The following is a 135482-nucleotide window of genomic DNA, read 5'->3' as shown; positions in this document are numbered from 1 at the left end:
CCACAGCCCCAGGCCTGGATTCCCCGGGTTCTGATGGGCCAGAGAGGCACCGTCCATTCTGCATGCGATTAATGACATCCAGTTGATCCATACTGCCACCAGCTGGACACAACCAGCATTTCTAGGACTTTTGGGTCTGGCATTTCCCCTATTTACTCACTAACACCAGAAAGTTCACTTTTAGGAACCATCACTCCAATAACTAAGACTTTCTTATTATTTAAATGCAATCTGTACATCGGTATATGCTGATTCAATTTTGGAAAACTGGAGGTGCCTGGGTGGCTCAGGCGTTAAGTGTCTGCCTTCCCTCAGGTCATGATCCCAGGTTCCTGTGGTTGAGCCTCTTATGGGGCTCCCTGCTCGGTGGGAAGCCTGCTTCTCCCTTTCCCACTCCCCCTGCTTGTGTTCCATCTCTCACTGTCTCTGTCAAATAAATAAATAAAAACTTTAAAAAAGATTTTGGAAAATTGTCTGGGAATATTTACTAAAGATGAACACCTACTCCATGATCCAGAAATTCCATTCTTGGGCAAATACTCAAGAGAAATTAATGCAGGGGGCACCTGGGTGGCTCAGTGGTTAAATCCTCTGCCTTCTGCTCGGGTCATGATCTCAGTGTCCTGGGATCGAGCCCCACATCGGGCTCTCTGCTCAGCGGGGAACCTGCTTCCTCCTCTCTCTGCCTGTATCTCTGCCTACTTGCGATCTCTGCCTGTCAAATAAATAAATAAAATCTTAAAAAAAAAAAAGAAATGAATGCATACATCTAGCAAAAGACATATATATGAATGTTCATCACCACCTTTTCCATTATAGCCCCAAACTAAAAAAAAAAAAAAAAAGACAACTGCGCATCAATAGAAGAATTAGAAGAATGGATTTAAAAAATTATGGAGAGAATGGCTAACATTAACAACACAGGAAACAACAGGTGTTGGCAAGGATGCAGACAAAGGGGAACCCTCCTACACTGTTGGTGGGAAGGCAAGCCGGTACAGCCACTCTGGAAAACATTATGGAGTTTCCTCAAAAAGTTGAAAATAGAGCTACCCTATGACCCAGCAATCACACTACTGGGTATTTACCCTAAAGATGCAAATGTAGTGATCCGAAGGGGCACGTGCACCCGAATGTTTATAGTAGCACTGTCCACAACAGCTGAACTATGGAAGGAACCTAGATGCCCATCAACAGATGAATGGGGAATATGAATGAATACACACACACACACACACACACACACGCACACGCAGGAATACTCTGCAGCCATCAAAACCCTAAAATCTTGCCATTTGCAACAATGTGGATGAACTAGAGGGTATTATGCTAAGCAAAAAAAGTCAATCATCATATGATCTCTTTGGTATGGGGAATTTGAGAGGTAGGGCAGGGAGTCCTGCCGGGAAGGGAGGGAAAAGATGAAACAAGATGGGATCCAGAGAGAGACAAACTATAAGAGACTCTTAATCTCAGGAAACAAACTGAGGGTTACTGGGGGCAGGGGAGGGGGTGGTTGGTGGAATAGGATGGCTGGGTTATGGACAGTGTGCTACCGTGAGTGCTGTAAAAGTGTAAGCCTGATGATCCATCAGTACAGGACCTGTACTCCTGAAGCAAATAATACAGTTAAAAAAAAAAAAAAAGAGTCAAATGCTTAACTAACTGAGCTGCCTAGGCACCCCTCAAAAGCTTTTATTTTAAAATAATCTTTATACCAACACTGGGACTCCCAGAGTCCCTCAAGTCCCAATTACCTCTTATGCACCCGTCTCTGCCAGGAGGAGGGAAAGTAGAGAAATTACTTTCCCCTTTGACCCTCTCTCTGATCCAAGAGTGTGGTGGTAGGGAAGAAACCACCATCAGCTTTTATTTAAAAAATAATTCTTTCCTCTGTCACATCTGTGTCCCAGGTCCCCTGCCCCCCAGTCCCCAGCAGAGAGGTGCCCTCCTTCCTAGCAGCAAACGGAGTCTGGAATTCTCCCCTCCAACCTTCTTGAGGCTCCACTCTTGTACTTTTTCCTCCTCTTTCTCTAGGTTTTAACTCTTTTTTTCCATCGGCTTTTTCTTTCCTTTTTTTTTTTTTTAAAGATTTTATTTATTTATTTGCCAGAGAGAGCGCACAAGCAGGAGGGGTAGCGGGCAGAGGGAGAATCAGGCTCCCTGGTGAGCAGGGACCCCCGTCTTAGGACTGGATCCCAGAACCCCGGGATCATGACCTGAGCCAAAGGCAGACGCTTAACCAACTGAGCCACTCCAGTGTCCCTCTCCAGTGGCTTCTTCCCATATGCATGTAAATACTCTCAGTTCTCTTTTAGTCGGGGGTGGGAGTGGGGGGGGGGGACCCCCCCCCCCCCACCCAAATCCTCTTTAAATCTTCCTTCTGCAACTGCTGTCCTACCTTTTCCTCTCATTTACCCCCTAAGATCTGGAAAAGTGCCGGCATTCTTCGTTGGGGCTTCTCCAGCCCGCCTGCTCTGGTGTCACCTCACTGAAACCTGCTAAGGTTGTCCTCTAGGGTCACCGCTCTGTAGTGAAATCCAGCTTCCGCCGGAAGCTCCTGGGTCTCCGGGTCTGCGGGCGTTTCACGCTGGAAACCTGCCCTTCCCTCCCGGCGGGCTCCTCCCCCCAACGCTAGCTGTGCGGACGTCGCTCCTGCCCCTCCAGCCGCTCCTCCTCAGGCTCTTCCTCACGCTCCCCTGCCGCCCTCCGTGAACCTGTCCTTCCGCAGGACTCCGTGTCCAGGCACCTTCTTGCTTTGCTTGCTCTGCCCGAGCAAGGTCGCCGTTTCTTAAGCCCCACCCTCCCCAGAAAGTTCTGGGCATGTCTGGGGTGATGATGATAGCAGGGACTGCCAAGTTGCCGCCTCGAATCTATTCTCCCCTTTATACAGAGTGGCAGACTCCTTCTATTAATCGGGGTACGTGGCTGTCCGCAGAAAAGGAGGTAGTTCCCCGCTCCGCCGCAGGTGGTTGGCGCCATGGGACTCGGTTCTGGCCAGTAGGTGTGAACACGTCACAGAGAACTTTTGAGAGCAGCACTTAGAAGAAGCTCCCTGAACTCCAGGTTTCATTTCGTTTTCCTTTCCCGCTTGCTCCTGCCCATTGACTGGAAGGAGATGTAATGCCTGACTCCACGGCTGTATTAAGGCAGTATTAAGGATGGCTGTATTAAGGAGGCTGTATTAAGGATGGCTGTCCCATGTGGTGGGGCAAGAGACAGGAACTGTCTGGGTCCTGGAGAACTTGCCAGAGCCTCAACGCCTGCCCTCGGTGCCTGCCTGGACTTCTTCTGGAGGAAGAAAACCATACACAACAGAGCACTCCTTTGTGTCTAAGCCACTGTCGAGTCTGGCAGCTGAAATGAGCCCTGATACATCTCTTGACCTCCCAACGGATGTAGGACATGTCATGGTTTGGAGTCAACGGCCATAAAGAAATTCTTGAGTTGTCTTTGGTGCCAAAAGGTGATTTTATTAAAATACAGGGACAGGACCCAAGGGCAGAAACTGCTACACTGGGGTTGTGCTGAGTGTAGGGTCTGGGGATAGCATAAGTCTTTAAGAAATTTTGGAAGCAAGGTTTCTAGAACCTTGAGGGGGCTAGCCATTGTTAGGAAAAGATCATTTTTTTAAAAAGATTTTGTTTCTTTGACAGAACACAAGCAGGGGGAGCGGCAGGCAGAGAGAGGGAGAAGCAGGATCCCCATTGAGCAGGGACCCGGGGATCATAACCTGAGCTGAAGGCAGATGCTTAACAACTGAGCCATCCAGGTGCCCCTGGAAAATGTCATTTATTACTGTCTAGTAAAACCCTAGTCATGAGACTTCAGATGTATATCAGTGGCCCATATATTGGGGGAGATGATTGCTAATATGTATCTTGGGGAGTAGAGATAAAGGAAGATTCCAAAGGAATTTTTATAATTAAAGTAGATTTACAGGATCCCGGGGGTCAGGCTAAGATTGGCTTTTGCCCTCAGCAAAGTATTAACATCGAAACTGCTGAGTTCCTAGAGGAGTGTCACTCTGCCTTTTCAAGGACCTGTCAATGGGCTGTAAGTAGTAAGGAAATTTAAGTTTTTTTCTTTTGCCTCTGTTTCCCACATGACTGACCATTAAGAAATTGGCGATCTTCTGTCTACCTGCTCCTCCCTTTGTGTGTCCAACCACAGGTAAAGGTGCACTCCTTCCTCTGGCTTTCTCCCAGTCAGAAACCAGGAGTCACCTTTGACTGCCAAGTGTCTCCTTGTGACACTCGGAGATAGATGACACTTGGTGACACTCGGTGATAGAACCCTGTCATCCCTATCTCCTCACCGCATCTCAGGATTCATGCTCTGCCTCTAGGCCCTGGTTAAGGCCAGCATAAACCATCACCCCACAACCACTCATAGACCTAGGAGCCCCAGGGGGCCGGGGAATCCCCAAATGCCCTCAGTAATCCTGGGAGCTAGGTCCTGCTTGCCTGAGACAAAAGGCAAAGGGGGAGGTGAGGGTGCCTGGATGGAGGGAGAAAGAGCCCTGAAGGGACGAGAGCCCCAGGGACAAGCCCTGGATGCCCCACCCTTCCGTCCAGTGCCAGTTGGCTGGGATGGCGTCATCAGCAAGGGAAGAAGATCCAGGCCAAATCTCAACATTTACTTTTTGGGACTGCTATAGCAGTGCCTTCCTGGAGACTTCCCTTTCCCCCCAAAGCCATTTCCAGCCACTTCTTGGGGATGCTTAGTTATCAACTCACAGTCTGTATGTGTGGAGCTTGGGTAAGGACAACCGGGGACCCCAGGCATCCCTCAGCTTAGTCTTCTGTCTACTCAGCCCCTGCTGTGTGCTTGGCACTGTGCTAGGAGCCTCCACCATCCTTTGGGGAGATTTTCTCATGCCTGTTTTCTAGGCTGAAGAGTGGAACTCACAGAGGTAAAATGATTGGCCCAGGGCAGTACAGCTGAAAAGGAATGGGCTTGGAATTTACCCTGGGTCTGTCTGACTCCAAATCCCTGCTCTTCCCCTGCTCACCAGTACCCTTAAGCCTGGATAAATATTTCCATCACCTGCAGAACTATTAAAAAGTCTGTGTTGGGGCACCTGGGTGGCTCACAGTGGGTTAGGCCTCTGCCTTCAGCTCATGATCCCAGGGTCCTGGGATCAAGCCCCACATCAGGCTCTCTGCTCAGTGGGGAGCCTGCTTCCTCCTCTCTCTCTTTAGGCCTGCCTCTCTGCCTACTTGTGATCTCTGTCTGTCAAATAAATTAATAAATAAAATAAAAATAAAAAGTCTGTGTCTTGGGGGTGCCTGGGTGGTTCAGTTTGTTAAGCATCTAAACCTTGATTTCAGCTTGGGTCATGGTCTTAGGGTCATGAGATCAAGCCCCGCATTGGGCTCTGAGCTTGGCAGGGAGTCTGCTTGTTCCTCTCCCTGTGTTCCTCCTCTCTACGACTCATGCTTTCTCTCTAAAATAAATAAATGAATAAAATCTTTGAAAAAAATTCTGATTCTAGGGTCAAACCCCAGATTGTCTCCCAGCTGTTCTGGGCTGGAGCTAGGGAGTTTTTTCATTTTTTTTTTTTTTTCACATGTGCCCCAGATTCCCAGTTAATTCTGATGCTCACCAGGTCTAAGGTTTGAGCTGCACCAAGTCCTGCTACCTCTTGGATCTAGGAACTGTGGCTAACCACCACGCACCGCCCCCCCCCGAAGTAGGGAGGAGGGACTACTGGATGAGGCAGCTGCAGCCCTGCACAGGGGTCCCGTGGAACATGAAAGAATCGCACTCTGCTGAACGCCCAGCAGAGCCTGCTGAAGAGTGCTGGTGCCAGGAGACAGCTGTTCCTGCTTAATAATACCAGTTTCAGGGACCATTGCTTTGAATTCTTTGTGCATTTGACCAATCTAATTGTTCTTGCCATTCACCTTGCACAGAGATGCCACATTTGTGCACAGCATCTGCCTATGTCAGTCTGTATTCGAATATCTTCATGGGCTCCTCCCATTCCACAGGGTCCTTGTGAAGCCCCTTGCCCCGTTGCGGTCTGGCCTGACTTCTTGCTTCTGCTTCCCTCTGGCTGGTGTCCTTCACAAAGCCCCTTTGCTGTGCTTCTCCTTTCTCCCTTTCCCTGATCTAGAACCAGCATCCCCTTCCCCAAACTCTCCCTCACTCTCCAGATCCTACCCTATCCTTTCCTCCAGGGAGCCCTCCTTAATTGGCCTGGGCCACGTCCTTCATGGTCCCGCTAGAACTGCCCTGTTGTTCATGACTTCTGCAGCTTTGTGCTGTGACCTCCACACCTCTGCAGCCTAAGGACACAGCACAGGTTGCTTCTCAATGTCATTGGCTGGGTCTTGAATGTCTTCTTGACTCCACATCCGTTCTCCTGAGCCATGGCCTGCATTGGCCATGGCCAGCCTGCGTTGTCCTAGCAATTCCCTTTGCCCTTTCCTCCCTGCCCTCAGAACTGACCTGCCTTATGACCTTTTACTCTGCTGAGAAACCAATGATCCAGTTTGTAAAATCGAATCATGAGATTTAATTTTTCATTTTGTTAGAAGAGGAGCTACATTTTATGCAGCATTGTCCCTGGCTAGGTGTTTTACCCCGGTTATCTCATTTACTACAAAAACTCTTTGAGGTAGGTGCATTAGCTGTCTTACCAATATGGAAACAAACGTGCAGGGAAGTTAAGCTACATGCTCAAGATCGCGCGGTGGGAGTGAGGCCCAGCCCAGGCGTTTTCAATCATTTCCTCAGCTCCTGGTAGCCCTTTCTTGCTCTGCAGTGTTAACAATAGTCACTAGATGGTGTCGCGAGGCAGCGGCGAGCCGGGCTCCCCGGGAAGGACTCTTAGCGGGAGGCCGAGGCTGTGGTGCCCACCTTTACCACCAGGGGGCAGGAGGGGAAAAGAAATTGCGCCTGGGGCCGCACAAGAGGCGGCGGCGCTCTAAATGACTAGGGAGCCCCGTTACATTGTTACCTTACGGCAGGGGACTGATTATGTTTAGAATGTTTAGTTTAGAATGTTTAGTTCTGCTAAACATTGCAAGTTCCAAAATGCGTTATTGAAATCTTCCTTACAGATATCAAAGCACCCTAGCCTAAGCAGAACTTTGATCTTTTTTGTTCACTAGAAGTCATCAGCGTGATGGATAGAATGAACAGCATCCCCTCCGCAGCCCCTCTGTTGCTCGGGGCTTGAGCAACAGAGAATCACCACCTCGTGGGTGTGGATGCTTTACATGCTTTATTGCATTTGACCTTCATGTGTTCGAGAGGTTCTGAGAAGGGAAGTGACTTGCTCAAGTTTACGAGACTGCAATCCCAATCAAACCAACTTCAAAGTTTCACAGCCTCTCTGAGCCTCAGTAGCCGCATCTGCTAAATGGACATAATGATAACAAGACCTATGCCAGTGTTGAATAGAGTCATGCCCATGGAGCGGCACAGGTGGGAGCACTCAAGTGGGTGAAGTAAAAGATGCCACGGCGGTACCTATGCTCTGTTACAGAGCGAAGTCTAATACGAGCCGCAAGGGCAGTCTCCCCTTGCAACACGAGCTTATACATTCTGGTGGTGGGTATTTTCATATTTGACGTACATGGAAAGATTGAGACTCCCCAAAGGGGAAGAGAGTTAGCTGAACTTTCCCAGCTGGCTGGTGTTCATTGCTTTTCACTGATGTACATACTTGACAAACATTTATCGAATAGTTACTGTGTGTCAGGATTCTGTCAGGCACAGGAAAACTGGGGTGACTCAGATATTTCCCCCATACCTCAGGTGTTCACAGTCCAGGGAAAGGATGATTGCTCCAATCAGGACTGTGTTGTCATTCCCACTGCCTTACGTGATGTCACCTCACCCATATATCACTCATAGATCCACCTACCACCTCCCCATTTATCTGCTCATCCATCCAACCACCCACCTCTCTACCCACATATTCATCCCCTCATTCATCCACCCACCTGTCCACTCATCCATCCATCATCCACCCATCCACCCACTTATCAGCACATCCATTTAACCAGTTGTTTAGACCATCTTTCCTCTGGGTGGAGTCTCTTCACATTCTCTCTATCATAGCGCCTATCGCTCTGGGTGTTAATAGTCTCTTCTCTTACCTGTACGCCCTTCTCAATGGTGAGCTCACTGAGAACAGGGGACTGGAGTGTAGAGACTCAGCAAATGCTCGTTGAATAAAGCAGTGATGCCCAAAGTGGGAGCTGGTCACCTCAGGGTTTGTGCAAGACGATCTCACCAGAATGCAGCCTCCTGCATTAGAACTTCCATTTGTGGGGTGCCTGAGGGACTCAGTCAGTTAAGCATCTAAGACTAAGCCCTTGGCTCAGTCATGATCCAGGGTCCCAGGATCAAGCTCTACATCGGGCTCCTTGCAGAGCGGGGAGTGGGCTTCCCCCACCCCCACTTCCTTCTCCCCCAGCTTGTGGTCTCTCTTTTTGTGTCATATAAATAAATAAAATCTTGAAAAAGGAACTTCTACTTACATTTATTTTTAAATTAAATAAGAATGGAATTAATTACCTCTAGCTGGATCCTGAGGCAGCTGATGTATTAGACAATCGAGCGTTGCTCCCGATTGTGTTGAGTGACAAACATTTTGAGTTAGTTGGTATTTAAATATAGTTAATCTCATCCACTGAATTTAAGCTTAAATTGCAAAGCTGGGTATTATAGTTAGCAAAACAAGGGGGTAAAACAAGAAAGAACACATGGGATCTAGGACCCAGGGGATCTCACAGCACAGCCAGGTGGAGAAGGTCTAGAATGGTTGAGAGGCAGCAGGTCCAGAAAGCAGGCAGGTCCAATGAAACTGAATGACTGAGGGCTGAATGACTCAGAAGAAAATGACTTGTTAGCAGGACCAATGTTTAGCCAAAATGTGCCACTGAAGTACTTCTTAAGTGCTTATTAAATAGCAGCTAACATGAGCCACACTCTTTCCCCTGCCCAGTCAGATCCTCTGGACCTCATCATGGTCCAGACCTTTAGGAGTTGATGCGTGGCACAACAGAGAACTTCCAGTACCTGCCCTGTGCTTTGATGGCTTTGTCCATTTTGATTGCTTTCTGTTATGAATCATCCCCACATACTGAATTAAATTAGATTGGTTTTTGATTAAATATTTTTAGTATAATTATCTGCTTATTAGACTCTCTGATATGATCGAACGTTTGAAAGAGAACTAGGATATGATATAAGCAAATGGGACAAAGAAAAGAAAGGCAAACAGAAACTCCTGAACAAACAAAAGACTTCCAAGAAAGACAGGGTGCTTATAGTATGTTATCATAATTGGCTGAGCCACCATCAATATTTGCCTAGTAATAATCATGTAAACACTGTTGCCTGATTTTCAATTTTTAGATTCAGCCTGTAAACAAAGAACAGGAAATCTTATTTGTAGTTGTGAAACAGAACACCAGTCCTGAAAACATAAAGTAAAGCTGACCAGTGTTAGGAGGAAGGAATAAGGAGAGAAGTTAATATCTTCAGATGACTAACAGAGTCAGAATACACTGTGGAGGGTTGGTGGGCCTACGAATAGACATAAAAAGGTAGTATTTATATTTACAAAGACATCCAAATGAGGAATGCATATGATTATCTAAATTCAGGTTAATTAGGAAGGTAACAGATAATGTCTAAAATGTATAAGTCTAGAAAGTATGTTAAAGTCATACTGAATGAAGAGGCTTGGAAAGATGGCAGAGTAAGCTCATGTCTCCCACGTTTACCACTAGGTATCACTCACATCTGAGTAAATAAACTGGAAAGCAATCTGAAGACTGGCAGACAAACTCCACAATTAAATGTAGAGAAGAGAATCAAACTGTCTGAAGATATGAAAAGAACGCCCAAAAGTACTTGGCAGAGTTCAGAATGGTCCCACTGGGAACAGCTGGGAAGGGTGACTGGACCTTCCCTTCCAAGCTCTTCTGTGCTCCTTGACATTTTATCAACCATGTGCATCTGCTAAAAACTTAAAGCCAGTGAAAGGAGTTTTCTCCTGATTAAAGTGGAGGAGGTGGGAACTTCTTGAAAGCTGTCCCCTAAGTGGCGGTTCTTGAAATTAAAAAAAAGAATGTATTGACAGACACGCTTTGCTTAGAAATCTGTTGTGATGCGGACTCTCTAAAAAAACCTCCCCTCTTGAGAGAAAAATGAAACAAGACAAAACCAGAGAGGGAGACAAACCATAAGAGACTCTTAATCTCAGTAAACAATCTCAGGGTTGCTGGAGGGGCGGCTGGGGGATGGACATCGGGGAGGGTATATGCTATGGTGAGTGCTGTGAGTTGTGTAGAACTGGTGATTCACAGACCTGTACCCCTGAAACAAATAATATATTATATGTTAATTAAAAACAAAAACAAAAACAAAAACCTCCCCTCTCTCCCATGTTGGATCTCATCAGGTGAGGTTTGAGAGAGGCAACCAGGTGGGGCCCCGAAGCTGGAAGTTTGTTGCTGAGCTCAGAAGGGGATTGAGCGTCCTTCTCTGGATGGGCCATGTGTGCTGTCTGTGGGTGGCAGAGCAGGGACCAGACCACAGCCCAGGCAGCAGGAACTCAGCACTCCAGGGGCCCCACAGCTCCTGCACAGCCCTAGTTGGGTTGTAGGGTTGGGGAACCCCAGGGCAGAGTCATACTTGCTCCCTGAGTAGGAACCGGGCTACTTGCATGGTGGACCAGCCACCCCTAGGCCCTGGACCATTCTGCAGGGCTAGCACCCCTCCTTGAGGAGAGATGGAGGGAGCAGTTGGCAGGCAGACACTCACACAGGTGGGACAAAGACCGTCCATCTGTTGTGGGGAGGGCAGGCCCCAGGAAGGGAAGCCGGATCCTTTTCTCCTCCCCTCTGCCTGATCTGTAGAGCTGAAGATACCAGTGTGCAGGGCCCCCTCCTACCCCTCCTCCTACTCCCCTTTCTGCCCACAGCAACCCCGGCGTAGATCCCTAGATTCCTCTCACCTTGGTCAGAGCGCCTAATTCCAAAATAATATACTACTCGTCCTTAGTCAAACCCAGAGTCTCAAGGTCCTGCTCCTCCCTGACCTGCAGCCTTGCTGCTCAAAGGCTGGTTCTTGGGCCAGAAACTCAGGCATTGCCAGGGAGCTTAACGCTGGATTGTGGGTTCCTGCTTCAGAAGCTGCATTTTTAAGGAAACCCCCAAGAGGGGGGTGCCTCGGTGGCTATGTCAGTTGAGGGTCTGACTCTTGGTTTCAACTCAGGTCATAATCTCATCTATGGCTAGATCAAGGCTGGAGTCAGGCTCTGCGCTCAGCGGGGTGTCTGTTGAGGACTCTTTCCCTCTGCAACACCCCATTAGCTGTCGTTCTCTTGGTCTCTCTAAGATAAATACATCTTAAAAAAGAAAAAAGACAACCCCAAGTGACTCATATGCACATTAACACTGAGAAGCAGTTAGAATACACTATCTGATCATACACCTGATCTGATTACTATGAGCTAATATTTTAAAATATCCTTCCTGCAACATAGGCTGCGGGCTAAGACTTTGCATGTCTTGTCTTATCTAACTACCTTTGACAAGGTAGGGACTTTATTGAGCCCATTTTACAGATGAAGAAGCTAAAGTTCAGAGAGATCAATCAACTTGCCTAAGATTACTGGGAGCCACCTGGGATTTGAAGCCAGGCAATCTGACTCCAGGAAATTCTTAGGTTTCAAGACTGAGGTTAACAAAGATGTTATCCATCTGGGGAGGGTTTGTTCTTATTCTAAAAGATCTCAGAAAAACATTCAAGCAGGAGAAGCTGTCTGGGAGCTGGGAAGAGCTGAGGACAGTGTGGGAGGGGATATGGATTCAAGAGCCACTCTTTAAGTGGGTGACTTTGAGCAAGTCACTTAGCCGCATCTGTGGAATAAGAATGATAACAATGATTTCTGCTACGCAGGGTTAGCTGATTATCCTGTGAGAAGGTATGTGCATCCTTTTACTAACAGTGAGCTTTGGATGTTATTTGCTTTCCCTGTTTGAGGCCAGTAACAAACCGGGAGCTGACCCTCTGAGAGTTCAGGGCCCTGGGGGTGGGGGCAACTGACCTATCTTGGGTGATTTACAACAATACAGCATGTCTGTTACTCCAGGGAAGCCCTGGGGGCTATGGGAGCCACAGGAGAGATGTACAATCCCCTCTGTGCAAAAGGAAATGCTTCCCTAGAGGAGGCCACCCCTGAGTTGGGTGCTGAGGAAGTTAGGCCGGTGGATGAGAGTGATCTAGATGAAGGGAATGGCATAACACCAAGGCTGGAATGGCAGTTGATACACAACACCATCCAGCAGCCAGAGAGCAAGAGGCCTGGGGAAGGCAATCACAACACAGAGCAGGGTAGGTGAAGGCCTGGGCATAGGTCAGAGAGCAAAGGCAACGTTTACCTGCCCCTCCCTAGCGGATTGCTCCAGGCCTTCGCCCACCACCTGCTTCCCCTGACTTTCTGTTGTCTCTGTTGGCTTCCAGGCTTTTTCTGACTAAGGCTTTTACTGTCTTCACTGACACACAATTGCTCTCTCCTCTCCCTGCTGCTGGGTTTCCAAACCCAGTTTTTTGGCTAACACCTCAGACCTCCACAATTCTTCCCAGCATCCTCCTCAGATCTAACCCAGGTCTTGGCATCATGGTACCCCTCCTGCACCCACTAGTGAACATATGGGTTTTGTGCCTCTGTCTCTGGGCAGACACAGCCCTGTGCGGTGGAGGTGGGGGCGTCACAGATAAGCAAGCAGAGTGCTGACTGGGCTTCAGCTTCATTCACCCCCTCAGGTGCCTTTGTGCAGTGCTCAACCTGCAAAACCATACTGGATGATCCTGATGCTTAAGAACCTTCCCTGTTCTCTGCTCATCTTGGGTGCAAAGACACTATCATACTCGTCTTTGACACCCAGTGTCCAGGAACAGGGCTTGCCACTCAGGAGGATGAATGGATTGCCTCACACTCAAGTCCTCCAGCTCAACTGTCAGGGTTGGGGAAAAGAGATGCACTGCATAGCCTGGCTGGTGGGGTAAAGCTAAACTTGATTCAGCCTCTAGCTCTCTCCCGTTTGGACTCAGAGCTACTTGACTGTGCCATTTCTGATGTCCAGTGGGACCTAGTCTTGGCGAAGTACCTGAGGCCAGAAGTAGGAGTGGGGCCTTCTAGGCCCTTCCACCCAAAGGAAGATCTGCTCCCTGCAGCTGAGGAGGGATAAGGGGCAGACAGGGCCGTCAGTGAGTGATAGCCAGGGTGGGGGAGATATTAGATCCATCATGAGAACAAATAATGAATAATTCAAGCCTGCAGATCATTTCAGGGCCAGACCCTGTGTTCAGGCTTTGCAGACTCCACCAGTGAGCATGTCCAGTGAACTCTTGCCTGGGGCCCCTGGGAGTCTGGGGTGAGCCTGAGCCGCCTGCTACAAGCTTGAGGGCTCTTTGAAATTACCTGTTCATCTTAAAAATTCATGAGAATTTTGCATGCTACTCCTGGGCTTGTTTTAATGTACCATCGCGTGTGAAATTACTTTCTGTGAGTAAAACAGAAGCTGCAGAGAGATGCCTGAGTTTCCCGGTGACTTCGCATTCTGTTGGTGCCATCTTAGTCTTGGTGAGGAGACAGCTGTTCTGCAGTTTTCCCTGCCCTGCCTCCATCCCTTTCTGCTGCCAGTGGCTCAGTGTCTGTTGGGGGACCCATTCCCCTCATGCTCCCTCTACAGTCAGACTCTGCCCTCTCTCACAGGGGTGGATTCAAAACTTAGGTTACATTCTTCTGACCCGCAGTGATTGCTTTGGGAGTGGACATGTGGCCCATGGTGAACCAATGAGCATCACCCTGGGGGCTTTGGCTGCTGCTGTTGGGACACAGAAGGCCTATTTCGGCTGGGATGGCTAAGTTGCTGGGAGAGAGCCTGGAAGCTTTAAGGCCACTTAGTAGAGGAAGGCTGCCTAGGAATGAACCAACCCAAAGGGAAGCAGAGCTGAAACATGGAAGGAGCTCAAGTCCCAGTGGGCTGTGTAAGTTCCTGGATCTAGCTATACCTGAAGCCGTGTAATTTTTTGGTGAAACTGGTTTGCATCAGGTTTTTTTCACTTGTAACTGAAAGAGTTCTGACTAATTTAACCAGTGGGAACATGCTCCAGTTTAGAGGCCAGGCTTATTGGAAAGAATTTCAGAGCTTTGGCATGGAAGCAAGAAGACTGGATTTGGGTCCTAGCATTCCCACAAACTTGCTATGTGATTTTAAGGGTTGAATGAGGTCATCTCCAGGGGTTCTTCCAACTCTAAGATCTTCTGCCTAAAAAATCTTGTAGAGATTTAATGAAAGGCAAGTTTACCATGGACTTGGGGTGGGATTCATGGGCTGCATATCTGGAGATTCTGACTCTGTGTCTGGGTGGGGCTTACACATCTGTATTTTTAATGCAATGTCCGGGTGGTTTTGTTACACAGCCAGGTTTGGAAACCACTCAGACTTCTGAATTCTTTTTCCTGAGGCAGCCATTTAAAGATTTGCCCAAAAAGGATTCATTGAGCACCTACTATGCACCAGTGGCCCCTTCTTCTGACAATGGCCTTCTTGTTGGGTAGGGAGTTGCTCCTCATGCCGACTTTCTGTAAAATCCCAAAGCTGGCTCTGAGAAGGAACATACATTACTGGCAACACACTTCCTCCAGTCATTCAATTGCTTCATAAATAGCATTTAAAACTTTTATTGATGAATAAGCTATTCACTGTCCAGTTCGTTCATTTATAAACAGCAAGTAGGTGAACGTGTACATTTATGTGGCTGTTGCTGTTGACGTCTCATTTAAAAACTTAACAAGACCAGGCCATGGCAACCGTAACTCCCACATTACTAGAATTCAAATGGCTTATTATCAAGATAAACATTTATTATATTAAGGTATGCAATATTAGTGTCATATTTTATACATGGTTACTTGTAGCATAGTTCAGCTCGGGGCCAACACCATATTGAATTATTTAAAGCCATCTCTCCCTGGGTTATTAAAAAGTTCAGTAAAATATATATTAGTGTATAAAATTTTAATGCATCATTCACATTGCAGTGTTTGCAAGCTCTTGGCCTTTAGAAGAGGAAGCCAGGGAAACCGAGCTCCAAACAGACTGTGCCTTTGAGAAGGTGCCTGCCGTGAAAACAAACACAGCTTGCACTTTGTCTCGGCAGTGACTTCCAACCACGCCAGGCTCTCTTATATGAGCTCTGGCAAGGAGGCCAGAATAAGGTGACCGCTACCAATCAGGGCTCCGAGAGGACTTTATGTCCTTAACTGCAGTGATTTGTGACCCTGTTGGCTTAAATACAGAGAGGGTGGCCCCCTATTCTCTCTGCTCCATGTGACCCCTATTAACACCTGGGTCACTGGGGTAGGCGATGAAGCAGGCGTTCCCCACACTGCCGTCCACCCATTTCCCGAGTGTTGATTCTGTCTCCCTGCGCCTCTCCTTCCCTCCTGGCAGGAAGAGATGGGTCTAGAGTACTTGGTTTTTAAAACACTGAGTCAAGGCCGAGAAGTCCTGTCAAATGTCAAATGTCAATCCTCTTGGCCCAGATCCCCCCATATCAGGGCGGGAGGCTCTGCTGACCAATGTCTCGTCACACCGAGGTCAGACCGTGTGAACTTCAGCTTGAGCAAATCAGTGCAGGCCTCCGAGCCCCAATTCCCCCATAAACACCCGTGTCTGTGAGCATGACACATGACCCAAACCAGGTGCGTTCCCATCCTTGAATGCTGATTTTCTTCTCCTGAGATGTGCGTTGTCAGCACCTTCTAATCTTTCTTCTTTCTCCACCTCAACTCCATGGCTATGGATCAGGCTGGGCACGGTGTTCAGTATGTGATTGTTCTGTGGCAGGAAAATGGATGGCAGCATTCATTTCTCATATTCTCTTTGTTGTACGAGACTCTCCCATGGAAGAAGAGGTCATTTTTCTCTCTTCTTTTGCCTCTCTTCTAACAGGTAAGGGAAGACTGGGTCTGGACTCCTTTGCCTCTGGAGATGTTGAGAGCTTTTGGGTTCTAGAGCCCAGAACAGAAGCTACCAAGAGCCTCAGGCTGGGGTCCCCGGAAGCAGTCCCCAAGATGAGGATTTGCAAGCATTCTGGGAGGTGATCCCAGGAGGCACAGGTAAGGGAGTGGAGGGAAAGGGAATGAAAGCTAATGTGCTGATGAGCACTTGGGCTCCATCCTACTTGGACATCTGGGAGATTGTGGGAAACACATATATGCGCTGTCCCACCCTAGGGTCCAGAACTGGCATATTTATCCCCAGAGTCCTATTCATCCCCAGTTAAATTTGCTCCCAGGGCACTAGCTTTGGGGTACTTCTGGCCTTCACCCTGTGCCAGGCATCCTCCTGCAGCTGGAGAAGCCCTCGAGCAGAATGTCAGGGGCCTGCAGGAAGATGCTGTTGGCTTCCCCAGAAAGGTGAGCTCGGGGTGAGGAGCAGGGCACCTATAGTGACAGCTCCATCTGACACTTGGAAGACAGCTCCTCCACACTGAGGGTTGTGAGCTTGGTTCTCCCTGAGGGGAAGGAATGGAGGTTAGAGCCTGGGGCTTCAGGTGACTTCTGGGGATGGAGGAGAAGAAGGTGAGTCCATGCAAAATAAGAATGACACTTCACTTTCATATCAGGACCTCCGAGAGATGGCACACAGATGGCCAGTCTTGGATCATAAGGGGGTATGGCTCCGGGGAAGGGCAGCAAACAAACACTGTGCCCAAGCTGGAGAGGAGGTAACACAATCCATTTTAAATGGGCAGCTTGGGGGGCACCTGAGTGGCTCAGTTGGTTGAGCATCTAGCTTTTGGTTTTGGCTTAGATCCTGTTCTTGTGGCTCCTGAGATCGAGCCCCGCCTCCGGGTTCATACTCAGCAGGAGTCTGCTTGGAAAATCTCTCCCTCTGTCCCTTCCCCTGCTCACACATACTCTCTCTCTCTTCTCAAATAAATAAATAACTCTTTAAAAACAAACAAACAAATAAAAAAGTGGGCAACATGGGTGATGAGAATCTCGTTGGTGACTGTGATGGTTTGAAGACCAGAGATACTGCCTCAGGTTTTCAGGACTCTGCAAGTTCCACCAGCAACTCGGGTGACCCTGGGAGGAGAGAGGGTCCCCAGTAATGGGTTCTATTGAGCATTTCACTGCCCTGGTAAGTGGGGGCTGAGATTCTGATGGAACTTGAATGAGGAAAAGAGAAGTAATATGAAGCTTCTTGCTCTTGAGTGTTGTAGAGCAAATGCAAACCTATTTCAGGGTTGCAGTGAATAAAGTTTTAAAATCAGATGGGAGAGAAGCCAGAACCGTGTGGCCCGGATCCCAAGGACAAGCAGCTATAGTTAAAGGGTGTGTGTCCTGCCTACGCACATGAACGGAAGCCGTCCCCCCTGCAGCAAGTGGACTGGCATCCTGAGGCTAGAACACAGAGCAAAGTGGTTTTTAAGTGACAGAGACGAAAAAAAAAAAAGTGCCTCTTTCTCCTTAAAGACTCACGAAGTAGGTGAGGTCATGGAGAAGATGAAGAATAAGGCTTGGATCTTGGGACAAAGTATAGACCCTCAGGGGAACTTTAAAACACAGAGCAGGACATCCTATTTCCCTAAGGGCAGCCTGTCACTTTGAGAGATGGTGTAGGGTTAAGAAAGCCGGGAGGAATTCACAAAATTGGTAAAGGCCAGCGTGTTCCTTGAGGAATGCAAAGTTTAGGGCCACCTGGCCTGATGGAAGGACATTCCTGGCCTTCACAAACCCATTGCAGCCAGCAGAGCCACAGGGAAGGGCAGACCAGTGGGCCCCGGGCACCAATCTATAGAGATATCCCTCCATAGCCGTGCTAAGATGTCCGTGGAATGATTGAAAACATGACACCAGTAACTCAGGTGTCCCCGCTTGATAAGATATACTGTTGTCCAGCTTTTGTTGAGGCCCACAATGTCCCGGAGGGGAAATTAAATATACCCAAGGAGTGCACCTGCCTACTACATGTGGAACGATTACTGTGAAAATATCAAAGCAGTCCCTATTTGTCAGCCTGGCGGAGACATGCACGTGTCCCAGGCCACCCCGGAGATAGTAATTCCAGTCCCTGGATGAGGGAGGTGTCTCTCTGGAAGCAGGCTCTGGAAGGCACCCATGTTTCTAGCAGAGGCACAGCAGAGCAGAGCAGACCTCTAGGAGCAGGTGGGACCTGCTGGGGGAAACTGGGGGTGCCCTAGTAGTTCAGTGTGGCTGGAAAGACAAGTTGGAATTTCAGGATGTGAAGTTGGAGACCTAAAACAAAGGTCCGATCATAGTGGGCCCTGCGGTATGAGAACCATATACTTACTATCTTTGGGATGCTTTTCAAAAATTAAATTTTTAATTTTGAGGTAATTATCTATTTTTATGCAGTTGTGACTGATAATACAGGGAGGTGCTGAGTACCTTTATCCATTTTCCCCCAGTGGTAATGTTTATAAAACTATAGTACAACATCACAAACTGGTTAGAGACACTAAGACAGTGAAGCTCAGAGCATCCCCATCACCACGAGGGTCCCCGATACTGCCTTTTTGAGCTAGGTCTTGTTCCCTTCCACGTACTGTCTCTTTCACTTCTGACAACCATTAGTCTGTTCTCCATTTCTATAATTCTGCCATTTTGAGAATGTTCCACAGATTAAGTCAGACAGTGTGCAACTTTGGGATTGGCTCTTTGCGCTCAGCACCATTCTCTTGAGATTCATTCTCGTCACACGTAGCAACCGTTCATCTTGATTTCTTGCTGCATAGTATTCCGTTGTGTGGGGGATCCAGATTGTTCACCCGTTCATCTGTTCAAGGACATCTGGATTATTTCCAAGTTTGGACTGTTATGACCACAGCAATACTCGTGTATGTGAACAGGAGTCTTTATTTCTCTGGAATCTATACCCAGAAGTGCAACTACCAAATCTATGGACGTTGCATGTCCAGTGTTTGGAGAAACTGCCTAAACTGTGTCCCAGAGTTCAAGGAACTCTGTTCTCTTTTACATCCCTAATAGGACGTGAGTGATCTGGCCCTTTGGCATCCTCACAGTATTTGGTATTGTCCTTATTATTATTTTTTTGATTGAGAAAAAATTGACATATAGCATTGTGTAAGTCCAAGGCGTAAAACCCATTGATTTGACACATTTATATTGTACTGTGATTGCCACCGTAGTGTTAGCTAACACCTCTATGAGGTCACATAATTATCATTTCTTTTAGTAGTGATAATTAAGTGAACAATTAAGATGAGATTTAGGTGAATGGATTGGCAGGGTCAAACTCAGAGGAGGGACCCCTTTAAGTGGAGGGTGTGGGGGTTTCTAAAACTCAAAGAACCACAGGATGTCAGGGTAGGAAGAGGCCTCAAAAATCATTGAGTCCAACCTTCTTGATATGTGAGTGAGTATACTGGGGCACAGGGGTATGCTCCATCAACAGATTCTTTAAAAAAAAAAAAAAAGATTATTTACTTACTCATTTGAGAGAGAGAAACAGAGAGGGAGAGAGCACGCATGAGTCCGGAGGATTAGAAGGAGAGGGAGAAGCAGACTGATGCAGAGCTCGATACCAGGACCCCGAGGTCATGACCTGAACGGAAGGTAGATGTTTAATGGACTGAGGCAGCCAGGTGCCTCTCACCAGCAGATTCTTTATCACAAATGATGGAAAATTTCTATGGATAGTTGAGAAATCTGTTAGTGCTTTATAACTTTAATTCAAATTCAGGCCACCGGGGATCTTGTTTAAATACACGCTGTCTCAGTAAGGTGGGGGGTAAGGCCAAGAGTTTGCACTTTTACTAAGTTCCCAAGTGATGCCCGTCTGCTGGTCTATGGGTCACACAGAGAGGAGCAAAACTTAGAAAATGTTTAGTAGCTCACAGAATTTCCAGGGGAACCAGAAAACCAGGCAAGGTGGCATCATGGTCAAGTGGAATCACACTGGGGAGCAGGCACAGGAGCTATGGGGGGAGCCTGCTGGGAACGCTGGCGCAGAGCCCTGCACTCTTCTCCCAGTCTCCTGTTGCTGCTATGAACTTCAGTTTCACAGTCTGACATGGGGTATCTGACCGGCAGAGTGACAGTCAGGCTGTTCCCTTGTTTCAAAGGAGGCTGGGAAGGAGAGCTTCCCTAACTCTTCTAGTCAGGAAGCCCTGACCCACACATGGAGGATCTCCTAAACTCAGCTCAAAGGGACTGGATGGCCAGAAAGAATGACATCTCCCTCTTGGGTGTAAAGTGTATAGTCCCCTAGCAACCAATAAGATTTAAAGCTCTGAAACTTCTAGGAGAAGGAACACATCAACTCAAATGTGTGAGTAGTAATTTTTTATTACTCCATTAAAGGTGCATGTGGATATTTACTGAGTGTTTACTATAAGCAAATCACTAAGGGGGATAGTATCCTATGTTCATCTTACCATCTGGTCAGGAACTTGGCTCCAAATATCGCCCTATAATTTTTTCCAGGCTTATGATTTTTCTCTGACCTGCAAAAATTCATGGGGATGGTCTCCTTCAGGAAAGAGAAGTTTCCCTGGCATCTGTGATCTCTTTGAACTTCTGTTCAAATGTCAATTCATTTGCACCAAATTGTTAAACTCCATTTATTCATTTTATCAGCAGCAGGCTCCTGACACATTCTCTTCCATACAGAGGATAGAATGGGCTATCTTTCCAAAACATTTCAAAGCATACTTGAATAAAATGGTGTTCTTATAGAAATCAGAGAGGGACATGACACACCACAGATGGAAAGAGCTTCAAGATGTTCAAAGCTTGCAAAGCAACAAACAATAGAAAGGATGAAAGATAGAAATGGAATTTGCTAACAGATGGTCAGTATGAAAATATGCAATCCTAATTCAGATACGCAGATCTGTACCTTTATGAAGAAAACTGGAAATGGTAACTAAAAAGGTAAATATATGATTTTTTTTATTATTTACCTCATTGAAAAGATCATTATCTAAACAACAACAACAACAACAACAATAATGACAAAACACAATGGTTTGTGAGGCTTATAATATGTGTATAAATAAAACACATGACAACAAAAGCAGAAAGGCTAGGATGGGTGAAATGAGAGCATATGATTGCAAGGTTCTCATACAATGTAAGCAGTAGTAAAATACCACTTGAAGGTATAGCATAAGTTAAAAATGTATAAACCTTAGAGCAACTACTAACATAACAAAACAAAAAGCTATAGTTTATAAGCCAAAAAAAATGAGATAAAATGAAGCATAAACAATACTCAGCTCATACGAAAGAAGGCAGAAAAAAGAAGAAAAAGGGAATAAAGAACAGATGGAACATGAACTCTCTTTCAAAAAAAAAAAAAGCAACACATATTTCTTGTAGGCAGTATAATGTTAAAGTTGGACTTGCTTTTTTACCCACAAAGAAGAATCCAGGCACAGATGAATTCACTGATAAATTTTATGAAACATTTAAGGAAGAAAGAATATCAATTCTACACAAATTTTTCAAGATAGGTGAAAAGGAGAGAATCATTTCCAACTCATTCTATGAAGTCACCAAAACCAGAGAAAAGACATTACAAGAAAAAAAAAAAAGTTACAGAGTATAACCTCAGAAAATGAATGCAAAAATCTAAAATAAAAATGTTAGTAAATCAAATTCAAAAGTAATTAAGAAAGGATAATATATCACTGGTGAGCTTATCTCAGGAATGCATATGTCATCAAATCAGTGCAATTAATAATATTAATAAACTAAAAAAGAAAAACCACATAATCATCTCACTACATGTGGAAAAACATTTGACAAAATCTAACATCCACTCCACATAAAAACTCACAGCAAATAGCAATTATTTCCAAGGGAACTTTTTCAACATGTTAAAGAACATTTATGAAAAACCTATAGCTGACATCTTGGTTAAAGGTGAAAAACTGAATACTTAAGCCCTTAAGATCAGGAACAAAACAAAAATTTCTGTTCTCACTGCTTCTATTCAACCTTGTACTGGAGGGCCTAGCCAATGCAATAAGTCAAGAAATAAAAATAAAAGGCACCCAGATTAGTAATTCAGAAGTAGGGTTGTTTTACCTGCAGACAGCATGATCCATTAGATAGGAAGTCAAACGAAATTTACAGAAGACACTGGAACCAGTGTGTGAGTATAGCAATGTTTCAGGACACAAGATTTATGTGCAAAAATCAATTGTATTTCTATACACCAGGTACCAATGATCTTCTTAAACATCACAACACATCAACAAATAATTACTGAAGGGGTGAATCTCACAAAAGATGTGCAAGACTTATCCACTAAAAGTATCAAACACTTTTGAGAAAAATTAAAGAGGACCTAAATAAATGGACAGATATGTGTTTTTCATGAGTTGGAAGACTCAATATTGTTAATATGTCATTTATTTCCCAAATGGTCTACAGATTCAATGCAGTCTCTATTAAAATCAGGCACATTTTCTTTTTGGGAGAAATTAACAAGCTGATTTTAAAATTTATGTGGAAATAAGATAGCCAAAATGAACTTCATGAAGAACAAAGTTGGGAGATTAATAATGACTGCAAGACTTATTATAAAGCTATAGTAGTCAATACAGTGTAGTATTGGCATCAAGATAAACAGATCAATGGAACAGAATACAGAGTTCAGAAAAACACCACACATATATGAACAACTACACTTTACAAAGATGCAAAGGAAATTGGGTGGATAAAGGATAATGTTTTCAAGAAATGGTGCTAAAACATTTGGATATCTATATGCAACACCATGACTTTGGTCAATGACTTACCCAACATATAAAAATTAACTCAAAGTGGATCAAAACCTAAATGTAAAATCTAAAACCATAAAACTTCTAGAAGAAAACACGGAAGAAAATCTTCGTGAGTATGGTATAGCCAAGATTTTTAAATAAGACACCAACAGCACAGTGTGTAAAAGAAAAAACTAATGATTTAGACTGCGTTGAAGTTTAAAAATTCTGCTCTTAAAGGACACTGCTAAGGGAATGAAAAGACAAGCTGCACACTGGGGGAAAATAAAGCATATATCTGATAAAGAGTATGCATCCAGAATATGTAAAGAACTCTCAACATTAAATAATAAAAACCAAACAAGTCAACTAAGAATGTGCAAAAGATTGGAACAGATACTTCAGTTAAGAAGATGTATGGATGGTAAATAAGCATATGAAAAGATGCTCAATGTCTTTGGTCATTAGAAATCTGCTAATTAGGGATGCCTGGGTGGCTCAGTTGGTTAAGCAGCTGCCTTCGGCTCAGGTCATGATCCCGGCGTCCTGGGATCGAGTCCCACATCGGGCTCCTTGCTCCATGGGGAGCCTGCTTCTCCCTCTGACTCTGCCTGCCACTCTGTCTGCCTGTGCTCGCTCTCGCTCTCTCTCTCTGACTAAATAAATTAAAAAAAAAAAAAAAAAAGAAATCTGCTAATTAAAACCTTAATGACGGAGCCTGGATGGCTCAGTTGGTTAAGCAATGGCCTTCCGCTCAGGTCATGATCCTGGAGTCCCCGGATTGAGTCCCACATCAGGCTCCCTGCTTGGCAGGGAGTCTGCTTCTCCCTCTGACCCTCTCCCCCTCATGCTTTCTCTCCCCACTAATTCTTTCTCAAATAAATAAATAAAATAGAAAAAAAGCACAAAACCTTAATGAGATAGCACTTCACACCTAAAGGTAAAAAGGCTGATGATATCAAATGTTAGCAATCACATGAAGGAACTGGAACTCACACTGGGAATGTAAAATGATCCAACAAACTTAAAAAATAATTTGGTAATTTCTTAAAAAGTTCAACATACTCCTACCATATAGTCTAGCATTCCTCTCCTATTTACCCAAGAGAAATGAGCATATGCCCACAGATGAATATTCATGGAAGTTTTATTTGTAATTGCCCCAATTCAGAAGCATCGCAAATGTCCACCAATGGTGAATGGATAAACAAATTGTGGTGTATTCATCCAACGGAATGCTACTCAGCAGGAAAAAGGAATGAACTATTGCTGTGCAAAAAACCATGGATGCATCTTTTTAAAAAAATTTTTCTAATTAATTTTTTTATTAACAAATAATGTATTATTAGCCCCAAGGGTACAGGTCTGTGAATTGCCAGGTTTACCATGGATGCATCTTAAAAAGAATTAGGCAAATGAAAGAATCCAGATTAAAAAAGAGCACATAAAAACAAAATATATCTGCACAATCAAAAAGGAAAGAAATAAGTTCTTCAACCCTAAGCTTAGATTCTAGTTAATGAAGGACACATTGATGATAGAAAATTATTAGTGACCTAGAGGGCAAATCAGGAAATTTTATTTTCACTTTCTAAGGTGGATGAGAAATGGCAATCAAATGTTGATTTCAACAGTCAGAACCTCCCTGATTATTAATCTGCGTGATCGGATATAAACGCTCATCCTTTCCAATCAATTCATCTGCAGAGAATCTGTTTTTTTAAAATTATTATTGTGGACAATTTCAAACAATGAGAGTAGAATGGACGGTATAATAAACTCTCATGTCCCCATTACTCAACTCTAATAATTTTCAACTCATTGCTTATTTTGTTTCATCCATATATATGCATCCACTGCCTGTGACTCCAGCCCCAACATCATGCCATTCCATCTGGAACTATTTGTTTGTATTTCCACAAAAAAAGATTATTTTCAGTTTCTGTTTTAAATTTCTAAGAATTCAGAACCAGTCCTGGCAACTTCATCTGAAAATCTTGGAGGAGTTTGGGAGGAATATAGGACTGCCCACACATTGATAAAGGAGAAGCGATTTACTGGCCAAGACAGTTTTCTCAAGAAAATGCTTGTCTTCTCTTCTCTGTTTAAAAAAAAAAAAAAAAAAGTTGGTTTTTCTATAACTGGTGGGCAGTGCTATCCCATTAGGCTCAATGTGACAGTCCCAGGGGCTGCTGTGTAATATGACCATTATCCAGGAAAGAAATGTGCATTTTTAGATGGAAACATGAAACCTCTCCCCTGTGTACAACCGGGCTCGTGAGGGCATCTACGCTTGCTTTATAGGTGGCCACTCAGAATGGGAAATCACCAAACAGATGTTGCACTCCTGGGCGTGCTTCTACGACCTCAGCTCTCTGGTAATGTTTTCATGAGACAATGGGATTCTTTGTTCTTTCAAAACCTTCAAATCTCTCAGTCTTCTTTCCTCCCCCTCCTTCTTCCTCCTCCTTCCTTCTTTCCCTCCTCTTCCTTCCTCCTCCTCCTTCCTTTTCCTCCTCCTTCCTTCTTCTTCACCTCCCCCTTCTTTCTTCTTCCTCCTGCTCCTCCTCTTCCTCCTTCCTTCTTCTTCTCCTTCTCCTTCTTCCTCCTCCTCCTTCTCTGGAACCATCTCCCTTCTCAGATGTCATAACTAATTGTGGTCAAGAGTAATACCTCATTGAATCCAAAGCATGTCCAGTGAGAAGTGACTTTTGAAGGAATATGTTTCCCTCTCTCTTTTTTTAAATTTAATTTTTAAAATATAGGTTTATATACAAAGTACGTGAACCTTAAGTATATAGTTTGGTGAGTTTGTACATATGTATATATTCATGTAACCATCACCTAGGTGAAAATGTGGATTTTTTCCAGGACCCTAGTGATCTCCCTCATGTTTATCCCTGAGATGAGTGGCATGACCCCCTCCCCTCCAAAGTCTTCTGACTTCTATAATCAGAGATACTTCTGCCCGTTCTTGAGCTCACCTCAAGAATTACTCATTCTTTTATGTCTAACTTCTTTCACTAGTCATTGTCATAAGATCCACTCAGGTCATATGTAGCAATAGTCCCTTTCTTTTATTAAAAGTTATTATATAGTACTTCACTCTATGAATATGCCACAATTTATTTTTCTCTTCTGGGGATGGACATTGGAGCTGTTTCCAATTGGGGCCTGTTAGGAATAGCTATGATATGTTCAGTTCTGTGTATTGCAACTAGCTTCTTCCAGCCTGTGCCTTGCCTTTCCACTCTCTTAACCTGTCCTTTGATGAAGAACAGCTAATTTTAATAAAGTGCTATATATTTATCTTTTTATTTTCTTCTTCTTTTCATTTTGTGTCTTAAGAAAGCCTCACTTACTTTCTCTAGAAAACATATGTTGTTGTTGTTTTGCTTTCACATTTAGGCCTCTAATCACTTTCACAGTAATTTTTGTCTGCGGTGTGAGGTAGGGGTGATGATTCAAGCTTTTTCCATATGGATGTCTGTCTAACCCTACACCACTTACTGAAAAGACCATCTTTCCCCCACTGAATTTCAGTGATATAATCATTGACCATGCAAATGTGGGTCTGTTTCTGAACTGTATTCAAGTCACTGATCTCTTTGTTCATCCTTACACCACCAGCAAACCATCTTAATTATTGTATGTTTATAGAAACTCTCAATATCTGGTAATTAAGTCCTCCTACTTCGCTTTTCTTTTTTAAGACCATTACAGCTATTTTAGGTCCTTTGCATTTCCGGATGAATTTAGAACCAACTTATCAATTCCTACAACAAACTTGGAATTTTTATTGTTGTTGGATTGACTCTAGATCATTTTGGGCAGAAGAACATACTAACAATATTGCATTTTCCTTTAAAAAAATATTTTTTGGCGGGGAGGGACAGAGGGAGAGAGAGAATCCCAAGTAGGCTCCACACAGAGCGTGCAGCCTGACGCCAGGCTCGATCTCAATCTCATGGCACTGAGATCATGACTTGAGTCCAGATCAAGAGTCCAATGCTTTACCGACTGAGGCACCCAGGTTCCCAATAATATTTCATCTTCTAAGTGCCATGGTGTATCTCTCTGTTTATTTAGGTCTCCTTCAATGTCTCTTGAAAATAGTTTTCAGTGTGTTTGGAAGCTGCAGCTGGGAGCAGGGTCCTGGGGAGCAGGCCCAGCTGTCCTGGCACAAATCAACCACCACTGTGTTACTTGTCACCTGCTGCCACATCGTGAGGCGATGAAGTCTTTGTTTCTCAGTGAAAGGTGGCCCCCAAAGAGGCCAGCTGCTAGCATGAAAGTCTGAGGAAAAAACAAAGGAAAGAGGGTTGTTTTTGTTTAGAAAGTGGCAATGGTAGATGGGGTAAAGCGTGAACCAGGGAGCTCAGCAGGGCTCGGCTCTCTGGGAGACTGTGCTCCCATGTGCTCTAGTTTTTGGTGATTAGAAAGTGGTTAGTGGGACTGTCTCAGTACAGGCCTCCATCAGAAAGGGGTCATGGAGAGAAAGGCCAAACTTCAGAGAACGTGCAGGGATGAGAGGGGCTGGGGGTTGGGTTATGACAGGCACCGGCTCTGGGAAGGAGTCATGAGGCTCCCAGCTTGCCTGCCAGGAGGGTCCTGTGGCGGGGTGTGTGTTTGTGTATGTTCATGTGTGTGTGTGTGTGTGCGCACGCACATGCAGGAGGCATGGGGACCTGGGGCCCTGGGACACCAGGAGCTCTGGGACACGGGGCATATGCACAAGTGGATTCTACTGGGGAGCTACAGCAGTTCCTCACCTCAGCCCAGCTCGCTAGCACACGGAAGCTTGAGAAGGATGGGACAGCAGAAAGGTCCCCTGCCCAGAGTACCTCCCTTTCCTGTGTATGGCTCCCTCTCACTTGTTCACAACTCTGCATCTCTGTGCTGGTTTTCCTTGATCACCATCGGTCCTGGGCGCCTTCCACTCCCTGCTCTCCAGCCCCACCTGGCTTCTTTTCTCCTCTCTGACATTGTTCTGTGACATTGCTTTGCCTTACCAGTCTCCCCTTAGAACATGAGCTCCAGCAGCACCGGACTGCACTCCTTCCTTCCTGTTCTGGTAGTGTGGGGCACCCCCCCCCACCCCAGTGCCCCACAATATCTATGGAATGACTGTGGGAGTGAAAGGGCCCAAGGTCCCAGAGGCCTCCTGGCCAGAGTCTGGGCTCTAGCAGGAATTCCTCGCCTCCCCTCAGGACTTTCCCCCAGGTTTCACCAACATCCCAACTACCAGGGGGTACCTCCCCACACACCTCCACCTCTGTGGTCTTTGCTGAGGCTTTGCGCCTGGTCCAGGGCTGTGTGGAAACAACAGGCCCAGGCTCTACCATCCCAAGACTCACAGCCCACAGGGGCAGAAGGGGCTCTAGCCCAAGTGTCTGGTTGAGAGGCACAGTCAAGCCTGGGAGGTGAGGAGTGGACTCCCAGAGCAGGCAATGCCAGGGGGGGTGGGATGGGGTTAAGGAAGGGCTTCCCAGAGAAGGGTCAGTCTAAGCTAGTCCCAGAGAAGGTAGTCAGGATGGGAGAGCATTGGTGGGGTGAAGGAAATTACATAAGCAGGGTGTGGACAAGACAGATGCCTTTAAACTGGAGAGCTGGTGCTGAAACTGGGACCCTAGGAGTTGGGGAGAGGGTCCTCAGCCACTGGTGACCTGATCCAGCCCCTGCACTGTGTAGAGAAGGAAGTCATGTACGCTAGGTCACAACATAAAAGTGACAAAACTGGGACTCAAACCTAAGCCTCCTGACTCCAAACCTGAGCTCAGCCTCCAGTCCTGAGATTAGAGGGAGAGAAGAACCCTGCCCCTGGTGGTAGGTTTAGCGCATCTGATGCTTTTGGTCTGTCCTTACCAAGGTTGTCTTGCTTAAAAAGCAGAGAGGAAGAGTGCCTCCTCCTTCAGGAAGTCTTCCCTTCAGGTCTTATCTTCCCACAGCCCCTTCATGATCTCCCTCTCACTTTATTAGTCTGCAACATCTGTAAACCCCATCTCCCTGGAGGGACAGATCTGCCTGAGCCCTGGGTCCTCAGAGGTTGGCACCGTGCATGTTGATGACCTGTCTTGCTGATTCAATGCTGTGCCAGTCCTCACCCAGACCTTAGCCTGACTTGCTTGCAGCCCCAAGCCTGCCTAGGCTGCACACTCCCCCTTTAGCAATTGGCACTACTCCTTGAGGATGACATGCACTTCCAAAGTCACATCTGGACCCACTTTTGGGTCTGGTTTGCAATCACCCTATGCCCCCTGCAGAGCCACCCTTAGGACACTCCCCAGGCATCAGTTCAACCCGGTTTTCCACCACCATGCCTAGTTGGCATGGACACGGAATCCAGGCACGTTCATTCTCCCAGGGCAGGCCTTTGTAAAATGACTTGCGTTTGTGCACAAGTGGGACCAGCAAGACAAAAGAGGCAAGAAGAGCTGGGGAGGGGTTTGCATTGTTGCCTCCTGAGGGTCTGGGGACACACCAGCCAGGTTGACACAAGGCCCCCGCCCACCCCTCCCCACAGAACATGTACTGAGCAGCTCAAGGACTGAAGGACAAACTTTATTAGAAACGCTCCTCATTCATCGGTCGAATTCACATTAAAGTGGGGGGAGGCAGTGCCGTCTGGGGCTCTGGAATCCCCCTGCTGTGACAATTTCCAGTTAAAAATGGGTCTGGGCAGAGGGCTTCAGAAACACATGAGAGATTCCCAATGGTGGAGATGGAGGCGGCGGCGGCAGCATCGTCTCCAGCAGGGGACGGGACTGGCAGCAGGCGGAGAAACTGCTGCCCATGGCCACCCTGCCAGCGACAGGGCTGCCCATGCAGCCCCAAGCTGATAAATAAAGAGCACATCACACACACACTGGAAACAGAAACAAACTCGTACATGTCTCCCAAAGTGAAAAAATAATTCGCACAAATAAAGCTTTGTGGCAGCGAGGCACCTCCGGAATGGGCGGTTGCCTAGAGACCCCCAGCACCCCGGGAAGGCTCCCCAACCTGAGGACATCATCCATTTGTGTGGCACAATGCCCCAAATTTCCCCATTAGCACCTTTGGACTAAGTACTGCCCTCACCACATTCCTCTTTTAAAATGCAGCGTGACTCAAGATAATAATAACAATAATAATAATAATAAGGATACACTCTTGTCCCTGGGGTGAATTAGTCATACTCAGCTTCCCTGAATAGAGGTGCCTGGGGTAGCCAGAGAACTGTGGGTCCGAGCAGGGGTGGGGATGGGTGGGGAACGGAAGGCGGTGATGGGGTTAAGTAAACAATGTTCCAAGAGGTAAGCTGGAAGGTGTGGAAACACAGCTCTGTCCACGTGCCAATTCCGCAGTTGGACAACCCTGGGTAAGAGTCTTGCAAAGGGGCACAAAGTCCTAAAGTGTCAAGGGGTGGGGCCCACAGGGGCACCCGCATCCGGCTGTTTTCGTCATTCATTATTCAGAGGCAATTTGCTCCCGGAGCTGGCCAGTTTCCCCCGGCCCTGTCTGCACCAGGACACGCAACAGAAGTCTCCTGCCCAGATGTTTTATTCATTCTCTTGACTAAGGAGACAGGCTCCCTGGTCAATACCGGTGGCCACTGGGTCTTGGTCGGTGGGCAGGATCTCCGCCACGCGCAGGTTCGGGGCTCTGCACGGCTTCCGAGGAGGTGCCTGACTTAGAAGGGCCGCCTTCAAGGCAGCGAATACTGTTGGCAAGAGACATTTCATTTTCCGAGGTGGGAACGCGTCCCCGTCCTTTCAAGGAACCGAGTGTCCTGGCGCTGGGGCGAGGAGGAGCACCCCTTCCTGAAGGTACCGCGTGACCGGGAGATGCCAGGCCCTGCTGTGTGTGCGTGCCCACTGCTGCTCCGCAGCCTCACTGGTACTGCAGATAGTTTTTGAGGGACTGAGGCAGGGGCAGGGCGCCGATGTCCCGCAGGCGCTGGCGGCCCAGGGCCAGGCGGATGGATCTCCGGCACAGGTCCATCAGCGGCAGGGGCTCGGCTGCAACGAGAGGGGAGTGGGTTAGTCTTCGCTGGTGCCTTGCACACCTGCTTGCCCCCGCCTACCCTCTGCCCACCACTGGCGCAGCTGAAGTTCAGGGCCTAGGGCTCCTCCTCCGAGAAGTCGCCTCTGGTTATGTTAGCTGAGGGCTTAGAGCAGTGTTTTTCAAACTGTGGGAAACAACCGGTTAGACTAAAGAATGGTGAAATCAGTTCACTGGATGGTGACCAGCGAAGGAAGGAAGGAAGGAAGGAAGGAAGGAAGGAAGGAAAGACAAGAAAAAAAAAAAAAAAAAGAGTAAGTGGACAGCAATGACCATAACAAGGGTAAATATCATTCCATGAAAACTTTGTCTCTGATGTGGGTGCTCAGTGTGTCTCAATGGAAAAAATACCTCTCGTTGCAGGTCCGTGGTAAAAATGAAATCTTCTGACCTAGGAGAGGATCTGCAGGGGGCTTCCTCTTAGAAACATGTTAAGCTTAGGGAGCCTGTTTGAAATTCCTCTGAACCCTCACACTTCTCCTGTAACATCTTTTGATGATCAGCAGAGGGATACATTTTCTTTTAATATCCAGTTCTGGAAAATTTCATGAATTAAAGACCATGAGCCATAGAACCTTTGGATGTAGGACCAAGTTTAGTTAGTTTTACTGCAGACATGTTTATTAAGCTCTTAGTCTCTTCCATGCCCTCTGTTTGGACCCAGGGATGCAGTGATAACAAAGCCAAGGCCAGAGGCAGCCCTGGAAGCAGAGGAAGGCTCGTGGTCCCAAATCAAAATGGGTGAATAATCTGAGTAGAGTATAATATATGCAATAATTCTTAAATGCACAGGGGACAGAAACCAGGCAGTTCCTATGCAAGAACTGTTTGAAAGCTTCAAAGGAAAATAACTGAATGAGGTTTTGAAGGGTGAGTAGGAGCTTTATGTAATGTTAGGGAGGAGAGTGCTCTAGGCCAAGAGAATAGGCAAAGGCAGAGAGGCATAAGACAGGACAGGCTGAGAGGGAATGGTGCTGGTCTGCTGGATCAGGAATGAAGATGGAGGTGGTTACAGTTATCTCACCTGGCTTGGTTTCCCCAAGCCTGCAGGAACATGCTAGAGGCTGGAAGCTGCATCTTCCCACATTTTTTGGTAACAGAATAAGTGATAATTTAAAAGCACTCTATAATATACTAAAATGCAATTGAGCTGTAAGTAGCAAATAACTAACACAAGAGCTATGAGAGGAGTAATATCATAAAGGATGGAAAAGCGGTCAAGAGTATGTTTATGGAAATTTTCATTTACTAGAGCTGCAGAGTTCATATAGAGAGCCATTTAGAACTAAGGCAGGACTTGGCTGGTACCCTGGAAGTCTCACCCTGAAGTGTGTCCAGCTCTCCTTCACCGGGGGCGAGGCTGCACGGTCGCATATCTGCACGGGGTATTGGTGGCTTTAAATATTCTCTCCTCAGTGCCCTCTTATCCTCATATAAACCCTCGCTGTTGGCCAGGGAGGACCGGGCATCCCGTTTTTCAGGCCCAGAAAGCAGATGGTCCCATAGTCACCATGCCCAGACCAACGCTTGACACCCCTCTTGACGTGCCCCCCTCAGCCTCCCTCAGCTACTCCCCTGTACCCAGCGCTCTTTCTCCCTGCCCCCAACCTGGTTCTGAGCCAAGCTTTGCACAGCTCTCCAGATCATGCCTCTGTGAACAGCCCCCTCTCAAACCCAAATCCTCCTGTCTGATTGTAAATTTTTGTTTATTTATATATTTTGTATTTAAGCATTGCTGACACACAATTTACATTAGTTTCAGGTTGACTGTAGTTACTCTTCTTTTTTTTCAATATTTTATTTATTTATTTGACACAGAGAGAGAGAGAGAGATCACAAGCGGGCAGAGAGAGAGGTGAGGAAGCAGGCTCCCCACCGAGCAGAGAGCCTGACTTGGGGCTCGATCCCAGGACCCTGGGATCATACCTGAGCTGAAGGCAGAGGCTTAACCAACGGAGCCACCCAGGTGCCCCTGTATTTACTCTTTATTGAAGACTTTTTATGGGGGCACCTGGGTAGCTCAGTTGGTTAAGCCTCTGGCTTTGGCTCAGGTCATGATTCCTAGGGCCCTGGGATGGAGCCCTGGGGTAGGTTCAGTGCCTAGCAGGGAGCCTGCCTGTCCTTTCCCCCTGCTTGTGCTCTTTCTCTGTCTCTCTCTCAAATAAATAAGTAAAATGTTAAAAAAAAAAAAAAAAGACTTATTATGTGGTCAGGTGGTGTTCTAAACCACCGGACCACATAATGAGTCTTTTTTTTTTAATATTTATTTATTTTGTAGCTTTATTTGTAGCTGCTCATACGCTTGTATGTGTCAAACTCATATCACAACAAACCTTTGGGGTAGGATTGTTATTATGACTATTACTCTTACCCCATGTTAAGGAGGAGGAAACTGAAGCACAAAGAGGGTGATTCACTTGCCCAAGGACACACAGCTGGCCTGAGCTAGGAGCTGGTCCCCACATGTGGCATGTCGGCAGGACTCGGGTGGGCGCTGTGCCTAAGGTGTATGGAGCCAAAGTGTGCTCTCCTTCCAGTTGGACAGATGTGGCAAGGATGCTCTGTCCCATTCACTGAACAAGGAATGGGTACAATGTGACTGTAAGCTTCTTAAAGGATGTGACCCTGACTCACCCGTCTTAGGATATACAGCCCTCAGTCTGCTCCCATCACAGGCAAATGGCCCAGACACTGTTAAATGAACAAGTTGATGTTCTGTTCCTGGGCTTGTCTTCTCCAGATGTTTTAAGCAATTGGAATGAATTACTTTTGCCTGGCAGCATTTCCATCTTAGCTCCCCATTTCCCTATAAATCCCCCAAGAACTGAGTAGGTTTTAATTGACAAGAGGCTTGTGGTGAGGAGTCAGTGAGCCAGTGTGACGCCCTTAGCTCAGTGCCCAGCATATAGTAGGTGTTCACCGTAAGCCACTTCTAGCTCCCTCCTTCCCATCCAGGCATTTTTGTGGTTGCCCTTGGGGACGATAAGCTTGGAGAGGGCTGGTAATGAGGTAGGCTCTGGCTGGGAGGCCAGTAGTTCCTTCCCTGAATGAGGGGAGATGGGCTTGCACTTTGCATTGGGAAAATTTTGAGTTGATCATCACTGCCAGACCTTGAGAGCTTTCTTAAATATTTTAAAGCTCTAGGCACACATTAGGTCCTCAGAGTCCAAAATGCTAAGCCTTGTCAGCAAACCCAATTCCCTGTGTGTTCCCTGCCTAGTTAGGGTCTGGGAGAAGGGAAGAACTCTATTTATTGTTATTCCTCTGCAGTCACGGAGATCGATTCCAGAGCCCAACTCTAAAGGAAGTGACAAAGGGTTTGGGGTAGAGCCCAGGGGACATCGTTAGTGCTAAGTGTGATACAAATCATCTCTTCTCATTTCTTGAGGGACCTTTACATGGACAGCCACACAGCAGTGCCCAAGTGTACAGGGCAAGTCCTTGCAGTGACTGTGAAACTCCCAAAGCTCCAGGGATGCCCTGTGGCAGCTGGGCCCACCCCCTGACTCCTCTTTGCTGACTCCCCTTGGCTTCAGAAGCCTTCTTCGAGCCGCCAAATGCCAAGGCTTAGAAATGATCAACCAGGTGGCAAGAGAAACCCAGATCTTTCAGCATAGGAGTCATTTTCAGAAATGTTTTCCAACTAAAACAAAAATTTTTGAAAAAGGAATCCTTGTTCCCCAAAAGTGAATATCCAAATGGCCAATAAGTCCTTGAAAAAAACGCTTGACTTCATGACTCACTGGAGAAGTGCAGATTAGTGCCACGGTGTGAGTCTGCTACACGCCAACCCGAACAGCCCAAATGCAAACAAGACAACAGTAAGTGCAGACAAGGGTGCGGTGAAACGGGGACTCTCGTAACGCCGAGAGCATGCAACCGGGCACAACTACTCCAGGCATCTAAAGCCGTGCCTCTTGCCTGCACTTAAACTTCAGGTACACCGGGGCTCCCAAATGCATGTGCAGGAATGCTCACAGAAGCGTTATTTGTAAGAGCACCGATCTGGAAACTACAGTTCTGGGGTCTGCCAACAGGGTACCGCACACATAAACTGTGTCTGCATAGAGCAGAACACTAAGCAGCCACCAGAAGGAAGGACCCACGAGGACGTGCAAACACGTGGATGTATCACAAACATAATCATGAGCGAAAGAGAGGCACATCATGTGTGACTTCACTTATAAGCTTCCAAAGCCAGGATGATGAAGCGAGGGCTGTGCCAATACTGGGCAGGAGGTGATGAGGGAGGCAGGAGGACACTCCTGGGGAGTAGACACTATCCTGTTGAGTTCTAGTTATACTAGTGTGCTCAGCTGGTAAAAACCATCAAGCTTAGTCCCCTGACTTTCTGTCTATTTATACTTAAAAAACACATGTACGTTAAGAAAAATAAAAAGACACAGGCTGAGTCGGGGGCGGGGGGGGGGGCGGGCTCTACTCCCTGCTGGGTGGGTGTGGATCCAACACCAGCCAGGCACCCCCCACCCTGCCCCAACAGGGTAAAGTGGGGAGAAGAGGCTGGCGTGGAGTCCTTGCTCCTGCTCCCACCGCCGTTGGGCCATGGCTGGCTCACCTTCTTAGACACACATTTTCCTCCTCTGTAAAGAAGGGGAGAGCAACACCTCCATCCGTGTGTTGCAGTGATGGTATGACACCGCACACTCTTTGCCTTAAAGGCACTCTCTCTACAATATGTCTTATTTCAGGCCATCAGACCAAGAGGTACCTTCAAAAATAGTAATAGTTTACTTACTGTAGTTCTAAAAATGCCTCAGTACATTGTCCTAATTGACAGCAACACTTGGTTCTTGATGAAGATTTATTGGAGCTGGGGTTGAATGTCTGGTTCCATGCTAAAAATATCCCAAGGCAATCATCTCCAAGGTTCTACAGTGACCTGAATTTTCCATAATTCTCCGCCACAAACCTCCTGTACGACCAACCCCAAGTAAGCCATGGTACTTCCCAGGGACTCTGTTTTGCTGTCAATAAAATGGGGGAAGTTAGATCATCTGGCTTAGATAGTCCATGTCTGTGATGGAAGTTTAGAGATTTTCCTCAGGGACTGGTGGGTGAAGCAGCTCTCCTGGGTCCCTTGACAGTCTCCTCTCCCTGCAGCAGAAGATGCCAAGTTGTGAGTCACCAGACCCTACTCCCATCCCTATGTTTGTATTTTGAAAAAAGAGCAACATTTTAAGGTCAGGAGGTGAAATTCTTTTGCAACTGTTTTAGACAATGGCCAGCAGATGGAGGAAGATTTGAGTGACAGCTGTGACATCTGAACTCAAGTAGACCTGGGTGCCTTTTGTTTTCAGGAAAAGAAATGAGAAGACACACATGCAGACAAGCGCGCACGCGCGCGTGCGTGCACACACACACACACACACACACTCCATGTGCCATACACTGTGCTAATAGCTTATCCATAGACTAAGGTGTTGGTATTGGAAGACTCAGAGGATTGCCTGCATGCCCCTGGGACTCCCCTCATTCTGCTTCTCCAGCTGGAAGACCCTCTCCTGCACTGCCTGCCAGAAACCTGCCTCCTTGGTAGGACCCCCATCAAAGGTCACCTCCTCCCCAAAGACTTGGCTCCCCCACCCTTGGCATCCACATTTGTCAGGTGTCATTCCACTCAGTTTATTACACCAATAGACGAATACATAATCACTTGCTCACTTCCAAAATATATGGCATCCCTATGCCGACGAGCCCTGTCATGGTTGACAGGGGCCTAATCTCCACCTAGAAAGCATTTAGAATCTGGGCTTTTCTCTTTGCAAGCTTCGCTGTCTCCCCAGCAAAAAAGGCTGTGACTACAGCTGGGACTAAGCAGTGTTTTCTGATGAACTCTGGGCCAGCAAGCATCCCTGGCACAGATGGGCCCCACATTTTACCCTGGGACAGAGAGTGAGTGAGTCCCCTTGTGTGCATAGGAGTGCCGCATAGCAGAGTGGTTCTAAATAATGCATGGCCCTCCCTAGCAACACTGTGGAGGGAGGACGTGGGAAACCTCCAAAGAGGAGAACCCAGGACAAAGAGCGCAAGAAAATGCCACCTGAATTTGATGGGACTGTGTTCCAGGGGGCAACCTGGGCTATGCACTTAAACCCATCCCAGCCCCGTCTCCCTGAAAGGGCAGAAGAAAGGCAGTTAGCAATCGGGATGTTCGGGTAAATTCCAGGAAGACACGGGCAGGTGGGACAGGTTGGTGGGAAATTTAAACAGAGAACTGGTGGCCTTGTATGCCAGGGCTAAACGTGGTTCTCACCTGAGAACCCTGGAGAAGCCCCGAGCTCCAGCAACAGAGGGCAGACAGGACACAGAGCAAACATTGGGGTACTCCCTTGAAGAACTCTGAGCTTGGCATCGGCGGCAGCTGAAGTCCAGGCCTGCGCTAGGGGTCAGGTGGACAGCCCAGGGATAGCTCCTGCTCAGCACTGCGGTTGAATAGAGAGGCCCCGTGGAGCCCAAGCCAGTGGAGGGCGCGGGGGCTAGTGGGAGGAGGCTTCTATCTGGATGGAGTGCCTGTGGGTCTGGCCCGCCCTCCAGCTCCCTGGCCCAGGACCCGGCCCAGCAGAATGCACTCCACAGTGCTCCCAGGTGCAGAGGAACGGCCCCACATAGCACACAGGGATGAACTCCAGCAAAATGAAAAAAGAATCCAACAAACAGGATGGTACGAGATTCCAGGACAAGAGAGGAGAAAAATAGAACATGGATGTGAAGGTAGGCAGAGTGATGGACATGAAGAGCCATTGGATCCCCTATCTATGGCTGTCGCTTCTCTCAAGTACCATCCCCCCCCAACCCCGTCATGCTCTGTGCCCCCTCGCCTCTCACCCCAGCCCTCAGCAAATCTCCCACTGTGCTCTCCAGACTGCAGCTTTACACACAGAAAATTGCACCCTGACTTCTCTGAGACCTCCCCCTACTTCCTGCCTTAAGTGCATGGAGCCTTGTCCCCCAGACTCCCCTGAGGAGGCTGTCTGTGCCTTCAGACCCAGGAGGCGGGGCACGACTTTATGCTGCCTCTTGCCACATCCGAAGCTCTGCACCCTCCATCTGCTTGTGAGAAGTCCCGGCTCCCCCGCGGCTCACAGCACTGGGCTGATCTCTTGTCAGGGCTCTGGCCGGCACATGTACTGGCCACCCCTGACTGACGGACTCCCCCACGGACACAGCCTCTCATTGCTCAGGCTCCTGGTTCTGCACTGCCTCGTGCTCGGGACACTCTCCTCCACCCAGCTGTCCACCCCTGGCCCAGGCCATGGAGCTCAGCCACATTCCTAAAAGCCCATTCTGGCACCCCAGTCTCTGACCCCAGGATCAGCCACCTGCACTGTGACTACTCTTTCCTCTTGGAGAAGCCTCTGGGCCCTAGGACACTCTCCTTTTGTGCTCTATTCATCCACATCCCTTTCCTTCACTTTCCTCCTCCCCCAGCTGAATGACAAAGGGTATGGAGGCAGGCTGAGAGGTGGGTAGCCAGGGAGTGGCTGGGGTCTGAAAACACACTGGTACAGTGTGACTGGTTCATCTCTTCATCTCTGTTCAGTTCCTTTGCAGGCCCTCCTGGCCCTGACCCTGCTGCAGTGCCTGAACAGCTGGCAGCCCAGGGCCCGGGCTGGCCTCGGCCACCAGCTGGTAGAGCGGCTCTGCCTTCGGAGGGGGCCCAGGGTCCCCGCCCCTGTCAGCACGGCAAGGGACTTGGCAAGAAGGCTCAGGGTCCCTTCCACTGCTGACGCTTGGCAGAACAGAAATCACATTGAATCCTGGCAGTGGAAGGACTAACAGAACCCACTGAGATTAGGTTTAAATGTACATGAACAAGTGAATGGTTGGGCTGGTGAAGCCTGTGAGATGAACGTTAGATGAGCCTCGGAGACCTAGGGCTGTGGCTCCTAGGCTGCTAGCACAGGCCGGGTGGGCTTCCTGGAGGAGGTGACACCTGGCTGGCCATAACCTGCCATATTATCAAAGGCAGGGCTGGCTGCTCAGAGGCCACAGTCAGGTTTACCAAGTGAGGCTTGTTTTAGCCAGAGGCTCACATTAGCACTGTCAAAGGAATGAAGAATCTGGTAACCCGAATCCTTCAGCTGAGGGTCTTTCCTCCACAGGTGTCCTCTGCCCTCTTGGCTAAGATCTCAGCAGGGCTGGGGCTGTCTGCTCACTTCACTGGTATGCCCTGGCCCCACCAAAGCCAGTGGATGGGTGTGGATTGTGAGGAAGAATGAATGGCTCTAGGCAGGTGCTGGGGACTCCGGCCACCCCGGGGATCTGTGACCTCAGCTCTTTTGGGGGCTCCCTCAGCTTCTAAGTAGATGCAGCCTGCAGAAACCTCTTTGTGTTTAGGCTGGGAAGGACTGGGGAGATGGGAAGGGGTCCCCTCACCTGCCCAGACTCAGAGCCTGGCAGTGCTGTGGAGAGCTATACCGAGAGAAGTCCTAGCTTGGCTTCTACCCTAGTCCAAGGCCAAGGTCAGGCTCTATTGACAGCAAACTTGAAATTTCCCCAAGCAGTGTAAGACATCTTCACTGGCTCATTCTGCAGATGGGGAAATCAAAGCACGAGAACATCACTGTTTTAATCAAAGTCTTCTTAAGAAGGGTTTGGACGGGGGCGCCTGGGTGGCTAAGTCAATTAAGCGTCTACCCTCAGCTCAGGTCATGATCCCAGGGTTCTAGGATCCTGGGATCAAGTCCCACCTCAGGATCCTTGCTCAGCAGGGAGCCTGCTCTCCCTCTGCCTGCCACTGCACTGCTTCTGCTTGTGTTTTCCTTCTCTCTAATTAAAAAAAAAAAAAAAAGACAGGTTTGGAGGGATACCAGAGTCCCAGTGTCATTTTGTGGACTTTATGGATAAAGTCTTATTCCTCTGGTGTGATGAGGAGTCACACACTCATGCAGTCATCGTACTTCTACTTACACATGTACTTTGCAAGACCTGAGCAGGAAGCTGGGCACCCAGGGGCTCATCTGTACCCAGGGGCTACAGATGGAACAGAGAGACTGGAATAAATGGTGGTAGCCCAGACAGGTTTGTGTTTACTAGCAGGAACTATAAAGGGAGTTGGAAGAGCCAAGAAGAGGAGCACCTAACTCAGCCTGGGGGTACCTGGGATGGCTTCCTGGAGGAAGCAGCAGGTAAAAGAAGTTTTAGAAAATTAATGAGTTAGCTAGCTCTACCGTGGAGTGAGGACGCTTATTGCCTCCAAAGGCTTATCTCTTAGAAATGTTCAAAGAATCTCGTTTGTATAACAATGGGAAAAGTTCATAGTTTTCTCAAATGATGCTTTGAGGAAACAAAATTCAATTGTGGAAGATTTAGTGTTTTAAAATAGAAAGTGTCCTCACCTCACTGTGAGCAGAGGCTGTACCCTAGATACTAGCCAAGTGTCCATCCAGGTGACCATGCATGTCCCAGGGATGAAAGAGCACTGTGAAATGGTGTGTGCCTCACTCTTCTAATGAAAACATTTCCAAAAAGGCACATGTCCCTTCCCAGTTTCATGTCCCGGAATTCTGACTGGAATGATCCATACGGGTATTCTGGTATTCCTGAAGGCTGAGGTACTTTCATTTTGGAAGGGAACTAAAGTGACTACAGACCTCAACTCAGCAGGGATTGGGCACCTGCTATTACCTGAACCGGGGACAGTGTCCCACCACCTTACCCCAGCTCCAGTCTGGGACCCCGGTGAGCATCCACGAACCAGCAGCATCAGCTTCCCCCAGGAGCCTGTTGGGAATGGGGGATCTCAAGCCCACCCAGCACAACTCCATCAGTACCAGCAACTTCACAAGGTCCCCAGTGATTCCAATACAGTGGTCAGACTTGGACCATGGGTTGCTCCACACACATCCCAATGCCCAGCAGAGAAACCAAACACTTATCCCAGCCCCTCCGCCTCACTGCTCTGCTTCTCTGGTGGAATCCCTGCCCTAGAGACCGCGTCTTAGGCTCCCAAGCCCTCCTCCGCCCTCCCAATTGGCCTACCAGCAAGCTATTCCATGCCTATCTTCTAAACATCTGTGACCCATCCTGACTTTCTACCTTAACCACCAGCCTGCTGGTCACTTCCTGACTCCACCAGGAAAAGCAGCCTCGCGAGGGTCTCCCCGTGTCTGCCCTCTTGCCTTCCAGCATGGCTCCCTCCCTCTGCTGGGTGAGACTCCCTCCTGTACCCCAAATCGCCCTCCCCTGCAGAGGCCTTTGAATGGTTCTCATCATTATGGTGACTCACCTGAGGAGTTTGAGACAACCTCTGTCAGAAATATTCTGTCCTGCTGCCAGACATCATTGTCTAATTTTCAGATGGGGAAATGCGGTTTCTCTAACCCCCAACAGTGATAAATCCTGGCCCACCCTGAATTGCTCTAGAATCATTTCCTGTTGCTGGTGCTGCCTTTACCCCTGTAGACTGTGGGATCCCACAGGTAGGGACTGGCTCTTGTCCTTGCCACCCAGCCCTCATGGCCCTGCTCTGGACGTCATGGGTGCTTGGTCCGTGGGAATGAGCAGGCTGGCGTCTGGAGTAGAGGATGCAGCTGCTCTAAGTCTCATCTTTCAAATGAAATTGCAGCCCAGCTCTTCTGGTATGAGGACCGAATTTTAAAAAGCAGCCCCTTTACACTGCCCTAAGCCAGCTAAAGAACCCTCCAGCGAGGTCCCCACAGGCAGACAGAATTAGCAACACACTGCGCCAGTTCCTGGTCTGGTGGAGGGATGTTCCTGACTCAGCTGAAAAATTTCCCAGAAAATCTGCCTGTTTTCAACTTGGAGCTCGCTCTGGGGAGCAGCGTGATGGCTGGACATCCTGGCTTTGGCTGAGGATAGCCCCTGGGCATGCAGGGAGCGCCTCAGGGAGGTGGGGGGAACTCTCTGGCCATTATCCACTCTGCACCATGCCTCATCCCAAGGTCTCCAGTCCTGGGAAAACCTGGTTGCCCCTACAGATATTGGAAAAAACACACCCAACAGCGGACGACCTCAGAAGGGAGCAGAATGGTCCTTCAGAGAGAGCTGGGACATGCCCCAATCAGGGCAGTGTTGGGGCCCTCAGGGATGGTGTATGCCCTTCTAAAGAAGAAGAAGGAGTGTGGGAGCGGCAGGACTTGCTGACCAGGTAAAAAGACCTACTTAAAACTGTAGCAATGAATACAGAGTAGTATTGGAACAAAGTAGAAAGCTCAAGAACAACTAAATGAGTCATTCTTTAGCCATATAAGTGGGAAAATCTATAAGGCACCATAAACACAAAATTCAGAGAAGTGAGGGTTGGCAGCTCTGAACCAGGGATGGACACACAGGTATCCAACTGCCCATGTTCCAGTCCTTGGGTTGGAGGTGGATTCTTGGTAACATTAAATTATAAAGAAGTAAATACCTAAATAAGCGAGTTAGAATGAAAGAGGGCTATGTGTGGGACCAAGGATGGTGTATTACAAGGAAGGATTATTTTGAATCCAATTCTGTGTGTCAGAGGTCCCATCAAAAACAGAGAAGGAGAGTAAAAGTGAGAGAGAGAAGTTATGGACTGGCCCCTCTTTGGCCAGAAGACAGATCACAGCTGAATGCTAGCTGATGAGTAATAAAGGGGTCACTCTTGCCTGCCAGGAACTTAGCACTGCTTGGGGGAAGGCACCGCTAGTAGGAGAGGCAGCCCAGGCTGGGAGCTGACCATTGGCTTTAAATGGCTGGCTGCTTCCCCCGCAGCGTGGGGACAACGCCTGCCTCGGGAGGCATGGAGGCACAAGATGAGGGCCACGGGCTCAGGCCCTGGCATTGCGGGGCCATTACTTGTGACCACTACTGTTGTTTCAGCTGCTCCTTAAGAACAAAGTGGAAACGTGCAGCGGGTGTGGAGAGCAGGATGAACATCCCCTGAAGGAGGTCTCTATGTCAGTAACCAGAGATGATTCCGACCAGAGGTTGGAGGAGGCCAGAGCAGCTTGTGCCCCAGGAAGCTAGGGAGCAAGTCTAGCTCTGTGGAGCCCCACGTGCCAGCCCAGCTCACCTGCCCTTCTGCTCTGGGGCTCTTTCTGCCCATCTTCTCATCAGAAGCAGAAGCGTGAGGAAAGTCCTGAGTGTGGATCTATTTACTTTCAAAGTCTGTCTTTGTGCCCTCCTGGGCTCTTTGGCAGATTTTTGGGAACAATAGCAATAAAAATGTAAACAGAGCAAGGATGCATATAGCACTTCTAAGGCCGGGGGATGGTCTGAGTCTTCCCATACTTACTCCTCACTGTGACTCAGTGAGGTAACTACTATTATGCATGCCCACTCATGGCTGAGGGAACTGAGGCACAGAGAGAAGTCAGGCAGCTTGCCTAGAGCCACAGCAAAGTGGTGAAATGGGGCCACAACTGCAACTGGGATGTGCTTTCTGTTGGCAGACCCTCCCGGAGAGGCGGGGTGACAGGCACTGGGAAAGGAACCCAGCTCTGCTGATTGTCACCCAGCCTCGATGCCCCCTCACCCCACCCCTCACCCTCGCTTGCTCTGTGTGTGGGGTGGGTAGCTCTGTCTCCTTGCGAGGAGACCTCCAGATGGACTGGAGGTGAGCCCCTGGCCCAACACAGCCCCTGGCCAGTAGGCAAGTGGGGAGATCAGGCACAGACGAGGGACCCTGCCCAGGAGGGGGCAGCTACTAACGGGTCATCCAATCCACCTGGTTCCACCTGGGATTTGGCCTCAACAGTTTGGAAAAAAGAAAGCCAAAGCAGCCTGCACGTGGGGGCTTCTCCCCTCCAGGAGGAACGACCAGCACTACCGCCATCCCTTCCCAAAACAGCCCTGGGCCATGCACCCCGCAACCATCGAGGCTAACTGGCACAGTTAACTCCTGTTTCCTAACAAACAGCCAAGGTCAGGCAAACTTCCTTCCACTCGGGAAACGTCATCACTCTAGCCTCTCGCTGAACAGCACAAGCCCCGGGGGTTTAATATGAAGGCCTTCTAATGGATGTATTGTGTTTATTTGACCTTTCCAAGTGTGAGCTCAGAAACAGGCCCTGAGGAGGATGGTGGAAACTTGTTTTTCTTAAGTTAAGCAAAACTGATGAGTAAACTGAATTCTTGGATGGAGTCTGCCCAGTTTTGTCGGCCTGGCTCCCCGCTCCTTTAGCCAGAGGATCCAAGTAGCCCAAGAGGAGCCCCGTATTTAGGGGATGGCTTGGGAAGGGGAAAAGTGTCTAGTAAAAAGTGGGAAGTGATGAGGTCTGTAAATAAATATTTTCTGTGTGTAAAGAGCTGTGATACGGTATAATAGCTAACAAATATGGAAACTACTGTCCTATTTCTGTTTCTCAAGGCCAATGGCTTCTTGCTTTAGGTAACTTTTTAAAAAAAGTTAATGATCAGTGGCTGAATGAAAACCACTTCCAGTATGACAGGTATGTTTGGATTTTAGATCAGAGGCTGCTAACTCCAAGGCCTAGGGGCCAGGTGGGGTAACCTAAGTGACTGGCAGGAACAGGTGTTAGCAGGGGGTATGGGAGAGCTGGTGAGGGTTGGGGAGGAGGCTGTGGACACCAGAGGACAGACACAAGCTATGGCATGGGCTCCAAGCGGGAAGGTGGGCCTGGTGTCACAGATTTCTTGCTCTTTCCAAAAAAACCTGAAATTCATAATTTTATGGGAAATTTTGGGTTATTTTAATTTAGGACAGCGAAACACGACATTTTGAGGCCCAGACACAGACCCCAGCTAGTAGGGTGGCCTCTCCCATGCAGGGATGCTCCTTCACCACCTTGTCAGAATTCACCAGCTGGGGGGCAGCCCAGCCTCACAAGCTGCCGGCAGGTCTGCGCCAGCCCTGGAGGCACAGACTCAGTGGTGTCCAGCGGTTGGCTCCCTGTGCTTCCGCAGTGAGGAGGACTCTAGCTGCAAGAGACCCGAACTGCCTGAACACCCATTCTCTCTCTCCGTGGTCACTCAGCATGGATTCTAGTGAGTATCCAGATTGGGAAAGACTGCGCTCACTTGGACACCAAACGTATTTACTCTTTCTTCACAACCAATTTTCCTTGTATGGACACCAGGTGGGTGAAATGTACAATCTGCTAGGCAGGGTTCTGACACCTGTGAGTCAAGGGGCACTGCAGGGACCAACACAGAATAACAGTAATAACCACTGCCACTACCCCGCCTGTGATAATCACAGCTAACAGGGAGCTCGTCCCAAGCACTAGACACCTGCCCTTTGGTAACTCATTCAGTCCTCACAGCATCCTATGGAAGCAAGCACCATGTTTACCTTCATTTTAGAGAGGAGAAACTCAGGCAGAGTGAGGTCATGTGATTCCCAAGGTCACCAAGAAGTAAAGGGCAGAGCTGTCGGCTCCAGAGTCTGTTCCTCACAAGGCACCGTTCAATGCCCAGGACACTGATATATTTGGTGTAAAATGCCCAAATCTACTTTCCCATAAATTCAGACACCTTCTTATTTCTTATTTTACTCCAGACAAGGGGTAGCAGATGGTGGAGGTTTATGAACAAAAACACATTAGTAGAGAAAAATGGCAGACAAAATTAACTTTTTTTGCTAGTGTGAGCTGGAAAAAGGCAGGAAAATATCTTAGTTCAGGCTGTGGCAAAATCAGCTTCCTGAAGGAGCCTAGATGGACAATCCTCTTGACCAATCTTTCAAGTGGCCAAGAGAATAGATCTTGAATATTCCCACCACCAAAGAGAACAAGTAATTAGGTGATGATGGAGGTGTCAGCTTACCCTGCAGAAGAAATCCTTTTGCCATATGTAAGTGCATCAAATCCACATGCAGTTCACCTTGAACTTACACAATGTTATATGTCAATTATATCTCAATACAGCTGGGCAGGGGGAGGCTTGCTTCCCAATTGAAATAATAATAGTAATAATAATAATAATAATAATAATAATACCATCACCACCTAAAGTGAGCAACCGCCCTCTGCTGGCCCCACCTGCATGAGAGGCATCACCTCACTGGGCCAGCAGAGCAAGTCCAGACACAGCAGTCTTTCCGTGCTGTTTCTCAGGGAGGAAGACAAGCTGTGGGTCTGTCCCTGCAGACCCAACGAGTGGCGGATGGCACTGTTGTGTATTCAACTATGCCCTGAGTTCCATGTCTCTTGAGGATCTGTGGTGTGCAAAGCCAGGTGCTGGGGAATCGGAAATGAGTCAGACACACTCAGTGTGGGGAGCACACAGTTTCCTGGGAGTCAGGGGGAATAAAGGAGCTCTCCAGAGCCAAGCTCAAGGGGAGTGAGTCCCCTTAACGAATACATTCTGCGTCAGCACAGTTGCCCTGTTGACTAAAGTCTGTGGATGGCTGCCTTGCAATAAATTTATTTATTAATTTTTTAAGATTTTGTTTATTTCTTTGACAGAGAGAGATACAGCAAAAAAGGGAACACAAGCAAGGGGAGTGGGAGAGGGAGCCGGGAGCCTGATGCGGGCCTCGGTCCCAGAACCCTGGAATTATGGCCTCAGCTGAAGGCAGATGGCCAACGACTGAACCCCCCAGGTACCCAGATAAATTTATTTTTTAATTGAAGGAAGGTTGAGATAACATAAAATTAACTGTTTTAACTATAATTCAATGGCATTTAATACATTCACAGTGTTGAACGACCACTGTCTCTCTCAAGTTCCGAACCTTTGTGATCACCCCAAAGGAGATCCTATACCCATGAAGCAGTTACTCTCCCTTTCCCTCCTCCTTGCTCCAGGCTCTCGCAGCCACTAACTGCCTTCCTCCTCTATGAATTTATCTGTTTTGGATATCCCATATAAATGGCATCAGACATTATATGGCCTCTCATATCTGGCTCCTTTCACTTAGCTACAATGTCCCCAGAACTCCTCCATGCTGCAGCAGGTGTCAGATCTTCCTTCCTTTTTCGGGCTAAATAATATTCTGTTGTACTCATGCTCCACATTTTGCTTATCCATTTAGTGATGGACATTTCAGGTGATTTCTACTTTTTGGCTGTTGTGAGCAATGTGTCTGTGTATGTTGGGGGACAAGTATTTGTTTGAATACCTACTTTCATTCCTTGGGTATATAGCGAGGAGTGGAATTGCTGGGTCATATGTTGATTCTATGTTTAACATTTTGAGGAGACCCCAAGCTTTTTTCCAAGGTGGCTGCGTCATTTTCCATCACCACTAGCAATTTCCCCATATCCTTGTTGACACTTATTTTCAGAAACGTGCATTTAGTTGGACAAGACCCCTGGAGTGAGAGAAAGAAGACCCCGGTGTCAACTCTGCCACAAACTTTCTATGACATAATATGAATAGCAGCCCACGTCTCTAGTGTGCATGTCTGACACCAGGCACCACCTCAAGGCCTTTCCACAAATTAGCTTGATTAATCCTCACAACCATCAGACGAGGAAAGAAGTCACATGGAGCTCACAACCTGCCCAAGATCTCTCAGCTGGTGAGGGGCTGAGGAGGGATTCCAGAAGGGTCACCCAAGCGTCCAAGCACCGCATACTGTGTCTCTCTAGGTTGGAGGTCTTGGTCTACGTGAAGGGAAAAGTCAGGACTCTGGGCCAAAGCAACAGAATTTTCTGTCAGATGAATTTTCAGGCAAAACTCCAGTCTATTTAGTGGGGAGAAGGGAAGATGTTCAGAGTGAAGACTGAGGTCTCAGTTTCTGCCTGAGGACTTCAGAGGAACAGGGTTTTGGAACTCCCTTCTAAGATCCATGATTCTGAGATGTGAATGATAAGACAAAAACTCAGGCTCTTGCCCAATCGTGCCTTTTTTGATATATCTCACACTTACAAAGTGTGTTGTTTTTTCTCTGAGGACCTTCACAAACATTTGCTATCAGGGTGAATCATTCCAAAATCACACTCAAGGATTTATGAGGCCCTAAAGAATGTCTGTTTCCTAGGATAGAATTTTCAGGAACCAGGGAGATCTGATTTCAGTGAAGGGCAAACCAGAGCATTCCCACTCTTTTCGTGCTTTGGTTTCAGCTCCCGGGGCCATCTCTCCCAAGCAGGCTCCTCTTTCCTGTCCTCTCAGTTCGATCTTGGGACCTAGAATAATCAGTTTGGACCAATGAATAATCAACCAATTATTTGAGCACTTATTACACGCTGGGCCTAGTGCTCAGAATTTGTGACACACAATTTCCTGTAATCCTCACTGCAACCCCTGGAGGGAAGTGCTACAGATCCATGGTCCCTTATCCAAAACCCTGGGGCCAGACTATTCCAGAATTGAGAGAGTTCCAGAGTTTAGTAATGAAGTTGCTTATGCCAAGCACTGCATAATATCCCTGTGGTCTGGGGCTGTGCTTGCAATCAAATACATTAATATTTCTATAGTGAAACCTATGAATATTCACACTGAGCGAAAGAAGGAAGGGCTATAAATGGCTCACACCCGTTCGGATTGAGTCTGGATGCCAAATGAGTTTGCCTCAAATTTAGGAATAAAGTTTTAGTTTTCAGATCACAGTACTGTGCTAGGATCTTTATTTTGCAGAGAAATGAGGCTCCGAGAGGCTACATGACTTGCTACCTGGGGTAACACAGCTAGTGAATACTGGAGATATAATTCGAGCCAGAAGTCTCTCTTTAGCACTCGTGTCTATAATCATTTTGCGACATGGGGAAAGAGCCCAGAATTCTGGGGAAAACAGCGGAATGTTCAAATCTCTGCTCTGCTACTTAGGAGCTGTGGGCTCTGGGGAAATCCCTCACCATTGACCCTTTTTTCAAATATTCCAGCTTTCCCCTTCCCTGCTCATTTGAAGGTAGGTGTGGCCATGCCCGGACGTCGGCTAATGGCCAGTGCTGCATATCACCTCCAAGTGGAAGCTCGAGGACCTGGTATATGCACTGCTGCCTTCTCTTTTCCCTAAGTAACCGCTCGAGGTTGTTCCTTTTGCCCTGAACCTGAAGGACACAGACCTTGCAGAATAAAGCCTCTAGCCAACCAGCGATGGGCATGCAGCAAGGGCAAAAACAAACCTTGGTTGTTCAAAGTCAGTGCAATTCGGATTTTGTCTATTACAGAAGCAAGACTTGGCCTACCATGACTGAAACAGGCTCCTTCTCTCTAGAAAACAAGGTGTGGAGACTGAATGAGGTGGCATGTTGTGACACTCCCAAGACAGAGCCTGGCAAGGAACGTTAGCTAATTCCTCTGCCATCCCTAGCCTGAATTCCCCGGGCTGTGAGGAATGGGGCCCAAGAGTTCTCCTCTTCTGCTGGAAGGAGTAAAATTGCTTGTTAAAACCATGAGGTTTTAATGGAAAGGCTTCTGTGGATGTGTACTTATGTATTCAGTCATACATGTCCCTCACTCCACTCTGGTTTTGAGGGAGAGGCTGGGGAGGGTTGGGGAGGGGAGGCTGGGGGCAGAATCCCAGCCTGAGACAAATGGCCACCCAGGGACTTTAGGTTCCTGATGGAAGTGACAGCTGGGGACCAAATATCCCCAGAGACAGGATTGCAAAGGGCCCACTTGTGTCAGGAGGAGGTCAGGAGGGCCAGGCAGTCTGCTGACAGCTGCCGAGCACAGAGAAGGCATGGTTTCCCCCAGGAGGGGCTGCCAGGCGAGCCCACTCAGGCCAACAGATGGGGGGAGAGAGGCTGTGGGGAGGAGATTCTCCGTGATGAAAATGTGCAGTTGCCATGGGCCTTGCATTAAGACCCCATTTAGCAACACCGATTAAGGAGCTATAAATAGCACCTGGGCGCTCTCACAGGCCATAAAACACACTTCCCTGCCCTGCTCCCAGCCTGCAGCCTGCTCTGCTTAATTGGAGCTCAAAATAAAATACCTGGAAGGCCACTTTTGATGGAAGGCTCTTGTTGTCATAGTGACCGGTTGCTGGGCTAGGGATGGGCCAGAGGCTGGACACAGAGCCACTGAGGTAAGGATGGGGAGGAGAAAGCTAAGCAGGAGTTAGGGGAAGAGAAGGAAAGGAGGAGGGGAGGGAGAGAGGGAGAGGAGGGAAGACTGACAAAGTTTACTATGGAAGTCAGGGAGCACACATCAAGAGGCCGGTGGCTACGTCAGCCCAGTGCCCCAGTGACTATAAAAAATGGCAGGCTCACCCTTCACCTGGCCTGACAATGAGGGCCATCAAGGCTAGGAAGTTGCCCGGCTGGCCTTGGGTACATATGAGGGTACATATGAGAAACAGAAGACTTGAATTTGAGTCCTGGCTCAGTCACAGAACAGCTGGAAGATCTTGGGTGGGCTTCCGGTCTTTGCCACCAGCAACAAGGGATTGGATGGGAAGGTCTCTAAGCTCTTGATGCTGGGGCTCTACAGATGAACCCCCACCACTGTAAAGAAGAACGAAGAAGTCCTCTATATGCTGAGTCACCTCCAAAATATATGAAGTGGAGGGGCACCTGGGTGGTTCAGTCAGGTAAGCGCCTTCAGCTCAGGTCATGATCTTGGGGTCCTGGGAATTAGCCCCACATCAGGCTCCCTGCTTTATGGGGAGCCTGGTTCTCCCTTCCCCTTTGATCCGCACCCCCACCCCGCCGGCAGTGCAGGCTCTCTCTCTCTTGCTTACTCTTTCTCTCAAATAAATAAATAAAATCTTTTAAAAAATATGCATATATATGCATATATACATATATGTGTGTGTGCATATATCTATATCTATATCTATACATATAGTGAAGAAAGCAAGGTGAACATCAGGGCATGAGGGGAATACTATTGTTTGTGTATTTGTGAAAAATATCCTGGAAGAAAATGCAAGAATCCAACAGCTGTGGCTGCCTCTGGGGAGGGTGGCAGGGGAAAATGGTGGGCAGGGGACTTATCACGGTCATATTTTAATTCAACTTTGTAAGTGTATTTAATATAAATAAAATCTCAATAAAAAAAACCAAACAAACAGGACTTCAGAAGGCCCATGTTTTAATGAATGAATAAACGACCAGCCAGACCAGTAAAGTCATCCTATGTGACTCCTGCCTGTTTCATGTGCTCCTTGAACTTTCAGTCTGCTCCTCTTAGCTGTGTGTTTTAATTGGGGGCCTTTGCACGTGCTCTACCCACCCCTGAAATGCCTTTCTCAGCCTTTCCACCTAGTAACATCTTTAAATCTCAACTCTGCTATCCCTCCTCTGTGAGCACTTCCTAGATGCCAGGGCTTCCCCAAACACTTGTTACTCTCTCCACTGCACTTCTTAGAGCACTTGATTAATCTGATCTCACTGAATTACCATGATCTGTGTGGCTGCTCCAATAAACAAGGAGCTTTTTGAGGCTGCCCCCACGTCTGATTTCAGAGAGTATCCCAGCCCCTAGCACAGAACGCTGCTCAGTGCAACACTCTGCATCTCTGAGGGATCGAACAGAGACACAGAGCATCCATTCCAGATGATTGCCCGGGGTTTATCTGCTAAAAAAGTCAAGTCTCTTCTTTCACACCCCCTGCTCTCTTGGCCTCATTTGAATGTGCTAGGTAAGTTCATTTTTAACAGTATTTTTAAACAAAATACAACTGGGAGGTGTTGCTCCACAGCCAGAAACAATCGCAGTAGATGCACCCAGCCACAGCAAGGGCCTGCCCCACGCTTCTGCCTGACCGAAGAGAAATGATTTTGTGGAGTATTCAGGCCTTCGCCTCGGCTGCCTTCCTGCCCGGCTACTCAGAGATCCCACGGTCGTGAGGCAGCCACAGGAAGGGGCTCCCATGCACAGGGTCTTGGCTCTGCAACTTAACTGGCTGAGTGGCCTTGGCAAGCCCCTGAGTCTCGCTGGTCCCCATCCGCAGCATGAGGGCCTGCCCATTCGAAATCTCTATCTGGAATTTTCATCATCGGTCCAGGCAGGACAGCACAGTGAGTGGAACCTACTCCAGACAGACAATAAAATCTGAGTGAACACCAGAGACCAGAGGAGGGGATGCGAGGATGTCCTAGTAGTTACAGGATGGTATCCCATGCAAGACATGCTCCCATGGGTAAACCCAGAAACCTCAAAAAATGCCTCCCTTTTTCCAGGTCTCTGAGTTGAAGTCATCACTGAAATGTGCCTTCACCCGGCTGCCCCCTGCGGATGTCTGTGTGGGGAGGTCGGGATCCCCTGGTATGGAGTGAAACCTCTGAGGCAACCAAGTGAGGTTATCAGAAGGATAGTTTTGATTATCATCCTGATCTATTCGAAAGATCATTTATAAATTTTCATTCCATTAATCCTTGTTAGTTACTAACGAATCTTTGGTAGTTTTGCCTCCAGCATCTTTTCTCGCCTCTTCGAATTCCCTTGAGGATCCTGTGTGTTCCCAAGTCTGCCCCATTCCAGCTCCATGGGTGGAGACTGGGACTGGGGAGGGGGGGGCCCTCAGCCAATCAGCACGTTCCAACCCAGTGACCACAGTGATTGGTTCGGGAGTGGGCACGTGACCCGAGCAGGGCCAATTAGAATGCATTCTAGGACGTGCCGGCAAAGCAGTTACAAATGTTCGGGTTCCTGCAAGATGAGGAGGGAACTGGACCTTGAAATCATTCTGGGACTTGAGAAGGAAAACCCCAATTATGGGGCCTCTAGAATGCGTGTGTAGAAGGGGTGAAGGGTGGTGGTCTGTGGGATGGGAGATCTAGGGATCAGGGAGAATCATTGTCCTTATTTAGATTTTGTCATTTCATGTAGCCTGAGAGTATGAGAACCTAAAGCCCCATGAAATACCCCTGAGGCGCCACTAGGCACAAGGGAAGAAGAACTGAGAAATGGAGAGAGGGAAACTTGATCCTGGCAATGGTGTTTGAACCCTGAATGTAGGTGACGCTGAAGCCTGATTTACCCAAGTACTAGACAGTGATAAAAACATACACATTCCCTTTATTAACACAAGGTACTTTGGGTCAGGTTTGTTGTTCCTTACAAGAGAATACAACTAATAAACCACCCTTCCTGGCTTAGGCCTTCTCTAACCCTGGACTTGAGTTCCTGGACGATGATCAGAGTTAATTCCTGATGGAGACACCACAGTGGATGGGAGAGGATCTCTGGGCCAGTGAAGAAAGGCAGGGAGTGTGAACGGACCTTCAGGACTCAGGGGCACCTGGGTGGCGCAGTGGGTTAAGTCTCTGCCTTCGGCTCAGGTCATGATCTCAGGGTCCTGGAATCGAGCCCCGCATCAGGCTCTCTGCTCAGTGGGGAGCCTGCTTCCCCCTCTATGCCTGCTGCTCTGCCTACTTGTGACCTCTCTCTCTGTGTCAAATAAATAAATAAAATCTTAAAACAAAACAAAACAAAACAAAACAACCCTACAAAAAAACAAACAAACAAAAAAGCCCTGGAGTCAGAGAAGATTCCAGAGGTATGAAACTCATTGTGGGCCAAGTCACACACTTGGAGGAGGGCTCTGGAAAGTCCTGCTTGCCCAACACCAGTTTTTCCACTGGTTCCTGAAAATCCACCTGAGCATTCATTTCTCCCTCGAGTTCAATGCAACCTAAGAAACAAGGAGTCCAGGAATGTACGAGTTAGAAGGGATCTCCAAGGATCCCAGTCCACCAGGTACTGCACAATCAAGGATCTGCTGCCCAGAGAGCTGAAGTGGCTGCCTCAGTGTCCACGTGGTCAGTCTAGGCCAGATTACAGGCCAGACCCTGAGACATGGTATCACTGACCTATAGCCGATGCCTAGTTCAGTCTTCGCTTTTCTCAAACTCTCTCCCCTGCTATGTGACAGTTCTGCCACCAGGTGGCGATGCGGAGTTACCGCATGCCTTGAGGCCTTGAGGTCGGTGGCCATCATGGATTTGCTTTTAAGAAAATGAATCTTTATGCATCTCAAAAGATAATTAACATACAAAACTATGATTAATTTGAGCATAACTTCAAAGGCAAACCAAAGAATTATAACTAAGGCTACATACATTGTTTCTTCTTTGCTAATTATTTGCCTTTTCTAACCTGGCCAGTGAGGGAGTAGAGAGAAGTCAGGCCCTGACTTCAGACTGGCCTGGCTTTCAAATGCAGCTCTGCCATAGAGTAGCTGCCTGTCTCTGGCAAGTCATTTTTCTATGAGCTCAACTTATTCATCTGTAACAATGGGTTCACCGCTACTATAAGTAGTGCTCTTGTAAAGGAGACTTTCATCACCACCTTCTCAGGGGCCTGTATGTAGTAGGCTTTCTTTTCTTTTCTTTTTAAAAGATTTTATTTATTTATTTGACAGAGAGAGATCACAAGTAGGTGAAGAGGCTGGGAGAGAGTGAGAGTGAAGCAGGCTCCCTGCTGAGCAGAGAGCCCATGTGGGACTCGATCCCAGGACCCTGGAATCATGACCTGGGCTGAAGGCAGAGGCTTTAACTCACTGAGCCACCCAGGCACCCTGTAGTAGGTTTTCAATAAGCCTCAGTTGAAGACAAGGACATGGTGCCTAATGAAGTGCTTGGCATAGAATAGCAAGTACCCAATGACACTTAATACTAGAGGCAAAAGGGATGTATGAGACACCAATGAAATTCTAGGACATGGTGAGTAAGAAAGGGGGCTTTGTAGGGGACATAAGAACTCACTGGGAAAGCTAGAAATCAGAGCATATTGGTGGCTGCCGACTTGCTTACTATGCAAGACTGATACTTTCCAACTTCTCTGTATAACATCCCCTCCCACCAGGGAGAAACCCTTCTAGAAACCTTGTGGCCTTGTGGGCAAGTTCTGCAGGAAAACGCCCATCTACCCTTCTCTGTGACCTCCCTGGCCTCACCTGTGAATAAGGGGCTAAACAGTCCCCAAAAGCCCAGTGCTAAAGAAGAATCGCGGGGAAATGGCTCTCCTCTTCTAACACCATCTCCCTGGCTGACTTTCAGGCTTATGGCCTCATTCTCTGTATCTGCAAAACCTGCAGCTGACTTGGATGGTGCGCTCATCCCCTCCAGAGGTGGGATCCTGGGAACACCCCTCCCCCTCAGGCTGACAGACCTTCCCAGGGGTGCAGAATTCCCCTAACTTCAAACTTCCTCAGCTCTAACGGAGCAAATTATGTGACGCTTTATTTTTCCCAGCTTGAATGGGCAGAGCTAGCACCTCATAAACTGACAGGGAAAATATTTGGCCGGTTTCGTAAACCAGGACCACAAAGGCTCACTTGTGATGGGCGGCTCTGCCCATCTGGGCAGTGAGGTCCGCAGACACCACTGCCCGCCTGACACCGGCCACCTGTGTGTAGACCACGAGGCCTGGCAGCCTCTCAGCCCCACCAGGCCATCTCCTCCCACGCACTTCCCGACCCTAATCTGCCAAAAAACAACCCAGGCCCTCAGCTCTCCGCAGGGCATTCTCAGGGGCATGCCTGGGAGGCCCTCAAAGAAGCTTCTGTAGACTGGTCAGTGGCAGCCTCCGGGAGATGTCTGCAGAGTGTCCGGGTCACAGTCTGGCCCTGGCAGGCTCCCCTCAAGGAACCCACCCACAAACTTCCCTCCTGCAGACTGAGTGCTTTGCAGCCTTCCTGCCTCCGCTCCTGCCATTTAGCCTGCCTGCAGCACCTCTCCCGCATTCTCTCTCCCGCGGGCTCCTACTGTACGTTGGTTGGCCAGGCGCATCATTCCAGGCGCATCACTCCGGAACTCTGCGCCCCCGGGGCGATCCCTTTCCACAGCACTCATTGCTTGTGCCCTCATTAGAGAATTAATCACACCCTTCCTGGAGTGCTTTATTATTTAATGCTGGCGTTATTTCACGGACACCTCATTTATTCAAAACAGGGAAAGAGCTTTTTCAACATCAGTGTATTCTTCTGATAAATTATCCTTTTAAGGACCAACATCCTTTTAGTTTGATCTCTTTGGGTGGGAATTTTTCTAAAACGCGTTACACCTTCATCTTTAAAAACTGTCCAATTTTACTGAGATATAATGAACATAGGACACTGTATAGGTTTAAGGTGAACCACCGTGACCTAATATACGCATATAGCTCATGAGACGATATTCAGCCCACCAATCTAAAGCCAGCCACCCTAAACATAATGGAGTCCACTTTTGAGGATGCCGCTGGAAAAGAAAGCGCCCCTTTCGGTCCTGTGACTGTGCGTCTGTCCTGCTTGGCTGGGCGGATGGGGACTGCGTGCTCCAGTGCTGTGCTCTGAGACCCGTGCTCCGGTGTTCTCTCTTGAGCGCTCGATACCGAGATGGGGGCCCTGCTAAGGGCGGTGGTCCAGGCTGTGCTCCGCGTTCTGGGAGGCGCATCTCCGCCTGCTCCTGCGGGGTGCGGGCGGGGGGAGGGGCTCACAGCGTCCCCTTGGAGGGGAATGGAGCGGGAGCTGACTACCAGGCTGATGTGCACGCTACTGAGGTGTTGGGGAACAGAATATAGGGTCTCAGATCTTTCTCTAAACTCCAAAACAGAAATGGGATTCCTTGGGGTGCCTGGGTGGCTCAGTGGGTTAAAGCCTCTGCCTTTGACTCAGGTCATGGTCTCAGGGTCTGGAATCGAGCCCCGCATTGGGCTCTCTGCTCAGCAGGGAGCCTGCTTCTCCCTCCCTCTCTCTCTGCCTACTTGTGATCTCTGTCAAAAAAAAAAAAAAAAAAAAAAAAAAAAAAAAAAAAAAATAAAATCTTAAAAAAAGAAAGAAAGAAAGAAAGAAAGAAATGGGGTTCCTTTCAAGGCCCTAAGTCTTTCCATTTATACTCCGGCGTGAGGTTGTGTGGAGTCCACGACGCCGAACACATGTGTGGTTCCTATGTGGCTGTGTCCTTTGGCTGAGGTGTGGGCCCCACAGCACCCACTCCGTGCGTGGCCCCAAGTAGCTTGGGTCCAAGACCCAGCTGACTTGCTCCGTTGGAGCTCAGTCCTCGCTTTAGAATTAACTGCACCTTGAAAGGGCAGGGGGGGTTCAGCCTCGTCAGTGCCTCGGAAGGCCCATGGCTGCAGGTGGCCGCGGCTGCTGGCACCAGGGGATACCCATTTGGGATGCGGGGGACATTTCTAAAGGCTCTGGAGCTACTTGTGTCTGGTCTCTGGTTGCTGGAAAACAGAGATGTCAGATAACTTTATGTGGCATGCAGGACAGGCATGGCCACCTAGGGGGCTTTTTGTTTCTTGTAAGTTACCACAGCGGGTGTAGGTTGCAGAAAATCCTTTTTTTTAGGGCACATGAATGGAGGGGCTGGCTGGAGAGCAGGCTGGGCATGGTGGTGGCCACACATGCAGGGCTGGACATGGTGGTGACTACACATGCAGGGTTCAGAGACGGTGGGAAGGAAGGATCTGGGAAGCCTTTGGAGTCCAGGTAGGAGGTGGAGGCAGACGGGTGGCCTCTTACCCACAGGTGGATGCCTGGCTGTCTTGAAACTTGGTGACTTCTGCTAAGGGTGTTCTCCTCCCAGGCGATGCTTTCCTCAGGCAGCCACTTGGACCAAGAGGCATCTCCACCTGGCCTTGGGCACTGTTCATGAGTTTGTAATCTCATCACACCCCAAATTATCCTCACTAAAAAGTCTTTATAGACGAAAAGCTTTAGTTCCTGCTTGCTCCCTTTAATATTCCCGAGACCCTGCCTGCCCCTCCAGCCTTATTTCCTGCCATACTCCATGCCTGCCTCTTGTCGTTTGGGTTCCAAATTATACCAAGTTCCTTCTCTCCTCAGGGCCTTTGCATATGTTGCTTCTTTTGCCTGGAATACCTTTTCCCTCACTTGCACCCTGCAATAGACACCTTGTTAGTTAATTCCTCCTTTAAACTTAGAGGTCCCTGAGATTGGCCGTTTCTGACTCCTAAGACATACCAGAGCCCCCTCACACCATCTCCCAGCACTCTCTGCTTGCCCTGTGTCCCACCAAACACCACAGTAACCCCAGGATAATTTCTGTCATTGGCTGTGACATGTCTCCCTGCTGATTTCCCAGTTCTGTTCCCTGGCTGCGCTGCCTTAGCACCTAGCACAGGACCTGGCACATAGAACATGGTCAGGAAATATTTAATCAATCACTACCCCCTCCACTCCAACCCTGGCCAAGCCGAGCTGCCCCCAGACCCAGGGCCCTCTCATGACTGCAATTTCTTGCTCTTTCTTCCTGGATACACCTTTCTCGCCTAAGTAATTCCTGCTCTTTGGTGAAGGAAGGAGCAAATCAATGAACGCACGAACAAACGGACAAACTATGAGGATTTCAGTTAATTCATATGGGAATCATGAGTTCCTCCACTGCACTGCAGAGGCTCTGAACGTGTGGCTGGAGAAGCATTCACAGAGGAAAGAGCCTGGAGTCGAAGTATGGCTTGTAACAAAGCAGAATGAGTTTACAAGCATCCCTGAAAATGCTTTCGGGAAATCCTAAAAAGTCTCTGGTGAGCAAGGGCTGGTGAGTGGAAATGAATAGTGCAGAACCTATTATGATTAATTTAAGATGAGCATGCGTCATTGATGCCTCTCCTGTTTGGCAAGCTGTCTGTTGTTCAGCTTAAGGGAAAGGAAATATTCGCAAGGTGGACAGAATTGAGGTGTCCATCAGCCGGGGAGTATTTTGCAGGTAATGATAAGAATTCCCCGGCAGTGATCACTTCCACATGCCAGGGCCGTGCTGGGCGGTGTATATCCATTATATCATTTCACCATCAGGAGAACTTTGACAGGAGGGAATCTATCTCCATTTTATAGATGAGAAGATGGAGGCTCAGAGAGGTTGAATAGGCTCCAGGCCCACCTCAGGGCTGCTGAGTCCTGGCATCCAGCATGCTTGCTTTCTGGGCTGTGCTACCCCCATGCCCCTCCTCACTCTCGGCCTTGCCTGTTGAAGCCATGATCACACATCCTTCTGAGCACACAGAGGCCTTTGCTTCATGTCGGTTGAACAGAGGAGCCTTTACCCTGTGCGTTTGTTTGCTCACTCTGCCAGAATACAGTGCCATGGACCGGGGAGCTGAAGCCACAGAAATTCATTGTCTCACAGTTCTGGAGGCCACGGGTCCAAGATCAGGGCATCAGCAGGGAGGGCTCCCTCAGGGGCTATGAGGAGAATCTGTTCTCGGCCTCTCACCTAGCTTCTGGTGGTTTGCCGGCGATCTTTGGTGGTTCTTGGCTTGTAGACCTGCACCCTGACCCCCACCTTCTTGTTCACATGGACTTCTCCCAGTGTCCGCGTCTCTGTGTCTGAATTTCCCTTTGTAAAAGGACACCAGTCATATTAGACTGGTGACCTTAGCTTAACTTACTATATGAGCTTATTGCCAAATAAGCTCATATTCTGTGATTCTGGGGGTTAGGACTTAAACATGAGAATTTTAGGGGAACACGATTAAGCCCATACCGCTGTGTGTACTTTCTGCAAGGACAGCTGAGGGCTACTTAGGAGGAACAAGACCGGCCCAGGGTCTGGCACCTCTGCAGAGCCAGGAAAGAGGGAGACATATGTACAAAGGCCAGCACAGAGGGGCAGGGCCCCACAGCTGCTGTGTGGCAGACGATGACCTGGGCCACAGATCTGGGGCTTCTGGGGCCTAGGCAAGACCAGTCAGGACAATACTGGACACATGCCCAATGCTAGTGTAGTTTACAACAGTCCCCAGCAGAGGGGATTCTCAGAAGAAGGTAAATCTAGGCTCTGCAGCTCAGGGGACCCCCCAAGAGCCCAGACTTGGCCTCAGCATGAGCCCATTCTGTTGCCACAGTCTCTTGTTCTGAACTAAGCCTGAGTTGACTATGAAATGCCTTACCAACAGGTTGAATAGCCAACCTTACTTAGTATACATCCCCTCTAAGGAAATGGTCCCTTAGTCCTGAGATTCTGCAAGGCACTAGCTAGCGTTCGAAGCTTTCACATAGACATGTTTAATTAATTAGAGAAACCCTTCCTGGAAAACCCATTGGCACTCAGTATCCACAATCTCAGAAACAGTTCATACTCCTTGACCTATTATTTTTACTCCTAATGATCTACCATGCTGATACAAATAAAAAGGACAGCAGGTGTTAAATAAACTCATTCACTGCAATGTTACTTATAAGAGAGAAAAGTTGGAAATAACTAAATGTATACAATCGAGGGCAGTTAATTAAATTATATCATTAAATGGTGATATACAATTTAGTTATTAAAAGTTATGTCATCCTACCAACACCACCACTACTTATCACTGCTCTGGAAGTACCAGCCAAACAATTAGATAAGAGAAAGATGGCCAAGTTGTCATTTTCTGCAGACGGTTTGTTTGTATACCTTTAACACCCAAGAGAACCAAAAGAGAAGCTTTGAGAGAAATAAGAATTCAGTGAGGCAGAAAATTACTGGTCATCAAAAATCAAGAGCTTCCCTGTAGACTTATAACAAGTTGGGAAATATAATGGAAGGTAGGGTTCCTTTCATAATAACAGAAAAAAAAAATACCTAGGGATAAACACAACCAGAAATGTGTGAGGCTTATAAGGGTGAAAATGTGAATCACACTAAAGGACATAACAGAAAACTTGAATAAATGCATGAACCACAGTCTTCAATAACTCAAAGATGTAGATTGTCCCCTAAAATAATCTGTAAATGTAGTATGATCTCAGTTAAAATACTGATGGGATTTGGGGTGGACTTTACCAAAATGATTAACTAAAGTTTATCTGGAAAAGTAAACACAAAAGAAGAATGAGAAAATTACTAAAATAAAGAATAATGAGATGGGATGCCATCCTACAGGCTATTAAAACGGGTATTTAATCATTGCATTATGGTAATGAAAACCAGTTGGCACTGGTGAAGGCCTAGGCAGACTGATGGTGAATACCTGCTACGGGGGGAGAACATGGGCTGGTGGGGAGACAAGGAAAGGGACCTGATACGCTGGCAGGCCTGGGCTGTCCCCCCAGCCTGTGTGGTCTCGGTTGCCTGTGGTACCTGTTGTGAGCCTATGGTTTCACGCGAGTATGGGGAGAATTCAAGGTACTGTGAGCTCAGAGTAGGGGTTCAGACGTCCAGGGGACTCACTGAAGGGCCACTATTATTACCAGTAATTTATTCTTTTTTATTTTAAAATTATTTTAGTGATTGGGGACACCTGGGTAGCTCAGTTAAGCAGCTGGCTCTTGATTTTTGGTTCAGGGTCCTGGGATCGAGCCCCACATCAGGCTCCACACTCAGAGGGGAATCTGAAATTCTCTCTCTCTCTCTGTTCTTCCCCACCACTTGCATGTTCTCTCTCTCTCTCTAAAATGAATAAATACATCCCTAAAAAATATAATTATTGTAATGATTGGATTACTTTAATTATTTTAAGTTACTGAATTTAACTTTGGATGGACCATGCTGCCACCCAGTCAGAGGCTCGCCAGCCGCATCCCAGCACCTCTGGTCCTCCCTTCTGGCTATGGCTACCTGCAAGCCCCCGTGCCTCTCCCTCCTCCTTTAACAGCGACAAGGCCAGTCTCTCTCTCCCGGGGGAGACAAGCAGAAAGTCAAAGTGGAGGCCTTAGGAGATATTCCCAAGAAAATATCAAGACTACAGGAAATGTGAGTCTTTGGAGAGAAATGTGAGCAGCCTCAGAAACAGACTCTATTGTTGGAAAGCTTCTGTTAGGGGCCCAGGATGATATTATTGAAGACCATCCCATTCCCAGGCCAAGAGAGACCAGGGGCAATGTTGGACATGAAGGAAGCAGCATGGGGGTCCAAGGGCTAATAAAAGCCCTGGCCTGACTTCAGGAATGGCCTGTGTTAAGGCAGAGGGGACCTTGGGTCACTCTGGGGCTGGGAGTTGGTGATGGAAAGGCCCCATGCAGGCTGAGTGATCTGGCCTGGTTCTAGCTCCAACCCAGACTGTCAAGAAGGGTAGAACAAAAAGAAATGGTATTTCAGGGTGAGGAGTCTGGAAACCATGTGTAGAAGAACCAGGTTGAGGACAGGGAACTGAGAGATAGGCAGTTCAGCTGGGAGGCTGATGCAACTGACCTGGAAAGAGGGGGCGGAATGACAGGCCTGTTTCAACCACACAGCATTCCAGGCACAGGGCACTCCATTACACATCTCCCCAGTTCCTTAAAATATGTTTGAGATGGGGGGAGATTTATTGGTTCTTTTATTGGTAAACTTATTTATTGAAAGAAGGATGCAAAATTGAAGTTAATACATTTAATTAAATACCTACCCTAGAAAAAAGAGCATTGTGTCAGGAAGTCAAGCACAGTACAACACAACTCAACTCACCATTACACCTTCATTATGTTTAGCGAAGGAGGTTGGATATTTTAATGTGTCTGTTGTAATGTTACCAAATATGTAAGAAGCACAAGCTAGAAATCATAGATGATACCCAGTATGGAATTAGAAATCCAAATGATCTGCACACTCTAGGAAATTTGGCATAGTGCAATAAGATGGAACCCATCAGGGTTTCCTATAAAGTCCTACTTTCAAGCCTTGGAAGTAAATACAGCTGGCAGGAAGGGAGAGCTGGGCTGGCAGTATATTCTGTGAAACAGAGTCATAAGTTCCCTGGGACTGGACAGTGTGAGCTGGGTGCTTAGTTAGCTGAGACTAATAGAGGCTGCATCAAAAGGAGTATGACGTCCAGATGAAAGGAGGTGAGGTCCTACTATAACCTGTGTTGAAGAGGCCCTGACTATCTACCATACCATCTACCTCTTTTGGACACTAAAGTCACTTGCTGTCTTATGAACCCATTCATCTGCTTCTATATATATAGCCCTGGGGGGTCATCACCTCCCAGGTTTGGCTCCTCTTTCAGAGGCAAGCATAGACAGTGCCTCCACTTCTAACACTTAGATGTTATTTCTACTTGTATGCCCTTCTTAAGGTTTTCCAAATCAGGTCTAGACTCCCAGCCCAGACTGAGACAGGGGTCTCGTGGCTGTGCACCAGTTTGGACCCAGGATCTCTGTCATCTTGGGAGAGTCCCTCTGCCCACAGTGCCACCCCCACCCTGGTTAGCCTCCAGCCCAGCCTCCAGAGCGGAAGGCAATGGTGCAGATGACCTGAAACTTTCCAGGGGGAAGGGCACAAAGGCTCTCTTGCCATCCCTGTGTTCCAGGTCCCAGCTGCTTGCCAGGAAGTCTGGGTAGACATGGGCCCTCCCCATCGATTCCCCTCATTTACAGAGGAAAGTGGAAATTCCCTCTTTTCCCCTGATGTCTGGGGCCTTGCCGACAACAGAGCCAGATGACACTGGGATTTATATGAGTTTTGACAACACCAAGTCCCAGAGAAGTCTCGGGGGAGCCAGGCAGGGAGCAGGTGGGGGAGCGAGGAATGAATAAGTCTGTTCTGAGCCCCAGGACGGCCTCTTCCATCATGCATTTGTATTCATCCCGTAGCCATGGTGCTCTAGGCAGCCCGCCCAAACAGTACAGAGCGCACAGCTGTCGAGGAGCTTACAGTCTCAAATTTTCCGCCTCAGAGTAGCCCGGAAATCCTTTCCTGAACATGCCCTCCACAGTCTTGCCCAGAGTGCTCCTCCCCCCCACGCCCAGGACCAGGGCCGCAGCCCCTGCGCCCTCGAAGCAGGCCCGAGAAGGGCCGGACACGCCTTCAAGTGGGGACATCACATACCTGTTACGCCCCGCTGGGGAGCGGGCTACACGGCTGGATACTCGGGACTTTCCTTAACACCTTTTCTCATCAAGGGCTTCCTGGGTGGCCCCCGAGGCGCTTCTAAATCCCCCGTGTTCTCTGAGGCGGACAGTGCAGCCACAGAGAAAACATGCAGCGTAGGGAATCACGGGCAGGTGGGCAGGGAAGGGACACTTGGGTGGGCTGTGTTCTTCAGCCAGCTCGCTGTGAAAGACGGGACGTACCCCAAGGAGCCAGAAGGCATCCTAAGAGTGATCCTACCTGAGGACAGGAAAGCTGGGAGTCTCTACACCAACCTCCAGATGGTGACGGAGGGGTGTTCTCAGGAGCAATCAGGTGTCCAGCCAGCTCCACAGTGCCAGGACACCTTCGGTACTGGTGGGGGCACTGAGGTTAGGCCATGGGGCGCAGAGGGTACAGGGCCAGTCAACTCAGGCTCTGGGAGTGGTGACGGGTCCCGGACTAGAGTCTCAGTCCTAGCCTGTGACAGCTTCCTCCTCAGGGTACAGTAGAATGGTTTCAACTTCAAAACTTTTTGTTACAGGACTTTTGGGGAAAAAAGGCCAGGAGCAAATATAAGATCCGATCAGATCCGTGTTCCCTTCAGGCCAACTAAAAAATTGCAGAGGTGAACGTGGGAGGAATAGCTGCCCAGCTTGGGTTCCCCTCGAGGTGGGTGTGCAGGCGAGGATCTGCCCCTAGGGGGACGCTGGCGGACTGGCTCTGAGGATGCCCTGTGGTAGTCAGCACAGATCTGCGTGGAGCCAGAACATGAACTCAACCACTCCCCAAGTTTCCCAGCACCTACTGTGTGCCATGCCATGGAGGACGGAGGAGGGATGGATGGTGCCTGGTCAGGTGGACACAGCTGAGGCAGGTGAAGAGGGGCTGCTGGGGGGAGCCACAGGAGGAAGAGGAAGATGGACACGAGCTCCCTCTGCAGAGGGAGACTGCTGTACTCCTGCTGGCCCCAGGCAGCAAGACTGCTGCAAACACTGTTCTGGAAACAGAAAGAGCGTGCCCAGCTACTGATCACTAAAGAGAACCAGGCCAGGCCTGGGTGGCATTTGTTAAATGTCGACTGGGCGCTGGGCATGTGGCTGGCTTTTTTATAGACACCACCACACGAAAAACACCCCTGTCATCCCAGAGGGAGATGCTGCTAGCCCCTATTTCCCAGAAGAGGAAACTAAGGCCCAGAAGTTGGCAGTGACTTTGCGAGGTCGTATAGAATGTTTCTGTGGTGTTAGAGGAGGAGGCCGTTTGGCCGGAGTTCAGGGAGTGGGCACACGGCTCTTCGTACCCAGCTGGTAAGGAAGACCCTTGGCTTCCAGTTTGAGTCCCTTGCAGAAGTTTGAGCTGCTCATAAAAATATATGTGAGTGTGATAAATATGCATATGGAGGGAGGGAAGAAGGGAGCCCAGCCGGGCCCTGGCAGCTGGCACACAGCCCTTCTCCATCAGTGCCTAGTGGTAAGGTGGCTCTGGAGATCCGGAAGCTTCCCCAGCTGTGACTAATCCACTGTGGGCCTCACGCCCAGCTTAACCTCTCTGGGCCTCCTCTTTGTCCCTTAAGATCAAACATTCTGACGAATTAAATTATACCTCAGTTGGTATAACAGAAGGAGCATGTTTTTGAAATGAGACAGACTGGGTTTGGATCCTGGCTCTACCACTTATTAGCTGAGCGACCTTGGGCAAATTAAGTGACCTCTCTGAGTCCCAATTACCTCATCTACAAAGGAGAAAAGAAAATAGCGTCTACTCTGCAGATTTGCTGGGAAGATTTACAACGTGAAAAGTGCCTACCACAATATATGGCATTATTATGTATTTTATTATTGTTGTTGTCATTACAGCCAGCTGGCGTTTTTAGGTTCAGGTTCCAAGAAGCCTGGATTTCTCCCTACAGTCTCTATTAGGAGAAAGAACATTTCATTTCCCTGCATGGCCTCTGCTACTGTTCCCACATCACCGGGGCTGCCCTACCTTGTGCCTCCTCCTCTCCATTCCAAGTAGGGATCCTAAAACCTTTCATCTCCAGGCAGGTCAGGCTCAGCCCCACCACTGTGCCCGGCCCTGAGCCCATCACTGAAACCCACCCTGCAGGCTGGCAGCCCCAGTGTGGCCCACAACCCCTTCTGATGGCAAAGGGAGGGAGGCAGAGGAGAAAGAGCAGGAGTGCAAGCATCAGACTGGCCTTGAGACAACTGTGTGGTCACAGGCAAGTTGCTTCACCTCTCTGAGCCTCTTAAAATGGGAAGAGCAGCTGCTCTCTACAGTGGAGCAGGGGTGAAGGCGTCTATAAGTATACACTGGACACAGGAAAGGGTCCCTCCCGGTGGAAGTGGAGGGAGGCATGCCCCCGCCCCCGCCTTGAGACCGTGCCCAGGCCGTGTACCCATCCTTAGCTTCCCTCCCTGCTCTCCCCGTGTCAGGGTGCTGAGGGCTAGAGTCCCACTCTAATGTGGTCAGCAAGGTTGAGAGGCCCTTGGAGCCAGAGGCTGAGCTGCCCTGTGGGTCATTCCCCCAGAGGGCCAGCTCATGGGCAAGACAGCGGCCAAGCCAGCAGCTGGCTTCCTGCTTCCAGCTCCACTCCTGTGGCCCAGCGGCACACAGGTATCGGCCACAGCAGTGACAGAGGCTTTGATTGTAGAGGATTCCAGTCAGTATCTATTGTTTGATCTACTGTCGATAGCGGAGAACGGCAGTTGTGGTTAGTGAAGGTGTCGTTTGTGAAGGAGAAGGGCTCTGGTTCAATGTAGGTAGGCTGATTTCCCCCTGAACGTTTTCATTTTGTTGGCTGATAATGTCAATGCTAATAATAATTATCATATCATCACCTTCTATTTATCAAGTTCTGTTGTGTGCCACTTACTCTACATGTTATTTCTAGTCCCTAAACATGCTGGGAACCAAGGGTGACCCCCCCCCCCCAGCCCCTCACCTTACAGAAGAGAGAGCAGAAGCTCAAAGAGGTCAAATAACTTGCACCAGGTCCCCAGCGGGGAATCAAGGAAGTTGAGATCTGAACCCAGCTCAGCTTGACTCAAGGCCAAACCCAGCCTCCCCACAAACCTCCCAGGCTGTGAAGTCTGGGTTCACAGCCTCTCTGAGTTTGTCGGCTGCTGCGTCGGGCGATGCACTGACTGCTAAGAAAAGCAGCATCAGCCGGCCTGGCTCTGCCTCACGCCGTTTTTGCTGAATAGAGCTAGAATGGGAATGAGCTCTATGGCTTTGGCTACTTCCTGAGGCACCCTGCCCTGTCACTATCTCTGTAGGCTTCAGCCTGTGTGCACGGCCATGGAACATGGACCTGGGCCTCGGGTACTGCCACGGGGAGTCCTGCCGTTGGGGCTGGTACTGAGGAAAGCTGCCATCCACACTCTCACTGGCAAGCAGGACCTGTGCTACTTGATCGAGTCGTTTGTCAGCCTTGGTTTCTAAGCATGGTGGTGACCAAGGGCGTGGTCCTGGGAACCCCTTGCCTTCAGCAGCTGCTCTCATTCCCTGGGGGACTTCACACTGTGTCGTGGCTATAAGAACCACCTGTATGCTGGACCTGTCCCCTGCACCCCAGAGACACCTGCTATGTAGCACCTCCTCTTGAATGCCCTATGGGCATCCTAACACCTACATGTCCAAGGTCAGGCTCCTGACTGCCACCCCAACCTGGGGCATCCTCATCTCAGTTAATGGCACCTCTACCCTTCCAGTTGCTCGGAGCCAAAACCTGGGGTTGTCCCTGACCCCCTTCTCTTTCTCTCACTCACTCCAGCAAATGCTTCTGGGATTTTCCCCAAATATATCCAGCATTTGGCATCGTCTCATCACCTGTTACCTTCCTGATCCAGGCCACCAACCTCTCTCACTTGTACTGCAGTAGCCTCTGAAGTGATCTCCACGTGTGTACCCTGCCCACCCTGCAGTCTATTCTCAAGACCACAGTTAAAGCAATTCCACTAGCACCTAAGGCAAATCACGTCGCCCCTCTTCCCAGGAGTCTGTAGTGACGCCACAGCTCACTCAGAGAAAAGGCCAAATGTCATACCTGATCTGCCTATCCCTGTGCCTATCCCCTCTCTGGCTTTATACCCTGCTCCTGTACCCTTCACAGCACATATGCCTCAGGGCATTTGCACTTGCTGTTACTGCTGCCTGGATGACCCTTCCCAGATACACACACAAGGCTCACTGCTGCTCCTGTTTCAGGTTCTTGGCTCACATGCCTCTTCCTCAGCAAGGCCTCCTCCAACACATTCTTACCCTTTCTCTACCTTATTTTTCTCCATAGCACTTATCACTAGCTAACATTTTACTCATTTATTGCCTAATTGTCTATCTCCACCTACTAAAATATAAGCTTCACGAAAACAGAGTTTTTTGTCTGTTTTGCCTCTGCTATTGTATCCCAAGTACCTACTAGTGACTATCACATAGTAGGTGCTCAATTAACATGTGCAGAATAAATGAATTTTTAAAAAATGACTTGTGCAGGGTCACATGGTGGTAGAGTTGGGGTTTAAATTCTGGGCTGATCCTAATGTTTACTCCCAATCTTGGGGGCAGGGAGAGAGAGAGAGAGAGAGAGAGAAAACTCTTCTGCTTATCCCTTAGTTCATAAGCAGTCTGGAAGGGGGGCAGGAGCTGAAACAAGGGGTGGGTAGCCAGCATCACCTCAGACAAGTATTCATGAATGTCTCCCGCCTCCCACCCCAACACATAAACGGCTACACTCAGATCCGGTCAGCTGTGTTTGAAAAAACAAAAAGGTTCTAAAGTGACTTCCCCAGGGTCACCTAGCTGATTAGCGGCAGAGCTGTCAACACTCACAAATTCTGGAATGATTTCTGTGAAATCCCTGAAAATTGGTTTTTCAAAGATAACTGGCTTTTGACAAATTCCCCAAAGAATGAAGGAAGGGCTTCTGTCCAAACGCGTCCATCATCCCCTCAGTTCCTGACCCTAAGGCTGCTGGCAGACACAGACCTGCTTGTGAAAGCCGTGATAAAAGAATCCGTTGCAGTCAAGGGAAAGGATAGGCTGAGTCATGAGAAACACCACACCTGCTCCCTGTCCTACCTCCCCCACACCTTCTTTCTTGCCTCCACACCTTGGCCTGCCTCGCTCCTTCGGGCTCTACTGCACCTGGTGGATGCCCAGACTTCGGGACTCCGAGGTCCCTTCCTCTGCAGAGCTCTCCTTATCTGCCATTTGTGCCCCTGGGGTGCCTTTCTGCACTGAGGTCTCTGGGAACCTGTGGCTCCCACCACACTGTTCTGCCTCTGCTGGACAAATAGGGAGGACCATGTGGGCCCATCTTTGCAGCTGCAAAGCCCAGCCCAAATCTGGCCTGGGGGAAGTAGAGAAGACGCAATCAGTGTTCGGACAGTGACTACTGACCTGCCGGATGAGGACAAGGCTGTGTCACACCTCCCCCCTCCTTGAGGACCTGTAAACTCTAGCTAGGATTGGTCCCATCCTTGGGGGACATGGGTGCCCATGGAGAGCAGGATCAAGGCCGCCTGGAAGGACTGCTAGGTGCATCAGCCAGCACCTGAAATCCCACTGCGGTGTGGCCCTGAGTCACCAAGGAAGCAAGCTGCAGAGTGGTAGGGACCGTCTGGTCCCAGTTGTGCTTTGTGAGAAAGCAGGGGTACATGTTCGTGTTTAGATATGGATACAGATGGGCTTGTATTGCCCTAGATTGTGATCTATAAGACATTGGTCAGAGTGGGCTTGGCTTAGTTGGGGAGACCCTGAGATGAGGCTTTGGGAGCAGACAGTCATGGGGGGAGATGATCTCTGAAAATGCCAAGGAGAGAGCAGAGCACGCAAGGGATGGGAAGCTGACGAGCCGGGGTATGTTAACGAGCTGACACAGATGGGGCGACAGGGCTTATCCTCTTAGGACCCTCTAAGCAATGGCGTAAAACGTACCTCAGAACTATTCTGGAGGCTGGGGTGCTGGGGGCCTTTATCTACTGCCCCTGTCTGCACAATGGTTGAGAGATACCCCCAGGTTGTAGCTGTATCCTGCAGAGTGGACGCCTACAGCTGGGGATGGAACAGCGTGGGCCAAAATAGTTGGCCTGGGGACTGACTTCCTGCACTAGGAGCTCTGAAACAGGGGCACAGGGGATGAGGCACAGACACCCCAAGAATCTGCTAGGAAGCAGGTATAATGGGGCGCACCTTTTATATCCCTGTGGACATATTGATGTGCAGGGTACATTAAGCACAAAGAAGCAGGAAACTCAGCTCTCCTCTTGCCCACCTAGAAGTAACCTTCGATAACCTGTTTGGAGAAGAATGCTCTAGCATTGTTTTTTATAGTCTGGATTTGCACATATTTATTTAGTACTTGTGCATCTATGTATGTATAATCCTGTGCCCTTTCTGTGTTCTCTGCGTAAAAACACTGGCAACACCTTCCCTTGAAGCCAGTGCTAATGGCCCCTGCAGTCCCGGGGAGTGGGTGGCTGGCCTCCCCATCCCTTTCCAAGTTGGGTTGGCAAGAGGTTTTCTTCCCGATGGATGGAACGCAGAGAGCTGGGAGACCCCAGGAGGCCCAGTCCCCACCTCCCGGCGCAGAGCCGATTTATCGCTCTGACGCTGGGCTCCCAAGCTATTAAACACAGAGCTGCCTAAATGGCCAACAGGGCTTTAAATCTCTGCTCCAGGGTCACTTCCATTTTCCTGCTCACTGAGCACAACCAAACTTTTGCTTCCTAAAGAAAAGTCTATTCCTTAAGGTTGTAAACATAGAAATGTCCCCGCCCCCATCCACCACCACCACCCCCGCCCCCGCCGCCACCCCACCACGGCAGACCAGACAGCAGCTCTTCACTTGCAACAGCCCCTTCCCACTCTGCCTTGCCCCCTCCTCGGGGAAGGCGGCCTGAGAGAGGAGCAGGGAGTGCAGTGCCAGGCCCTTAGTACTCGGCTCTGGGTCCAGCTCAGCTGTGCCCAGGCTGTACAACCTCAGGCCAGCCACTTCACCTCCTGAGCCTCTGCTTCCTCATCTGGTATGTCACACTCATTTCCCAGCACTATTTGAGGATCAAATGAGATCACGCTATAAAGCAGCCGTCACAGGTCCTGACATGGTTGGGAACCCAGAAACTGGGGCTCCACCAGCATACCCTACACTTTTCCCCTCCTGCCGGGTCTGTCCTCCTGGGGGAACCCCCCCGCCCCCGCGTGGCCTGCCCCTCCTCCACCCTCCTCTCCAGTCTTGTCTGCCCGGAGTCCACAGTGCCTGCCTGCTACCCCTCCACATATTGCAAATCCTCCAGAAATGTGGCTTTCTTCATGCTCCTCCAGCTCCTCCTGTTTAGCTAAAGTCTAAATGTAGCTGAGAGGTCCAGGCCTGCCTTAGCCTCGCCCCTTTGCCTTTCATGCCTGTTACCCACCGTAGCCACGCTGCTGTCTACACTGCCCATCACACGAGGCCTGCAAGGGCAGCCCTCCCCTGAGACAGGCCCAGGGAGCTCGTCCTCTGAGTCAGGGTCAAGGCCCTTTGTGCAAATCTGACTACAACGGCTGTCTCAGGTGCCCTGGTCCTCTGCTGTATGTCCCCTCAGGGATAGCTGTCCCTGAAGCTCTGGGCCCTCTTCACCCCCCGCCCTTCCCCACTTAAACCCAGGGCTGCTGCTTTCATATTTCCAAGCAGAACAATATAGGCTCTAGGTCAGTTCACCCAGGGAGTCAAATTTCAACTTCGTTTCTCACCAGTCGTGTGACCTTGGGCAAGTTCCTAGACTCAGTTGCTCCCAGAATAATGTTAAGAGCAGTCTACTTCTCAAGTGTTTTTAGGCAGAGGAGCTAGTAACAGAGCGGGGCACATAGTATCATTATTAAAATCTTCCCGGGAAGTTCTGACTTGTCAGGTGTTCTGTGTGTTGCTTTATAGCTATTCTGTCATAAACACTCATGCTGCAAGACAGGTCGTGTTACCCTTTCTTTACAAATGAGGAAAGAGCAAAGAGAAGTAATTTACCCAGAATCAAAGCCCAGCCCTCCCCACCCCCCATCCCACAGTTGCTGTCCTTCAGAGACAGAACCTCTTATATGCATACACCATGTGCTGCACTCTAAGCCCATTAAGTGTATTATCATATGTGGGAGTCTAACAACAGCTCAGCAAGGTGGGTACTATTATTAGCATCCCCATTTCACAAAAGGAAACCAAGGCACAGAGAAGTTAAGTCACATAGGCAAGGCCACCCAGTAACCACCAGCAGAGCCAGGATTGGAACCCAGGCAGCTGGAGGCCAGAGCTCCTAACTGTTATCCTCTGTGTCTCTTCCCTGCTGTGCCCTCTCTTAATCCATGTGATTCTCCCAACCACCCCTCAAGGTAGGTGGTATTAGCCCCATTCCACAGCTAAAGGGAGTGGGGTTCTGACACTCAGCAGGTGTGAAATTAAACCAGGAGACAAGGCATTTCCAGCTGTGAAAATAAAATGGCTTCAAACTTCCCTCAGATTCCTTCTGTATTTATTACATCCTGCAAGACCTCGCACTGAGGGAGGAGGCTTCAGGGATTCACCGACACTGTATCTCTTTCTTGTCTTCCTAGTCCCGGGCTCTAACTACACAGACCATTCTGTGCAGACTCCAGGCTTGCAGAAGGGCAATGGGTATGTTAAGGGGGCGGGAGGTCAGAAACAAAATCAGACTGCAAAACACCCAGAAAACTTGCCTGGAATTTCTGCCGAGCTTTGGGACTTTGGAGAAGGACTGACCAAATGCCTGGCTCTGTTTGCAGGAATGGCACCAAACATCTTGGGGATCCCTGGGGAGAGGACCTTCTGGTAGGAGACCAGCAAGACAAGATCAGGGCTGTGTGTTGTTGGCTCCATGCCCACAGCAAAGGGCGGCATTGCTAACTGAGCAGAGTTCTTTCCCACAGAGGCAAGGCAGGGCCTCAGGATCCTTTACAGAACAGTGTTACAAGCTGCACCAACTGATAAGAACTACAGTTCTCATCTTCCTTGCAGCTAACAATGGTATATGATCACATTTTGGACATTAAGCTATAACACAGAAGCATGGTGTGGTGTTTCTGAGACATCTTTTTTAAAGGAAACACTGTGCCCTCCTTTTCTTCTGCCTTACTGCCTGAAGTGTGGGTGCAAAAGCTGGAGCTCTGGCAGCCATTCTGTACCATAAGGTATCTTTGGGAATGGAAGTCACAAGCTGGGAAGGTAGAACAGGGAGAAGGAACCTGGAGCATTGATCACCTCATGGAGCCTCACAACATCCTTGGACTGCCTACTTCTTGATGCCTCTTAAATGAAAGAGAAATGAACCTCTCTTCTTGTCGAAGCCTATCTTACTGGGAATTTTTGGTCCCAGACGACCAGACCTAATTTGTACCAATACACATCTCGCCTCCACTAACTCCCCCAGGTGTACTTCCAGCAGGGTCTCCAATTTGTCAGCCCCTGAATCTATCACATGGCTTCACACCCTGTGCCTGCCCCAGCCACGTGCTGATCTTCCTCTCTCTGAAACACACTCCCTTTTGTTTGGCAAACACCAACTCATCCAAAACTCAGCTTGAGTGTTCCTCCCTGGGAAGCTGTCCTAGATTCCAAGGCGTACTATAGTAGAGCCACCTTCAGAGTTCTCCGGGTGCTCTGGATCATGCTCAACTGTAGCCCCTAATACCTGGTCCTGTAATGACCCCCGACTGTTCCTGGGTGCTCTGTCAATGGCAGTGTCCACATTTCCCTGTGGACCCAGGCAGAGGGAACATTCTATACCATCAAAGCTGCAGTAGCTGCTGCAACCAGGGAAGGCTTCCTGGAGGAGGGGTAAACAGTGGCACAGAGTATACCAGCTCTGGCTATTGGGCCAAGCTCCTGGCTGTGGCACAGAAAGTAGGCACCACAAACCCTCTAGAGATCTTTATATGGCTCCATGTAATGTCTTTAAGACAGGTCACGGCCCCCAGCTAGAGCTCGGATCACCGATGGGGAGTGATTGACAGGGCAGCTGCAAGGAGCTCCAGGGCCCTGGGTCAGGCAGGGGAGGGGTCAAGCATTGTTGGAAGCTGAGCTTACTCTGTGCTGTCTTTGTATGGCCATCTGGTTTGGGTCAGAGGTCTCCAGGGACAGGTTTGATTTATAGGCCACTGCAGTGGTCTGGGCGGCATGGATAGGAGGGCACAGAGAGGCCAGGGAAGGGGTGTGGGGGAAGAGGAGGGAAGGGCCAGGCAGGAGCCCCCTCCAAGACTGAGAAAGCACGGGGCTTCTGCTCTGGGCCTTGGAAGGCCTCAGGCTGCTTTTAATGGAGAAACATTACAAAAGAAAGTACTGAAAAAAACCAAGAAGTCTTTATTGTGTGCCCACTATCTGCCTGGGACTATATCACGTGCTGTTACGGTCTGCGAGAAGACACAAATCCACACGAGCTCCATCCAGTGATGCTGGCCTCGGACACTGTGCTAGGCTTTTCACATTGGTGAGCTCCCCGGTCACTTTCTGCCACCCTCCAGCAGGCCATTATTAGCCCATTTTACAGACAACAACCAAGCAAAAGTGCAGAGTCCCACAGCCTGGAATGGCCTAGGTAGGATTCATCCTGGGGCTTTCTGCCCAATTCAGAGCCTTTACCCTCTGCCCTGAGGGGCCTCGGGGGTTCTGGAGTTAGTGGAGGAAGAGGTAACAGGGGCGAGAGTCCCTAAAGAGGAGCCCCAGAAAAAAGCTGTCTGACGATTAGTCACAAAGAAGGTGGCAGTGCAGGTTACACACCCTTGCAGACTCCCTCTGTCCAGCCACATGTGTCCTAAGAGCACACAATGGGGTGGTTACTGTGGACTGAGATCACCAGAGAGGACCTAAAAAACGAAATTGGCATCTCTTGGAGTCTGGAGAAAGGCTAACTTAGGCAGATGGAGAAGTGGGGCTGGCATCCAGGCAGGGGCGTAGCAGAAACAAAGGTGTAGGGCCGAAATGTACCTGGTGAGGTGTGGATGCTGGTCTGAGGACTGGGGGCCCTACTCTGGTGCTGGAGGTTCAAGGGGCCCAGGGCACGTCTCCTTGGGCCGCCCTGGAGAAAGGGGCGCACCTAAGACCCCCTCTCTGTCTGCTTTCTGGGCAGAGCCAGCTGGCGCTCTCTCCTGGCAGGAGGCTCAGAACACAGGGTCCATGCCTGTCCCGTGTCCTCAGCAGGACATGTCCTGAATGAAGAGGGGGCAGAACCCAGGGTTCTATTTGGGGTGTGGGGGATTGGGTAGCAGAGGGACATCAGAGAAGCCACAGAGCACAGTTCCCATGGGCCCTCCAAACCAGCTGGGGGAAGCCACGGACCTGTGCTCTACCCCTCTAGCTCCCTGCACATGCATGGTGTCCTCACTGTCCAGTGAGGAAGGACACGTAAGGCTTGGGGTGGGGGTGGGGTCCCTGTGGCTGGCCAAGGTGACACAGCTCAGCAAAACCTGGCCTTAAACGTGCATCTAGAGACATTCAGATCATTAAGCTGAAGCTAAGCAAGGAAAACAGGGCTGCCATTGGGCATATCAGTTGGTTTAAAGACCCTGCTACAGCTCACTGTGATCAGCAGAAAGGTATCAGGAACAAGAAAGGAGGCCTTTGGGACATCCGGAAAGGGAGGCTTTGAACTTGGAGTCAGATAAGGCTCCAATTCCAGCCCTAGGCCTGTGATCTTTTAGGTCTCCCAGCCTCGGTTTTGTCAGTTTTGTCATCTAGGAAATGGGTATTTAACATCACCCACATGGGGCCAAAAGGATTGAATGTGTATATATACACACACATATATATTTATGTAGAACACTGTTTGGGGCAGGGAGGTGTTTATCAAATGGTTCTCTGATTTATCTTCACTGCCACTCTTGTTGGAAAGCACCCTGGTTCTGTGGCAGGAAAGGTGGCTCTGCCGGGACTCGAGCTTGCCTCTCTGTGTTCTGCATGTCCACAAAGCAAATTTCATGAAAAGCCAGAGCCAGCCCAAGCAATGAAGCTCCCGGGGGCTGGTGTGTAGCAGGCCATCCGTCATCAACAAGCCAGCCAGAAGTGTCACCTCCTGGCTAGGAATGCAGATGAAAAGTTGATTTCTGCGTGGGGAGGGGGGCCCCCAAGATGAAACCAGACACCAGGCTCCTTCCTCCAAGAGGGCTATGTGAGGTGGGGGCAAAGCCCAGCTCTGGTCTTTGACCTCTGCCCTTGGTTTGTTTACACACCGTGGGGCTGGGGTCAGAGCCTGAGATTTGCGGTGGGTTCGGAAAAGGACAACCAGAGCTAGTCAGATGTGCCTACATGTCAGGGATAAGGAAAGTGTTCAACAACTCTCGAAGCATGACTGTGTGCTGGTGAGAGGCCACTGGTTTGGGAGCAAGGAAGCCAAGCCGGCACGGCCCCGGGCGTCGTGGCCACCGGTGTCCTTGTGTTCAATTGTGTGAAGGGAAAGCACCAGCGTGTGTGGGGCGAGGGAACGCGTGGAGAACGTGCTAGTCCCCTTCTCTGAAAAGCCCACTGTACAGTTGGAAAGGCAGGACAGATGCCCCGAACCTTAAAATCGCACCTTAGGCCAGTCTACGATTACAAGTCAGCAGGGAGAGTCCACAGTGCTCTCCCTGGAAAGCAGTCTCCGACATGATTTGGCTTTAGCATTTACAGTGGGCTTTCGAAGAGTCTGGTGTTATTTCATCTCCATAAAACCCTTCTCTTACTTCTCCCCTTTCACCCATGAGGAAGTGGAGGCTCCGTGGGCTCAGGAATTGGCCCAAGGACACAGACCTAGCAAAGGGCGCAGCTGCTACCCGATCCTGAACCCAGGGGCAGGGGGCTGGGCTTTGGCCTTCCGTCTTCTTGCAGCAGCCGCCCCTCCCTAGATGGGGCTCCTGGCTGTTGCTGTCCCCAGGCCCTCCTCTCTGGCATTCCTGGCATACCTCCCGTTACCGCCCCACCTCTTGGCCCTCTCCACCCAGGACCTGTTCCCTTCTCTAAGGCTTCCTGGGTGTGACAACACTCTGGAGGGGCATCTGTGCTGAATCCTCTTCCCACGCTCACCCTGCTCAAGCCAGGCCCAGAGAGCTGAACCCCCCCTCCCGGCAGGACTCCAGAATTTCCCATGATGGACACAGGGGCCTGCAACCTGCCATTATGTTCCCCCGTCCTCCCCAGGGGTCCCACGGCAGCACTGACCACTAGAACTTTGGGTAATGATGGAAATGCTCTGCATTTGCATGTCCAACGTGGTAGCCACCGGCCGCACGGTGGTAGGGACACTTGAATGTGGCTGAATTTTTCATCAAACTTTAATTCACTTAAACTTAAATGTAAGTAGCCGCATGTGGCTAGTGGCTGCTCTCCGGGACAGCACGGCAGTGTGAAATTTTTGTCATTCAAAAACTCTGATGTGCAGAGTCTCTGAGTATTAGCACAGAATAATGGAGACCCTTTGAGGTCATCTTGTCTAATCCTCTCCTTCCTGCAGTGGAGAAATAAAGGCACAGAGACAGGAGATGACTTGCCTAAGGTCACACATGGCTGGTGGCCAAACTGGAATGGGCTGAGCCAGCTTTTCTGGCTCCAAGTCTGGCATTCTTTCCAGGACCTGACCCCTTTCTTCCCTCTTTTCCATCTAACACCAGACTCTGGGTTAATCAAGTCAGTCCAGCTTGAGAATGTTTTTTCAACTCTCACATATATGAACAATCCATTTTGCCACAACACCTTGAAGAGCTGAGAGAAGCTGATGGGACCAGCCAAAAGGGAAACAGAGTCCCCCACCTGCCATGTACCTCCTGGATGGCTCACCCAGCCTGAAGTGACAAACGCCCAAGCCAACAGACACCTGTCAAAACCCTGGGGCTCTATCGTGTCAAGGGACTGAAGATAAGGCAGAGTCCACTGGCCCCAAACCCACCCACATGTCCGCCTTCCCAGGATGCAGCCAAGGACCTGAAGAAGTCATAGCATAGTGGATAGTGGCTGGTCCAGACCTTGGCCATCCATGGTGGTGGGGTGGGCTCCAAGCCCTTGGTCACCCACCCACCTACCACCCAGAGAGGGAAGACTGTGAACCACAAATCCCAAGCCATGGTTCACTCAACAACACGAAGGAACAAAAGAACCATGCGGGACGGACACTTGCCCAGGCCCACATGGGTTTCCCTGCACCATGGAGGTCACTTCTCTTGGCTGACTGGCCAGATGGCTCTTAATAGACCTATGGAGTCCCATTGTGTTCAGACACACACACACACACACACCCTAGAATCTGCTTCTGGAGCAGTGACAATGTGGAAAAATTATAGATGGGGTTCAAATCAGTTCCCTCACTAATAGTGCGACCTCGGCAAGGCTCCCAAACTTTCTGAACCTCAATCAACCATCTGTAAAATGGAAATAGCAATACCCACCTCAATCAAAGGCCACTTTCACCAAAGTTCCAACAACGGGTCATTTGGTAGAACCAGGAGGCCTGTCCCAGTGGAAAAGGAACTTTAAATATTGCTTCTTTAGAATAAGGCTGTTTACAACTTTTTAAAAAACAGTGAATCATCTGAGTCTGTAGGAGAGAAGAAAATGCCACAGCCGGCAGGCCCCCAAGCCCAGCCTCGGCCAACCCTTACATCCCACAGTCTTCAATCCCCCCTGCACCGTGCCCAGCCTTGCCCTACCCACCAATTCAGTGTTCCCCAGACCTTCTTAGGGCTGTCTCCACCTTACCATATAGGTCTCCAGTGCCCTTCCCCGGCAGCAGCCTGGAGACACCCCTCCTTCCCTATCACAGTCTCCTATTTTGCTCATTTTGTCACAAATCTCTATATCTAGATTTATCATAGATTTGTTTTCTTCTGTTTCTGTCTCTCCTCCTAAGTTGTCATCACAGTAACCCCCGTGCCTGGTGCATAGGAGATGTTTAAAAAAATAGTCATAGACTGATTGACTGTTACAAAGCCTCTCTCATTGTGACCATGGCCATTCGGCAGACTGTGGCTCCGTGGAGAGTGGAAAGTGGGCCTGCCTTGCTCTCCACCGCAGCCCAGCTCCTGGCCCAGGTCAGCACAGGTCAGGCTCTTCACAAACACTGAGTGGAAGGATAAATCACCTCCTTACACTGCGGGGCAGACTGGCCCACGAAGGACCGTTTGTGGTTGAGGGAAGAGCAATGGCTTATTTATACCGAGATCAGATTAGCAGCTCTGGGCAGAGTGAGACTAATTCCAGTTTACTATTCCTGGCTAATTGGAACGTTCTTAGGATTCCCTTCCCCGAAAGTTCAACGGGAAGCCTGTGAACTCTTTCTTCTGTGCAGAGGCTATAGGAAGAATGTGCTCTTTCTCTGGGCCTTGTTCTCCCCCTGAAGCTGTGGTGTTTTTCATCCTGCCACGTGGGCCTGAGGTATCCAGTCACTCATTCAGTAGATGGCCACTGAGAACCCACCCTGTGCCAGATGCTGGGACACAAGGGCAGAGGGGACGGGATGATCTGGCCTCCACCAGTGGGGGGAGAGCAGCAGCGACCCGGGAGGTCACAATGCACCTCGACCCTCCCACACCCATGGGAACACTGCCCCTCCTGGGCCCCGGCTGAGAGGCTGACTGGGGCCGTGCCCCCCACGATGCACGGATCAACCCTGATGCCCCTCGGGATACCCCAGGAGGAAACCAGGGGAGTAAAGCAGCCTCTCCAAACTCCAGCCCCCAGTTCTGACACTTTGGCTGCATGGACTAAACATCTGTTTCCTTGGTGCCGGAGCCAATACGAATGATCTTCAGGTGCCCCATATCCGTGCAAGCTAAGACTTGGAGCCCATCACCTGCTTTTGGCTTGGACCATGGTTCCCAATAACCAGTTCCTATAAGTCTGGGGCATCACTGCTTGGCTAATGTACCACACTCTCTCTCTAAGTGACCTGACACCCTCCCACCACTGCACCCCAGTAGTCTCCTGCCAGCCAGGCTTCCCAAGCAGCTGACTTCTAACTAGTGCTAGACTGGTGGCATAATCAAGTGGGAGGTTGGTGTCATGCACACACACACACACACACACACACACACACACACACACACACTCCTGGATCCACTGATGTTACAGAGGAGAGACAGCTGAATTCTGTGTTTTTACATGACCCCTGAGGGATGCTGATGTCCAGGCAAGCGTGCTAGTGACCAGCTCCAGGACTATCTGCAGCTAAGGGAACCAGCAGGTAGGACCCCACCCAGCAACAGCCAATCAGGGGGCTGGGGGGCACCCTCTCCCTATACCTGAAGAGAAGCACCGGACCAATCAGACCCCCTCAGAATTTTAAAAGAAGACCTGGGAAAACATGGTGCCAGCTAGGGTGAGGCACAGGAGTAGGAGTCGGGTCAGGGTCTGAGTCAGCCTACACCAAGAGCTGCCTGAGTTATGAGGGAAACAGAAAAGATGCTGCAGAGGTTGGGAACAGATGGGTGGCAGGGAGCCTAGGGCAGACGTGCAGTTGAGACAGCAGCAGGGTTTCTGACCCTCTCAGTCCTCACACAGCACCACACTCAGCCCGTTCCCCAGACAACCTGGGTCTTCTGAACTCCAGAGGAGCTGGACTAAACATCCCACCCCCACCCGGCACCCAGCCTCCAGGTGAGCCCTGTGAGCGGCCGTCCGCTGTGACGCTGGTCCCTCACCCAGAGGTGGCCATGCTTAGGGAGGTGAACCAGATTCCCCATGCCCCTCTGAGCCAGGCCCCAATACTGGACAGAGAGCTATCCTCCACCTTACTAAACACCAGAAGCAAACCTGCCCTCACTGGGACACTTCGTGAAATGCATTCTGAGGGAGAAACATCAGCAGGGTGAAGCAAGATCCAGAACAAGGCTGGAGCTCCAAACGGATCAACTCAGACACTTCTACTTAAATGTTTCCAAAGCCAAGGCGACAATGTCTTTGGTGGCAGCTCTGGCCCCTTGCAGCTCCCCAGTGGGGTCCCCCCCACCTTGGGGTATCAGGTGTCTCAACGGCTGAGGTCCCAGAGGATCATGACAGGGCAGCCAGTGCCCACTGGGGCCCCCCGGCAGAAGGGTCACGAGGCGGGGCTCACAGCTCTATTTATAGAAGCGGCCACCACTGAGGAGGAAGAACTGGGGAGAACCAGCACGGCAGTATTTTCCAAGCTCACGCTGTCTCGGCTTAATTTCATCCCAAGCAAATAAATCATTAAGGAGGCACCGAGTCTTGGAGGATCTGATGAAGAAAGGCCATTAAACGGCACAGCCTTAACTTGAATTATGGAAGGCTTCAGACAAGCAGCCTTATTAGTGTCTGGCTGGGCTGTAAGTCATGCTAACTGCCCCCTTGCCTTAACCAGGGGACACGACTGGGAGGTGCAGCAAACATGGTGCTGCCAGCTGGCGAGGCTGTTCGCTTTCCCCAGTTGTTTAAACCCCATCCTGCAAGTCTGCTGACCCGGTTTCTTGCCAGCCCTGCAGCCCCCACGCCATGGCTGCGCCATTCTCAGGGGCACCGGTGAGAAGGAGCTCAGCCTGGCTGTCCTGCATCTGGGGTATGGAAATGCTGTGGCAGCCAGACTGCTGATGCCGGCTTCAGTAAACCCTCCTGCTAGGGCCCGAGACCACCGGCAAAGCTGAAGGAAAAGCTGGCGGAAGACTCGTCGTGACCTGATGGGCCTGGAGGTTAGAGGTGGGGATGCTGCTGGCCACCCGAATCGCTGGCCACCTGGATCCCTGTGTGGATGGCTGCCTCCAAGTTTGTGCCAGGAGCCAGCTCTCTGCACTCCTTGGCCTCAGGCTCCTGGTGCAGGGAGTGGGGGACAGTACCTTGTCCTCATCTGTTGGGATTAAATGAGCTGCTGCGCCTTATGAGCATCTGTATGGGACTGTAGGAGTTTAAATGAGACAATAAGACGCACGAGCAGCTCCAAGCGGTGTTTGGCCTTTTGTAGGTGCTCAATCGATGACTGTTAAACAAAGAGCTGTTTCTATTTGCAGTAATCCTTTCCCAAACAAAGTTGGCCACAAGGAAAAGTCATGGATTTTCTTGTGTGTACCTTGCTGGCAACTGGGTGAATTTGGGCTCCAGGACAGGGAAACTGAATCACGTAGTGGCTGGGGAGGAAGGCACAGCTGGACAGTGGGAGGGTGGGGAGCTAGGCATGAAGGTGCAGGAACAGCCCTCAGGTCAGCCAGGCAGGTCGACTGGTGGGCAGAGCCAGGCTTGGTCACAGCAGGCTTTGTTGGGTGGAAACAGGCTGTTTCCAACAAAGACGTTAGCACAGAGCAAGGCATGGAGGAGTAAGCAGACTGGCTTGGCTGCAGGATCAGAGTGGGGGTTAGAGAGGTGGAAGGTGGGAGCAGGGGACTCCCTGCTTTGTGGTCTGAGCAGGGGAGAGACAGGGCCTCCAACATGTGGGAGGCCCAGGGAAGCCAGGGAGGGTCGCAACAACTGCCCAAGCTGCCAAGGCCACTTCTTAGAAAATCATCATTCTCCTCCTAAACTCCCATGTCCTCTGTCATCTATGTCAGGGATTTTCAGCACAAACTTACAGACTGCATTGAATTCTCACTGTCTTGTTTCTGGTGAGGTGCATTTCAAGGAGGATTGGAGGCAAGGTTAGGTCTGGTTCTGCTGCTAATTAGCCGGTGACCTTGGGCAAGTCCTCCCAGCTCTCTGGTCCATTCAGCTCCCACCTGTAAAATGAGGGTCTGGCCCCAGCCACCAGACAGCATCTGTTCCCGCTCCATTGCCTGGGGCCTGCCCTCACCCGCCTGCCAGCTCCTCCTGGCCACCTCTTGCCCCTTCCCTTTCCTCCAAGGGTCCAGCAGGGGCTAGCCACAGCCGGGCCTAGTGGCCATCTGTTCAGAGCCAGATGGTGCCCCTCAGGCCCAGCCTCTCAGCAGCTCGTCCCCACCGACGACACACGTGGGCCACAGCTGGGGAGGAGCCCGTTTATTTGGACATCCTTGCTGAGCACATACTCACCAAGCAAGTCACCACCAGAAACTACAAAATACTTAAACCAGACGCTTAGCTGGAAACCTTTGAAACTGCTCCTGGGGAAGGCTCAACATTCCCAGCTCATTTATAACAAGCTCACAGTGGTCTCTGAACCTCAGGCGGCATTTCCATCAAGTATCTGAAGGAGAAGGGAAACAAAACCTCCCCCAAACCAACATACTCCCTTAGGTGAGATCCCTCAGACCAAAATTAATAACAATAATTATTTCCACCTTTAATAACACTAGCAGTAATTTTACCAATCTACGGGAGTTGTGACAGTCATGATTGGCGATTTTTTAAACCTACTTTTTCCAGTATCTTCTATGGGCCAGGCACACCCACAATCCTGATGCCTGTGGCATAGTATGTTTCTATTACTATTACAGATAAAGAAACTGAGGCTCCGGCGTGAGCCGACTTGCTCAGGGTCACAGCTCATGAGCAGCCCAGTGAGGAGGGAGCCCCAGCTCTTCCCATGAGGCCCCATGGAGGCCCTCTGAGAGGAAGAGGGCAGGTGCAAATTGTTTCCAGTGCCCCTGTGTGTGACTCCGCTGTGGCCCACTGTAGACACTCTCCAGACTGAGCCCAAGTTTCAAAGAACCCTTCCTGTAGGCAGGACTTCCAAGAGTCAACCTCCTGACTGTTCAAATGTGAACTGCTCCCCCCCCCCCGCCCCCCCAACTCAGAGCAAGGCCACAAAAACTGCTTTCAGCTGAAAGTCTGTTCCTTTTTGTGGCAAACAAAGGGTAGGGGCCACTTTCTGAATGTCAAGATTCTGAATTGAATGGCCCAGCCCATCACACAGCCTGGCCCCTGCTCAGAGTGTGAGGACAGATGTGCTGTGCTCGACCCACAATGAGAGGTGGGACTGGGTCACCCTAGGGTCAGGCTTCAAGGGGGTGGCCTCTCCTAGCCAGCCTCCCTCTGTTCCAGCCAACTGTGACTCGGTCCCCCTGAGGAAGGGAACAGAAAAGCTCAGCAGGTCGCAGGAGGCCAGCAGATTCGTAGGCACTTTCTGAGTGCCTACTATGTGCTCAGTTTCAAGGGGCACCACGGAGGGAGTCCCTGACTCAAAGAGCTATCAGCCTTGGCCCTGGCAAGAGCAGCAATAGCAGCCCACCCCCATTATAGAGGTGCCCCGTGCAGGTAAGCAGTAAGGGGACTCTGCGTGCTGACACAAGCCCCACGTAAGGACTCACCAGATTCTACAGTTCAAATGCTCCTAGTCCAGTGCCGTGTTTGAAGCCTCCATCATGGCAAATTAATGTGGTTCTACTGTACTTTAAACTAGAAACCAAACCACTCACAAGATTCATCAAGGGACCCAGATGCGCTCAGCATGGGACATGGCACAGGTGATGCTGAGAAAACACGGTCAGACCCAGAGCACCCTCTGGCACATACCCCTAATCTGAGCCGCAGGCTGGACTGCACTTCATTTCTGCTTCATTTCCAATCCTCACTGCAACTACGCAAGGCACACATAATTATTCCCACTGCACAGAGAGGAAAACAAAGGCTCGGGGATGTTAATTAGCCAGAAGGGGGCAGAAATGAAATGTAAATTGTTTATTTTCAAAGATTATGTCAAAAAAATGGAGGTCTGAATAAAATAAATTGTGATACAACCATACCAAGAAAACCCACGCAGCTATTAATAAAGAATGAGACATCTCTCCAGTAATCATATTAAATAATTGCCAAAATCTATGAGGGGGGAAGTGAGATGCAGAGCAACGTTTACAGCATGATCACATTCATGTAAAATTTCTCTGTCATAAATTTCTGTGAGGACACACGAGAAACTATTAAGGTGGCTGCCAGCAGGGAGAGGAGTTAGGGAGCTAATGGGTGGGAGGGTATTTCATTGTAACATTTAAATTTGTTGCTATGTGCACAGTTTGCCTTTCAAAAGTAAATGTGCACATTTTTAAAAAAGATTTTATCTATTTGAGGGGCACCTGGGTGGCTCAGTCGTTAAGCGTCTGACTTTGGCTCAGGTCATGATCCCACCAAGCTCCCTGTTTGGTGGGAAGCCTGCTTCTCCCTCTGCCTCTCCCCCTGCTTGTGTTCTCTCTCTGTCAAATAAATGCATAACATCTTTTAAAAAAAATTTTTTTTTAAGATTTTATCCATTTGAGAGAGAGAGAGATTGCAAGAGAGAGCATGAGCGGGGGGGCGTGGGGGGAGGGGGCTCAGGGCAGCATGACAGGGCATGAGGGGTGAAGGGGAGACCAGGCCTGGGGCCGGAGGGCCAAGGAGCTGCTTCTAGACATCAGGGAGGTCGGGAGGACCATGGCACCTGGGAGACACAGGGGAGTCGAGCAAAGCTGGTGAGTTCAGTGCTGACTGGAGGATGGCTCTGGCAAGGGGATGGTGTCCTTGTACTCAGCCTGGTCGAAGACTCTCTCTGGCCTTCATCAATACCAGAAGCCTTGGCTGGCTGCCGGCCTCTTCCGCTGAGCCGCTGCGCCAATAAATACTGTTGGCAGGTCAATTAAACCATCTAGGAACGTCTGGAAATACAGCTTCTCCGGCTCGATGCAGGTTGACAAGCCCTCCCTGCCAGTTAGTCCTGAGGTCCCAGGTTTCCCACTCTCCGCGCCCCCCAGAGAAGGAGCCCCTTTGCCGACACCTGCCCTGTGGAATCAGGTCTGACGTGGTGGGCAAAATGGAGTCAGAGCTGGTCTAGGCGGCAGGAGGCCTGGCACGGGGTGCTGATGATGGACTGGGGTGAAGCACAGCCTTCGTAATCGCTACCTGCTTGGCCTTGAACAAGTTCATGAATTCTTTACCTCTCCAAGACTCCATTTTCCCGTCTACAAAATGGAAATAACAGCAACATTGCCTTAAAGCTTATTGTATGGGTTAAGAAAAGAGAGAGAGAGAGAGAGAAAAGAACACTTGGACCAGAGTACAAAACATGGGTGGCATAAAATGAAGTATAATTGTAATGACCCTGAAATCACAGCCATGAGGGCTCCCAACCCGCCTGTCTCTGTCTGGGGCTCCTCTCCACTTGCTGTGCCGCTCAGGCACTGCTCACCACCCAAGATCTCCAAGACAGGAGACAAAGCTGTTCTGTCAACCCTCCTGGCCTCCACCACGGGGCAGGCGGGGCTGGGAAGCAGAGGAGTGACTCCGGGAGCCAGCCTGGAGCCGATTCCAAAGGCCCAGCCCACCTCACAGTGGGGCCAAACCTCACAGCAGTTGAGACATTTTCAGTGACATTTTCCCGTTAGCGACCAAAGCACGCCTGATTCAGGGACACTGCTGGGGCTGTCTTGATGCAGCTAGCTTTTCAGAATACCCTGTGGCGCTCTGTGCTGAGCCAAGAGCTTTGAGGGCTGGAAATGAAGGCGGGAGGAAAGGGAACGGTTGGGACAGCATCTCCGGGTCTTCCCCCGATCTGCCACTGAAGGAAAGGTCCTCTGGCTGTGTGGCCACCCAGCCTAGTGGAGCCGACTTTCCTGTTCCTTCCCTTCCTGCCCCCACTGCAAACATCTCCACAAGGGGCCCGTTGGGCCAGTGTGCCTCAGTTTGAGTCTCCTGGTTCCCCTGCTTACTGTGCGACCTCGAGCAACTGACTCAAGTTGTCTGGGCTGCAATGTGTTCATTGTAAAAGGAGATAATACAGGCATTCGTTGAAAGAGTAGTTGCAAGGATTAAATGAGTGACAATGTGTGAAGTGCCTAGAATAGAGGCCAGCACAGGCAAAGCATCTCGGTGAGAGGTAGTTATGGGTGGTGTGTTATTACCACTGTTATCACTTGGGCTGTGGACCCAGTCATGTGAAGACAGCTTGCTTGCTTGCCTGGTCTCAGTCCCAGGCTTTCAGATGGCAGAGCCCCTGGGCATCCTACAGTTCTTCTCAGTAAACCCTGAGAGGTGAAGCTGCCTCACTCCATGCTATAGCTGAAGAATATATTTGCAACCGGAAAACACGCTTCTAGAAGTTCTACCCCAATGAACACAAACTTCTAGAAGCTCCACCCACAATGAACACCAGCTTCTAGAAGCTCTACCCCTGATGAATACATGCTTCTAGAAGCTCTTTACCCCTGACGAAAACATGCTTCTAGAAGCTCTACCCCCAATGAACACAAGCTTCTAGAAGCTCTACCCCTGATGAATACATGCTTCTAGAAGCTCTCTACCCCTGATGAAAACATGCTTCTAGAAACTCTACCTGCGATGAACACAAGCTTCTAGAAGCTCTACCCCCAATGAACACAAGCTAATAGAAGATCTGCCCCTAATGAACATATGCTTATAGAAGCTCTACCCACCAATGAACACATGCTTCTAGAAGCTCTACCCCTAAAAAACACATGCTTCATCATTAAATGTGGTTAGTCCTTTTTGAGTCTTGCTTTCATAGTCATAAAAACTCAAACACCGAGAGAAGGATATCCATCAACTTACTTCTGTCACACTAGAGAAGAAGATTCTCTATTCAGGCCACTTTTGTTGTAATCCATAGGTGAACCCAGGATCTGGCTTGGCTCGCCTAGTTAATGGAAGCCATAAACACCCATTGCTGTGTGTCCGTTCTGTGCCCGTGAGCTTTATCATGCTCATTTTACAGAGAACAACACCAAGGTTCAGAGAGATGAGGTCATCTTTATGCCCAGCCTTCTGGTGAGCACTGGGGCCAGAGTTGAACAGTTTGTGTGAGGCCTCGGGCACCCTTCTCTCCCCAGCGATCTTCTGGGGAAGCAATCCCAGAGAGCAACCCTGCCTTTCTGTTCCAGAGTCCGTCTCTGATTGTGCTTCCCCATGTCCCTGTTGGGTCTGAGTGTGGAGGCCTGACATCGTGTGCACAATCAACACTGGCTCAGAATTCTCACGTACAGAACCCACTGGTCATTCTCTGCCCAAGGACTCCTTAAGGCCAAACCCTCCCAGGATACCCCTGGGAGACATCAGCCCAGGTCACTGGCTACAGGCATCACATAGTCCCCTCCCAACCAGCTCCATCAGACTCTATGGCAGCACGTCCTGTGGGTCACTCTGTAGTCAGGGCTTGTCCTAGGCTGACCATGACCTTTCAAAGCCCAGAAAAGCTGAGGTCCCCCTCTCTGCCATCATATCCTGCCCATAATAGAGAACATTTACCCCCGTCTGGAGAACAGACCAGTGAGACAGCAGACAAGCCAATACTGACACGGAATGACAGATGCTACAGGCTTGCATCACATGACATCTTGGCCTTCTCTTGCCTCCCGATGAGCATTCCAGCTTCAGCCAACCTCAAAAATCACTGCCAGTGGGGAGGAGAATGGAACAGGCCAAGTTTCATCTGCACCAAGCTTTTCCAGCCACCTGAAGGATCCAAGAGCTCCCACCAACATTGCACCGAGGGTACCAGGGCTTGACTGCTCCCGATCCTAACACACATGGGGGAGCCACCGGCTACAGCCTCGTTAGAACCTTAGCTTTGTACCCAAAAACTGAGCAACAGGTAATAGCTGAGTGTGAACCAATACCCAATACCCAAGGGAAAGCCCACCTTGGAGGCCCAACTGTTGGCTCAAGGAACTCCTGCTGGCTATCAGTGTCAGCCTGTAATCCCAGCCACCATATAATTGGTACTACCATACCAATCTCACGGCAGCTATGAAAGGGACCTGATACTGCCCCATTTTACTTATAAACAAAATGAGTTGTAAAGCATTAGAATGGCTCACCAGAGACACAAAACCATTGAGCACTGGGGAGGCAGTCGGCACTAAGGCACATAAGCCTCCAAAGCCTTGTATGCCAAGTCCACTCTTCTGCTCCCAAGATAAATTCTGGCAAGTAAATTTTCCAGTTCTGCTTGAAAAGAGTGTTTGTTGTTGCTGTTGGTTTTCTTAGTACAGGGGTTTGCCTGGTCCCCATGTCTATGAGGGTTCCAGACATTCTCCACAAGGCACTGGGATGATTAAACTAGCCCTTCTCAGGACACACTCATTTGCTCCTAGATCCAACTGGTTAATCAGAGAAAACAGAACAACACTTCACCATGAATGGCAGTCTTCATCTAACAAGCATGAAGATGAAGTCTGAGCAAGAATGTCCCCTGTTACACCGGAGAGCCGAGCACACCAGCCACTTTCTGCCGGCCTGCCACCCTTGAAAACAGCCAGCCTACCCTACACTTGAGGTAAACATAAACTTTGAGTAAAATGTCACTCTTGACTTCTTTTCCCGGATGTTACTCTCAGTCCCTCAACTGAAGGGAGGGAGCTTGGGGAAAGAATAGGCCTCGGAGGCAGACCAAGGGGGCTGGTTCTCTGTAATTCTGCTCTTCCATTCTCTCCTCTCTGAAATGGGAGCAATTATAGCTCCCATCTGACGCGAATAAACGGGAATGTTGGCTGTAAGCCCCTGCCTCTGTGAGCTTCTTCGGGGGTGTGGCAAGAAGTTCCTGTGTGGACGAAGAGTGTGGACGAGGAGAGGATGAGCTCGCAAGGCTCCACAGAGCGGGCGGCCATGGACGCCTCCCTGCCTTCCTGAGCGACTCCCTCCTGAAACCATAACCAATGTTGTTGCCATGATTTTGAGGCTGCCTCACAGCATCATGTGCATGTTACATGAGAAGAGGCCTGAGAGCTGCCAGGGACACCTCCAGGAGTCTGGGGGCTTGTCTATAGCCTGCAAGGGGGTTTCATTTGCCCACGTGGTGTTCTCAGCAGTGGCCAGCTTCAAAAATGGGGCTCTTTCACACAAATCTAGATTTGTAGGTCCTCTTGAAAAAAATCAAAAGATTCTACGACTTCCGGCTCTCATTCCCAAGAGGCAATAATCAGAGATGAGGGGCAGGTGACCCCTTTTAGCAGACAGTTCACCTGGGAGAGCTGGGAATTGTGTGTTCAGTCCCTGCCTTCAGTAGGCGGTCAGTAAATGATAGTTATTACCAGCACTTGCTATTTATCAGTAGCTCAGAGTACAAGGCATTCAAGTGCGGACACTATGCCTCCTACTGCCACTCCCCTCCTGCTGTGAGCTTAAGGCCCCGCACACAGAGACATCATTTTCCATGACCCTTATGCAGACAGCAACTTTCACCATTAGCATCAAGGCAGGAAGCCCTTATTAGGTGCCAGTCATTGGCCTACGCACGTCACCTACATTATGATCTTAGTTGATCCTCACAACAACCCTGACCAAGATTACCATCCTTGTGCCTCTTTTGCAGATGGGAAAACTGAGGCACAGCACAAGACCACCAAACCAGTAAATGAGAGAGTCCCAGTATCCAGGTCCTCTAGGCGGCAGGGTCATCCCAAGTGACAATGGAGGGCGGGGCCTCCCCTGCTCACTGCCGCCCTCCCCAAGGCCTCCAGTGACAGGCAGCCTCTGGAACCCCCAGTGTCCCCAGCCCAACTCAGCACTTACGGTCCAGGCCATTTATGTAGCGCATGGTAACTTCGCAGTGGCCCCACACGGCACTCACCACCGGGTACAGCTTCTTGCCCTTGAGGCCGCGGAAAGCCACGCCCAGATACTGGCCATCCACGACGAAGCTGAGGGTGCCTTCATCCATGTCCAGCACCACGAGCAGCGAGTCTGGCAGCGCGAAGGCCTCCTCGGGCCCCAGGAAGGCAGGGTAGGCCACTCCAGGCCTGTTCTTCCCATCATGGTAGAGGCGGCTGCGGCCCAGGTCCCAGCCCCATGACTCGTCGTCGCTGCCCACCAGTGCCGTGTAGCCCACCGAGTGCAGGGGAGCCCGAGCAGTGGCCACGCCAACTACGGCATGGGTGCCCCGCTGCCGCGCCGGCCAGTGGATCTGCCAGGCATGCAGGCCGCGGGCATGGCCCACCTTGCCGCGGATGCCGTCCGTACTCTGGGCCACCGGGTGCCGGTGGAAGGTGAGCCGGTCGTCATCCTTGACGAAGACATTGAGCGAGCGGTCCTCGGGGTTCCACGCGTGCCGCAGCTGCACTGCAGGCCCTGCGGCGGGCATGTCCAACAGCTGGTCTAGCCGTGCGGGCCGCCCCGGCTCAGCCCCCTGCAGCTCCCGCTTGGCCGGCCGCAGTGCCGGCTCCCGCACCTCCACCGACTTGAGGCTCCCCGACAGCTTCTGGCCCATGGTTCACTGCCGGAAGGGGGCCGCTGCGGGCCACCGCTACCTTGTGGGAGCTTCCGCTCCCCACAACCAGGGATGGGCTGCCGGGCTGGGTACCAGATTTCTGCACCGTCTACCTCCACAGCCTCTACCGGGCTGGGGCAGAGGCCCAAGCTCCTGGAAGAAAGCAAAGGGCACCAGCTATGACAACAGCATAAACAGCTATTTATGCCCAGAGGCTGGGTTCTTTGCATGCATTAATAATACCAATTAAGTACTATAACAATATCTGGCATTAATCTAGTACTTTCCATATGCCAGACACTGTTTCAAACAGTCTACATTATCATTTAATCCTTAAGTCCTCCCTCTGAGACATGTACATTATTACTCCCATTTTGTAGCTGTGAAAACTAGAGAGGAGAAAGGATAAGGAATTAGCTGAAGTCCCACAGCTAATAATGGGCTGAGCTCAGATTCACACTGAGATCATCTGGCTTCAGAGTCTATGTTCTACTCTTCCAGCAATCACAGACAATTTTATTTTAGAAATAAGGACTGAGCCTAGAGAAGTACAGTGATTTACCCAAGACCACAGAGCCTGGAGAAGAACCCAGGTGTATTTGGTCCCAGGGGACAAGGTCTGTGCCAAGGCCAAGGAGAGACAGGGCCCGGGACACAGGGATGTAGATGTTTAAGGTGTGGTCCTTTGGTTCCCACCTGGACTTCCCTGGGGAGCTTAAATAGTATCTAAAGTGTAGCCAGTCTCAAGAAGGAGGATGCACAGTGAGGATCCAGCAAATTCACCCAGGAGCATGAGCACAGACACAAGACAACAATCTGAGGATCGGGTGGAGTCTCCATGGCAAGATGAGTGGGAGGCAGGGAAATAAGGAGGCTAGTGTCCGGGCTCTCGAGCCAGATAGACCTGTATCCAAATCCCTGTCTCCATCACTAAACTGTTCATCCAAAGAAAGGTCTTTTAGCCTCTCTTAGACTCTAGTTTCCTCACCTGTAAAATGGGGAAAAGTAGTGCCCTCGGGTAGTGTGGTAATCTGTAAGACAGTAATATAAAGGGCCATGCCTGAGACTCTGTGGGCAAGGTTTTCCTCTTTGGCTCTGTCCCCGGAGATCCCACAGGTACCCCTTCCCTTCGGATGGGTATGCTCTTTCTTTGGGGACACAAACACTGGTTAACAGCACTGACCCCGGACAACCTCCTCTGGGGCAGGATACTGGTTTTCAGGGAGGAGGACTTGACCACCATCTCTAGGAGGCCAGCCAGAACCCAGGGTGCCCGTGCTGCTTGGAAAGCCCTGGATGTGGGGAAGGATGGAGAGGTGAGCCCCACAGCCAGTCCAGAGCAGAGGCATGTGCCTTTCCCTCTGGTGGAAGAGCTGCTGGGCTCTGAACAACATTCCCCGAGGCAAACCAAGAGGCGGGCCTGTTCCATGCCCTGGCCCGTCTGGCCACCTCCTCCCATCTAAACAGTGGCACACTCCCAGCCACAGTTCAAGTGGAGAAGGAAAGGATACTGCTGCCGCCCAGCACACCAGGGATACCACGGATTCCTTGTTAACTCTCTTAGTTTATTCTCCACTCCCATTTCCTTTCTATTTGCAGACCCCAGCTCCAGTGCATGCCAACCCTATCCCCAGAGCTCTGGCTAATGTTTAATCTGGTGGAAACCTGAGCACATAAAAATGTGCAACACTAGACAGTTCTAAGATAGCAGAATACAGTTACTCCTTTTCATATCCCAAATCACCTAAAATAAAAGAGAAAGAGCAAGAGAAATGTAAATGTTATCTTCAGCGAAACTAGAACACATTTGTAACCCAAAGCACAACTTCTAGGGAAAGACTGCCAAGAACAGTAAAGGGCTGCCAAAAACAGAGAAGATCCGATGGGGGGCGAGAGAGCACCTGTGGCCACAGATCTGGGATAAAGCTGGCAGAGCTGACCAGGAGCTGGCACTGCCTGATGGAAAAAAACAACAGTTCCCAAACAGAAGCCCGGGAGCTGCCTCGGGCACCCTGAGGAGAAAGGATGACGGGACCAGCAAAGGAAACCACCAGCCGCCATCAGCCATCAGCCATCATCGCAGGAAGCAGTGTGTCCATGAGGCAGAACAGGAGGTGGAGCCTGCACTGGGAGAAGCCCAGGGCTACAGATCTTGGCCACCTGGGTAGAAGCAAGGCCAAAAGAAATCATGGCCCCAGTCCTGGGAATGAAATTATCATGAACCAGGGAGCAATCCTGTTCTCCTAAAATACTTCCTGGCCTTTCCTCTACATCAATTCACTGCAAAATGTCCATCTAGAGAAGATTCTCCTCTTCCAAAAAGGAACAAGCATAGGGTAGAGTCAAAGATCTAACAGGAGAAATAAAGGAGGAAAAGAGAAAAACAAAAAAACAAAAAACAAGGCAACCAAGAAAATTCACCAGAATAAAAGCTGTCACAAAACATAAAAATTGTGATGAAATTTGTAAACTAATTTGGTGATCACTTATTTCAGAAGGGAGACAACTAGAACAGTCTAAAAAAAAAAATTCTAAAATGCATCTTACATAGTTATAAACCTCCAGAAGAACTGCAAAAACACAAACCTCCCAGATTGTCAGAAAGAACACAACACAAAATAAAACAGACCACACAGGGAAAGACTTTGGTGTGAAGAACATGAGAAACAATAATACAAAGACAGAAAATATGATAGTAAAACTAAGCCAGAAAGACTAGCTATGTCAATGAATGGCCATGGTAAACTAAAATAATAATAATAATAATAAAATAAATCTAAGATTGGAAATCAAGACAAAACTCCAACTGTATGCTACATATAAGAGGGATATCCAAATCAGAGAGATTCAACAGTATTAAAGATCTAACACACCAAGTAACAGCATCAAACTTTACTGCAAAAGCTACAGCAAATACAAGGGGAGATACACAGTAAAGGAAGATAATTTTTTCTGGCTTATGACAGGTCAATGAACCAAATTAAGTAAAGACATACAAAAATCAAAATTCCATAACTAATAAGACAGATCATGACCTGAGCCAAAGAGAGATGCTTACTGACTGAGCCACCCAGGCATCCCTTCAATATTTTTTAAAACTCTCTTCTAAACAACTTAAAAAAAAAAAACAACAAAACAAAAAAGTATATAGAATTTGCAGAAAATAGAAAGAGTGAGAATAATAAAACATATTCCATATCTTAGAGTCTGTGGGAGCCTACTAAAGTAGATCATGGCTGGTGTACTTATACTAATAAATATTAAAACATGAAAATACATGAATTAAGCATAATAAAATAGAAAAATAACAGAATAAAAAAGTCTGAGAACTAGTTCTTTGGGGAAAATAATACCACAAAACCAAACCAAACCAATAAAACATAAAAACTCTCCAATGCAATCATTTAATCTACCATATTATCTATTATTATGTTATTAATTATTATATCATTATCATTTTAGTATGTTATGAAATGACATAATATGATGTAATGAAATAGTACTTTATCTCTATGGTCTTCTGCCCCAAAGCCCATAACCCCAATCTAATAACGAAAACATAAGACAGATTCCAATGGGGGGCATCCAGCAAAAGGACCAATACACCTGACCAATACACCTCAACACTGTTAAGGCCATTGAAGACAAGGAACATCTGAGAAAGTGTCACAGCCAAGAGAAGCCTACCGACAACTAAATTTAATATGGTGTCCTGGAAGAGAGAAACAATGCTAGGTGAAAACTAAAGAAATCTGAATAAAGCCTAGCCTTCGGATAACCGGGTATCAATACTGACTGGTTCATTAGCTAAGATAAATGTACCATACTAATGGAAGATGTTAATAATAGGGAAAACTAGGTGTGAGTATATGGGAACTCTACCTCCTTTTTATGTAGCTTTTCTATAAATCTAAAACTACTCTAAAAATTAAAGTCTAGGGGTGCCTGGGTGGCTCAGTGGGTTAAGCTTCTGCTGTCAACTCAGGTCATGATCTCAGGGTCTTGGGATCGAGCCCCGTATCGGGCTTTCTGCTTGGCAGAGAGCCTGCTTCTTCCTTCCCATTGCCTTCCTCTCTATCTACTTGTGATCTCTTTCTGTCAAATAAATAAATAAAAATCTTTTAAAATTAAAGTCTATTAATTAGAAAACACTAAAATAATTTTTAAGTTCTAGAAAATTCAAAAATGTACAAAACTTAAAAATCACTGCCTGTCTCATTAACCAGATGTTAAACACTATTAGCATTTGAATTCTTTCATTTTATCTTTTTTTTTAATCTACAAAAAAATTTTTCTACAAAATTTTCTTTTTATTTATATGTTGGCTAATTGAATTTAAATTAAAAAAAATTTTAAAATGGCATCATGAGCCTTTCTTTATTCAGGTTATTTCACCTAAAATTAAGTAATTAACATTTTCAGATGTTACTAAATATATTTTAAATGTAGGACTTCAATGACTAAAATAAAGAAACCATAAAACATATGAACCACTTAATCTGATCATTTATAAGGGGGAGAGAAGACCCAAACATAAGAAATAAGAAATGAAAATGGGAAGTAACCAAATGGCATAGTAAAAAGCACTCATGAAAGAGATTAGACTAGCTTGTTGTTTTAATATGGAGAAATACTTAAGACACAAATTACAAATATATGACAAACTACTATAAATTGGTAAGAGAAGACCAATCCACATACAGAAAGTGAAAGATACTACAAATAGTTCACACAAAAAGAAAAACAAATGGTTCTTTTGAGATGTTCTACCAAATGCATACTCAAAGAGAAACAAGTTAGAACTACAATGAAATGGTGGTTTTGTCTATCAGATTAGAAAAGCTCAAAAAATTAGATAACACCTTTCTGAAGGAGCAGACAGGCACATACATTGCTAACCTGAAGGTAAAATGGCATAACCTCAGTGGAGGATGAATTAACACCATTTCTCAGAATTGCAAATGCACATTCCCTTTGACCGAGCAGTTCCACTTCCAGTATTTATTCAGTATTAAATGTTCAGAGCTAAATACATACGTATAATACATCACACACATATATTATGTATTATATATAAAACAATACATGTATGTATCAAATATTATATATATAACACATATACATAGGCAGCATTGTTTGTAATAGCAAAATATTGGAAAAAAGGCTAAATAGTAAATCATATGATGGAATACTATGCAGCTGGAGAAAAAAATGTGTTGACATGAGGAGTCAATAGAGAGATGAAAGCGAACAAACAAGGTCCAAAACATTCTGTGTGATGTGCTGCCATTAATGTGGGGAGTGGGGGAGGAGGGAGGAGCAAGAGGGCAGAGGTGGGGGAATGAGGTGTGGGTGGGGTATTTAACCCAAAGGGCCCAGATGGAAAAGAGAACCAGCTGTGTCTACAAGAAAGCTGGACACTGCCGTTCAGTTAACAAGACAACTTGCTTTTTCCTCTGTTCACTTTGGAGCTTCATAGCAACCTTCACCTAGCCCTTGAGCCTCAACCAATTATGAGAGAAAAGCGAGACAATCTGTGAGAGGTGCGGGGTATGTATGGGGATTCAAGTAACAGAGCCAACACTCATCCAGGGTCATCTCGTTAAGTCTGTACAGTCTGCCCTAGTACATCTGACTGCGAGGGGGTTGGAATCTGCTGCTTTTATAATTCAGTTAAAGGCACCTTGTAGTCTCATTCTAATAGATTGGGAAACTGAGGCGGCAAGAGGCAGCAGCCTGAGCAAAGTGACCCGGCTAAAAGCGGATCTGTTCCCGTCCTGAACCCCAAGTCCACACGACATATGCTCCTCTGTCTTTCTCCATCACTAACGGTAGGTATCTGCACTCACTCTGTGCCAGGTGGCATGACAGCTGCTTCACAGGAACTGGAAGGCATGTGCTCTCTATCCAAAAGAAGAAACAGATGCAGAGAGGTTTCTAGCAAGTGGCAGGACTGAGACAGACCCCAGGGCCATGGTAGGCCAAGCCCATGCTCTCCCACCTTCTCTTCACTGCTAAGGATGAGGCCTGTGCACGAAGGCAGGAGTGATCAGTGCTATGTGGCCTGCACGGGACGTGTCTAAGGGCAACTGCTTTACCTTTGTACACAACCAGGCCAGCTTTGGAGTTGTTGCTGTTGAAAACACCTTTAATGTCTTTGAAAGCAACAGCCAAGCCACATCCCCAGAGGAGACCCAATTGAGTCACTGGGGACCTCAGGGCCTCTGCCCCATCAGTAGCAGGTGTAGATCCCAAAGGCTGGCCACATTGGGGGTGAAGCGAGGCAGACCTCTAACAGGCCTCTAACAGTTCTCGCCCCATGGAAGGGTCCGCCCGGAGTACTCACGTCCACTAGTGGAAAACTTGTGACCATGCAGTGGAACAAAGGGCAGGATTTGAATGCCCAGCTGCCCACTGGGCCCTGGGCCAGAATGTGACCTCTCTGAGACTCACCTAAAAAGTGCTGCTAACTCCGTGCTAACCTTGCCTGCCTTTGCAAGGATGTTTGTAAAGTCTGGAATAGTGCAGGGCCCATTCAGCTCCCTGGTTCAGGAGCTACCCAGAAAATGTGAAGTGATCCTTTAAACTGTGTACGTTCTCTGACATGGCCATTTCCTGAATGCATCCTAAAGAAAAGATCCTGGGTGTACACTAGGATTCTGCTACAGAGCAAAGGGTAAAGTGGTTCAGTGGAGCAAAGAATGGAGGTCAGTGCACATCCTCAACAACAGGGGACTAGGTCTTAGCTTCTAGCCTCGCACCTGGTCTGCAGTGTGGGCTCTCTTCTGCCCTTACCTTCCCTGTACCCAAGTGGGACTCCCTGCCCCTGCAGGCCTCACCCTAGGGAAGTCCCAGCTCCTACAGTCCCCTTTAACTGGTCACTGAATAGCAAATGAGTCAAAGAAGGCCTAAATAATTTGGATTTAGTCCCAATGAAACTGTCAAAGGGCATGGTCAGGATCAGAATCGAGGGACAGAATGGCCAGCTGACTCCAGGGCAGAGCTGGGAGGAAGAAAATTAGTAATAGAACCCCAGATCCTAAACCTGGCCTCCAGGCCCATTTGCAAGTCTTTGTCCAGGTGGGTAGAGTCCTTAGCCTTTCCTTCAAGTCCCTAATCCGGTAGGACAGCTCCACTTTTTCCAGGAAGCCTGCCCTGATCTACAGGCCTCAAGGAACCTGCTGGCCTGGGCAATCTGGTCTGGCTGATCTGCATTTCTTTCTGCCTTGAGGGGTGTTCCTCTGAGCACAAAATCTTTCACCTGAGGCTTCCCTGCTCCCCCCAGCACAGACAGCCACCAGGCTTTAAAGACAGGGTAGAGTATGTGTAGGAGTGTGGGGAGGTAGCACTGAGCTACAGAGGTCTCACCTTCTGTTCTTTTTAGAGGATGTAGTCAGGAGATGGGGACACAGGGCCTAGTTCTGTCACTAACACTGTCCTTTCCTCTGAGCAGCTGTCTCTTGTCAATCTCTAGTCTGCCCCTTTGCTAGATACTGGTGAGCACGCTGCCTCAGTCCTTATTTACGCACTCAACAAACAGAGGGTAGCTGCCACGTGCTGGGCCCTGGGCTGCTGGGAGCAGGGGAGACAGCAGGAGCGCCATCAGACTCAGTGCCTTCAGTCCCTGCCTTTTCTCTTCAGCCTTTAGCCAGAAGGAATGGGTCCCTGTCGCATTTCTCTTCTTGTCTCCACCACAGACCCTGGCACTGGGCCAGGCACAGGGGATCTACAGCAAAGTCCAAATCCCTGCTAGGAATCACACCATCTCTCAACCCCCTAAGAAGAGGGCACACTGCACACTGCTTAAAGGGCCTCTGTTGTCCCATTCCCCCCAAACCACACTTCGTCTCTTAGTCTTTGCTTGGACGGGATGCTTAATGACATTATCTGGCAGGGTCTGCCGCAGGGCTTCCGTGACAGCTGAGCAAGAAAACAAAAATCCAAATTGCCAATTGCCCTTCTGGGGACCCTGGAGGGGTGTTGCAACACAACAGAGAAATGAGGAAACGTGAAATGTTGAGGCTGGCCCGGGAAGAAGCCTCAGCGGTCTGCAAAACGTGATGCTCAAGCTTCAGGGGAGTGGTACCAGAAACCCCATTCTCAGAGGCCCAGCTGGCTGGGCAAACCCAGGCATGGGGTTGGCCGTGGGATCAACGCTGCAGGAATTGGTAATGACTGGGTGAGCTGCCTTCCCCTCAGGATGGCCTCTGGGTTCAGACTCAGGGGTGGGTATGGATTTCGTTTCTTCTTTTAGCCAACAGTAACGCTGCCTCTCTGGGGATCTGAGGCTATAGGAAGGTCTAAAACCAGATCGCTTCCCTCTAGGGAGAGCTCACACCAAAGAGGTCATATCCAGTGACAGGTCTGAATAATGGCAAGGGCCGTAAAAAAAAAAACAGCACAGTCTGATACCATTTGAATTCCTTTAATAGACTCCTATTGCTTTCAAATACATACTATAGCAGTTGTAAAATGCATAGTTAATTGAATCAGACCCCAGCTTACAATCCTTCACAGCAAGATAAAGGGCAGACCCCTAACCCTAACCTCCCCAAATGCTCCCTTGACCGACCCTCCTCCACAAACCCCTTCACTGCATTCCCACCAACCTGCCAGAACTTTCCAACAGGCACACGTAAGCCCACACATCCCTGTCCTACCACGCTGCTGCCTTCGTCCCTCCTCTCTCCCTGCACACTCCCGAGTGCACACATCTGGGTAATTCAGCTTGGGGATCAACACCTCTGGGGAGCCCCCTCCCCAGCTCTCAGAGGACTTGTCTCTTGTGATAAGGCTGCTGGACTTGTCTCCACCAGCCTTATTCCAGGAGAGGCTGTGCATCCCCTTAGCTGCATCCCTCCTGCCCACTGGGAGACAACTTGAGAGTGGGGCTGGGTCTCCTCACTGTAGCCCCAGGACTCCCAAACGGTGCCGGAGCAGAGCAAGTGCTAGGCCAACATCTCCACAACACCCAAGCCTGAGCAAATGAGCCAAAGAAGCCTCCACGGAAGCATGAGCTGGAGGTACGGAGAGCCATGAGCCCAGGCAATCCATTTACCATCATCATTCCTTCGTTTTTTGCCTCCAGACAATGACGCCAATGATACCTACTGGACCCTGGTTCGACTGGGATGTTTTTAAGATTTTCTTAGCTCCGGGGTGCCTGGGTGGCTCAGTGAGTTAAAGCCTCTGCCTTTGGCTCAGGTCATGATCCCAGGGTCCTGGGATTGAGCCCCGCATCGGGCTCTCTGCTCAGTGGGGAGCCTGCTTCCCCTCTCTCTCTGCCTACTTGTGATCTCTGTATGTCAAATAAAATCTAAAAAAAAAAAGATTTTCTTAGCACAAATATTAAGTGGGAGGCTGTTTTATTAAAAGAAGCTCATTCAGCATGAAACTACCAACGACGAATGAACTGAAGAGCCTTCAAGGTGTTGCCCCAAACGCCCATTATCTTTTTCCCTCTCCATGCATGCACGGAGCTCATGCTACAATGGGCTGGGCAAGTCCTTTCTTCCCCAGAGCTCACAAAGAGAGCCATCTGTCCAGTTCCAGGTGGAAACGTCTCACGCCTGCCTTCCTAGAGTGCAAATCAATGAGGCTTCCCCGAGCCTCTCCTTCTTGTGGGGTTTCCATGGGAATCCTCCCACGTGTGACTGAGCCAGAAGCCCCCAAGGCAGAAGCTCAGGCTGTCAGCCAGCAAGGAGAGCCAAGGATAGGAATGAAGAAGTTTGCTGGGCGGAGACCAGGCCAGCGTGCTCTATCTACAAGGTCATTTGAAAGAGACACACCTCCAAGGCAGCAAGGCCAGAGGCCTGGTCACGCTGCAGCTGCCCCTGTGCCCAGAGGAGGTTCCCAGGCACATGTGGCTTGTTCTAGGGGGCAGGTGGCCTCTGTGAGGCCCAGCATGGCTCAGGCTAGAGCAGAGCTGGAGCACGGGTGGGGGAGGGCGCTACACACTGGGACCCTCCTGAAGAACATTCTATGAGAGAAACACAATAATCTTCATGTCCCAGTCCCTCATTTATCTCCCATTTATTCAATATAACTGGTTGTGGGAAAATTCAGGATGCACGAAAGAAAAGCAGATTTATTCATGCCTCGGGCTTGATCCAGGAGATCATGATAGGCACCTGCTGGGATTTCTGAGAGTCCCTCTATGAACCCTGAGGTATCTCTGGGAACATTTTTGAGAGACCAGGGAGTGGACAAGAGAGGAGAAGGGGCTGGTGAGGAAGCGGGAGAAACAGGGAGACCTGGGAGAGAGAGAGAGGAGAAGGAGGGCCAGGTGGGAGGGGGTCCCTGGCCCCAGGAGTGTGTGTTATTAACCTAGCTCCTGGTCTGTGGCTGGGAGGAAGCCATCTCTGTGGCCTGGCTAACTAGAACAACCTCGCCTCCCTCCTGGAGAAGCAGGCCTCCGGGTTCACCATCAATGGCATTTTCCAGCACTAAGCCAGATGGGTGACTTGGGAATTGCTCTGGGCCTCTCCCTCTGTGCATGCATGGAGGTCCAGAGCTTGTGGCAGCTTCCTGTCACCTCCTGGCTCCAGGACATACCTTTACTGCCCCATAAATGGGGCCACCCCTAGGTCACTCCTCTCATTTCTGGCCTCTATAGATTCTTCCAAACTGGATCTCTAGCCCTGCCTTCTCTCCACCACACCAGAACCCTCTTTCTGGAAACCTCTAACCACCATCAGATTGGGTGCTCCTTCAAATAATCTTGTAAAGCCAGCTGGCCTCTTTCTACCACAAGCCTCCCCCAGGGAGTTGGGGAGGGGTGTGCTCACCCCAGATGTCAGAAATCTGGGGGCCCACTGGTGCCTCAGAATCTACATGTCCAGAGCTGAACCTCCGCTTCATCCCTCTCCAGTATACCAAGTTCCTCTCCGCGCCCCCAGTTCTGCCATGGATCCCCCCATTCCTCTGTCTCTCTCACTGAATGCCTTCAGCTCTCTCTTAGCTCAGCTGTCACCTGGATTACTGCAATGGTCTCCTAACAGGGCTCCTTGACTCAGTCTGTGTCCTCTAACAACCCTTCCAAGGTGCCAAGGAGTGAATCTGACCAAGCAACCACCCATCTTCCCAGTCACCAATCCAGGTGGCTTCTCAGGGGGAAGCTGCACCCCATAGCTTGGCAAACAGTGCCCGAGACCTGCTCCTGTTTAGTTCTCCCACACTGCCTCCCAGCACTGCCCAGCTCAGAGTGGCCAGGCCAGACTTCCCCAAGCACTACATCTCGTCCATACCTTGCTGTCCTGGAAGCCTTCCCACTTTCCCTTGCCTGGCTGATTTCTCCCTGCAAGCAGGCTGGGCAGCCTCTGTGCCAGCCCTCCATCTCTCTGCATCTCCGTCCTTGTCTTCTGCACGGCATGCTGCATTGCTTGTTGGCAAAGCCAGCACCAAACTCTCCCCTACCTTCTGCCGGCATCCAGCCAGCACCTGCTACCTCTGGCTAGGTGAGAAACCACCCTTTGGGTTGAAGAAGGGATATCTACTCCACATCTCCTGTACAGCTTGCATTTTTAACAATGAGCATTTTTTCCCCTCATAATAAAAGTACACATGTGAAATGGGAATTGAGTTCTAAACTCAATATGTGAAACAAAAACCACATGCAGTCAACACTGCCCAGAAAGGTCCACAAGGCCCAGGACATCTGATTTGGGTTCGCCATCTTCTTCCCTAACGGGTTCAGTACAGACAAGCGTTTTTCCCACAGCCTCCAGATTTCTTTCTTTTATTTATTTATTTTTAAAGATTTTATTTATTTATTTGACACACAGAGAGAGATCACAAGTAGGCAGAGAGGCAGACAGGGGGCGGGGAGAAGCAGGCTCCCCCCTGAGCAGAGAGCCCAATGCGGGACTTGATCCCAGGACCCTGAGATCATGACCTGAGCCGAAGGCAGAGACTCAACCCACTGAGCCACCCAGGCATCCAGCCTCCGGATTTCTTGAGCTGAGTAGCAGCAGATAAAATAGCTGACTTATTTAAGTACCATATTTTATTTTAAAATGTGTTGATATTTTATGTATTTTTTGCTGTGGATCTTCTTTACCAAATATCTATGGTTATGGTCACATAAGTTAAGTGCAGATATTTATGTACTTTTTTTTTTTTTTAAGATTCTACTTATTTGAGAGAGAGATTTAGATAGTGAGCAGGGGGAGGGGCAGAGAGAGAATCTCAAGCAGACTCCATGCTGAGCGCAGAGCCAAATGTGGGGCTCGATCCTACAACCCAGGAGATCATGACTCGAATTAAAACCAAGAGACAGGGGCCCAATCGACTAAGCCACCGAGGTGCCCCTATGTACTTATTTTTTTAAATGACTGTGAAGCAGAAGCTTCTGATCATTTTACTCCAGGTCCCACCACCCCCCAGATTTTCCGCATTGAATGGCCTGTTCCAGCCAGAGAATTGTCTGAGACCCTTCATTCTTATACCTACAGAGAAGAGACCTTTCATGAGCTTGGCTATGTGACAACAGGCCAGGCAACTCAGGGAGAATTAAGGAGTCCCCATATATTAAGTTAACTGGATGTCTTCACAGAGGGATGAGAAACTCTGTACTGGCGCACGTCTTGCCCATTTCCTGGGAAGACGAATGAAGGAGTCAGTCTTAAGAAAAGGGAAGAGGGCACCTGGGTGGCTCAGTCAGCTAAGAAACTAACTCTTGATTTCTGCTCAGGTCGCGAACTCTGGGTTGTGAGATCAAGTCCCCCTCAGCACTTAGTCTGCTTGAGAGTCTCTCTCTCTCTCTTCTATCCCTGCCCTGCAACACACACACTCACACTCTTTCTCTTTAAAAAGATAGAAAGAAAGAAAAGAGAAGACTAAAAGCAGGGGAACAGCAAATAAATTCCTTCGAGTGTTGCAGCAAAACCAGAAAGGCCAGGAATGGAAGACAATGAGATAAGAAAACAATGACAAAAGGAGAAGGGAGCAGTAACCAGACCTGGAAGACCCTGGGGTGTCTAGAGTTTACTGAAGGACAGCCTTGTGGGGGTTCTAAGATAGAGAGGGCTTTGATTGTTTGATTGATTAATTTTTTTCATGTAGGCTGGTGTTGGAGCCCAGCATGGGGCTTGACCTCACAATCCTGAAATCAAGACCTGACCTAATAACAAGACTCAGAGGGGCGCCTGGGTGGCTCAGTGAGTTAAAGCCTCTGCCTTCGGCTCAGGTCATGATCCCAGGGTCCTGGGATCGAGCCCTGCATCGGGCTCTCTGCTCTGCAGAGAGGGTGCTTCCACCTCTCTCTCTGCCTGCCTCTCTGCCTACTTGTGATCTCTGTCTGTCAAATAAATAAACAAAATCTTTATAAAAAAAAATAACAAGACTCAATGCTTAACCAACTAAGCCACTTAGGTGTCCCAATTCACTTATATTTTTATTTTTTAAATTTTTATTTATATATTTGACAGAGAGAGACACAGTGAGAGAGAGAACACAAGCAGGGGGAATGGGAGAGGAAGCAGGCCTCCTGCTGAGCAAGGCGCCCAATGCTGGTCTCCATCCCAGGACCCCAGTATCATGACCTGAGCTGAAGGCAGACACTTAATGACTGAGCCATCACGGCGTCCCTCACTTATATTTTTTAAAGATGTTTCTGATAAATGCTTATTGATCTTATCTGCTAATCTGATAGGTGGAAGAAAAAAAATGTATCTTATTGTAGTTTTATCTTGCATTCTCCTTACTGAGGGAGGTAGGGCATCTTGTCATATGTTTAAGTATCATTTCGATTTCATTTTGTGTATGTGGACTGTTAATGGTTTTTGTCCAGTTTTGGTGTTTTGTTTATTGACTAGAGAAACCTTTTATATATTAAAGAGAGGAGCCCTTTGTGATAGGAGTGACAATTCTCCTCCCAGTTTGTCCTGTGTCTCTTGACTATTTACGGTGATTTCTTTCCCCTGCAGTTTCTTTTTATATAATTGAATTTATCAATCTTTGAAAGAAAACAGAAATACAAACTGGAGAGATATTTGAGTGAGGTGGCCAGCCAGTTGAATTCTGTTGTTTGCCAAAGGTCGCTGAAATTCCTTTTATTACTACTATTTAAATAAGTTTTAAAAATTGAATCAATCAGAGGGTATGTGGTTTCAGAGGAATATGCCCTTGTGTAAAGCAAGCTTAGATCATCCTGTTGACACTCTGTCTTTCCACAAACTCCATTAATCTGCAGAGCTTTAGAAACAAATGAAGGTTCAGGGGGATGAGGAGGCGTCCCCATTAGACTGCATGACAGAAGCTGCAGGATTTGGTTGGAGGATAGAGGTGAGAAGGTGGGGAAGCAGGGAAAGAGAGACTGAGAGAGATTTAGTGCACTGATCTCTTCCCATGGTGCTGTGACCGGTGGGGAAGAGGGTGGGCAAATCTTGGATTCTCCTTTTAATAGCGTTTCCGTGAGGCTCAGGAATAACATTTCACGTCTTCCGGATTTAGGCTCTTTGGATCGTGGGGAGGGGCAGAAGGTGGGTGGAAGATGGGGGCTCAGATTCCTAGAGAGGAGAGAAGTCCTATCTTTACCCCCGCAACCGCCCCCAGCAGAGGATGTGGCCGACGAGGAGACCGAGCTGGGAGAGATCCGAGTACTGGCCCAAGGTCACACCGAGGGCTGATGGTAGAGGCGGAATTCGAACTCTAGCCTCACTCCAGAGCCCAGAGTTCCCCACCTCTTCGCGGCAGCGGTACAGAAACGCCCTCCTCTCCGTTCTAGTCCTCAATCGTCCACGCTCGGCCCTTAGAGAGGATGGAGCGGCCACTTCTCAGTTTCTCCCACCAGGGAGAGGTCCTGGGCTCAGAGTCCCCTCCTGGCTTGGAGCCCGTGGCGCGTCCTGCGGCGCTACCGGGGCGGACACATTTGCCTCTCTCTAGGCTCTGCCCTCCTCCCTCCTTCCCAGGCCCGACCTCCTATCCCTGCCTGTGACTCGCGGAGGGTGCGACGCCCTCGCTTCCTGAGCATCACTAAGTTTGTCTCCAAGCAAGGCCACAAACTGCCCCGAGCAGCGCTCGGGCCGGGAGACCAGCCTCGCTGCCCCAGCGTCTAGAGAAAGCGGTAACACCAGCCACAACTTCATCACTGCCTGCTGCGTGCCAGGCCCTTGATTTCCACCGCTCCGAATCCCCTCCCCCACCCCACCCCGACGATCACACCCCCAGAATTTATTCCCATTGTATAGACGAGGGAGCTGCTACAGCTCCGGAAAGTTGTGAAACGCTTGGGCTCACACACCTAATAATAATGCTAGCTAGCGTTGGACGGAGTACTTCCTATGTGCCAGGCACAGGTCTGCATACGTTACAAGCATCGCCTCATAGATCCTGCCAATACACTTATAAAACGGGTACCATGATCATCCCCATCCTACGGATGAGGAAACTGAGGTTTGGCGCCTTGCCCAAGGTCATTCCGCGAGTGAATGACGGATCTCGCACCCAAACCCAAGCAGGGCGGCTCGGGTGGCAGTCTTTCATGCTGTCTCCATTACACAGAGAAGCAGTAGGCTTCGAACCTTTGGCACCAGGGGCCAGCCCTAAATGCCCCAAGCCTGCACACAGACCAGCCAGTTGGGACTGCCACAGCTTCCAGAGAGGAATTCCCGGGAACTCGGACAGGACCCATGCCTGGAGCTCCCGTTGTGGTGAGTGCCGGCCCGCACGAGGTCCGCGCTGCCAGATCTCCGCGCCCGGCTCCCGGGTGCCCAAGGACGCCCCTCACTAGAAGCCAGACGATACTCACCATAAAAGAGAGGGCGAGCGCCTTCGGGGAGGAATCGCCGGGCTGGCAGGTCCTGCACTCAGCCAAGAGCTGTCGGTTGCCGCCGCCGCCGCCGCCCACTCAGGGGCGCCCGAGCGACCCCGAAGATGCCGGCTGGCTCCCCAGGGCCAGGGGCGCGTCCTCACCTCTGGTGTCCAACAGCAGCGCCCCCTCTGCCCGGCAGGGTGGCCTGGAGTTGGAGCGTTCTTGGGGAAGTTGGCGCTCGGGCACGGCGGGAGGGCGCGAGAGGTCGGGTGGGCGTAGGGCAGCGCCTTCCTGCACGGATCCCGGGGGCGCGCCAAGGCCCGCGATCTAGCCGTGCCGAAGATCTGCGCGGGACCGAGAGGGCGGCGAGTCCCGAGCTCAGGGCTGACGGGCCGCGCCTCGGCCGCTGGCCCCCGGCGCGCCCCGCGTCTTCCCCCGCGCCCTGGGCGCACGCAGTGGTAGCTGGAGCTGCTGTCCGGGCTCTGGCTGCGGTGCGCTCATCGCCCTCCCCAGGGGCTAGGCGCCTTTGTGCGCGGGGCGCGCCGGCCGCCGCGGCCGGCTCTGGATGCTGCAGCCGCCGCCGCCTCCCCCTCCTCCTCCTCCGCCGCCCGCTCCCCGCCTTCCCGGCCGGCCCGGAGGCTGCAGCTGAAAGCCGATCCGGCTGAGCTCATCCCTGAAGGCCACTAATCCAATAGCCGCGGAAGGCGCGGCCGCCGGGAACGCCCCTTCCCCCACCATCCCGCGCCCCGGCCCGTCCCAGCTCGGGCCGCTGCCGGCGCCGCCACCTTCCCTAGGCCACCAGCTGGCGGGAGAGGGAAGTGGAGCCCGCGCCCCAGTGCCGAGTCGGCGCGGTCGCCATTCACCCGCCCGCTTCCCCGCGCACTCCCTCACTCCCGCACTCATTCATGTGCACGGGTCTTCCCCCATTCATTCAAGCGCGCGGGGAGCTCCGGGGTGGGTGCCCCTGAGAGGGAGGAGACACCCACGGTCACTCGGCAGCTTTGGTGTTTCTTCCCAACGCACGTGGGAAGTAGCAGCCAGGGAAAGAGGATGGTTTAATATTCTCTCCCTTAGACACGTGTCTACATTTTATTTTTAAAGAGCAGGCTTCAACTCATCTTTTAAAATTCCAATTTCGTACTGCACCTGCTTCACCGAGCCTTCCCCGCCCACCCGAGGCGCAGGGAGGTGAGCCTCCCTGCTCTGCGGGCTACTATAGAGCTGAGGGTGGGCTGCTTCTCAGCCAGCCCGAGATAAGGAAGAGGGCGTGGCCAGAGCGGAGGCCCAGAGGGTGCATCCTAGCATCGGTGCTTCCTCGGGGAAATTGAAAGTTCCTGGTCTGAGTGTCCCCCTCTGTGCTCCCGGGGCTGACTTCCATATCCTTCCACAGTCATTTGGTCTGACCCCAGCCCTCTCTGTGCCAGGCACGAAAGAGCCTACATGCAGAGGGCCCGTGTCGTCAAGGTCACACAGGTGAAGACAATTCAAACCCTTGAAGGAAATGTTTTGATGGAGGTTCTGGGGCTCCTTTGCCGGACCAGGAAGGGCAGCCTGGGAACGTTTCCTGGTGAAGGTGGTTACACGAATTAGCTCCTGGAGGCAAGGGGTGGAAGGGAGGGGGGAGGCGGGAGAGTCATCTGGCTAGGTGCCTATCCCAGCCCAAAGCCTATAGCATAACTGGAGTGTACCTAAAGGTGGTAAGATGAAGCTGGCGAGACAGACAGTGGTTAGGCTGCTTGGGGACAGTCCACGTACTTCCCCTGTACTGCCAGAGCTGTCTTCATAAAGTCAGTGTGGAGTCATCTCCCTTCCCTCCCCTCTCTTCAGGGTATCCCATGGCCTGCAGGATACCCACTTCTTAGCTGACTCTGACTCCTGCCCTCTAGTCTCCTTGTTCTGTAGGGTTGCTCTGGGCCAGACCCAGCTGAGACTCTGGGAGCAGCTCCAACAAATCAAGCTCTCTCTCCCTGACACAGGCCTTTGCACACTCTGACCTTTGTTCTTGGTACAGCCTGACCCCAGGTAACTCCAATTCACCCTTCAACTCTCTGCCTATAAGCCTGTCATCTACTCCAGGGAGTCTTCTTGGCACCCACATTTATTTCTGTGTTTATTCACAATATAATGAACACCCATGATCACACCATTCAACCCCAGGCACGTACATCTCCCTATGTGCTCCTCTCCCAGAGCATCTTTTGCCTCTGCTTCACATAAAACCACTATTCTGATTGTTAAGATTTATCATTTCCTTGGAAATGATATATACAGGCACTTGAAAAAAGCTATGTGTGTGTGTGTGTGTATATATATATATATATATATATATAATATATATATTATATTCATATATAATATATATGCCTAAACACTATTATTATTTTGTTTAGTTTTATGTACTTGTGTTTAAACCTTTATTAATGCTATACTGTACCTTGTTTTCTAGGACTTGCTATTTTGACTCAACAAGATTTATCTGCACCAATGCATGCAACTGTAGCTCCTTCCTTTTCATGGCTTATAATAATTCACTGGGAGAACAAACACGATGTTAAAAAAAAATATTCTTGACACTTCTTAAAGACCTTAAGACTTTGTTCTAGGGGGGCTACTACAATGGGGTTTTGTTGCGGGGGAGAGAGATTAGGCTCAGCTCTGAATTCAAGGACATATGGGAATTTATAGCCAAGGAGCTGGGGTCAGGGGCAGTGGAGAGAGAATTACTAAGAGCACACAGCAAGAGTGAGGAGGATTCTTGCTGGACAGACTTGATTTGGTTCTTGCTGAAAGTAGACCAGGGGGAGGGACCAGGGATTTGTTCAGATATTGAGGGTGGTCAGATACCCAAGTGGGAGAATTTCACTAACTGACTTCCCAAGATTCTTCCTTTCTTTCTTCCTTCCTTTCCTTTCCTTCCTTTCTTTTCTTTTCTTTCTTTCTTTCTCTCTTTCTTTCTTTCTTTCTTTCTTTCTTTCTTTCTTTCTTTCTTTCTATGCAGGTTCTACCTCAATTGCTAAACTGTGTCAGCCCAACTGTATATTTAATCATAACTCCTCCGAGTCTGTGAAAAGAGTATCTGTTTAGAAGTTTGGCTTTATACTTGAAAACAGATGAGATTTTTTCTAATCAAATGTATTCTCAGAACCAATAATTTCTACTAGTTTCAAAGCATCTTTTAAAAAAACAAAAAGCATTTTTGTAATAACTGATTTAAGGGACTATATTACATCTACCACATTCCATTAAAACATTTAATTTCTTTTCAGACTCAATAACAAGATTCCTACAGAGTACTATCGAATGTATTTAATGATGAGCCTATTCAGGGAGTCAGAAATGACCGAAAGTACTATTTTATATTGATTATCAGTGTATGGTGTACTATATGCACAAAAATATAAGTGACTCTTTGTTTTAATTACCAAATATTGAAGTTCATTTAGACAACATGGAAAGATACATGCTCATACACTGAGAATACAAAAGTAGATTTAAAGTTAAAAGTAGGGCGCCTGGGTGGCTCAGTGGGTTAAGCCGCTGCCTTCGGCTCAGGTCATGATCTCAGCGTCCTGGGATCGAGTCCCGCATCGGGCTCTCTGCTCAGCAGGGAGCCTGCTTGCCCCTCTCTCTCTCTCTCTCTCTGCCTGCCTCTCTGTCTACTTGTAATCTCTCTCTGTCAAATAAATAAATAAAATATTAAAAAAAAAAAAAAAATAAAGTTAAAAGTAGTAAAATAGAACATGGGCACTTTCTTTGTTTATACCTATGGCTGGAAATTTACTTAATTTTTTTCTCTTTTTTACCCTCTTCACCCGTTTCTTCCACCTCCATCCACCACTTCTGACAACCACTAGTCTGTTCTATCTAGAAGCTTGTTTTATTTTTATTTTTATTTTTTTAGGTTCCATGTATTAAAAAAGAACATAGAGTATTTGTCTTTCTTTGGCTCATTTCACGTAACATAAGCCCTCTACGTCCAGCCATGTTGTCCTAAATGACAAGATTTCTTTTTTTCATGGCTGAATACTACCCCATTTTATATATATAATACAATGTCTTTATCCATTCATCAGTGGATGCTTGGGTTGTTTCCAAATCTTGACTATCGCAGATAATGCTGCAGTAAACATGGGGTGCAAATATCTTTTTTGAGTTAGTGGTTTCATTTTTTCCAGATAAATACCCAGAATTGGAATTCCTGGATCATGTGGTAGTCCTATTTTTAGTTTTTGGAGGAACTTCCATCCTGTTTTCTATTGTGGCTGCACCAATTTATATTCCCATGACCAGCGCACAAGGGTTCCCTTTTCTACACATCCTTGCCAACACTTATTTATCTCTTAACTTTTTTATAATAGTCGTTTTCACAGGACTGCAAGGATACCTCATTGTGATTTTGATTTGGATTTGTCTGATTGTTAGTGATGCTGAACATCTTCTCACATGCCTGTTGGACATCTGTTTGTCTTCTTTGGGAAAATATCTATCCAGGTCTTCTGGCTATTTTTTATTTTATTTTTTAAGATTTTATTTATTCATTTATTTAACAGAGAGAGAGAGAGAGAGAGAGATCACAAGCAGGCAGAGAGCCAGGCAGAGAAAGAGGGGGAGAAGCAGGCTCCCCACTGAGCAGAGAACCTGATGCAGGGCTTGATCCCAGGACTCTGAGATCATGACCTGAGCCGAAGGCAGGGGCTTAACCCACTGAGCCACCCAGGATCTTCTGGCTATTTTTAAAATATTTTTTTGAGATTTTTTTTTTTTTAACTTCTGCCTATCTTTAAATCGGATTGTTTTTTTCTATTGAGCTGAATGAGTTCTTTATAGATTTTGGATATTAGCCCTTTAGCAAACACAGGATTTGTCAATACTTTCTCCCATTCTATAGATTGGCTTTTCATTTTGTTGATGCTTTCTGTTGTTGTGCATAAGTTTTTTAGTATGATGTAGTCCCACTTACTTATTTTACTTTTGTTGCTTTTACTTTTGATGTCAGATTCAGAAAATCACCACCAAGACCTAAGTTAAGGGTTTTACTCCTACTGTTTTCTTCTAGGAGTTTTATGTTTTCATGTTTTATATTCAAGTCATTAACCATTTTGAGTGATTTTTTTTGTGTGTGTATACTGTAAGATAGTGGTCAAGTTTCATTCTTTTACATGTGGCTGTCCAGTGTTCCCAGCACCATTTATTAAAGAGACTGTCCTTTCTCCAATGTGTATTTTTGGCTGCTTTGTTATAAGTTAATTGACCATATATACATGGGTTTACTTCTTGGCTCTCTATTCTGTTCCTTTTATCTAGGTGTTTTTGTGACAATACCATACTGTTTCAATTATTGTAGCTTCGTAATATAGTTTGAATTCAGGGAGTATGATACCTCCAGCTTTGCTCTTCTTTCTTAAGATTGTTTTGGCTACTTAGTGTCTTTTGGGGCTCTTTATACATTTTAGGATCATTTGTTTTATTTCTATGAAAAATGCCTTTGGAATTTTGGTAGGGATTACATTAATTCTTCAGACTGCTTTTACTAATACTGATTTCTTCAGTCCATGAGCACAGAAGATCTTTCCATTTATTTGTGTCTCTTCAATTTCTTTTACTAATGTCTTATAATTTCCAATATACAGGTCTTTTGTCTCTTTGGTTAAATTCACTCCTAGGTATTTTGTTCTTTTTTTTTTTTTTTAAGATTTCATTTATTTGTTTGACAGACAGATCACAAGTAGGCAGAGAGAGGCAGAGAGAGAGGAGGAAGCAGAGAGCCTGATGTGGGGCTCAATCCCAGGACCCTGGGATCATGACCTGAGCCAAAGGCAGAGGATAACTCACTGAGCGACCCAGGCCCCCAGGTATTTTGTTCTTTTTGATGCAAAAAGGTTTTTCTTACTTTCTTAGTTACAAAAAGATTTTTCTTACTTTCTCTGATAGTTCCTTGTATGTAGAAATGCAGCAGATGTTTGTATACTGCTTTTGCATCCTGCACCTATACTGGGTTCACTTATTAGTTCTAACAATTTTTTATGGACTCTTTAGGGTTTTCTCTATAAAATATCATGTCATCTGCAAATATTGACAGTTTTACTTCTTCCTTTCCAATCTGGATTTTTTTTTTCTTGCCTATTTGCTGTAGCTAGGACTTCCAATATTATGTTGAATAAAAGTGTCAAAAGTAGGCGTCCTTGTCTTGTTCCTGATCTTAGAGGAGAGGCTTTCACTTTTCACCATTGAATGTGAAGCTGCAGGCTTATCCTATTTGGCCTTTATTATGTTGAGATACATTCCCTCTATACCCATTCTTGGTTGAGAATTTTTATTATAAGTAGATGTTGAGAGGCACCTGGGTGGCTCAGTCAGTTAAGTGTCTGTGTTTGGCTCAGGTCATGATCTCAGGGTCCTGGGATCAGGCTGTGACTCCCTGCTCAGCTAGGAGCCTGCTTCTTCCTCTGCCCCTCACTGCTGCTTGTGCTTTCTCTCTTTCTTAAATAAAGAGATAAAATCTTAAAAAAATAAATGTTGAATTTTGTCAAATGAGTTTTCTGCGTCTACTGAGATGATCATATGATTTTCATCCTTCATTTTGTTAAAATGGTGTATCACAATGACTGATTTGCAGATACTGAACCATCCTCCTATCCCTGAAATAAATCCCACTTGATCGTGATGTATATAGTCCTTTTAATATATTGTTGAATTCGGTTTGCTAATATTTTGTTAAGGATTTTTTTTAAGTTTTAAAGTGGTTTTTTTTTTGTTTGTTTGTTTTTGTTTTTTTGTTTTGTTTTGACAGAGATCACAAGTAGGCACAGAGATATAGGCAGAGAGGGAGGGGGGAGCAGGCTCCCTGCTGAACAGAGAGTGCGATTCGGGGCTTGATCCCAGGACTCTGGGATCATGACCTAAGCCGAAAGCAGAGGCTTTAACCCACTGAGCCACCCAGGTGTCCCATTTTGTTAAGGATTTTTGCATCTATGTTCATCGGAGATATTGGCCTATAATTCTCTTTTCTTGTGGTGTCATATCTAGTTTTGATATCAGGATAATGCTGGCCTCATAAAATAAGTTTAGAAGAATTCCCCCCCACCTTTTTTTTTTTTTAGTGAGAGAGTAGGAGGGGGGAGGGGCAAAGGAAGATGGAGAGAGAAACTTAAGCAGGTTCCACACCAAGTGCAGAGCCCATATGGGGATCGATCTCATGACCAGAGATCATGACCCAGGCCAAAATCAAGAGTCAGTCACTCAGCCAACTGAGTCACGCAGGTACCCCCAACTCTGACATTTTTTGAAAGAGTTTGAGAATGTTCTGGATGTTTGGGAGAATTTCCCAGGAATCCCTCTGTTGCTGGGCTTTTATTTGTTGGGAGGTTTTTTAATAACTGACTCAATTTCCTTATTAGTCATTGGTCTATTCAATTCTTTTACTTTCATCATGAGTCAGTCTCAGTAGGTTGTATGTTTCTAGGAATTTATCCATTTCTTCTAGACTATCCAGTTTGTTGGTGTGTAATTGTTCATAGTCGACTCTTATGATCCTTTAGTATTTCTGTGATACCGGTTGTAACATCTTCTTTTTCAAATCTGATTTTGTTTGAGTCGTCCCTCTTTTTTTCTTGGTGAGTCTAGCTATAGGCTTATCAATTTTGTTTATCTTTTCAAACAACCAATTTAGTTTCACTGATCTTTTCTATTGTCTTCTTAGTCTCTATTTTATTTATTTCTGCTCTAGTGTTGTTATTTCCTTTCTACTAACTTTGTGCTTCGTTTGTTCTTTTGTTTCTAGTTCCTTGAGGTACAAAGAGGTTATTTAAGACTTTTCTTTATTTTAGGTGGCTCAGTAGGTTGAATGTGCAGCTCTTGGTTTCAGCTTATGACATGAACTCAGGGCCCTGGCATTGTAGCCTCACTCCTGCTCCCCATTCAGTGGGGGAGTCTGTTTCTCCCTTTCACTCTGCCCATCCCCCACTTGCATGTGTACACAGGCACACTCTCTCAAATAAATAATAATAATAAAATATTTTTTAAATGACTTTTTTCTTGAGGTAGGCATTTATTATTATGAACTTCCCTCTTAGAATTGCTTTTCCTGCATCCACAGATTTTGATATATTTCTATTTTTGTTTGTCTTAAGATTACTATTTCTCCTTTGCTTTCTTCTCTGACACCATTGGTTTTCAGTAACTTGTGTTTAAGCTCAACATATTCATGAATTTTCTAGTTTTCTGCATGTAATTATATTCTTGTTTTATACATTGTGGTAAAAAAAATTCCTCCTATGATTTCAGTCCTCTTAAATGTATTAAGACTTGTTTTGTGGCCTAACATATGATCTACCTGGGAAAATGTTTCATGAGCACTTAAGAAAATGTGTATTCTGTTGTGTTTGGATGCAGTGTTCTGTATATTATCTGTCAGTACATCTGGTCTTACATGTCATTTAAGGCTAACGTTTCCTAATGATTTTTTTTTTAACAATACAGTATCCTTTATTATCCCTATTTTAAGAATTCTTTTTACACTAATTGATTTTCTGAGTGATCTATCCACTGATGTGAGTATTAAAACCCCCTACTATTATTTTATTGCTGTCTATTTCTCCTTTCACGTCTGATCATGGTCACTTCATATATTTAGGTGGTCCTATGTTGGGTGCACTAATATTTGCAAATGTTGGTTATAAATATTGCTGGTTTGACCCCTTTATCATTATATAACACCCATCTTTGTCTCTTATTACACTTTTGTTTTAAAGGTTATTTTGCCTGATTTAAGTGTAGCTACTCCAACTCCTTTTGGTTTCCATGTGCATGAAATACCTTTTTCCATCCCTTTGCTTTCAGCCCATGTGTATCCTTACATCTAAAGTGTATGTCTTATGGGTAGCATATAGATGAGGCTTGTTTTTTTTATCCATTCAGCCACTTTGTGTCTTTTGGTTGGAAAATTTAGTCCATTTACATTTAAAATAATTACTAACAGGTATGTACTCATTGCCATATTGTTAATTGCTTTTTAGCTCTTTTTGTAGTTCCTCTCAGCTCCTTTCTTCTCTTGCTCTCTTCCTTTGTGGTTTGATGACTTTCTTTAGTGGTATACTTAGAATTCTTTCTCTTCACCTTTTGTGTATTTACTATAGGTTTTGCTTTGTGGTTACCATGAGGTTTATATATAACAGCTTATATCTTTAACAGTCTATTTAAGTTGATAATGACTTAAGTCTGATCCCATTCTAAAGCTCAGCATTTTTACTATCCCCCCTCATTTTATGTTTTTGATGTCACATTTTACATCTTTTTATCTTGTGTATCCCTTAATTAATTATTATAATTACAGTTATTTTTACTACTTGTATTAGTAGTATAAGTGATTAATCCATTACCTCTACTATATATTTACCTTTCCAGTGAGATTTATGCTTTCATATGTTTACTTGTGATTGATTAGTGCCTTTTCTTTTCAGTTTAAAAGAAATCCCTTTAACATTTTTTATAAGGCCAGCCTAGTGATGATGAACTCCTTATGTTTTGCTTGTCTGAAAAAACTGTTTCCTTCCTCCAAATCTTTTTTTTTTTTTTAAGATTTTATTTTTTTATTTGACAGACAGAGATCACAAGTAGGCAGAGAGGCAGGCGGGGGGTGGTAGGGGGAAGCAGGCTCACTGCCAAGCAGAGAGCCCTATGCAGGCTCGATCCCAGGACTCTTAGATCATGACCTGAGCAGAAGGCAGAGGCTCAACCCACTAAGCCACCTAGGCACCCCCCTTCCTTCAATTCTTTTTTTTTTTTAATATTTTATTTATTTTATAAGTAGGCAGAGAGGCAGGCAGAGAGAGAGAGAGAAAGAGAGAGAGAGAGGAGGAGGAAGCAGGCTCCCTGCTGAGCAGAGAGCCTAATGCGGTAGGTACTTGATCCCAGGACCCTGAGATCATGACCTGAGCTGAAGGCAGAGACTTTAACCCACTGAGCCACCTAGGCGCCCCCTTCCTTCAATTCTTAATGATAACTTTGCCAGATAGAGTATTCTTGGTTGGAAGTTTTTCTTTCAGTGCTTTGAATATATTGCAGGCCACTCCTTTCTGGCCTGCAGTTTCTGGTGAATAATCTGCTGATAGTTTTATGGAGGTTCCCTTGTACATAAAAGTTGTTTTTCTCTTGCTGTTTTCAATATTCTCTCCTTGCTTTTAACTTTCAACATTTAAATTATAATGTGTTTTCATGTGGACCTCTTTAAGTTCAGCTTATTTGGAACATTACCAAGAATGATCCTAGGGAAAGCTGTGGACTTTAGGTGACACTGATGTGTCAACATAGGTTTATCAGTTGTAATAAATATACCCCTCGGTGGGGGATGTCAACAATGGGGAAGGCTATGCATGTTCTGCAACAGTGGGTTCCTACAAACTTTGCTCAATTTTGCTGTGCACCTACAACTGCTCTAAAAAATAAAGTCTATTAAAACAAAACAAACCAAAACTGTTTCAATCTAGCCACAGAGGGTCACATGAACCGAAAATATTTTGCATCATTTACAGGAGAGAAAGATTAACTCAGGGATCCCAAACACCATTTCCTTGAAATAATTTGCATACAAATAAATGATTTACATACTGACAGAGCTATAGATCCCAGGACATCCCATGCTCCATCCCATTACCCTTTATTTCTTAGATAATTAGAACTAGTGGGGCCCTAGAGACTCTAGAATACACCTGAGTTAGCGTAAGAAGAGGTGAGATGTAGTGACAGAGACATCCAAATTAATCCAACAAACATTGACCTTGGTGCAGGACAAGATAGTAAGGGCACACAAACACATGCAAGTACATACCTACAACCAGAGGCCTGGAGAGTTCTGTTGTCATATAACACCTTGGTACACTGGGATAGGGTGGTGGGATAGAAGGCAGATCACAGCAAGGTCACACTGCAGGACTTTTAGTTTCTTAATTGATTTCCATAATCCTCATTTTTATTCTTATATAAAATGGGATGATCATATGGGGCACCTGGGTGGCTCAGTGGGTTAAGCCGCTGCCTTCAGCTCAGGTCATGATCCCAGGGTCCTGGGATCGAGCCCCACATCGGGCTTTCTGCTCTGCAGGGAGCCTGCTTCCTCCTCTCTCTCTGCCTGCCTCTCTGCCTACTTGTCATCTCTGTCAGATAAATAAAGAAAAAACCTTTAAAAAAAAAATGGGATGATCATAACTATCATGGAGAGTTGTGAAGACTAAGGGAGATGACATCTATAAGGGTTTGGCCAATTTCTGTACATCAAACTGTGATCTTGTACAAGTTACCAAATGTCTGGGAAGCTCAGTTTCCCATCTGTAAAATGGAAGTAATAGAAATGCCTTTCTCTAGTGCTTTTCCATTGGTCACTTTTGGAAGTCGAGCAGCAGAACTACCTTCCTAAACTTGAGGAACTTCCCTATACGTGAAGGAGGGGAGTTCCTTCTTTATGGATAGGAAGCAGAGTCACTTTTCACCAGGGGACAAAAAAACAGCACTCGGTCGTGGCTCTCAGGTCCCCTGTGAACCCTCCTCACATTTTATTTTTGGTAAAACCAAACAAAACCCCTTCGTTTCCTAGCCTCCCTCACCACTGAATATGGATATAATCTTAATTCTGTCAACAGGCACACCAGTCTGATTCAGAAGTGAGTTACTTGAGGAAACTGTCTGGGCCTAAGACAATCATTCTGGCTGGTACTTCTGGGGAAGTAGAGGCTGCTCTTTCCTGGGTCCAGGGGCAAGCATGGCAGCTTCCTAATCTCAACTGTGGCAGGATCTCCCTTACCGGGCCTTGTGTCGTTGCAGGTGTTTTCCCAAAAGCTCGGTCCATAGCCTCGTTTTCAACAATCCCAGTGATTCTGTGAGCTATTTAATCTGCCTTACTAAGTCCCCAGCTGCATCAGTTTGTGGCATGGATTCCATTGTTGGCAACTAAGAACCTCTTCTGTTACCTTGTCTTTTCCAGTCTTCTTGACAGCTTGGCCAATCAGAACCTCACTCCTGGGTCTTGAAAGCTGGAACCAACCATTCAAAGAAGCAGAGAATGCATTCTGATGGAAGCTTAGCATCAGCAACATCCAGCCCCCAGCGATGGCATTAGCCATGGTGCCCACCCCTGTGTCCAGTGACCTGGCAAGGGCAGAAGTATCCACAACTGGTTGTATTTGGGGCACGATTCCAGCTGTTGTTCTGCTCCCCTTAGTTGTTGTTGTTCCTGCCTGTGTTTTTCTGAATCTCCTCCAGACTTCCCAGTCATTCTGTGACTTACCGATTTCCTTTCTTTTTGAGTCTGGGCATACAGTGAATTACATCAACTGAATTGTGAATGTGTACTAGCTTTGCATTCTGGGGATAAATCCCACTTGGCCATAATGTATGACCCTTTTAAGACATTGCAGCGTATCATTACATCTATGTTTATGAGGGATACTGGTCTGAGCTTTTTTCCCCCTTGTTATTGCTTCCTGGCTTTGGCATCAAATTCATGCTGGCCTTCAAAAGTGAGTTAAGGTTTTCCCTTTTCTTCTATTTCTCCTATTTTCTGGAAGAGTATATGTAATATTGGTATTATTTCCTCTTTAAACACTTCATAGAATCCATTGGTGAAGTAATCTGGCCCTGGAGTTTTCTCTGTGAAGAGATTTTTAAATAGAAATTCAATTACTTCAATAGATACAGACCTATTTTCTCTCTTTTTTTAGTGAACTGTGGTTGTTAATATCTTTCAAGAGATTTATTATTTCTTCTTTTTTTTTTTTTTTTTTTTATTATTTTTTTTTTTTTATTATTTCTTCTAATTGTTTTAAATATTGGCATTAAGTTTTCTATAACATTTCTTTTTTTTAAAAAAGATTTTTTTAAATTTATTTGAGATTGAGAGAGTGAGAGAAAGCACGAGAGGGGAAAGGGTCAGAGGGACAGGCAGACTCCCTGTCAAGCAGGGAGTCCAATGAGGGACTTGATCCTGGGACTCTAGGATCATGACCTGAGCTGAAGACAGTTGCCCAACCTCCTGAGTCACCCAGACGCCCTGTAGTATTTCCTTATCATTCTTTTAATACATGTGGACTCCATAGTGGTCTCACTTCTTGTGTTTCTGATAGTGATAATTTGGGCCTTTTCTTTCCTTTTTTGCCTATTCAGTCTGGCCAGCAGTTTATCAATTTCGTCAATCTTCCCAAAGAACCAGCCTTTGGTTTCATGTATTTTCTTGCTTTGATTCCACTGATTTTTGCTCTGATCTTTAACTCTGTCCTTTCTTCTGCTTACTTTTGCATCTGCTTCTTCTCTTTTTCTAGTTTCTTAAGGTGAAGGTTAAGCTCATTGATGTGCTACCGCTTGTCTTGTCTGATGTAGGCCATTAGTGCTGTGAACACTGAAAGTGCTGGTAGAGCTGCATCTTGGACATTTGGCACTACAGCATTTTCATCTTCAGGCAATTCAAAATGTTTTGTCCCTTTAATATACTTTTTTCCTTTGAATCATAAATTACTTAGAATCATGCTATTTTGTTTCCAAATATTTGGAGATTTCCCAGTCATTATTCCATATCAAATTCTAATTTAATTCCATTGTAGTGAGAGAACATTCCTTGCCCTCAAATTGACAGTTCTCACCATCCACTTGTCTGAGTACCCTCGTAGCCCACCATGAACAAGTCAACCCTCCTCCTGCTTTGACCAGAGTCCACTGGGCAATGACAAACCAGATGGAGGACAGATCTATGCCTAGGATAAAGGAAATGCTAATGGGCAGGCACATGCTCAGCCTAATACTTCTAACCAAAGTGTGGCTTTGAACAGAAAGGTACAGGGAGCTTTGCTTACAGGAGAGGATGTTAACAGCAATTGGCTCAGGTGACATTACTTCCCCCATTGGGTCCCAGAATGAGAAAGCCTGGCACTGGAGGTGAGTCGAGCACAGATGAGTCATGACAGACAGCGGTAAGGAGACCAACAGATGAGTAGACACATTAGTTGGAAATGGCTGTTATTGTAAGTCTCTGAGATGTGGCTGTTTGTTGCACAGCAAAACTGACTAATGCATCAACATCAGCTGAACTCTTGCCCGTAAGGCACCATCCTGAGCATTTACAGGTCTTCTCCCAGTAGATCCTCACACTAACCGTGCAAGGCCCTGTTTCAGCCAGGGTTTTCCATCATAAACATCAGAAAGGTACTCTGCGCACAAAAGCAAGTACAAAGGAAGGCTTCTGCTTCTAGCCAAGATGGAATTACAGAGTCTGGATGTGCCCTCCCATCTGAAAGAACGCGTGGCCCTGGGTGGATAAATGAATGGCTTTCTCCAGTCTTCAAGGTGCCATTTTGTATTAGGGGCCCGAGTCTTATTCCTTCTCATTGGTGCAGGAAACATGGCTTCCATGACACATCTGAGAAGATCAACTTGTCTTTGGGGGATGCTAGTCCCTTTCCTTCTTCGTCCAAGAATCTACCCCACTTACCCCAGCTGGAATGGTTCTGTTCTTCAGTGAGCTCTAGCAACATTTATTTCAGGGCATTTCACTTGGCAATGAATTGTAGGCTGTCTCAAAATACGTTTTCTGTTACATTATTTAACTACTATGTGCTTTGACAATAAAGGAACTTAGATTTCCCATGTGCCTACTCTGTGCATCTACATGTAGTAGCTATGCTAAAGCAGGGGATGACCTCATGATGTAGGGACTGGTGGCTCTGTTTTCCAGGTGAGGAAGTAGAGGTATGAAGAGGTAAAGTGACTATTCAGGGTCAAGGTCACATAGCTAATGAGTGCAGCTCTGGGACTTGAATCAGGTGTGTCTGCAATGCCTTATGCTTATTTTGGGTCCTCAGTGGGATTTTATGGTCCTGGAAAACAGGGACCATGTCTTACCTTTCTTTGTATCATCCACAAAACCCAATACAGAAACTGAGCACGGGGTAGGTATTTAAAACATTAACTTTTCTTTTTGAAGAGAGAAGCATGCGACTGAGGGTTCCTGAGTTCCACAGAAGTATGGGGTGTGGTACGGGAGGACACACGTGTCCTCTGGGCTCTCATTTCTCTGGGGTCTCATCTTCAGAGCTGGCTGCTGGTACATTACACTGGGGCTCCTGGGTGGCTGAGAGGGGATGTGGTGTATAAATCGGGCTTTGCCGGGCCACAAAAGTAAATCCATGAAAGTTGCTAAAGGAGAAGGGAACTCTCACTTACTGAGTGTCCGTGTGCTTGGCTTTCATCGCTCATGACCTTCTCAAAGGTATATGATATCTTCCGTGGCCAGGATTTCCGATGTTTAACAGCCAGCATTATACAGCAATAAACAACAGAACTGGAAGATGAATACAGGTCTGGCTGCCTCCAAAGCCTTGATTGTTGCCACTACCCTTCACTACTGACATGGAGAGCACCCCTTCTGCTGAGTGGAAGCCAGGTCAGGCTACCACTGAGAATGGCTGGCCTTGAGCCAACAGGAAATTAATAATTTGGAATATATTCCACGCACACGGCTGAAAGATACCTACTCTGCACCACCTGATCTATATTGCCACTTGAGTTCTTTTTTCTTTTCTTTTTTACCATTTTTTTTTTTTTGATCAGCTATTACCTGGGTGGTAGTCAAGCATTTCATCTTTTTCATTGAATTATCTTATTACGTTCTTGACAGAGTCTCTCATTCCCTCTGAAAATAAAGTGGTTTAAGATGAAAACTGCAATTACAATGCCATCTATTAAAAGGATTTCGGGATTCCTGTAGTGTTAAAAGGAATTATGTAATTGCCAATTAAAGAAAAGCATGCTACTGGCTAAAACCGTTGATTAGAAGCATATTTAGAAACATTCTCAGCAACATCATGGACAGGCTCCCACCCTTTCTCTGAAAGCAAAATGACTGTGTGAGGCTCAGGGAGGTTAAGAACTTGTCCAGGGTCGCAAGGCTAGTATTCTCTTGACACTGAAGAGTGAATATTTGAAATGCATTATCCGGGGAGCTGGTACAGACCAGAGTATATAAGATTCTAGAAGGCCACAGCGGATTTCATGGACAACATGCTTCTAGTAGGCTTCCCTGGCTCAGGCCTTTAGCATCTCTTTCCTGGATCTTGGCAGTCCAATCTCCTTTCTGCACTGCATTCCCTTCCCACAGCGTTTACCAGATAGCACCCTGAGTGACTGCCAGCCGTAATTATTGGTTGCCCACCAAAACACCTTCCCCAGCCTTTCTACATGAACAGAACAGTAATTTTCATTCAGTGGCAACGTACCCAGCCTCAGGGACAAATCTGACAGGTTTCAGCCACTCCTGGCAACTACATAAGTAAATATAGAAGACTTGTATTTTACTTAATAGATTTGGTTTTCTGTAGTAGCATGAGTATAAGAATTCTGGAACTATTTTCTATGCTTTTAGGTCCAAATAAATAAACAGATATACTTACGTTGGGAATTAGATCACCCTGCAAGAAAGGAAAGACAACCATGAAATGGACATATCAGGCAAACCCTACAGAGTTAGCTTGGAATTAGAGACACCAGGGTTTCTAGCTTCATCCATGAAAAGGGCTAGAGACACCAAGGCAGCTGGCAACAAGCACACTCTAGCACGTAATATTTTCAGTTCTTAAAAATCATTCCTTGCTAAAAGGAACCAGAGACCCTTAAGAAATGGCTGATTCAAGGACAGGGACAGGGAAAGTACAAGATGAGTCTGGAACATCAGACTGTGACCGAATAAGAAATACTAGGAATATATCAAAATTACACAGGAAACACCTGAAGGCATGAAGCATCCAAATAGATGCCAATAATGGTTTATAATCAGTTGAGTATCATGAGAATTGGTAAGTCCGTACAAATGTGTACATCCATACTCAAAGGACAGCTCTTCCTTATTGTAGAATGCCAAGATACAGCATAAATGCGGAGGAAAACCACCATCCTATAAGGAAGCCAGGCAAGAGTCCTCAAGGATTACAAAAACATGTGGCTGGAAGTCTGTTGAGGAACAAGATATTTACAGTCTCAACAGATCTCTCTAAAAAATAATTATTAATTAGAAAAGGAAGGTAGAGACTTGGCAGACACCATTTTAATAAACCAACCAATGTCAATGTCACCAGTGACGGGACAAAGGGATACCGTTGCCTCCCAATACGTTGCCCTGAGAAGAACGTAACATTACTTCTGTAGCATTCTGGCCAGAAGGACACAATGTAAAGTTGATAATGAGAAAATATGTGACCCAAACGGAGGGACATTCTACAAAACAACTGGCATGACTGTACTCTTCAACCTGTCAAAGTTAAGAAAGAAAAAGAAGGGATATCTCAGATTAAAGGAGAAGACAGAGCTCTGGAGGCCTGATAACTTAGTGTAACACAGGACTCTGGACTGGATCCCAGACCAGAAAAACATTTGTTACAAATTGCTTTATTTGGCTTAAAAAAATTTTTTTTTTTGCTTTATTTGGACCCTCCCTGATTTGGGGGGTGGGGTGGGTGGCCTGGGAAAAGCAGTGGACCATAGACCAGGTGGGCATACCCTGTGGTATGTGTGCACGCATTGTGGGACATCCTGAGTTGTGGGAAGGCCAAGATGCTGAGAAAGCATCTTTGTTGTGGCTGGCTGGTTGTCCTGTGTGTCTGTCTCCCCTTCCTCATTCAGGCCTCCTCTCTGGCTCTGTCTCAGGGTGCACGACACCTCTCCTGCCCTTGTCTCTGGCCACCTTGGCCAACTCATCTCATCCCTTCTTCTTCCTGCTCTGCAGAGCCATTATGGTCAGCCACCTGGTCTCATTCAGAGTGGTCGAATTTGGTTACATTTCTCCCCTTCTCTGTGTGGGAGAGACCGGAACCCTGGTGGGCCAGGCTGAGAACACCCATGCACCAGCTGAAACACGTAACAGAGCTCCCGGGCTGAGGTTGAATGAGAAGCAGCAGTCTTACAGAGACCAGCTTCTCTTTGCACTTTGAACAATTCGTCCCTACCTAGCCTCTCACTGGAGGCTTAGGGCCACCTGTATAGCGGGAGGAGTAGTAGCCTCACTTCACAGGGAAGGAGACTCAGACTCCCATGGCCTTCCCCACTGCCCTTCAATGTGCAGGAAAGACAGCCCCTTGCTTACAGGACACTGGAGGTCTCACAGGAGACTAGTAAGTTGGCCGCTGCCACTTGCCAGCTGTGTGACATTAGTCAAATCATTTGCCCTCTCTGAGCTTCCATTTCCAGGGCCCAGCTGTGATAATATTTCCTGCCTCACTGGGTCATTAATGATGTTTACATACACATCAAAGGTAAGATTCTTCTACAAGGCACTCATTCGATTTCTTTAGCTGCGAAGACAGATCTGCCCGTTGGTGATTTTTCTTTCTGAATGTCTTTACTAACCCATTTATTTTGAAATATTAAAACCTAAATATTCAAAACCTCATGTTATATGTATAAATACAAAAGGAACTATTTCTTCCCAATTATTTGAAACCAGTCTTCTCCTCCTCCATTTCTCCTACTTCCCTTCCTCTATGTATGACCACACACCCTCAGTTCGTGAGTCCTCCCTGTGCTTGAGTCTAACTTGGAAAAAATCCACAGAAGGGAACCCTGGTGCACTGTGGGCAATGCAAACTGGCACAGGCACTGTGGGAAACAGCATGGAGTTTCCTCAAAAAATTAACAATAAAACTTCCATGTGATCCAGCAGTTCCATTTCTGGGTATTTAGCCAAAGGAAAAGAAAACACTATCTCAAAGACATCTGCACCCCCATGTTGATTGCCACATTTTTATCTACGAGACGTGGAGACAAGTGAATAAAGAACATGTGGTATGTACACACACAGTGGAGGACTATCCAGCCCAAGAAGGAAATCCTGTCATTTGCAACATGGGTGAACCTTGAGATCATTATGCTGAGTATCACGTCAGATAGAGAAAGACAAATACTGTATGATCTCACTTCTACGTAGAATGTAAAAAAGCTGAATTCATGGCGAGGTGGCTGGGGTGATGGTGAAATAGGTGAAGGGGTTTAAGAGGACACTTGGGTGATGAGCAAGGAGTCATGGATGGAATTGTTAAATCACTAGATTGTACACCTGAAACGAATAACACACTGTATGTCTATGATACTTCAATTAAAAATCAAGTTAAAATTAAAAATAAAAAATTTTTTAAAGCTGAACTCACAAAAGTAGGGAATAGAATGGAAGTTACCAGGGGCTAGGGGTGGGGGAAATGGGAATATCAAAGGGTACAAATTCCCAGGTTTAAGATAAGTAAGTTCCGGGGAGCAAAGGAATGGCATGGTGGCTGTAACTAACAGTGACTTATTGTGTAATGGTTGTTAAGGGAGTAGATTTCAAATGTTATCACCACTCCCCAAAAATGGCAATCCTGTGAAAGGATGAAGGTGTTCATAATTTTGAATATGACTGGGTATCAAATCATCACATTGTACACCTGAAACTTGATGTAGGTTTCATGTCAATGTCTCGGTAAAGCTGAGAAAAAAAGGAAGAAATCCAGAGTCACGGCAAGGAAATTCTGTGAGAGAGAGAATTTGATTAATGAATGGACCTAAGTGTATTACGTGGACTGATGTCCAGAAAGGAGGAAGAAGAAGAAGATTTCACAGAAGACAGAATTAACTTTGCATAAAATTCTCATAAATCCAGACACACTTGTGCCCTGGGCCTGGTCAGTCCACACCCAAACTCAGAGCTCTCCCTGTTGAGGAAACAGTGCCAAGGCCAGTGTGAGCGGCAGGGGAGTTTAGCTGCATGTCCCTGGGGCCATCCTGTCCTCTGTCCTCCGCAGTCCTGCCCCACAGCCCCCCTTCAACGGTCTCCACAGGGGGCTGGCTATGGGCCCATCTGGGCTGGGCTGGGCGGGAAAGAGGCCGCCAGGCAGACACAAAGCAGGGGCCTGACCCGGGCCCCAGAAGGCTCCCTGCATTGTTCTGAGGGAGGCCCCGGGGCCGCCCTGAGGCTGGGGAGGGGGTTAGGGAATGGTAGCAGGCTGGGCTCTGATGGCAGGCCGCACCCCTGGCCAGACAGATGGTGAGAAGGGCGGGGGAGATTACACAAAAGATACAAAGGCACTAGGGCAGTCTCCACCCAGAGCCTGGACCTCAGACTGGCTTGACACAGCAGGGAGGAGAGGGTGGGGGTGCCTTTTGCTCTTGCCTGTGTGAGCTGGGAACAAACCAGTTTCCTCACTGCAATTTCACAGCAAAATTCTGAGTCCCATTTTACGGATGAGGAAACTGGGTCTAAGAGATACTTGTCTGAGGTCACACACTCGGAGTTGAACCAAGCAGTCTGTTTCCAAAGCCTATCTTCTTGATCTTGTTCACCGATTCTTTCTATATGGTAAATATTGCGCTCTTGGCCAAGATCGCAAAGACAAAACACTAAAAATTCCTTAACCTGTGTTCTCAAAACCCAGAAAACATCAGAATTCCCAAGGGAAACAAATGAACCAAGCTGCCAAAAGGCTTGACTTAGAGACATTCGTATCACAATAAGTGTGTGTTTTCAGATGTTTGAAACCATTTGGGACCACACATCGTTGTGAACAACGGAGGGCTCCATTCAACAGATCTTGCAACTTTCTAGAGGTGGCCCAACCCGTGGCTCGAGGCACTCCTCTCCAGGGTTTTTGCCAATTCTAGGCAAAATTCAAGGGCTCCCTAGTACCACCCAGAAGGATGGATGGGAACATGAGGTGGCTGTCAAACGGCACATACGAGCTTACTCAAGGGGTGCCTGTTACTCCGTCTCCATGGAAAGGAGTAGAAATAGATCCTTCAGAGTCGGGAGAACAACTGAGTTTGTCATATTACTGAGTTTCGGAACTTTGCGGACCTCACTGAATGCTCAGGTGGGCCGCATCAACTCCGCTTTGCAGGTGAGGAATGGGAGCTGGAGATGGGGAATTGATGAAGGGATATGTGCTTTCTCTGCCAAGAATCCTGTCCCCCTTCAGACAATAGCAGCCCAGTTGTCCCTCCCCCACTCACAATCTACTGTGAGTGGGGAGAGGCTGCTGGGATCCCAGGATGCACACCCGATCTAGCCAGGCCCCTCCCCATGTTCAGTTCCTAGGACTCAGTGACTGGCTCAGGGGTGTGCAGGAGACCCAAGTCAGCCAACGACATTCAATCCAGGGGGGTTCTGTTGGTCTCTTGGACAAGCAGAGCCCTCTCTCTGGAATGCAGAAAGGACGGGTAGGTAGTTGGCCTCAAGAGGTTTTGGGCATCTGTGAAGATGAGCCTTCCTGAGACTGAACCAGAAAGAGTAGGAGAGCAGATGAGCGAGATCCTGTCCCAAGGTCCTTGAGTTACGGCTTGAAGCTTTCAGGGATGTGAGCAAAGCAACACCAATTTTGACTAAGACCATTTTCTTTTTGTTTTTTTCCTGTTACTTCCTTAGTTTTCTTTCTCTTCTTTTTAACATCAGGTACAGATGGTGGAGCTAATTATACTCCTCAGTTATAACCCATTGTCATCTGTCATTGGACGACCCCAGCAGGCAGAAAACCGGCAGTGGGGGAAGACATACTTCCCAGCCTCCCTTGCAGGGAACTAGGGTATGTGACTGAGTCCTGGCCATTCTTCTTTCCTCTGTCCTATCTCTATCCACTCACATTTCCTCCACCCCCCATCATTCTAAATTAAATTCTAGATGTCTTAACATTTTACCCTCAGGTAACGAGTTTTAAAAACATTACCACAATACCATTATCACACGCACAAAAATTATAGTAATTTCTTAGAATCATCTGAGTTCTTTTGTTTCTTCAGTTGTGTTCAAATTTCTTTTTATAGTTGGTTTGTCCAAATCACAATCCAGTTATGTTCCTTTTGCATATGCCTTACATCTCTTAATGTCTTTTAATTATATTTTAATCTACAAGATACGTTTTTTCATTCTTTACCCCACATCATTTACTGGAGAAACAGAGTCATTCATTTATCCTGTAGAATTCCCAATGTTGGGACGCCTGGGTGGCTCAGTTGGTTAAGCAGCTGCCTTCAGCTCAGGTCATGATCCCGGAGTCCTGGGATCGAGTCCTGCATCCGGCTCCTTGCTCGGCGGGGAGCCTGCTCCTCCCTCTGCCTCTGCCTGCCATTCTGTCTACCTGTGCTCGCTCTCTCCCCCTCTCTCCCTCTGATAAATAAATAAAATCTTTAAAAAAAAAAAGAATTCCCAATGTTCTGGATTTGGTGCATTATATCCTCATAGTTCGTTCTTTCTTTCTTTCTTTCCTTCTTTTCTTCCTTTCTTCTTTCTGATTTTATTTATTTATTTGAGAGAGAGAAAGAGAAAGTGTGAGCAGGGGGGAGGAGCAGAGGAGAGGGAGAAGCAGACTCCCTGTTGAGCAAAGAGCCCAATGCGGGGCTCCATCCCAGGACCCTGAGATCATGACCTGAGCTGAAGGTAGACACTTAACCAACTGAGCCACCCAGGTGCCCTTTTTTTTTTTTTTTTTTTAAGATTTTATTATTTATCTGAGAGAGAGTGTGAGAGAATGTGGAGGGGGAGGGGCAGAGGGAGAGAGAAAACGTCAGCAGACTCCCTGCTCAGCACCAAGCCCAACGTGGGCCGACACTGGATGGATCCCAGGACCCTGAGATCAGGACCTGAGCCAAAGTCAGACACTTCACTGACTGAGCCCCCCAGGCACCCCTTGCAGTATTTCTTAATACCTCCAGCCGTTGTGTTTTCTGTCAAGTAGCTGGAAGATCTAGAGGTGTGGTTTGACTCAGGGTCAATTCTGAGGGGACAAGAATCCTTCAGAGAGGTGCTGTGTATTTGCTACAGGTCCCGTCTGGAGGCACATCATGTGGGGGTGCTCTACGTTGGGCGATGTTGACATTTCTCTGGGGGTTCAGGTAACAATCTGATTTACCCGCTTTATAGTTTCAGTAGCATTGATGACTGTGGTTTAGATCCATAATCCCAATCTGGTTGGAAAATGGAAGTTTTCTAGCTCAGTCATGTTTCTTTGCTCTTACTGGCCAAGATTCTTCCATAAAGGTGAACTTTTCTCTATCAACTCTTTGATCACTCTGGACTGTAGTTCATCTGGTAAAGACAGGACAAATGGCTGTTTCTCTCCTTTTATTTACCTGTTTTCAGAATAATGATTTATTCCCTACCAAACAAACACATAAAAGCCCACCATAAGTTTCTGATGAGTTTCATGTAAAGAGGATTTAAAGTATATATGATATATCAGTGATTTGTAATCATTTTTCTGTTGGATGCTCAAACTGTCTCTTCTTTAGCCCCAGCAAGTCCCCTCAAAATGGACTCCATTTCCTTTCCACAGGTCCTGGTAGCCCGATGGCTTCCTCGCTTTCTGACACAAGATGTCCTAAGCTTATCTTGCCCATATCCAGAGCCAGAGCTCTGCAGTCAGTCATTTCTCCATGGAGCCTTGGTTTCTTTGATGGTAAATGGTGTTTCAAAGAACACAATCATTTTAAAAGCCCTTTCCTGTGGAAGTGAAGCAGACAAGCAGTTCCCATAATCACTGGCCAGATCTTTTCTGGAGCAACCAGGGGAGACAGATGCTGCAAAGCAACCTCACCGCGTTCAAGATTTTGGCCTCTGGCTGGCCTTACCGGAAGAGACATGGAGAAAAGCCCAGAAAAACCCAGCCCAGCTGTCTTCGCATCCTTCCCGCAGAGCAACTGGCCAAGAGTTGGCAGGTGTGAGGCGAGTGTTTTCCTGAGACCTGGGTCCTCTGCTGACCAAGCTGATGTCTGAAGTGAAGTGTGTGACTGGAGATTTCCTCACGGAGTCCCCTGCCCTAGTGCTACTGCTCCGTGTGTGACTGGGCATGTATGGGTGGAGGGGAAGGTTGAACAGTCTTAGGGGCTTGTGGTAAGGCCTTCCCAAATAATTTAAACCTCACAGCTATCTGAATTATTAAGTACCATTTGTACCCTCATTGTACAGATGAGGAACGTGAGGCCGATGGTGGTTAAGGTCACCACACAACAAGTAAGTGGACATACAGCATCATAACCAGGGTGTCTGGGACTTTGTGGTCGTGATCTCCCTAAGCCCGGGGAGAGGGGTACATCTACAGTCAAAATCCCTAGCAGCAGCAGTAGCAGCAGCGGCAGGAGCAGCACCAAATGAAATTTCTAAACACCACCCCGATGTCAATTCTCCTCTTCTTGCTTTCAGAACTCTGATTTTATTCTGGAGAATGATGCACACAGTAGAGGACTACATTTCTCAGTCTCCTTACATGCCCCCAGCTGGGGGCAGCCAGTCAGATGGAAGAAGCTGTCTGATGGGCTGTCTGGGTGCTCCTCATCAAGGGACAGGCAGCTTGGGGGTGCCCCATTGCCCTTGTCTCATTCCTAGCTCCCTTCTTACACTGTGGCCAAGATGCCCGGGCTCCAGGTCCTCTTGGATCATAGAACAGGTCTGAAAATGGAAGGCTGGCACCAAGAATAAGGGAACAGAAAGATAGAAGGAGACTGCGTCCCTGAGGACTGAGAAGTTGCCATGCCTGCCTGCCTGTGACCACAGTTCTCTCCTGGTTCTCACATTAATCATGAATCTCTGGGTTCTCTTTCCAACCAGGCCCTGACTTTCGAGCTCCCACATGGTCCAGTTTTAGCTAGAATTCTGATTAGTCCATATAGCAGAACCCAAATCACTCCCATCCTCAGTAGCTGATCACCTCGATTTCTGATCAGCTTTCTGATCTCCACCTTCCCTCAGGGGATGTCTGGTTCCCCTGGCCTGCCTTCCGCCAGAAACCTGTTAGATCAGTGAAAGCAGAATCCTCCTCACTCCCAATGTGTGCTCTTAACAATTATTGTTTCATCCACTGCCCTCTACCTTGCTCCTTGGCTGTAAAGTCCCACTTGTCCTCGTTGCATTCAAAGTTGAGCCTGGTCTCCCTCCCCTACAACCAAATACAGGAATGGAATTGTCACTGGTGTTGTGACTTCTGAAATAGCAAATGTTTCCAGGTAAAGTTTCAATAATAATGAAACAAAGCATAACCGTACCCTGATTGGCAGAGTTGGATGAGTTTCCTGAAAACACGATACTAAAAACCACACAAAATTCTTTACATATAAAACAGGAGTTCTTGGGTGAACTACTTACGAACAGCTTTTTCACTGACATCATTTCCTGGTTGGACACTGAGAATTCGTGTGGGGTATAGGACAACTCTGTTGGATGGTGCTGGCCCACACATTGCAGGGGACAACCAACGACCCTCCCGCCACATCCATCATAACTGCTCTCCAGTCAACCTAAACACTGAGCACAGCTCAGACTTCCTCAACGCCCCCTAGTGAGTGGGAGTGTCCTGGCTGGAAACTTCTGGCAGAATGCAGCTCTCTGAAGGGCAGACAGACATCAACACAGCAGCTCCAGAATGAGAGCAGAGTCACCACGGTGAGAGTAGTGCCTTCTACTTCATGCACTTTCGGGATCCCAGGGATGACTCTGGAGGGCAGGTAGCACTGTCCCCCTTTGCAGGATGAATAAGCAGAAGACACGGGGAAATTCTTGGTGCTAACAGAGCTGTGCTTTGAGTCCCTCAATGACTTAAATTCCAAATTGCTAAGAGATCTAAGAGTAAGGAAAGAATTATCAATACAAGTGTTTCTGTTTTATAAATGAACACCTAGCCAACACTGCACATTTTTCTTGTAAGACGCTTGCCACTTGAACTTGGGTTGGTTAATTAACCCTTGGATGATATGATATTATCATCTAATGATGCTCTGCTTGCATTGTAAGAATAGAGAGAAAATGCCTTTGTGGCAGATCCCCACTAATGACCATTCAGCCCAAAAGGCAATACCGACGAGCAGGAACTCTCTTTAGATTCAGTCCTACAGCCAGCCGTTGGCTGGTACTCTGTTGCAAGAAGGAACTTATTACAGCGGTTCCCAAAAACAATGACATGGGAAGTATCGATATGAAACACACAAAAATTCATATTTCCTCTACAAAAAAAAATCGACCAGCCTATTTTCTCTTCCAGCACCAGCTTGGCTTCATTGAACTTTGGGCCTGGTGAATTTGCACTGTGGTTTCTTTCCTTCAGTAGGCACTGGGTGAACACTCTGTATCCTGACATATTCCCTCTTGTTTTCATACTGTATTTTCTCATTTTGAAATAAAGAAAAATGCTTTCTTTATCCAATTCTTCCCTTTCCAAGTTTTTGCCATTTTTTTTTTTTCTTTCTAGAGACAGTGAAGAATTAGGCTGGTGGAAGTTTCTCGAAGCATAGGTCAGACAGAGCACAGGTTTAAACGGAAGTGCAATTGAGTGCTCTTCTCTGGGTGGAACGAGGATCCAATGGATACTGCACACGTTCTGGCCTTTTGTGCAGCAGGGCTTTCACAAGTATTTACCAAGTGTAAAGCTCAAAGCCTAGTTGGGGTAGGTCTCATAATTCTCTTTTTATAGCCGGGAAAAATCAGAGAAGATGATTTGTTCAACTTCCCAGAGCAGGTGCCGGACTCGGAATTTGAACCCAGATCTGTGTGAGCCAGGGAATCATGGTGATTCTATCACACTCTTGGATCATCAGCTGTTGGAACAAATTTGCCCTCCACCACTTCACAAGGCAGGGAACTGCTCACTGCCCCATTGAACATAAGCAAGTGGCACACTGGGCTGGACTTTCTGCCTTGGGAATCGGTCTCAATCCCCAAATCTGAATGTCTAGGAATGCAATTGTAAACGCAAACTCTACCTACAAAGTCCTCTGCAAAGCAGCTCGCTCTCCTTCCAGTTCTGTCTCTCCCATGAACAGAACTGAGTACAATTATATTGGTCTTTCACTATAAACAATGAAGAACTGTTGAAGGAAGTTCTAAATTCCAGTGAGCTCTGCCAGGATTTCTCTGTAACTCAGTAAACATTTGCTGAATATGAATAAACGAAAAACAAGGAAACTGATGAGTGTATTCTGTGCTTCCGCAGACTGAGAACACACTCTTAGGGATGGAGACAGAGGGTGGGGCCGGGACAGCCTAGGGCGGTCATGGACGCTCCCCTGCGTCCCACCTGCTTTAAAGTGAAACCCTCTGGGAACAAAGAGGAAATTGCACCAATAAACACAATATTACTTTAAATCCTTGATTTCCTATAAGGCATAGCAGAGTCTTTACTCCAATGCCCACTAAAGGAAACATGAAATCCCGTCCCCCCAAAAAAGAGGGGCTAGAGGACGATAAAAGAGGGCATTTACCACAACTGCAATTAGAATCAGAGTTACACAGTTTTAAAGATACAATGTCAATATTTTGCAGATTATTCCCCTATGGGGCAGAAAATCTGGGAGCACCCAGCTGCTGTTTGCAACTTCAAAATCTCATTCCGGCTAAATTATCTCATTAAACCATACAGTGATTAATATGCAACCCACGTTTGCACATATACACCAGTACCAAATAGTATTTTAGAGGACAAGTAGCTAATGGTGAATATATTTATTCAAATTACATTTAATTTGCCTTCTATCATCACAAAAGACAATAAAACCATTCTTTATTTCTCTGCATGTTTTAATGCCTGTAATTTATCAGGCCCTTAGGCATCTCCCAGACTTTCCTAAATTATTAATGTTACGAACTTTCAGGAGGTACTCCTCTATGGGTAGATGCTGTTTTCCAAGTTTTGAGGGCTCTGGGCGCCAGCTCTGGCGCACTAAAGGAAAGAGCCCGCTGAGGACCAGGGAGACAGACCCGTTGCAAGCCCCACAGCAGCTGCCGGGCGCCCCCTAGAGCTTCCGAAGCTTCGAACGCCTTATTTCTGTGCAAATCTCAGGCAAATTCTATTCCTAAAGCCTTTCAACTAGGAAAGTTTGGATTGAAAGTAACATTGGAGTGGACTTTTTCCTAAGCTGTTTTTCACGTAAATTAAAAATCAGACTGCAGGGGCGCCTGGATGACTCAGTCGTTAAGCGTCTGCCTTCAGCTCAGTTCATGATCCCAGGGTCCCTGAATCAAGCCCCACATTGGGCTCCCTGCTCAGCAGGAAGCCTGCTTCTTCCTCTCCCACTCGCCCTGCTCATGTTCCTTCTCTCACTGTCTCTCTCTCTCTGTCAAGTAAATAAATAAAATCTTTTTAAAAAATTGGATTGCATTGGTAATCATTTTCTAGATGTTTCAGAAATAGAATTACCAGATCTTTAAACATGTACTGTCTTCCTTCCCAAAGTGTATAAAGTCAATGTAATCATAAGGAGAAATTAAGACAAACTCAGATTAAGGCTCATCCTACCAAAGAATTGTACTTTGAAATCTTTACTTTCAAATCTATACTTTGAAAAACATTGGTGTCTTGAGTGCAAAGCTGAGAATTGTTTCAGAGTGAAACAAGAGGGGGGAGGGTCAACTGAAAACAAGAGGGGGGAGGGTCAAAGGGAGAAGCAGACTCTCTGCTCAGCAGGGATCCTGATGTAGGACTTGATCCTGGGACTCCAGGATCATGACCTGAGCAGAAAGCAGTGGCTTAACCAGCTGCACCACCTAGGCACCCAAGCTGAAAGAGACTGGACAGTGACATGCAACGTGTGACTCTTGAACTGGAGCTTTTTGCTATAAAGAGCACTTTGGGGGCTACTAGCGATATTTGAGCATGCGCTTGTACATTAGAAAATAATATCGTCTAAATATTACTTTTTCCAAATTTGATCATTGTGTTCCATTGTATGAGAGTGTCCTTGATGTCTGAAACTTACTCTTACCTGAAAAGAAAACTAAGCTTAGAAAAAATGAAATGGGAATATGTATGTGATATGCACATTATAGTAGTTTCCTGTTGCTGCTTTGACAAATTACCAGTGGCTTTAAATAACACAAATTTATTACCTTACATTTCTGGAAGTCAGAAGTCTGAAATGGGTCTTATCAGGCTAAAATCAAGGTGCCTGCTGGGCTGTATTACTTTCTGGTGAATCAAGGGGAGAATGTGTTTTCTGGCCTTTTCCAGCTTCTGGAAGTTACTCACACTCCTTGGCTTTATCATGACACCCTTCCTTCTTCAGAGTCCTCGGTGGCTGGGTGGCTGGCCGAGTCTTTAATTCCCATGCCATCTTTTTGTTTCTGACTCTTCGGCCCTCTTCTCCCCACTTAGAAGAATTGTTGTGATTACACTGGGGTCACCTGGATAACTCAGGACAATCTCTTTAGTGTCAAGTCAGCTGACTTGCAATTTTAATGTCATCTTCAACCTTAATACCCCCTTGTTGTGTATACACTTATCGGTTCCAGGAATTAGGATGTGGACATCTTTAGGACTGTTATTCGGCCAACACACACACACACACACA

General features: G+C 47.9%; 1 protein-coding gene across 2 annotated transcripts; it reads right to left on the bottom strand.

Annotated features, from left to right (window-relative positions):
* Positions 1 to 29349: 29349 nt before the first annotated feature.
* Positions 29350 to 106972, bottom strand: SPSB4 (splA/ryanodine receptor domain and SOCS box containing 4). 2 transcript variants are annotated; one of them, XM_004780861.3, is made up of 3 exons: positions 106161 to 106972; positions 89719 to 90565; positions 29350 to 30809 (listed from the first exon to the last, which is right to left on the bottom strand). In XM_004780861.3, the coding sequence occupies exons 2-3, from the start codon at positions 90410 to 90412 to the stop codon at positions 30682 to 30684; spliced, it is 822 nt and encodes a 273-aa protein (XP_004780918.1). In that variant the 5' UTR covers positions 90413 to 90565; positions 106161 to 106972; the 3' UTR covers positions 29350 to 30681. The 2 variants fall into 2 exon arrangements, with proteins under 2 accessions (XP_004780918.1, XP_044944377.1); XM_045088442.1 differs by lacking the exon at positions 106161 to 106972 and having other exon boundaries at positions 89719 to 90575.
* Between the last annotated feature and the right edge of the window lie 28510 nt (positions 106973 to 135482).

The sequence above is a fragment of the Mustela putorius genome, unplaced genomic scaffold (genome assembly GCF_011764305.1).
Source record: "Mustela putorius furo isolate JIRA1106 unplaced genomic scaffold, ASM1176430v1.1 tig00003834_pilon_pilon_pilon, whole genome shotgun sequence".
In the NCBI taxonomy this organism is placed as follows: domain Eukaryota; kingdom Metazoa; phylum Chordata; class Mammalia; order Carnivora; family Mustelidae; genus Mustela; species Mustela putorius.
This window is presented reverse-complemented; position numbering and strand designations above follow the sequence as displayed.

Coding starts and splice junctions, on each gene's coding strand:
- SPSB4 (XM_004780861.3), bottom strand. CDS start 90,412: ATGGGCCAGAAGCTGTCGGGGAGCCTCAAGTCGGTGGAGGTGCGGGAG. Junction 30,810..89,718: donor CTACATAAATGGCCTGGACC/GTAAGTGCTGAG, acceptor CTCTCGTTGCAG/CCGAGCCCCTGCCGCTGATG.